This window comes from Electrona antarctica (assembly GCF_951216825.1).
Source record: "Electrona antarctica genome assembly, chromosome: 12".
Lineage (NCBI taxonomy): Eukaryota > Metazoa > Chordata > Actinopteri > Myctophiformes > Myctophidae > Electrona > Electrona antarctica.
In genome coordinates, this window is record NC_136793.1 from 45667577 (window position 1) to 45785068 (window position 117492).

Below are 117492 nucleotides of genomic sequence, written 5' to 3' on the forward strand. Positions count from 1 at the left end.
CATGGCCCCTGGGTCCCCTCACCTGGCCCCTGGGTCCCCTCACCTGGCCCCTGGGTCCCCTCACATGGCCGCTGGGTCCCCTCACATGGCCGCTGGGTCCCCTCACATGGCCGCTGGGTCCCCTCACATGGCCCCTGGGTCCCCTCACATGGCCGCTGGGTCCCCTCACATGGCCGCTGGGTCCCCTCACATGGCCGCTGGGTCCCCTCACATGGCCGCTGGGTCCCCTCACATGGCCGCTGGGTCCCCTCACATGGCCGCTGGGTCCCCTCACATGGCCCCTGGGTCCCCTCACATGGCCGCTGGGTCCCCTCACATGGCCCCTGGGTCCCCTCACATGGCCGCTGGGTCCCCTCACATGGCCGCTGGGTCCCCTCACATGGCCGCTGGGTCCCCTCACATGGCCCCTGGGTCCCCTCACATGGCCGCTGGGTCCCCTCACATGGCCCCTGGGTCCCCTCACATGGCCGCTGGGTCCCCTCACATGGCCGCTGGGTCCCCTCACATGGCCGCTGGGTCCCCTCACATGGCCGCTGGGTCCCCTCACATGGCCCCTGGGTCCCCTCACATGGCCGCTGGGTCCCCTCACATGGCCGCTGGGTCCCCTCACATGGCCCCTGGGTCCCCTCACATGGCCGCTGGGTCCCCTCACATGGCCCCTGGGTCCCCTCACATGGCCGCTGGGTCCCCTCACATGGCCCCTGGGTCCCCTCACATGGCCGCTGGGTCCCCTCACATGGCCGCTGGGTCCCCTCACATGGCCGCTGGGAATAATGTTTGACATGAACGGATGAATTTTCCCCCAGATACGATATTGTCCGACCAATCGCAACACTTGTTTCATACACAGAGAATGTACAACCGATTTGTAAAGCTTCAACGTCATTTCTTTGAGCGGTATACTGCCGCCAAATTCCAGCAATGCACTCTACAGTAGCCGGTCTTTCCATTTAGTGATGGGAGATTAATCGGCAAACACATGGGTATCGGCAGATTTTAGTTGTTTTTAGATTAATCGGCATCGGTTCGATCAATCAATCAATCAGACCGATTCATTCATCGGTCCAATTAATCAGTCTGTCTTTACAGATAAACAAGCCCACAATATTAAATATAAAAAGGTATTTAAGTTAAATCTGACTTGCCTAAACCTGCAGTGCAGAATAGATACCCTGTGACATTTTTCAGAATGGACAAAATTATTATAATTTTTCAATACAGAATGAGATCATATCGACATCGGTAATCGGCCATAACAGCAATTCATTATATCGATCGGCCAAAATGTCTCATCGGCACATCCCTACTTAGAATATACTCTAAGGTCTTTCCCAGTGTGTTTGACATGACATGTACTACACTACACCGTCCGGTGTCTCCCTCCAGTGGGCAGGCGTGGGCACTGCAACTGTAGTAGAGAGATGTCCAGAGTGACATTTGTGAGAAAAAGGTGCATAAAAATAAATATCACTCAAGTTGTTTGCTCAGCACTATCGCTGCCTGAGGACAGAGGTTAAAGGGAAGCTTCGGCACTTGTTCAACCTAAATCCCAAGGTGACGAGATCTAGTGTGGCAAAAAAAAGAAAAATACCGTCTATGTATATATATGTATATCTCCATGAAAGGTTGTCGGAAAACGATGTCAAACACGTCAGCATTTCACATTGATCTCCTCACATTGGAACACTGGGATTTAGGATGGAAAATCAGCGAGGTTTCCCACCAACACTCAAATGTGTTAAGTTGTCGTCTCTGTATGTGTGTGTGTATATAGCCGGTCTCACATAGCCGACAACAAGAGCTCTGTCTGGGGAAATCAAAAGCAAACCTAATGCCCACGGCTTTGATAAACCCAATCCTGACACCGTCCCATATGAAGGGGCACACCCTAAAATAAAAGGCAGTGAAGCAGTTAGTGGTTTTACTATCGGTAGGCGGAGATCTGGTTGTCTGGCTATGCGGGACTACTGAAAGTCTAATCAAAACGCTGTAAAGGGGATGTATTTAAGCCTGTTAATAAATTAGTGTTTTTGTTTTTTTGGCATTGTACAGTGGCTTCCTTTTTTATTTTTACCCAGCTGTTTAAGCATGTATTGAGTTTGTGAAACAAAAGCAGAAGGACCCTGGGACCAGTCACCGTGGTCTCGGTTCTCATCCGAGTGGAATAGTAAGAGAGTGGCGACACGCTTTGATCTCGCCGCAAAGCGGGTGCCTTTTATAGTTCCAAACATCGGAACTATTCCATTGTTACAAATGGGAGTCAACGTTAGTGTCGTCACTCTTTTACTAGATTACTCTGGTTCTCATATCCCCGTTTTCAAGAGGACCAGACCCAGTGCTGTGGCTGGTTCTCATATCCCCGTGTTCAAGAGGACCAGACCCAGTGCTGTGGCTGGTTCTCATATCCCCGTGTTCAAGAGGACCAGACCCAGTGCTGTGGCTGGTTCTCATATCCCCGTGTTCAAGAGGACCAGACCCAGTGCTGTGGCTGGTTCTCATATCCCCGTTTTCAAGAGGACCAGACCCAGTGCTGTGGCTGGTTCTCATATCCCCGTGTTCAAGAGGACCAGACCCAGTGCTGTGGCTGGTTCTCATATCCCTGGGTTGGTTCAAGAGGACCAGACCCAGTGCTGTGGGTGAGTTATACAAGGCAGAAATGCCTGTGATAGATTTATGGAATGTCACTCCATTGACATATACATCTCTGCTGCCTCAAACAGTTGGTATTGTGACTGTCAGAAACTTGCATGAAAGAAGACATCGCACGTCGATTTATAACAACCTCAATATGAGCTGTTTATTAAATTCAGTTTTTTCCCCCCAGGCCAGCTAACCATAATGAGGATGAGCTAGAAAATCAATATACTGTATACACAATCTACAGTATTAATAACTTAACATCCTCCAGTCAGTGTCTCTGAGATGTGATCACAGCCGGGTTGAATTTAGGTTAACCCCTTTTGGTGTTAGCATTATGTTATGCTTTTAGCTATTGAAAAATAGCAGATCTACAAGCTCGTGGCGCGCTACGAGCTTGTAGGTCTGCTATTTTTGAAAAATCGAAGAACGACTGACATAGAAACATAGCTTTTTCAGAAAGCTGTCAGGATGTAGAAGACATTTTTAGAATCTGATCTCAGGTCAGAATGGGTTAAGTGGTTCCCAACAGAATGTAATGTAGTCGACCCAGCCGTCTATGTGAAGTGGATCCCCGCAGAGTTGAATGCATGGAGCAGTCTGGAGATGAAAGAAACATTGACATGAGTACAGGTCAGGACAATATAAAAAAAATATATGTTGTGATTATTGTATATGTAATGTTAGTTAAACTTCTGAATGAGAAAAAGGTTAGACCTCACAGAAAGCACCTGCAGTAATGAATACTGTAGGTTCAGTCAAATAACTCACGTAGATTTAACCAATATTTATTGTAGAATGAATATACATGATGTGCATGTAATTTATCTTGGCGTCCGGCTGTGCTACATTTTTCTCCCTGCTCGGCACAATTAAACCATTAACATCCGTAGCGCCCAGCGATTTATAGCAGTGGAGTGCATGTGTTTGGTCCGAAACACGACAACCCACCTCAAACCCTAACCATAACCGCAAGCACGGGAGCAGGCGCTAGTCCGAGGTGCGGACGCATGTCGAACCAATGCTCCGTCGGACCATAGTATGCCTCCCCATTTGGCGACGGACCGGATGCTATCCCGGATGTGGCTGAAGTAGCTAGATGTAGCCAAAACACTCTAGAGGCGATCGACAACAACGGGAGGTATGATTAATTCTAACGAGACTAGCAGTGGGCCGTCTAACACAATCTTTTTTTTAGAATTGGATTTTCCATCTCGTCGGCTAAAATGGGGAGGGGGGACATTTTCGATGACGTCCTGCCGGAAAATAACATCGAGTGTTGCGCAACAGACGCTCCCAGCCTGTGGAGCTATGCGATCGGTTTTGATATCAATAATCTCCGTCCTTTTGATCAATCTCCGTCCTCGTAGCGCGGCACTATCTGCTATTGAAAAATCGTGAAATGTGGCACAAATTAAAGCTGCTATAAGCAATGATATGTCAACATTTGAATGACTTTTTTTATTCAGACAGCCAACAATGGGTAGAACGCTCCCAAAAGAATTTGTCGCATCTAGGGGCCGCAATCTGCATTCAAAGATTTTCCTAGAAGCTTTGTCATTGGTCGATTTGCCTGTCTGCTTCCTGATTGGTTAGTCATTGCGACCAGGTTTTTTTTCCGACCAATGACAAAGCTTCTAGGAACATCTCTGAATGCAAATTGTGGCCCCTAGACGTTAATCCCACTTACACCATGAAGTCGTCGATGTCCATGGAACGAGCTCTCTTCTGGCTGAAGTCCACCTCCTGTAGAACGCTCTCGATCTTCCGAGTAATGCTGAAATCTGCTGGGATTTCCTGGTGATTATAACAAACAATTGTGGTATTTTAGAAGAAATGTTACAAATGGCCAGAATAATGAAATAAAGCAGAATTAACACTCACCCCCCCATTCACTCATGCATTGTTTAATTCACGTTTTTAATGTTTTAAGACATATACAGGGTTTCCATCGGACAGAGTGGGATAGGTGACACGTTTTGATGACGTCATCACAAAAACATCCGTCACACTGGCGTGCAAAGGGTTCTGGGAAATTGAGGCCCAATGCATTCCAATGGCGGCGGTGGCGCGCAAGCAGGCACGTTCCTCCTCCGCTCTGTTGCTGTGATCGCCACTTTGGAATATTTTCAACACTACGACGAGCGATTACAACGTTTTAAAGCGGATTTTCATGACGAGCAACGATCAAGTCGGCGCAGTGGCTCTTCAAAGGTTAATGGAAAACTAGGCAGGGAGATCTGGAACACGATTGTTTAATCACCACAGTCAAACTATTAATGTAAAGAATGGCAATAAAAAAAGAAAAAACTACACAAATAGTTGAGCGAACCGGCTAGTGAATAAATGGTGTTCTGGAGTTGATGCTAGAGAAGCTCAGGTACTTACCACGCTGTGTAATGAACAGTAGATTCTGTAGTTCTTCTCCAACAGCTGTTCGACTGCAGTCGATCTGCAAAGTCAAACACAATCCTAAAGTGGCTGCTATTTGGGATATTTAGTCGACTAAAACACTAAAACCTTCCAGGTGACTAAAATGTGACTAAAACTAATTGAAACCTGTTCAAGAGACTGACTAAAATCAACCCTGTATGTTGCTATTTGGTGGTATTTAGGGGTGTTGTGTGTGTGTGACAACTTCAGAAGAAGATCTTACTTGAAACCCGCGTTGAGCGTTTTGTTTTTTCTCACAAAGGCGATTCTCACCAAGCCGTCCCACTCCTGATGGCGGGGAAGATAAAAAAAAAAAAATGTAGTAGTAGTTTAGTAGGCTTAGGCTATGTGGATCTGGATTCACTCAGTTTAGTAGGCTTAGGCTATGTGGATCTGCATTCACTTCAGTTTAGTAGGCTTAGGCTATGTGGATCTGCATTCACTCAGTTTAGTAGGCTTAGGCTATGTGGATCTGCATTCACTCAGTTTAGTAGGCTTAGGCTATGTGGATCTGCATTCACTTCAGTTTAGTAGGCTTAGGCTATGTGGATCTGCATTCACTTCAGTTTAGTAGGCTTAGGCTATGTGGATCTGCATTCACTTGCTTCACTGACAATGCATTGGAACTCAATCTCACTTGCTTTGGCCGCAGTTTTATGTATTTATTTATTATCATTACTTTAGCTAAATAACCAGAATGCAATCCATGCTACAACAACGTGAAAGCATTTTTCCATTTTCAGAAGATGGAGTCATGCTAAATGTTTGAATTATACTTAAGTCTTCCAAAATATCTGATTTGGTGCACAGCACCACAACCACTCTCTGAAACATCTTACCTTGTAGAAAGAAAAAAGCTTATTGTAATAACTAGACCGGTGCCCGGCTGTAGAGCACAGAGTCGGAGTTGGAGATGCATGCCTCCACCCGGCTATGCAATACCCGTGTCAGAGTACCCGTTCCACCCATCTGTCTGTGTCCCTTTTATGCCCATATATGGAGATGTCTCTCATCATGTCAAGGACCCTCAAGATTATATGTAATTGACCCCATCTGAAAATATGTTGTTCCAGTGACCTCCCAGAAGCGAGTTCAAAACGTTCCTCTGAAATATATATATTCAAAGATTTGTGCCACATTCACGATTTTTCAAAAATAGCAGATCTACAAGCTCATAGTGCGGCACTCGGTGCCGCTAGCCCCTCCAATGCATGGCTTATGAAGATTACGTCCTGTGACAGCCAAATCTGTGGGATTTTTAATGTTTGTTTAGACCACGTATGACGTAAATCGTTTGCCAGACAAGTCTATGGACTTGTAGTGATTGTTTAGGGCACTAAATTATGTCATGTGGCCGATATACGTCACATGGCCAATACAAATAGTAGCTACTGTACTAAGCCAGGAAATAAAGGCTCACCTGAAAGTTGATTGGAGGAGGAGGGTTCTTGGGTTCTATTCGGACGACACTCGACTCCACTTTGGGAGGAGGACGGAAATTATTCTTCCCCACCTGAAAAGGAGAAAAAAAAAGTCAGCCATTTTTAACCCACTAAGACCTGAGGCACGGTTCTACAAATGCCAAGTTTCTAAATCAGTAGTTCTTCTCACACGTTCAAGATATTGCAAAAATGTTCAAAAATAGCAGACGTACAAGCTCGCTGCACGGCATCATCATCATAGACTCCTGGACCCCCATATATGGAGATAATAAGACTAGCCAGGTCTGACATCAGACTTGGACCCTATGTTTGGGCATGACTGACATCGGGGGCTCCATATAAGGGTATGAATGACATCACCGTGATGACACAACGAGTGACTCCTCCTAAGATTAGTCCAGTGCCATCAGCGATACTACGTCCACAGCACCAACTACCTCCAAGACATCAATGCAGACACAGCCCACGGAGCCCTATCAGAACTATTAGACATTCAACCCCAGGTGTAGCTCACCTTACAAGGGGCATCCCACTTGGACACCATCTCAGCCGGTCAGACAACCTTTGCTTATTTTATATGGTCCTTCGAGTTAGCCTGTCGGACACAAGGTCCTACTGAGACGACAAGATGCCCAAAGCTGCCAACCCAGCAGTCGGGACATCATCGTCGGTACAATACGGTGACTCGCCTGCTGAAGGAACTGCTCAAGACTCGGGCCAGACGACCTCAGCAAGTGGCATGGTGGTGGCGGACACGGACGAGAAGATGCCCAAAGACACAAAGAAAAGGAAACATCCGCAGGGTCGGTCGGACGATTCTGACCCCGCCAACGCAGCAGTTGGGGCATCATCACCGTCGGTAGAATACGGTGACTTGTCTGCTGAAGGAACACCCGCTGCTCCTCAAAGCACCGCCGCTCAAGTCTCGGGCCAGACGACCTCGACAAGTGGCATGGTGGTGGCGGACACGGACAAGAAGATGCCCAAAGCCACAAGGAAAAATAAACCCCAGGCTCGGTCGGATGATTCTGACCCTGCCAATCCAGCAGTTGGGATATCATCACCGTCTGTAGAATACGGTGACTCGCCTGCTGCTGAAGGAATACCCGCTGCTCCTCAAAAGCCCAAAGCCACAAGGAAAAAGAAACCTCAGGCTCGGTTGGATGATTCTGACCCTGCCAATCCAGCAGCCAAAGCCACAAGGAAAAAGAAACCTCGGGCTCGGTCGGATGATTCTGACCCTGCCAACCCAGCAGCCAAAGCCACAAGGAAAAGGAAACCTCGGGCTCGGTCGGATGATTCTGACCCTGCCAACCCAGCAGCCAAAGCCACAAATAAAAGGAAACCTCGGGCTCGGTCGGATGATTCTGACCCTGCCAATCCAGACGACAAGATGCCCAAAGCCACGAGGAAAAGGAAACCTCTGGGTCAGTCAGACGACTCGGACCCTGCCAACCGAGCAGCCAAAGCCACAAAGAAAAGGAAACGTCAGCCGGGTCGGTCAGACCCTGCCAACCCAGCAGTTGGGACATCATCATTGTTACAATATGGTGGCTCGTCTGCTGCTGAAGGAACACCCGCTGCTCCTCAAGACCTGGGCATGTGGACGTGTTGCGGCACGGTGGACGCTTTCCCGCTTTTAGCGACACTAACCCCGACGAGCTCAACTCTCACCGACGACAGCCGGGCCAAAGAGCTGCGGATAAAACACATCTTGCAGTGGCTGGAACAACCGCTCTCGGTCCGGCTTCCCAGACCTTTTCATGTAAAGGACCCCCCATAAGAGAAGAGTTTTACAGCTCTAGCAGTGATTCTCAATCAGTTTAACTCATCGAAGGCCAAGTACTTATTTGACTTCTTTTTCACAAAGTACCTCCAGGCCAAAGACGTTTTTAACTTCTTTTCAAAGGGGCTTAAATTGATAACATTATAATCATGACTTAAGACGAATCTTACAACTCTCGTTCTAAAAAAATAGAACAAATCAGCAGAGAGTGATCGACGTTTGCGCTACTGTATGCCGAATTGAAGTGGACTCGGCCCCAGACTTTTTTTGTTCTCCCTGGAAATAAAAACGTCTGCGTTTCCGAGGCTAGGGTTCCATTTGTACACTGAGTTTCAGACCCATAACGGCCCATTTGGTTCCTAATTATCGTTAAGCTGGGGGACCCCCTGGAACTCTCTCCAGGACCCCACTGCATTACACTGACCTTCATGAGGTGGTCGACGCGGGCCAGAAGCTGCGTGTTGATAGATAATCTACAGTAGAGCTTGTCTCCCGGCTTGGCGACCAGTCGCATGGCGAATTCCCTCTGGAACATCAGCACCGCACACCTAAAAACAATACACAGTGATTAGAACATGAGGAAGTGAATATTATGCTGTACTGCATCTCAGTGTGTCCAGAGTTAAGCCCAGACCGCACCAAAGGGTCGGACTCGGGGCAAAACGTTTTTTTAACCCATTCTGGACGGGAACCCCTTTTGTTGTTTTAAGCATTATGTTATACTTTAGCTATTGGAAATAGGGATGTCGGTAACGGTTAATTTGCCAGCCGGGTAGCCGATTAATTAACGGTTGTTGATTGATTTATTTTTTAATAGGCTACCCCAAATGTAATATGCATGTATAGGCTACATAATTAAAGTTGGTAGACGAATGGTATACATTTATTTATGTTCCTTTTTAAAAGACAAACTAAAAAGCAACATTTAACAATATAAATAAATTGTTGTAGGCTTAATCATCAATAAACAACGCATCGCATCTGCATGCATGCATCTGCGCGTCTACAGTACAGAGGTCCGCCGGTTCTAGTCCAAAACATAAATAAGTCCAGTCCAGATCTGAGCAGCCTATACCTATAAAGCCACTGGACGCATGGGCTACGCCTTTTTTTATTATTAAGGAAGATCAGCATGCATGTCACCGTGTTCTGTTTGTTGACTTTTCGCTGACGAGAAAACCCTCAAACATCGATAGCACATGGCTAACTGTGGTGTGTGGGGAGAAGGAGGAGGAGGAAGCGGCGGCGGCTGTAAACGTTCTAATAATGGATTTAATAATGCCAAGTAGGTCTCTGCATTGATACGGTCGACATGTTGTGTTCTCTGTTGTACTTCAATGGCTAGTTGGCTACAATGGTAGCTTTGCGGTAGTCAAAACTTAAGCGAGTGACAGCGAGACGAGATGTGACATTGCGGGGGCAGAAAACAGCGCCCGAGCGCTGCTGTTCATGCAGCCTGGAGTGTGACAAGCTGGCTGGCGCAAATAACAGCAATTTTAGGCATGCCGCATGTGTGCAACATGACAACTGTTTTAAAGTATTGTACAGTGACAACTACAGTCTCTGTAATGTTTATGTTGTACTATTACTAAAAACGATCTAAAATAAAAGGGATTTAAGATCAGAACACGCATTTATTATTATGCAAATTAACTGTAAAGCTGATAAGCATACTCGGATATTTCTTAACGGTCGGCTAACCGGCTAGCCGATTAACCCCCGACATCCCTAATTGGAAAATAGCAGATCTACAAGCTCATAGCGCGGTGCGCTATGAGCTTGTAGGTCTGCTATTTTTTTTTATCGTGAAAATGTGGCACAAATAAAGATTTGTGCCAATAATATATATTATTCTTTCACACCGAACATTTTTAACTCAAATATTTGCTTCTGGAGAGGTCCCTGGAACTAAATTTTTTCAGATGGGGATCGGCGGCCAATTACATATAATTCTGGGGGTCCTCGACGAGAAAAACGACTGATATAGAAACATAGGGTTATTCAGGAAAAACGTTTTAGAAGCCATTGTTTTAACCCATTTAGGCCTGACGTCGATTAAAAAAAAACGCGTTCTAAATCCTTTTCTGAAAAACCCATGTTTCTATGTCAGTGGTTCTCAAACAATTTCATGTCAATGGCCGCCGACCCCCATCTGAAAATATGTTGTTCCAGGGACCCCCCCCCCCCCCCCCCCCCCTAAGAAGCAAAGATTTGAGTTAAAAACGTTCGCTCTGAAAGAATATATATTCAAAAGATTTGCGCCACATTTCCACGAATTCATTTGCAGATCTACAAGCTCGTAGCGTGGCACTCGGTGCCGCGCTATGAGCTTGTAGATATGCTATTTTTCAATAGCTCAAGCATAACATAATGCTTAAAACGCCAAAAAGGGTTCCCGCCCCAAAATGGGTTAAATCGGCCTCAGGTCTAAATGGGTTAAGGTAAACCACGCCAATGCAACTCAAGGAGTTGCGTTGAGATGTCCTGCGAAACACAGGACATCTCAACGCGGGTGCAGTACTTAGTTTAGACAGTTTTTGGTTTAGACTAGTCATTGGTTAGACCAGTCATTAGTCCTACAACTACAACATATCTCAAAACCTCACCCTAAACCTAACCTCTCACGGGGCAGCACACCTAAACCTAACCTTAACCCATGTCTAACCAACAACTAGTCTAAACTAAGTGTGCACCCCCATTTTGTCTTTACACTAGTGGTTTTCAACAGGTGGTCAGGTCCATGCAATGAAACCAACTTGACCCGGGGCCATTACGCTCTCAGAAGATAAATTACAAGAGGTCTACACAATTACGGAATATAGAGGAATTGTTATTTTGATCGTAGCTTGCCTGTTATCTCTCCTATTGGTTACCGACATCAGCATGGAATGTTGGACGAAATCTTATCCAACAAGAACAAAATATTGAGCGACAAAAAGAAAATCAACCAGGTGCTCGATGGAGATGCAAAAAATATAATGTAAAGAAGGGCTGGTGCTTCAAGGATCAGTGGGACTGGTTAGTTAGTTAGTTAGTTAACTAACTAGTGGGACTGGAATACTAAAGAAAAGGCGATCCGAGCACTCAAAAAAGGTTACAAATAAATGTACTTTATTTAGAAAAGACTCTGAGTCCAAACATGTTGGCTTATTTTAACTTTTCTAAATAAAGTTATTTTTTAGCCACCCTCTCCTCATTTTTTTACCTTTTGAGTGCTCGGGATCGCCGCCTATTCTTTAGTTTGGGTTCTGGGAGGTTAAATGTCATCAAACGGTGGTCCGTGGCTCAAATGACCCAAAAGAAATAATGGGCCTTGATATGAAACAGTTTGAAAACCACTGCTCTACACCTAACTTTAATTCTGTCCATGTCAGTGTTAATCTGAGATCGGTACTTCATCCAATAGTCTTGTTGATTTCGTCGACTAATACTCAGACGAAGAATGTTCGTCGACTACCTTTTCTCACTGACGAAAACTATAACTAAGCCATAATGACTAAAACTAAGACTAAATATACTGTCAATATTTTCAACAAATAAAAACTAGACTAAAATGTCAGGGACTAGTGGACAAGAGATCCAGTATAAGTCATTTTACACTTGTCTACATGCTGAAAATAGCCGATCTACAAGCTCACAATGTGTCGCGCTGCGACGCGTTGTGAGCTTGTAGATCAGCTATTTTCAGCAAGTGTAAAATCAGTCATTACGACGGCATCAAGGCCCGCCGAAATACATTTTGTTCAACTAAATCAACTGTAGATTTATGGCTCGTACACACTGCCCGATATTTGCTCCGATTATGCTGTCGGGGACCATTTTTGGCGCTCGCCGACAAAACCCCCGATCTGACGCAAGATCGGGCTTTGATCGCCGAGGTTTTGCTTGCTGTGTGTGAAAGGCTCTGCTCGCCGACGCCCCCACGACCGTTTCTGAATATCTAGCAGGCTTGATATGTGGCTCTCTCGCCGACTGGACATCGTACAGTATGAACTGGGTTGCGACCGCGTCCCGAGAAGGCCATATTACAGCCAATGAGAGCACAGGACAGCTGTGCTCACTGACACCTTTATTCCTTGGGTAAATCGTACAGGTAGCTATATTAGCGCAATGATACTGTTAAGTAGTCTTAGTATAAAACCAACGCATTGCACTTGAATAATGTTGATAAAACCGCATCGGAATCAACAGTGCAGAGCAAACGTGTGTGTGTGTGTGTGTGTGTGTGTGTGTGTGTGTGTGTGTGTGTGTGTGTGTGTGTGTGTGTGTGTGTGTGTGTGTGTGTGTGTGTGTGTGTGTGTGTGTGTGTGTGTGTGTGTGTGTGTGTGTGTGTGTGTGTGTGTGTGTGTGTGTGTGTGTGTGTGTGTGTGTGTGTGTGTGTGTGTGTGTGTGTGTGTCCGCCCACAAACATCGCCCCTCAACTTCAACTCTGCGCGTCCAAAATAAACACACGCCTCTAGTCTCATTGAAAATGAATTCCGAAAGGACCTTATTATTTCTTACCGGAAAAAGGGTCTGTGTAGAAGCAGCTTGAAGACAAACGGTGATGAAATCTGCAAAAGATATGTGGGTTTTTTTTAAGATATATTAAACCCATTATACCAGTGGTCCTTGAGGGGGTTCCATGTGGTCCCCAGCTAAATGATGGAGAGTTGGTAACCAAATGGACCCTTATTAGATGTTTAACTCTTGAGAGCGTAACATTTATCTCATTTTACGCTCTCAAGAGTTACATTATTGTTGAACATCTGCATTACTTAATTTACAAAAAGTCTACACAATTAGAGAATGTTATTTTGATCGTTCACCCGTTATCTCTCCTAATGGCATACCAACATCAACAGCATGGAATTGTGGACAAGGTCTTATCCAACGATAACAAAATATTATTTAGTCTTGGGTCCGAGAGGCTAAATGTCATCAAATGGTGGTCTGTGGCTCAAAATAAATGCAGAATAGATAATGGCCCTTGATCAGTGGTGGAAAGTAACTAAGTACTGTACTTAAGTACATTTTGAGGTATTTGTACTTTACTTGAGTATTTCCAATTTCCAGTACTTCTACTCCAGTCAACATTGTTACTTTTACTCCACTACAATTATTTGAAAACTTGAGTTACTTTGGCGATTTTAATTAGAAAACATACATTAACCACTTCAACCCTATACATTTTGGCCATTTGAAAATAGACTTTGTACACATTTTGAACTTGTGAAGTGGGACATTCTGCAATATGAGTACTTTTACTTTTAGTACTTTAAGTACATTTTGATGCCGATCCTTTTGTACATTTTCAATCCCATACTTTTACTTGTAACGGAGTAGGTCTAAATTGCAGCATTGGTACTTTTACTTAAAGGACCACTTTAGTTTTTTTCAACCAAGGTTCATGTTTTAGGTTGTTATTATCATTTGCTGCTTTCTTTCGTTTTAGGGATTTTAGCTGTTTTTGACAGGGGGCGGGGGCATTCGAGCATGGGGCTAAATATGTATTTTTTTACAACATTTTATAGCGATTTCTTTTTTAATTATTTACTATAGTCCTAATAAACCCCAGGAAATTTCATCTGGCCACAAAAGATCACGGGATCTACTGAATGTGTCAAACTGACATTGAGCCTATGACACACAGTGTGGCTTCCCCCCAGTAGGCTACCTTCACATTCAGTAGATCCTGGGATTTTTTTGTGGCCAGATGTAATTTCCTGGGGTTTATTAGGACTATAGTAAATAATAAAAAAAAGAAATCGCCATAATATTTTGTAAATAAATACATATTTAGCCCCATGCTCGAATGCCCCCGCCCCCTGTCAAAAACAGCTAAAATCCCTAAAACGAAAGAAAGCAGCAAATGGAAAAAAAAACAACACTCATCTTTTACTTTCTCTAATAACATCCTAAAACATGAACCTTTGGTTGAAAAAAACTAAAGTTGTCCTTTAAGTAAAACAATTGAGTACTTTTTCCACCACTGGTTTTCAGTTCACTCGGCGACTCTACCTGGTAAGGTAAATTGGCCACGCAGATGTCAAAGAATGGCAGGTCCGTTTTCAACACGTCTCCTACCAATATCTGCAGTTTACTCTGCATGGGTCTGTTGGAGGACAAACGGTACACAATGGATTCAAGCAAAAGAACATTTCACGACTGAATTTTTTAAACAGTTTGAAAAGGACGCACGCACGCACGCACGCACGCACGCACGCACGCACGCACGCACGCACGCACGCACGCACGCACGCACGCACGCACGCACGCACGCACACGCACGCACACACACACACCTAAACAATTAACACAAATGTGTAAACATGATGTTTTAGTAGTATTGTTTGCTGCTGTCTCACAGACTAAAGTATGAAAACTCCAAGACTATTACGATTTTATGGAACGTTCTTGAGAACACAATATGTGACCAGATTTGACTGAGAGACTGCCATCGCGCAAATTACAGCTTTTCACCAGAGGATACAATATTAATTACAATACTAGAGCATGTCTGAAATAAGTGTCAGAGCTGAAATCGTCATGTAAATATGAAATAAATGCCCAAACATGTAGCTAGGTGTAATGTTAGAGACCACAGAAGTGAACCTTTCAAGCCTGTTTTCTCAACTCGCTGTTTTCTGCAAGACAATACTCTATAAGCCATATCTCCAAAACTGGTGGGTCAAACTGAACAACCAATGTGAATTTGAATCTATTAATCTATGATTCCCTGCTTTCATATGACATGAAAAAACAAAAATTCAATAAATCAAATGGCAGTCCCTCAGTCAAATTTAGTCACATATATTGTTGGTTTGACTATTACTAATGCTTAAAATAATAACAGGTGCCGGTATATGCATATACAGGTATTTATTGTAATAATAATATATCATATGACCCTGAATAATAATAACATATAAAATAAGAATGCCGGTACATACGTGCACTGTACTCTCTTCTGAAGCTCAGCCACCAGTCTGGTGTCCAACTCACAAGCCACCACCTCAATAAAAAACAAAATCAAATTAGCTCAAATAAAACATTGGACATTTGAAGACGTTATGTTTTTGATTTTAACCCACCCTCCAATTCAGGGCGGGAACCCCTTTTTGGTGTTTTAAGCATTATGTTATGCTTTAGCTATTGAAAAATAGCAGATCTACAAGCTTGTAGGTCTGCTATTTTTGAAAAAACATGAAAATGTTTATATATATTCTTTCACAGCGAACGTTTTTAACTCAAATCTTTGCTTCTGGGGGGGGGTCCCTGGAACAACATATTTTCAGATGGGCGTCGGCGGCCAAATACATAATATTATAGGGGTCCTTGACGTGAAATAGTTTGAGAACCACTGATATAGAAACATAGGTTTTTCAGAAAACTGTCAGGATTTAGAAGACATTTGTAGAATCGTCGTCAGGTCTAAATGGGTTAAGATTTTCTCACCTTCTTGACTTTCTCCAGCAGCTTAACGGTCATGTTCCCTGTACCAGGTCCAACCTCCAGGCACACGTCTGTTGGCCTGAGAGCGGCCTGCAAAACAACACCACAGATTACACTCAAATGATCCTGACTCCATGTCTGAAATGTCAGATGTCTGTTGTTGTTGTTGTTGTTGTTTCCCCCAGTTTCGGGAGGCTTAACTCTTTTTTTCCCCCAAGTCCGTATATATACAGACGTCGGCGCTAGGTGGCATCATATCCCAGGTCTGTATATATACGTACCTAAACGTATACTCCGTATACTAATGCGTTTTATCACGCAGCCACTACTCAGTGGAAGGGCCTTCTGCCCTCTGCCCTGAAAAATGTTTTTTTTTGAGTGGTGCAAACCACTCCAACAACCAGCTTTGTCTGTGTCTATGTGTCTGTGTGTACCTGTACGTGGGACCCAAAACAATGAGCATGGTCACTATGGTCACTGACATTACGTCAGACCACAGCTGATCAAGCTATATAAGACCTTGCACCACTCAGTTCACACAGGTGTGATTTCTTTATTTGTGTCTCACAAACACATCGATAATGGAAAACGCAGACCTTCTCTATGATTCCGTTGACAACCAGTGGGTTCTTGAGGATGTGCTGGCCGATGCCGGTGTTAAACCTGATCCCTGCAACACAAAACATACAAATGACTCAGACAAATGGTGCATTTACAGAGATTGTGCATTACATTCACCCATTCACACACACATTCACACACCGATGCCGGAGGAAACCATGCACCAATCTGCACATCAGGAGCAATTCAGAGTCTTGCTCAAGGACACTTCGACACCAACTCTGGGGGAGCCCGGGTTCAAACTGGGAACCTTGTGGTTGCCATCCGGTCACTCTACCCCTGAGCCGCCCACTGCAGCCCGACACCTCCTAGACAGGTGTGGAAAACGTCATAAACAACAACAAACATAGCCTATAACATTTAAGCAAAGTCTTCAACAATCCCCAACAAAACATTAACCACATACGTAAGCCCTATGCTATATACGACATGCATTGTCCCATGGGAAATAGCAGATCTGTGAGCTTGTAGATCTGCTATCTTACATTTTAGTCATTGTTATGTAAACCAGTGGTTCCCAAACTGGGGTCCTTGAGGGAGTTCCAGGGGGTCCCCAGCTAAATGATAGTTTGGAAACAAATGGACCCTTATGGGTCTGTAACTCTGAGAGTGTGGAACCAAATGGACCTGCTAGCAGGTACATTTGGTTCCATTTACAATATACATTGGGGTCCCAGAGATAGAAATGCCATTAAATGGGGGTCCGCAGCCTAAATGCATGTAAAACTGGGGGTCCTTGAAATTAAACTGGTTGAGAATCACTGCTACAGCTGTAAAACTCTTATCTTACGGGGGTCCCTGGCTGGCATGTATTTTCAAATGGGGGTCCGCGGTCAATTTGGGGGTCCTTGACATGAAAAAGTTTGGGAACCACTGATGTAAACAAACTCCTAGAAAGAGAGGGTTTGAGTTTAGCTCAGGATTTAGTGGTCATTATATCACGTTTATCAGTTGTTAGCGAGATAATGTCAGCTGATGAGTGCATAATATAGGTAATTAATTAAATTACACGATGGACCAACTTGTGTCTTAAAGAAGTCAATGTTTGTTGTAGAGCAGCCGATAGTTAGCTCAGGTTAGCATGGAGTTAGAATTGAAATAACGTTACCTTGCTTCTTCACATCCTGGTGTTGTCTACTCCTCTTCTCTGTTTTGACCTTCGGCATCTTCTACAGCCTCTATCGTCTCCGTTTAATGTTGTATAGAATTATTATAGACGGTTATTGTTACAGTTATTATTTATTTCCAGATAGCCTACAGTAAAAAAAAAAGATGCTACACGTGCAAACTCCACTCTTCTTCTTGTCGTAAACAGGATCAGTGTTGCCAGGTTGTGTGAGAGAAACAAGCAACCATAGGTCTGAAAACAAGCCCAAAAAAAGAAGCGACTTAATTGGCTATTTGAAAATAACAGATCTACAAGCTCACAACACGTCGCATCGCGACACGTTGTGAGCTTGTAGATCTGCATTTATTTATTTTTTCAAGGGGGGAAAAACATTTTTAAACATTTTAACATTACACAAATCTTGTCCCTGGCTAAAAAATATTTTCAGATGTGGGTCTGCAGACAAATACATAATTACTTTTGGGGGGTCCTTCCTTGACATGAAAATGTTTGAGAATCACAAGTTTAAACAACAATATGAAACAAGCTCAAAATAAGCGTTACAGTACACTTTAGAAACAAGACCCAAAAAACACCACACTATTAAATACAAGCTTCTAATACAAGTTTCATCCTGCAAACTTTGTATTGAGTCTGCTTTCATGTGAAATGTACCCATTCTGCAAACTGTTAATAAATACTTTCCATCAATCTTCTAAGAAACTTTACAGGAAAAACAAGCACAAAGTCGCTTATAATGTGCAGACATGGCAACAATGAACAGATGAGCTTCTACTTCTTCTATGGATTTTAAAGGCAACTCTCACTTGCGTTACTGCCACCTTCTGGAGTTATTTATTTAACTCTTACAATGCAGTCTGTCAGATTATATTCTAATCCTAACTGTAACGGAGATTCTCCTATACTTGTAGGGAACCATCGGAGACGTCTATAAAGGCTCCTAATTTGGGGAAAACTTATAAAGGATCTGTATTTCTTCTTAAGAGCTGGGCTTCTGGGGAGAGAACAGAGCTGGTCACGTTTGAGTCTAAAATCCACCTTTTACTTTGTTATACTCTTAATGATTTACTAATGCTGTACAGTTAGATTCTATTCACTTTATATAAGGCAATATATGATGCTGTGACGTCACACTATCATCCGTTTCCGTGGTAACACTAGCTTAAAGGACCACTTCACCACTTTTCAACTTCTCTTCCTATAATTGGTCCTAACTAATGTTCATGATAAAATACCACAATTTTTTCCTACACAGTCTGTGTCTCATAGGAAGGCTGTGGGCAGTTCAGAAACCCGTCCACCAGTGACATCATCGCTGGTGAATCCAAGCTAATAGAAACGGTAGGCTTTCTTTTCCTGAAAAGTTGCAATGCAAAAGTTGAAGCGATCGTTCTCACGATAATAAAAATCGAAATATATTTAAAACAAATCTTGTTTTAAAAAAAATCTGCCTAATGATGATGTCACTGGTGGACGGGTGTCCGAACTGCCCAAAGCCCTCCTAGACTGAGTAGGAAGAAATGGTGGTGTTTTATCATGAACATTAGTGAGGACCAATTATATGAAGAGATGTTGAAAAGTGGTGAAGTGGTCCTTTAAAAGTCAAATACTTGTTACTACTATGTTACTATATTAGTGGTGCACAAACTGTTTCATGTCATTGTCAAGGACCCCCAATATTCTATGTATTTGGCCACGGACACCCATCTCAAAATATTTTGTTCTACAGGCCCAGAAGCACAGATTTAAGTTCACATGTTCACATATATAGGCTATACACCAGTATTAAAAGATTTGCAAAAATGTTCAAGTTTTTTTTAAATAGCCGATCTACAAGCTCAGTGTGGCATGCACAAAGTGACACGCCATAAGCTTATTATGTTCTATAGAACATAAAGAATCAATTGGCTGAGGCAGAGGCTGGACATTGCACAGGTGACTTTGGCTCATTAGGCCCGCTGGCAGAGCCTGACCACTGCCAGAGCCTTTTGGGGTGGTTCTGGAGAACCGTGGGTTCGACCGACTCGATACTGGGCACTGCACTCCCTGTGGGGGTGTGGAATGCGTGTGTCGAATTTGAAGTTGGTGGGGAAAACGGTTCTTGAGTTACGTGCATTACAACGGTACACACACGCACACACACAGAGACATGGCGCAGTTATAGTAGGATGTCCGTCCATCCGTATATGTCTCTGTGTCTGTATGTCCGAGCACGGAAAGCTGCAACACCATAACTCTGTCATTTCTCGACCGTTTCGGACGTGGGGCGGCTCGCCGGAACCAGGCCGCCTCCAAGGGGGGGTTCCTGGGGGTCTGGATGTTGCGGTGACCCCCGGGGGCCCCAACATGGTAACTAAACTCTGCCATTTCTCGACCGTTTCGGACGCGGGGCGGTTCACGGAACCGGGCCAGCCCCCTGGGCGCGTTCCTGGGGGTCTGGATGAAGCAGGGACCCCTCGGGGACCCCCACACGGTACAGTTGCACCGCTCACTTCACACAGGTGTGATTTTTTTAAATAGCCAAAGAATAAAATAATGGTGGTTGCTTTCTATGTGAGTTCCATTGATCCGAGCAGGAACACTGTGTCGATTGATTGATTGATTGATCATTCAAATACAATTGCTCTGAAAATGCAATTATTAGGACGTAGGCTACATCTTATATTAGGGCGTAAATTCCTATAAAGCTGGGATTACCTTTTTGCGTCAGTTAAGTTGTGCACCCTAATATTATTAGTCGGCAACCATAGAAAATACATTTATGCCATAGATGTAAGTATGCTTATTTATGACATTTTTATGGTGTCTCTGTAGGGGTGTGTGTGTGTGTGTCAACGGTATTTCTTTAGGGGCGCTAGCCCCTCCTATGCCCAGCTTCGTGTGTGTGTACCCTATAGAGCATCGCAGTCCCGCCCTCTTTCAGAACGACAAGGGACCAGGAAATAATTCCCCATTCATTTTCCCCATAGACATTTCAAAATGTATTTATTTAAAGACATTTACACCGTGGACAAAGACAACTAAAAAAATGACAATAAACACAATGTTTTGGGCCAATCAAATAATTAGTAAGAAGAAAAACAAAACAAAGTGTTGTATCCATGCCTTTTTTTCTTCTTACTAATTATTTGATCGGCCCAAAACATTGTGTTTATTGTCATGATGATTTGAGTTGGCTTTGTCCGTGCCATAAACGTCTTTAAATAATTACTTTTTGAAAAGTCTATGGGGGAAAAGAACAGGGAATTATTTCCTTTTCCCTCATCGGGGGCGTGACTGCGACGCTCTACAGTATAGCGATGATTTTATAGGCTGAGGGCTTAAAAAGTGAAGATAAAAAGTGAGGACAGAAATGTGATGACGCCAAAAGTGATTGGCCGGAATGTGATGACGTATGATAAGAGCGCCCCTCACTTCACACATGTGTGATTATTATTATTTTTTTTATAAATTTTGGTTTTACGGTGAAAGTGAATAGTGGTCCGATCGGGCTAAAACCTTTCCCACATTCTTTTGAGTCATAAATACAACATAGGTAGATGACTGGGCCACATACCACGTCTGAGATGCACTTTGTCTTTTGTGGCAGAGGTTGTTTTTTGTTGCGTTTCGTTTATTTACATGAATTCAAAACACGTTTTTTCCACTAGAGAAAGCATGTGTGCTGTCGTCCACAAGAGATGACCATTCTGCTCAGAGCTGTCATATTAATGCACATCGATCTTGTTAACACATGTATGCCCCGAACAGCTAAATGGTAAATGGGGCATTTATATAGCGCCTTTATCCAAGGCGCTTTACATAGATTGTGCATTACATTCACCCATTCACACACACATTCATACACCGATTGCGGCGGAAGCCATGCAAGGTACCAACCAGCACATCGGGAGCAATTTGGGGTTCAGTGTCTTGTCCAAGGACACTTCGACATGTAGACAGGAGGAGCCGGGATTCGAACCGCCGACCCATGGATCATTGGACGACCTGCTCTACCTCTTGAGCCACAGTCGCCCAGTCGAGCTACAGCATATTAATTTAGACAGGAGACAACTTTCACAGTGGTCTATCTATCGTAGTGCTCCTGCAAGAACAAAGACGCTTATACCGTGAACGTTTGTTCAAGACATTATTCTTGTTTAGCTGCATGTCATTTAAATTGTACACTTGTTTCTTGAGTTGAATTGATAAAAGGTACATGATGATTGATGAATAACCATTTGTTGCCGAGCACTGTTGCTACCTGAGGAAGTTAACACTCAAAATGTGTTACTGTGTATATATATGCGTTCTTGTGTCTGAAATCCTAATCAAAACGCTGTAAAGGCAAGGGGTTGTATTTAATAAATTAGTGTTATTTGGCATTGTACAGTTCACAATTTTACCCAGCTGTTAACCATATTGAGTTTGTTAAAAAAAAAAGAAAAACAAAATTATACATACTTTGGCATTACATTTTCCACTCAGTCAGTACTGATTTAAATGTGATGTCATGAAAACGTGAACTCTGGGTTACATGAATACATCGTCTTTCAAGCTTTTCCCGTTTTAACATCCATTTGATTCACATTCACATAAATATTCCTAGAAAGGCTTACAGTGGATACACAATATAGCAATGCATGATTTATCATTTGACAATGCTTCACATGACATGAAAGCAGGTAGCCTAATACATCGTCTTGCAATAAACTAACAGCAATTATTGTGTTTCAGTGACACAAGTATTTCAAGTATAACAAAGGCATGGGATATTGCAGCTAAAACAATCTACTATATATAAGAATTTCACAGAAACCGATCCACAATAATGAAAGCTACATTGAAAGTTAGACACAAACATACCCTCAAACATACAATTTGCTTAGAATTAATGACCACCGGAGAGACGGATGACAGCCGGAATGTAGACAGCACCCGGGAGCAGTATGGGTTGGCGCCCCAGCCTGTGTCTTCGGTGAGGCCTTTAGGAAGGTCATTCAAGCCGCAAGAGGAGCCTGCAGCACCACCGTTGCCCAGGTGGAGCCTGCAGAACCATTGCGGCTCAAGAATCCACCACTCCTGAATGAAGTGTCTGGTGCTGGGAGTCTGGTGCAACGCACAGGTCCTGTGCCTGGTGAGAGCAGGATTGGACCTGGTGAGACGTAGGAGGGGCCCGGACAGGAGTCAACCCACATAAAGGTTTCGCCTGGCCGAACTCAAACTCGAGCCCCCCGCCGCTGCCGCCGCCGCCGCCGTCGTGCAGACCGCTGCGTTCGTTGGCGTTGTCGAAGCTGGTCTTGCCGTGGATCTGCTTGAGGTGCTTGCGGAGGACGGGCTTGTGGGCGAAGACCATGTCGCAGTAGTTGCAGCGGTGGGGCTTGTCGCCGCTGTGCAGGTTCAGGTGGTCAAGCAGCGAGCACTTCTGCGTAAACGTCTTGCCGCAGATCTTGCACTGGAACGGCTTGATGCCGGCGTGGACACGCATGTGGCGGTGCAGGTTGCCCTTCTGCGTGAAGGTCTTGCCGCACAGCAGGCACATGAACAGCTTGTGCATCTTCAGGTGGTTGGCGTAGTTCTCCAGCTGGCGGAAGACGCGCGCGCACTTGGGACACTGGTGGTACCACTGCAGGGGTTTGTCGTAGCCCCGCGGGTGACCGGAGGGGTGGCCGCCGCCGCCCTGCTTTCCCGCGGGGAGAGGAGGGGGGGACGCGGGAGGAGCGGGGCTGAGAGGGAACGACGACGACATGTGTGGCGGCAAGGCCGCCATGTCGCCGGCGCGAGTCACGTCCACGGTGGAATTGATCAGCGAGTGCTGGGGTTGTTCGGGGGAATGCAGAGCGGCGGCGGCCGGCGGGGAGCTGCTGCGGCTGGGGAGGAAGTGGCCGGCAGAGATCGAGCTCTCCGACGCAACGTCGTTCACGGATTCTACCTTCACGATGGTGATGCCGCTGTCCGCCGCGTCCCGGCGGATGCACCTGAGGCTCTGAGTCGGCGGAGGAGGAGGAGGCTGTATAATGACATCATCATCGTCGTCGTCGTCATCACAGTCATCACAGTCATCATCCTCCACCTGCTCAACCTTCTCGTCCTGATATACAGTGTGTGTCTGAGAAGAACACTCCTGCTCCTGCTGGCAGGAGGGCAGAGAGGAAAAAAACCCCACCTCCTCCTTCTCCTTCCTCCTCCTCCTCCTCCTCCTCTCGCTCTCTTCCCTCATCCTCCCCGTGTCTAGGCCTGTCACAAATACACATTTTAGGTTGACGATTAATTGACACACAAATCATTGCGATTAACGATTTCATTGTGTGTTGTTTTCTTCCCGCAGTGAACATTAACATTACAATTTGTATTTCTGTTTCCCCTTTTAGAAATAGTTGATCTACAAGCTTGGTGTAAGCTTGCTATTTTTTGAAAAGACGTTTGAAAACGTACGGACGGACGATTATGCAAAAACGTTGTGGCGATTAAATAATTGTGATTAGGCGTACCCGTGTTGTCCTCCTCTGCCTCCAGCAGGGGGTGCTGAGACGGCCTCGGCGGCTTGATGAACTTGTCCAGGGCTTGGGTGCACTGCTCCACGATGTGGCCCATCTGGAGGAAGCTGGACACAATCACAATCATCTTTATCCCATTGATACCTGGAACGCATCTGTGTCACCTTAGCTTTTAACCGCTTGAAAAATATCAGATCTACAAGCTCATAGCGTGGCACAGAGTGCCGGGTTACGAGCTTGTAGAGCTGCTATTTTATTTTTAATCTTGAAAATGTGTGCACATCTTTGAATATATATTCTTTCACGGATCCACAAATACAGATACTTCTGGGGGTCCTTGACATGAAATAGTTTGAGAACCACTGACATAGAAACAGAAACTTAGAAACATACGTTTTTCAGAAAACTGTCATGATTTAGAAGACTTTTGTACAATCTGGTCTCAGATCTCTTTTGTGCATAGTTCCCATCGTAAGTCGATCGGGGCACGGAAAGAAAATGTAGAAGCTCGTTCCACAAACGGCACACTCTCTTAGCTTAATTACAAACGGCACGGCACAATCATAGGGGTCACTCTTATCTTATTTTCAATAGGCTAGAAATAACCGTGTTTTTCCAGATATTTACAAGTCTTGTTTCACAAACGGCACAGCCATAGGGGTCTCTTTTCTTCTCTTCTCTTACTATACCTGGCCACGGTCAGGTAATGCACCAGCTCCAGCTCGGGGAACTCCAGCTGTCCCGTGTAGCAGGAGAGCAGCAGCCGTCGACCCACCTCGGCCTCCTGGCTCATGGAGATCTGCACCTCCCCAGACTCCTGCTCAGGGACGTACGTGCACACATAGACATCAAAGGGGGGCTTCTTCAGCCCCTGCCCTTTTACCCCGTCTGTAAAACATCTGCCCTTTCCAGACCACGAATGTAGCGTTTACTACATGGTGAAAGAAATGCTAAATGCCACTCCTTTTCCATGCCACATACCGGAAGGCAGCATTCAGGAGAATTGCTTTTTTTCCCCGAAGGCTCCTGAACTTGAACACAGTATTTTGCGTTGAACAAATGTGTTTAGAAATCTATGTCGTACACACCGCATCTCCACTAGCTAAAGAGTGCTGGGTTGCGCCCCGAAAGTAGCTGATCTACAAGCTCTCAGCGAAAATAGCAACGCGTCGCAGCGCGACGCGTTGCTATTTTCGCTTTTTGTCCAAAAGTGCCCTCTTACGGGATTACAGCCCCTGCCCCTCTAACTCTCTCCAAAACCACACACTATAGCGCCGTTTCCTGAACAATTAAGACAAGACGTAACATTATGATGTTTTAGTAATATTGCTCCTGCTGTTGTACATACTGTACTGCCAGCCAACCAGGTGAAGAAATCACAGACTGAGGCTTTGATCTTTAATTTCCTTTATATGAAATATCCCAGACTATTAAAGTTGTATTATGGAAGACCACTTCAAATGCTCTAATCTTAAAATGATAACCCGAAAATAGCCGATCAACAAGCGCATTGAGACCTTGTACATCGGCTCTTTTCGCTGCCCAACATGCTTCCATAGATTAGAAGACAGGCTGGCTTCTATGGAATCCAAATGAATGAAATTAGGGATGCACCGAATGGGAAATTCTTGGCTGAAACCGAATACCGAATAGCCGAATATGATTAATATTATATATTTATTTCATAGGCTACCAGTTTTTGTACCATTTGTACCATTCAAAAATCAACCGAACCGAATACCGAATATTCCGCTATTTGTCCCGAATAGTTTTGGTGGCTGAATATTCGGTGCATCCCTAACTGAAATCAGTCATGGCGACTGTCTGAGAACTTGAATCCATACCTGCTGCAGGACGAACTGGTCGCGCAGGAAGGACGAGCCGGCCGCCAGCACCACCTTGTGGCCGGGGACCTCCAGTTCATTGACGTGCACCGTGACGTCGCAGAAGCGCCGCTGGAGGCGGAGGAGGTTCATCTTCTGCAGCATGGAGTCTCCGAACGTGGGGAAGCGGAACTGGAGGATCACCTGCTTCTGGTCCATCGTGATGTGATGGATGGGGGGGCAGGGCGGGGCGGGGGAGGCGCTCTGAGGTACACACCTGTTCGGCACAAATGCGTGTGTGTCTTTATCTCAATGGACTGCTGGTAGGACCCTGATGGTATAACAGGAAAGGTGGGCACACTAAGGACATCTGGCAACTAAGAAAAAAATACGGTGGCGCAGCTTTCTGCTTCTACGGGCCGACGGCGTGGAACAAACTCCCACTATACATTCGACAGGCAGCCTCTGTAGACATTTTTAAAGCACAGCTCAAGACCTACTTCTAGTTCTGCACTCTTGCTTTTTGTTGAGCCTTTCAAATTCTTGTTGTTATTCATGTCCTCACTGTATTCAGCGAGTGTATTGCCTTATTCGCACTGCTATTATTTTAAAGATTGGAGTGCCATGATTTTTTTCCACCCTAAAACATGATCATCAGGTATTATTATTATATAAGGAGGAAGATTTATTTTCAAAAAACGTGTACAGTATTTGTTAAAATGTCGTTTTGATGTGGACACGCCCACCAGTTCATTAAGTATGCCTGGTTTGCCTGGTGGGTGGTGAAACTGGTGATCTACCTGAACTGAAGCCGCACCCACAGCTGTTGTTGTATGATACAGGGGGAGGGGTTAGGGGAGGGGATGATATTGTGATGTCACTATATCACTGTTTATTTCATTGGCACATTTGACTGTAGGTTTCAGCCTCCAGGAAGAAACCCTAAATACAAAGGGAAGACATCATTGCACATAACAAGCACACCAAGGGGTCTAATGGAGTACTAGAGGAAGAAATAGAGTCCGCAACACTGGTAGAAAACTCTGAAAACTTTACACGCTCAGCTTGAGAGTGTAAAATGAAACCAAATGGAAACTTATAGATCTTTAACTCTTGAGTGTTAAATGAAACCAAATGGACCCGTACACTCTCGAGTTAAATTATTGTTAAACATCTGTAGCCTATTACTTAATTTACAAGAAGTCTACACAATTAGAGAATGTAGAAGAATTGTTAATTTGATCAATGTGTGCCTGTTATTATCTCTCCTATTCCTACATAGTACCACATCAATACAGCATATGGACAAAATCTTATCCTAGGACAACAAAACATTCTAAGTTTTGGGTCCGAGAGGCTAAATGTCATCAAATGGTGGTCCGTGGCTCAAATGCTGAATAAATAATGGACCTTATGAAAAAGGTTGAAAACCACTTATTAACGTTATCCTAACGTTAATGCATTGTTTTAAAAGTCTGGTTACTGCAGGAGACTGCAGTGGAGACCATTTACTAGGACGATTCACTCAAACAATAGTAATTAGATGGAGGAGCTTCCATTCGTTCAGACTCAGCTATGTAAGGGATAATATCTGGCTAGGTGGTCATTGTCGGGAGATAATTCACCGACAGGGAGTTTAACCACCGAGGCGAAGCCGAGGTGGTTACACACTCCCTGAAGGTGAATTATATCCCGACAATGACCACCTAGCCAGATATTATCCCGCTTATTACATGGCTAACTAACATAAATTAATACATTGACCCAAAACACAACAAAAAAAGTATTCCATAAGTTCGCGCTGGCTGCGTCTGCCCAGCTGCAGGGCTGCAGCACTGTCAGAAAACAAGGAAGTGAGTTGATCAAATAGAATCCATTTTCGAGTCCTGCTTCGTCTATTTCTCGCTCAAATGTTTTCAAAAACATTTTTAAGAGCAATGTTTAGCTGTAAATTACATTGTGTGTCACTAGTGTGTGTGTTTACATGGCTGTTATGTTGGAAACGGCAGTAAATCAAGCGGGGCGAAGCCACGCAGCTGGTGGTGCTCAGAGGGTTTGATTAGGCAGCGGTCATTATACAGCGGAGCGGTCATTATCATGAGATAACTCACCGCTGAATTAAGCGATTGACCAATCAGAATCAAGCATTCAACCAAGCCATGTAATAAGCAGTTATAATAACCATAACGGGGGTTACATAAACAAACGGGTTTTTAAGAACACTTTCCTGGTTTTTTGGTGATGATGAAAACCAAAGGTCATAATAAAATAAATCCATATGGATGGATGCTATGATCAATGAACCACCAGCTCGGATAGATAGAAACATAGTCTATGCATTATAATATCTATGCGTGCATATTAATTATCTTACGATCGACGTTATTATTACAATGATCGTGCTATATTTTCACTTTGGGCTAGATTGTAATAAGGAGTTATATTTTACCCGGTGTTCCCCCAGGCAGCTGTTATGGGAGAGTGTATTATTCGTAGATAGAGAGTCAGAATGTAGAGAATAAATAAATGCTCCGGAAGAGAAAAGTTATTCCCTTTTAAAGGGACGGCTCCAACCGTGTTTTCTTTTTTTAGTTTTTTTTTTTTTTTTGTAATTCTGTCGGGTTTAAAAAGCCTAATTTATGCCTCGCCCGTGAGACGGTGTCGCGCGTGGCAAAAAAAGCAGATCTACAAACTCACCACGTGTCGCGTCTGCAACGCGTGGCGAGCTTGTAGATCTGCCTTTTGTTTTGAGGCGCGGCGCCGTCGTACGACGACGTATAAACCCAGCCGCCAGTGTTGCCATGTCCGCTCATTATAAGCGACTGTGTGCTTATTTTCTGTAAATTTGCTTGTAAATAATATTTGATTGATTGATTGATTGATTCATTGATTCATTGTATTTCACACTATATAGAATGGGTACATTTCAAACGTTGGGGCTTGCCTTGTTTCCTAATTACATGTTAAACCAGTGGTTCTCAAATATTTTCATGCCAAGGATCCCCCAAAATAATTAGCCTATGTGTATTTGTTTTCAGACCCACATCTGAAAAGATTTTATGCCAGGGACAAGATGTGTCTGTTTTTATTCTCAAAATGTAAATGAATGAAGATGAAAATGGTCTAAGTATGGGTGCTTGTTCCTCTGCTTGTTTCTCTCGCAAAACCTGGCAGCAACACTCACCCTCCGGAAGTGTCATGGCGGCGACCAGTGTGCTTGTGTTGGTGGCGTGTTGTTGACAACTTTAAAATCACCAAAACTGTGTTTTCATTGATTGAACACAGACAGCGTGAATTTCATTTCACATCAAAGTGTGTGTGTTGTGTTCGCGTTGCCGCGGGTAGATAGTTAGGCGTGTATTTTAATCAAAGTGTGATTTTAAAACCTCCAGAATCTGTTAAAAGTATAAAATAAGAAGAAGCATAATGAGTTCTCAGAAAGGCAACGTGTCTCGGTCTCGCGCGCAGAAGCACCAGAACTCCTTCGCCTACAGGAACGACAAATATGGAGCTACTGCCACAGTGAAGGTACCTGCCTGTCTGTCTGTCTGTCTATCTGTCTGTTTGCCTGCATGTCTGTCTGTCTTGACAAATATGGAGCTACTGTTACAGTGAAGGTGTCAGTCTGTCTGTCTGTCTTTCTTTGTCTCTCTGTCTGTTTGCCTGTGTCTGTCTGACAAATATGGAGCTACTGTTACAGTGTCCTGCCTGTCTGTCTGTCTGTCTGTCTGTCTGTCTGTCTGTCCTACCTAAACATAATACATTAGTAAACTAAAGCCCAAACCACACCAAAGGGTCTGGTCGGGACAAAACGGTGTTTAAGGTAAACCACCTCAATGTTGAAATTGGTTATTTTTATTCTCAACATGCGAATGAATGAACGTAACCTTGGTGTCTGGTGCTCCACTGATCTGAATCTGATCTGCCGTCCGTTGTAGGCAGCCAACTCCAAGATCCACGACGGTCTCTGCCAGCGGTGTAAAGAGGTTCTGGAATGGAAAGTCAAGTACAACAAATACAAGCCGCTGTCACAGGCACGCAAATGGTGAGGAACGTTTTCATATCAGGGAAGACCATTGAGAGCGCCCTGAGTACAACATGATCACAAAAAAACAACAAACAAATAACACAATTTTACATCAGGTGAAATATAGTGTACATTTATATGATGCTAACTAAATACACTGGGGTTTACAGAAAACACGTACAGCCGTTATGTGCTGCATCAATAAGTAGTGCCTTGAATCAATGGTTCTCAAACTTTTTTATGTCAAGGACCCCCAAATTGATGCTTATTTGCCGGCAGGCCTAGCCTGGTGAAACCACTCCCCCTGCTGGACAACATTTGCATTCTGCCAGCAGGGAGAGTCTGGGAACTCTCAGGCAGAGATGATGTACTCCGGTCCAATTCTGGCCGGAGCGATATCAAAACGAGACTGATGACATATTGAAGCGCTGCCACAGCGCAAATGTAAACACAACCTAACAAGACCACAACTCGAAATTATTATGGAGATATCAAATGTTTGTCCCGCTGCTTCCGGGTTCATCGTTTCTGCTTGAGAGATCCCAGATGCAGGCAGGAGGAGGGAACTGGTGAACTCAATACTGCCGCAATCTGGCGAAGTCAGGTTACCGCAGGCCCCCATTTGAAGAGATCTGCCAGGGACCCCCAAGATGTTTACGGCTATAGCATTAATTCTCAACCATTTTAATTTCAAGGACCCCCAGTTTGACATGCATTATTAGGCTACGGTACGGACCCCCATTGAATGGCATTTATATCTCTGAGAACCCAATTTGTATTGTAAAATCAATGTTAATTTAACTCAGACTCCATTTGTTACAGACGACTCATAAAGGTCCTAACTATCTATTATTTAGCTGGGGACCCCCTGGAACTCCCTCAAGGACCCCTGGGATCCACCGACCCCACTTTGAGAACTCTATAGCAGTGGTTCCCAAACTGGGGTCCGGGGACCCCCAGGGGTCCTTGAGGGAGTTCCAGTGGATCCCCAGCTAAATGATAGTTTGGAACCAAATGTTCCATTTGTACACTCTCAGAGTTAAATTAACTGATTTTTAATTGATTTTACAATATAAATTGGGGTCCCAGAGATAGAAATGCCATTAAATGGGGGGTCCGTAGCCTAAATGCATGTAAAACTGGGGGTCCTTGAAAATTAAACTGGTTGAGAATCACTGTATATGGTATATGTTTTCAAATGGGGGTCCGTGGTCTAATTAGTGTCAATTTGGGGGTTGACATGCATGAAAAAGTTTGGGAACCACTGCTCGAGAGTCCTGTATTTTCTGCCATTTGTCTGGAGCGTAAAAGATGAAAGCAGTCTTTCCTTGTCCACTGTTCATTATTGGAATTTTAACTGTAATGTAAGTCTGTGAACGTGTTGGATATCTTGTATCTTGTAGGGTTTAAGCAGACATGCAAAGCAGTGTTTTTGAACATTTTGTGAAAACTTTTGCCAAAAATGGCCAAAAACAGCCTCAAAATACACTGCTTTTGATCAGGCTTAGAGATCGTCTCTGGGGTGGAAACCCTCATATGTCCAAATTAACCCATTCTGGGCGGGAACCCCTTTTGGTGTTTTAAGCATTATGTTATACTTTAGTTATTGAAAAATAGCAGATCTACAAGCACTCTGTGCCGCGCTACGAGCCGTGCTATTTTTGAAGAATCGTGAAAATGTGGCAAATCTTTGAATATATTATATTCTTTCAGAGGGAACGTTTTCAACTCAAATCTTTGCTTCGAGGGGGGGGGGGGGGGGGGGGGCAACATATTTCCTGGAACAACATATTTCCAGCATATTTCCAAATACAGATAATTCTGGGGTTCCTTGGCATGAAAAAGGTTGAGCACCACTGACATAGGAACATGGGTTTTTCAGAAAACTGTCAGGATTTAGAAGACATTTGTAGAATCGTCCTCTGGTCTAATAAATGGGTTTAAGCAGACTTGCAATTGGCATGTGTCGTTGTTGAACATTTTGTGAAAACCTTTGCCAATAATGATGAACGGCCTCAAAATACGCTGCTTTGCTTTTGATCAGGCCTAGAGATCATCTCTGGGGTGGAAACCCTCGTATGTCCAAATTAATACTGTTACTTTTCAGGATTAAAAATTCAGATCTATAAGCTATTAAACGTATTAAACACGTCGCATCGCACTGCGTTTCGAGCTTGTGTGGATCTCCTATACTTTCAGCTTTTGATGCTTTTGTGCGACGCTGTAGCATGATCAAGTAGGGCGTCAATTTATGGGGGAAAAAACAAAACAGTTAAAATGAGAGGTTTCTGCCCACCAGCATGGATAAGGTGACGGTAAATAGAAAAATATTATAAAATAACGGAAATAGTTGATCTACAAGCTTACAACGTTGTAAGCTTGTAGATCTGCTATTTCTATTTTTTTTGTAAAATGTTTGAAAATGAATGGACATTTGTCAACATGGAAACGATTTACGATTCTGCAAAAAAAACAATCGTGATCATCTCAAATAATTACGACTGCCCCTGGACTTTGTGTGGTGGTGGTGAGTGTTTTTTCCACATCTTGTGGCAGTGGTGGAAAGTAACTAAGTACTTTTACAATTTTGAGGTATTTGTACTTTACTTGAGTATTTCCAATACTTTTACTTCTACTCCACTTCTACTCAACATCTCAGAGCCAATTGTTTTTACTTTTACTCCACTACAATTATTTGAAAACTTTAGTTACTAGTTACTATTTTTTATTAGAAAACATACATTAACCACTTCAACCCTATACATTTTGGCCATTTGAAAATAGCCGATCTATAAGATCTGCTATTTTCAATAGATTTTGTACACATTTTGAACTTGTGAAATGGGACATTCTTCAATATGAGTACGTTTACTTTTAGTACTTTAACCCATTTTCGCCTGACACCGATTCTAAAATGCCTTCTAAATCCTGACCTAAGTTTTCTGAAAAACGTAAAATATTTATATAGCAGCATCAAATATTCTTTAATTTTTGAATACTGTACATACTGTACAGAACCCCAAGAGGGGGGGTACCAGTCCAGAAGGGTTATAACACCAAAAGGGGTTCCCGCCCAGAATGGGTTAAGTAAAACAATAGAGTACTTTTTCCACCACTGGTGTGTTAATTTTCTCGTCTCGTGTCTCCTCGTTTCAGTGTGAAATGTTGTCAGAAGACGGTGAAGGACGCGTACCATGTGATGTGCAGGCCCTGCGCCCTCCAGCTGGAGCTGTGTGCCAAATGTGGCAAGAAAGAAGAAATCGTCATTCCGTGAGTGCCTCGACTACAATTCAGACTTTACAGTTTAAAGCATTTAAGCAGACTGTTATCCACAGCGACTTACAATATTAACACTTGGCCATTGGCCGAGATCTACGTCAATTAAAGCTCATTATTTAATAAAACCCTCAACGCCATAGCTATAGATCAATGGCAATTGCGCTTTTATAGCGCTTTCGATCGATCAAGTCATAGTTGCGAACGAAGTGAGCACTAACTATAGAAGCTGGCCGTGTGTGTGTGTGTGTGTGTGTGTGTGTGTGTGTGTGTGTGTGTGTGTGTGTGTGTGTGTGTGTGTGTGTGTGTGTGTGTGTGTGTGTGTGTGTGTGTGTGTGTGTGTGTGTGTGTGTGTGTGTGTGTGTGTGTGTGTGTGTGTGTGTGTGTGTGTGTGTGTGTGTGTGACAAAAACTAAGCCATGATGACTGAAACTAAGAATATACTGTCTATTTCGTCAACAAATAAAAACTAGACTACAATGTTAGGAAGGGACTAGTGGTCAAGAGTGAGTTTGTAGATCGGCTATTTTCAGCAAGTGTAAAATCGGCCATTAGGACGGCATCAAGGCCCGCCAAAATACATTTTAGTCGACTTAAATCTTATGAGATTTAGTCGACTAAAACTAGACTAACATTAAAACATTCCCGGTGACTAAAATGTGACTAAAACTAAATGAAAACTATTCAAAAGACTAAAATCAAAATTTGCTGGCAAAAACAACATTTGGGCGTACAGGTAGAGAGAAGTGCTAAAAGACGTGAGGTGGAGTCTGAGGAGGTGAGTCAATTTACGATTTAGAGATGTTATGCTTTAGCTATTGAAAAATAGCAGATCTACAAGCTCATAGCGCGGCACCGAGTGCCGCGCTACAAGCTTTTAGGTCTGCTATTTTTTTTATCGTGAAAATGTGCCGCAAATCTTTGAACATATTCTTTCAGAGCGAGCGTTTTGAACTCAAATCTTTGCTTCTGGGGAGGTCCCTGGAACAACATATTTTCACATGGGGGGCGGAGGCATATTACATATAATTGTTGGGGTCCTTGACAAGAAATATTGAGCACCACTGATACAGAACAGGGGTCAGGATTTAGAAGACTTTTTTGTCCAGGCCTAAATGGATTAAGAGTGTCTGCTAAATGCCTAAATTGTAAATTGTGGCTATCTATGAACATGTTTTCTCCGCGCCACATTCGACATGTGACCGTCAGTCACCGTCTTCAGCTCCTCTCTCTCTCTCTCTCTCTCTCTCTCTCTCTCTCTCGTCTGTGAGAAAAGGTCGAGAGGAGAAAGGAGAAGAGAAACACACGGAAGGAACTTTTATTTTTATATGGTTTTATAAATGGAAAGAAAAACACAGAAGTCGACGCACTGAATCAGCATGACAATGACATCATCCCCCCACTACCAAAACATGTATTTCCAGGTAGAACATGGCTGCAGTGTTGCGTCAGAGCGTCAGTGTTGTGCAACGATCTGATTCCTGGGAGAAGGGTATACACTTTATGACAGTGGTTCCCAAAAAAGACAAGACAAGGACCCCCAAATTGACACTAATTAACCCATTCAGGCCTGACGTCGAAATTTAAAAAAAAAAGTTTTCTAAATCATGACAATTTTCGGAAAGATTTGAGGCACATTTTAACGATTTTTCAAAAATAGCAGACCTACAAGTTCATAGCGCGCCACTCGGTGGCGCGCTATGAGCTTGTAGATCTGCTATTTTTCAATAGCTAAATTATAACATAATGTTTAAAACACCAAAAGGGGTTCCCGCCCCAAAATGGGTTAATGGTTAATGTGGTTAAACGCTAACGTGACATGCATGCGTTCCAGGTCTCAATGGATTAACCTGCGGATCCCCATTTGAAAATATATGCCAAGGACTCCCATGTAAGAAAAGATTTGTACGGCTCCAGCAGAGATCCTCAATCCGTTCAATTTCAAGTACCACCAGTTTGACATGCATATTACTCTACAGACCCCCATTTAATGGCATTTTTATATCTGGGACCCCCAATTTATATTGTACAACTCTGAGAGTGTACAAATGGAACGGGTCCATTTGGTTCCATTTGTACACACTCTTGAGTTACAGACCCATAAGGGTCCATTTGGTTCCTAACTATCATTTAGCTGAGGACTCCCTCAAGGACCCCTGGGGGTCCCCGGACCCCACTTTGGGAACCACTGCTTTATGATATTGTTATTTACTATTATCAATATATTTTATTATAAATAATCCACAGGTTGACAGACTAGACGTACAGTAGCTAATGCTTTGGACACTTTTAATACACATTTTAGTCGACTAAATCAACTGTAAATTTAGTCGACTAAAATTGTATGATATTTAGTCGACTAAAACTAGACTAACACTAAAACATTCCAGGTGACTAAAATGTGACTGAAACTAAATGAAATCTATTCAAGAGACTATGACTAAAACTAAAATAAAAAATGTGCTGCCAAAAACAACACTGAGTAGTAGTAGCCATAGGGCTCCATTTTCGTCACCGCTTTATCCCTAAACTTCCTTGACTTTTTTTTTACTATTTTTTTTTTACTATTTTGCAAAACATTTTTGAATAGTTAAAATGGCCAGTCTACACTACAAGCTCACAACGTGTCAATGTAGATTGGCTAGTTGAACTATTCAAAAATGTTTTTCTAAATAGTAAAAAAAGGCAAAGACATTTAGGGATAAGGGGTTTAGCGGTGACGAAAATGGAGCCCTTTAGTGTGTTGTTAGCCGAGCTTCGCCTGCAGGGCATGGTGCATCCGTGTCGGAGTCGGAGAGATATCGAACGCCTGCATGGCCTGGGTGTTCATGTTCACGTCTGTCTTCCATCAGGATCGACTCAGAAGAACCAACGGAGGAGGAGAAACAGGAGGAGGAGAAACAGGAAGACGATTGTGGTCCGAATGAGAGAGGGAGCAGACGCAGGAGAAAGGACGTGGATGCCTTGGACAGTGACGATGATGACTTTGGGAGTGATGAAGATGATGATGGGCCTGAGAAGACCAGCAGCAAGGCCGGGACACTGCCTGACATGGCCCACCTTAACGTCAAAGAATAAAAAAACACTCATGGATTTTATTCATTCCTTTTGTTTTTTTTCCAAATACGGCTAATGTTTATCTAACCCTTGTTTCATTTTGAATGCCCTGGCCTGTATGAAGCCTGAATAGTATTTGTTTTCCACCTTACAATATACCGTACAACAACCACATGCAGTGTTTTATTGTATTTTTTGAGGGGCGCTAGCCCCTCCAATGCCCTGTGTGTACCCCATAGCGATGATTTGATTGGCTGAGCACCCCATAGCGATGATTTGATTGGCTGAGCACCCCATAGCCATGATTTGATTGGCTGAGCACCCCATAGCCATGATTTGATTGGCTAAGCAAAGTACATATTGAGGATAAAAAGTAAAGATGGAAAAATTGAGGACGGAAAAGTAAAGGACGCAAATTGTGATTGGCCGGGAGATATAGGGGTGATCAGGTGTGATCAATTGGATAATTTCGGCCCAGTCCACAGCCTGGACAGAGGCCTTTTGTGGCGGTTCTGGACAACCGTGGGTCAGACGGACTCAAAGCTGGGCACTGCACTCCCTGTGGTGGTGCGGAAGTGTAGGTGGGGCCAATGAGAGATGATGTATGATGATAAGAGCGCCACTTACTTCACACGGGTGTGATTTTTTTGAGGGAGATTTTGTCCCCACACGTCTCATATTTGCCATTGACAATGAAAGGAGAAATTAGGTCATATGTGCCCCAAATATGACGTAAATGTGTGGCAACACAAACATTAAATGCCATCGACAATGAAGGGAAAATGTACAGTACGTCATATGTAGACAAGCAAATCGGCTAACCAACCACATGAATTCAGTTGTTCATGAGATGAATCACGATGATGTATAAATGATAAGGGCGCCCCTCATTTCACACGGGTGTGATTTTTAAATTAAAAATGCCTCAAAATTGTACTTGACTACATGTACCTAGTTAGTTACTGACTAATGGGGGGTGACTAATTCAAACTGAAGTGGAAATGTAACTAAAAGTGGAAGTGCTACACAGAGGACATTAATGACGTTCATAGATTGCATTAATGGGTGAGCTCATGGAGGCTTGCTGTCTGTAATGATGTCCTCCTCACATGATGGAGGGGCCTTGTTCTGCTTATTCACTGCAACTCATGACTGCAAGTGCAACGACCTCGAAATATTACTCTGAGAGGGGGCGGCCATGAGGGAACACCTGCACTGCCGCTTACGCAAGCTTAGTTAGGGGAGGTATATTTGACTGACCCTCCAAGCTTAGTTAGGGGAGGTATATTTGACTGACCCTCCAAGCTTAGTTAGGGGAGGTTTATTTGACTGACCCTCCAAGCTTACTTAGCGGAGGTATATTTGACTGACCCTCCAAGCTTAGTTAGGGGAGGTTTATTTGACTGACCCTCCAAGCTTAGTTAGGGGAGGTTTATTTGACTGACCCTCCAAGCTTAGTTAGGGGAGGTTTATTTGACTGACCCTCCAAGCTTAGTTAGGGGAGGTTTATTTGACTGACCCTCCAAGCTTAGTTAGGGGAGGTTTATTTGACTGACCCTCCATCCAATGTAGAGCAGTGGTTCCCACACTATTCAGGCCGAGACCCCAAAAGAGAGATCCAAAATAGCAGATCTACAAGCGACACTCCGTCTTTCCGTCCCTAACTGCTATTGGAGCTGCTTAGTGACCAACAGTATCAGACTGTGGTTGTACTGGTCAGTACAACAGTATCAGACTGTGGTTGTACTGGTCAGCTCCCAGTACAACAGTATCAGACTGTGGTTGTACTGGTCAGTACAACAGTATCAGACTGTGGTTGTACTGGTCAGTACAACAGTATCAGACTGTGGTTGTACGGGTCAGCTCCCAGTACAACAGTATCAGACTGTGGTTGTACTGGTCAGTACAGTATCAGACTGTGGTTGTACTGGTCAGCTCCAAGTACAGCAGTATCAGACTGTGGTTGTACTGGTCAGCTCCCAGTACAACAGTATCAGACTGTGGTTGTACTGGTCAGTACAACAGTATCAGACTATGGTTGTACTGGTCAGCTCCCAGTACAACAGTATCAGACTGGTTGTACTGGTCAGCTCCCAGTACAACAGTATCAGACTATGGTTGTACTGGTCAGCTCCCAGTACAACAGTATCAGACTGGTTGTACTGGTCAGCTCAGATAAAGAAAATAAGATACTCGCACACTGTGGGCTCCGATGCTCGTGAAGTGCCTTTATTGACGTTTCGAGCGCAATGCTCTACCTCAGACTAGAGATGAACACAGAGGAACACATCTTTATACAACCCTCTTGTCAATCATGATCACATGGAATGGGTAACAGCTGTGTACAGAATCACGTGATCAAAACTAGTCAGAGATGGTACAAAAAGCTCACAGAGTAAAGTGACAAATGCATGATAGAAAATAAACAATAAATATATCACAATCAGTCAGCTCCCAGTACAACAGTATCAGACTGTGGTTGTACTGGTCAATTCATAGACAACGCAGACCTTTAATGCATTGCTGTATGAATGCTGTGAGTGTCATGGCCGCCTCAATGCATTTCCAATGGAAGTCACATGGTTTGAGGACTACATTTTGGACTACAAGCTGTTGTATGGCTTTCGGCTGTGTTTCGACTGTGCCCCTCCCCCTCATAAAACACAAGTGTTGTGTCAGACCATGTGACTCCCACTGGAAATGCATTGGGGCAAGCTGTGTCACACCCTTTGTATACAGCAAGCACAGAGCAATCTGCAGCGACCGTGTGAGTGAGGCCTAAGATGTACATGGACAACTCATATCATAACAGGCGGTAGTTAGGCATGACATGCAGATGACATGGGCTGTCCATCGCAGCTGGTGCCGAGTGCATGGTTACAGACATCAAAGGGGGCTTCAACCCCTGCCCTTTTACCCGTCTGTAAAAAATAACTGCATAACTCCCCTCTTCACTCCAGACCATGAATGTGGCATTTAGGCTACTATGGTGAAAGCCCCCCCCCCCCCCCCCCCCCCCCCCATATAGCTATAGGGTAGACCCCGCAAATAGATCTTGTAGATCCGCTATTTTTGCCAAAAATTTGAATTTGAATTTAATCCTCCTAAGCCACAGCCGTGCTCATGCACTCGGCTTGTACTGCATAGGCTATGCTACAGTATATTGATGATTTATTTTGATGCATTGAACATTGACTAGGACCACAATGGAAACAAGCAATAGCCGTAGGCTTTATTGGGTTTTAAATCCCTTGTAGGCCGCCCTGAACTGTAGCCTATACTTTCCTGTGCCTTTTCTGTTAATACAGAATTCAATCAAATCAAAAATACATTATTGCAGCATTTCTGGACATTTAATGAATTGAAACAGAATATAGTTATTTTGTAACTGTGTACCCGGTAGCCTATCTATACTAGACTAGACCATAGACTGTAGAAAGGACTACTAAAAACTCGTTTTTATAAAGTCTATATAGCCTATATGATCTATTCTAAATGACCATGCACCATCAAAAAATGTGTCCTTGCTTGCCATGGGTGCGTGCATTCATTCATTGGCTGCGCGCACACAGACCGACACAGGTAGGTGCGTGCATGACAGGCAGAGCCTATATACTCCGTGCGCGCCGTCTCGTGCGTGCGCGCCCGCTCTTGGCGATGATGAAGTGCGAACTCGTGCGTGCTCACTCATGCAGTCACGACCCGCCCCCTCCCCCTCCCCTCCCTTCTCCAAGGTATAAAAACGCTTGGTGTGGTGCACTATACATACGACGCACTGTTTATTTCCACACACACTCACACAGTGACATAACATCTTGTACTCTGCACTGCAGTGCGCCCCGCCGGCCGGCCACACACACACACACACACACGCAGGCGCGCGCACACACACACACACACACACACGCACACACACACACACAGGCAGACAGCCACCATACATAGCGACTGACCACATACACACACTGACATTACTAGTATCGTATCCACACACCCAACTATTATGTCGACTCCCAACGGACACACGACGACGGTCGCCGCCGCCGCGTCGCTGCGGCGCGTCTTCAGGGGCACGTTCGTGCACTCGACCCCGCACGCGCCCCTGGAGATCCTGCGTGATGCGCTGCTAGGAGTGGACACGGAGGGCAAGGTAACTTAGAATTATCATGTTATAGGTGCAGGTGGTGGTGCGTGTGAGTGATCGTGGTGGGGGGGAAAAGTACTCTTTACTTGAGTATAAGTGTCTATAGCTAGAGTCTGCAAAGTGCATGGAAATAAGGCAAAACCTACTTGAGTAAAAGTGCAAAAAGTATTTGCGTAAAAATGTAGCCTACTTCAAGTACCAAAATAAAAGTAGGATCATTATGCAGAAAGTTAAGTACTTTTACTTAAGTACTGTTTTTAAGTACAATTTTGAGGTATTTGTACTTTACTTGAATATTTCCAATTTCCTATATTTTTACTTCTACTCCACTAAAGTACATAAACCAAACACTGTATCTAAAGTTCAAGTACATAGACTTCATTAGATGTACATGATGGACACATCATAACAGGTAGTCATGGTGCATTGTGTTGTGGGGACGATATCACTCTGTTACAGGACATAGTCCAGAACCAATAACCCAAACCTTATAGCCTGCAAGAATAATCCCCGTTCCAATCACTGTTTTGTTAATTATTACTTTTGTGTTGTTGTTGTTTTTTTTTTTATGGGAAAGTAAACGCGCTATAATGTTTTATCTTTTATGTCATGTCATACTCTGCAAGAAATATTTGCAGCTGTGTCAGTCACCAAGTTTTAAATAAATATATATATATTCTTTTACAATTTAATAAATACATATATATATATATATTTTTTTTTACAATTTATATATTGATTTAGCAGACAGACGCTCTTGTCCGGTCTGGAGCCACTTTTACAAAGTGCAAGATCAAGAGTAAACACCATGAACTTTAGTCAACAAACGCCAGGGTTGAAATTATACCGTAATTAAGGATAGGTAAACATTTGGGGAATGTGAGGTCGTGATGTCATACTGTATCAATAATATATTAAACTCGCCTCTCTGTCGGGTGGAAACCTCCTATGTCCAAAACTGTTACTTTTCAGGACTCAAAAGCATCAAAAGTAGCAGATCTACAAGCTGCTATACTGTTGATGCTTTAGTGCATAAAGCATCAGCAGCTATTTAGCCACTTGCTCGAATGCCCCCGCCCCCTGTCCATTTCTTTTACTCTTTTACTCAGCTTTTGGTGAGGAATGAAGTAGCACAGCTGTGTGTGTGTGTGTGTGTGTGTGTGTGTGTGTGTGTGTGTGTGTGTGTGTGTGTGTGTGTGTGTGTGTGTGTGTGTGTGTGTGTGTGTGTGTGTGTGTGTGTGTGTGTGCGCGCGCGCGCGCTTGAATAATAATAATAGCTCAGATGTATATAGCGCTTTTCTAAGTACCCGAAGTCGCTTTACATAAGTAGGCTATACTTGATATCTACACCTATTGCGTTCAGTTGAATATATTAATAGCCGACACACATTCTGTAACAAGAATTATTATACGTCCGTTCTAATATATTTCCATGCCAATATACTTTTGCACTTTTACTCAAGTAATTTATTTTTTTGAATACCAGAGTATTTCTACATTGTAGTATTGCCTACTTTTAGTTAAAGGACGACATCACACATTGTCAACCTATCTTCATATTGTTTTAAGATATTATTTTGGCATTTTTTGCCTTTATTGATAGGGTACAGTAATTAGACAGGAAAGGGGGAGAGAGATGGGGATTGGGGAGTGACACGTGGCAAGGGCCGTCGGGCTCGGGAGTCGAACCCGCGGCACACCATCTGGCTGGTTTGGCAGCCTAGGTGCCCAGATGGTTGAGCTAACCGTCCGGGCCGATAGGCACCATTTGGTTTTGTTTGGTCTGTGTCTCATTAGGAGGGCTTTGGACACTTCAGAAACCCATCTACCAGTTACACATCATCTTTAGACGGAAACAATTTTGGAACCCCGCCAACTAGGAACCCTGAGGCCAGTACAGTACATGTACAAGTACTGTGTAGCCCAGTGCTTCTCAAAGTGCGGTCCACGGGGACCCCCTAGGGGCCCTTGAGGGATTTATTTTCTTCTCAAAACAAGATTCAAATTCTTTGATTTTGATTTGTTATTAACGTGAAAACTTATGGCTTCTAAATTATGAGATTATGAGAAATTAATATGAGATTACAATGGATGATGTTAGTGGTAGGTGGGTTTCTGAAATGTTCATCAGAGCCCTCCTCTGAGACAGGGAGTAGAAAAAAATGAGCATTAATGACTAATGAGAACCAATTGTATGACTATAAATAAAACCTGAATACTAGGAATGACGAGTTATTATATCCCACCACAGTTCTAGGAAAGCCCTGCTGTGATTGTCCAGTAGTCGTTGTGATTGACAGTTCTCGTTTTTGCGACCAGTCATTAGTCCTACAACTACAACCTATCTCAAACCCTCACCCTAAACCTAAGTCTTAGTCTAAACTAAGTATGCACCCCCCTAAACCTAATCCGAACAGCCTAACCTCAGTAAAACTATGCCTTCCCGGGAGCCAATCAGACACATGGTGAGGCGGGTCTACCCTAGAACGTTGGTGGGATTCATAATCACGCAGGAATGACAACTCCGATTTACATGTACCTCCCCTTGTGGTCAGATTGCCTTCATTGAGAGAGGGCGGGACTTGGACGCGGTGTGTGAGAGCCACGGATTGGACAGCTCGGACGTCACTCACCTAGAGCAACAGTAAGATCACACATACATAATTACATCACCAGTTCACAAACATTTGCGGGTCGCGGACACATTTCTATATGGGTCGCTTTATGTTTTGGTTTTGTACATTTCGTTTTTAATCATTATTATTTTAAAACATTAAAAAAATAATAATAATACTGAATCGAGCAACTTAATCAAAACTGTCTGGGGTGTTCACATCAGCCTGAGTAGATGACCAAATGTTTTTTAGATTTTTTAAAGTGATATATCCCTTTAATGCGCACAGAATAACTCCTCCTTACGGGCCGCTTCCCTACTTGGAAGGTGTTGCCGATGATACTAATTAAGGCTCTGTTCCATTTAGTGTGCAGTGGTTCTCCAACTTTAATTTCAAGGACCCCCATAACTCTGAGAAGGGACCATTTGGCTCCATTTGTGCACTCATAGTTACACACCCGTACGGAGTCATTTGGAACCCACTCAAGGACACTTTGGCCCCTTTTCCACCGGTTGGTTCCCAATGGGAACCGGTTCAGTTCTTTTTGGTTTTTAGTCCATGAGCCAGAGGTCCAAAATTGGAACATTATTTATGAATTGAGTGGGCAAAACCATACCTATATTAGATTGTTATCACCATGAAACTTCCCCAATTGAGTACTTACACAACAAATTTTACATTTTTAAATATGCGAATGAGGCATTATGTAGAAAAATATGTAAAATAATCGAAAATATGAAAAAGCTACTACTGTGGAAGGGTTATCATGTATTAATTTACTTGTATTGATCCTATAAACAATTTAATATAGGTCTAGTTTGCCCACCAATTTGAAAACTCTGTTTGACCAGAATGGAACAGAGCCTTCATTAGCATCATTAACAATGACTGTTTGAGCCTTCATTAGCATCATTAATGCTGAATTGAGAATGGAACAGAGCCTTCATTAGCATCATTAACACTGACTCTGCTTGACCAGAATGGAACAGAGCCTTCATTATTATCATCCTTGGTAAACACCTGTGAAGGAAGTAGGGAACGGAAGTTCTTTACAAAATGGCGTGTGCATAGAGCCCGTTCCACCCACCCACCCACCCACGGCCCGCAGTGAGTTCTTCATGCGCGGCATGGTGGACACTGTACTGACCACTGTACTGACCACTGTACTGAGCCACTGTACTGACTATAGGCATGTAACGATTCACTCAACTCACGATACGATTCGTAACAACTTTTCACGAAAAAATATTTTCCAGAAAAATTACCGTTTTTTTAATTGTATCCCCCCCCCCCAAGCTTTTTTCACATTTTTCATTTAACTACATTGCAAAAGAAGTAGCATTACTTTTGACAGTGCATCAACGACCATCATCACCTGGGCACAGTCACAGACACACACAGCTCCCCTCTACAGTGCTCTACTACTGAAAGTGACTCTCTTCTCTCCAAAAGCACTTGAATATGATGGAATATGACTAAAGCTCACATTTCACATCACACACCATAATTCACTAGCACCCCTAATTTTTTTCTTTTCAATAAATCGATTCATATCGTCGGGATTAATATTGATATATCATATATGGTTACATGCCTAGTACTGACCACTGTACTGACCCCCGCAGTGAGTTCTTTATGCCAGGCATGGTGGACACACACATCCACGCGTCCCAGTACAGCTACGCGGGCACGGCGCTGGACGTCCCCCTGTTGCAGTGGCTCAACCTCTACACGTTCCCCGCCGAGGCGCGCTTCAAAGACCTGAGCTTCGCCCACACCGTCTACTCACACGTGGTGGTGAGTCAGTGGCACGTTTTACAATGTATCGTAGCACTGTTGCCGCGTGTGCGTGTGTGTGTGTGTGTGTGTGTGTGTGTGTGTGTGTGTGTGTGTGTGTGTGTGTGTGTGTGTGTGTGTGTGTGTGTGTGTGTGTGTGTGTGACATGGGTGTATGAACGATAATGATGTGATGATAACAATGATGAATGACTTAGCAGTGTTTAGACGCACTGGGGGAATGTTTCTAATCCTGCAATATGATCTGCTGTGTGTGTGTGTGTGTGTGTGTGTGTGTGTGTGTGTGTGTGTGTGTGTGTGTGTGTGTGTGTGTGTGTGTGTGTGTGTGTGTGTGTGTGTGTGTGTGCATGTGCGTGTGTGTGTGTCAGAAAAGAACGCTGAGAAATGGAACAACCACCGCGTGTTACTTTGCAACCATCCACACAGAGGCCTCCCTGCTGCTGGGCAAGATAGCAAGTGAGAAAATGCACACACACACACACACACACACACACACACACACACACACACACACACACACACACACACACACACACACACACACACACACACACACACACACACACACACACACACACACACACTGGGTACAGTGTCTGCAACGGGAACAAAGGTGAACGTTCGAGTCTGATGTCATAATCGTCGCTGTTGGGTGGAAAGTTGGAAACTATACGAAGATAGGTTGAAAATGGGTGAAGTCGTCATTTAAGAAAATACAATACAGAGTCATATATATATATATATATATATATATATATATATATATATATATATACATATACATATATATATATATACATTGTGCGACGCTGTAGTGTGATCGAGTATGGCGTTAATTTAAGAAACCTTTTACATGGAGATCAGAGGTTTCTGCCTGACAACGGCCCGGCGATAAATCAGTACATCTTCCACCACTGTCACAGATTTCAAAGTGGTGAGGTGACATTAGGTTATTGTGTCACAACCCACCGTGTTGTTGGGGCTTGAGCAAACACGGCCTACTTTCAAAGGTATCGTAATGGATTTTCACAATACATGTTAAATAGCCTGAACTTGGCCTCGGCTTCGTCTGCTTGAACTTCTCCCTACATTTGATCCAATTCCAAAGTCTTCTTTCATGGCAGAGTGTGACCGCCGTGTGGATCTACAGTATCTCCCTCTCTCTACGTGTGAATTCATTGACAGGCTTTTTATCATTTATTGATAGAAGTCACTCTTGCTATTGAGTTTTGTTTACAGATATAGTAGGCTACAGTCCAATTGAGAAGAATAAAACATCCACACACAGTTTTTAAGCTCCAAAGACGTTTGTTACTGGCGCAATGTTTCTACCCGTTTTAAAGGGATTGTGACATAAAAAAAAATGTTTTTGTAATTTTTTTATTTTTTCACACCCAAAAAACCTGAACTTTTAACATTCAGTAGATTTTCTGTGGTCTGGGGTTTTCTGCTGTTTGTGATGTCACTCACAGCCTGCAAATCCCATGTATGTCAATGGGATTTGTCAGCAGATGTTTTCTCTGTTTTGCCCGGTTTCATTGCAGCTCAAAAGGCTTCGAAAGCCCAGAGAAAACTCCCAGAACCACAGAAAATCCACTGAATGTTCATGTTCCTAAACGTAAACTCATTGAAACTATTCCTAAACCTAATGTTATTCCTAAACGTAACCTCAGTAAAACTATGCCTAAACTTAACCTTATTCCTAAACGTAACATCAGTATAACAAATACAAGAATATAAGAACCACTTGTACGCGGTCCTTGGAAAAGAAATAGGGGCGAGTGTGTTTTGGGGTGAGCATTCCGGTTACCAATGTTCCCCCTAGGTCAGGGGTGGGCAACTTTGACGATGGAGAGGGCCACTATATTTCAACACTCACTCCCTAGGGCCATATATTACTGTCGTAGCAAAAATAGCCGATCTACAAGCTCAAAACGCGCCGCGCTGCGACGCGTTTTGAGCTTGTAGATCGGCTATTTTTGCTATATTCGAAATGAAATCTTGAATAAATTTTTGCTATTTTTGAATTGGAATCCTGAAAATTAACATTTTTATGTAATTTCAAATGCCTTTAATTATACTTGTGTTGAGCATTGAGCTACTAATTTAGACTGAAGTAATTAAAGCGGGTCATGTTTGCATGCTGTGGAATTGTAAACAGCTGAAACCAATGTTATATCAGTATTCTGACATTAACCTGAGGGCCGCATTAAGTGAAGGTGGGGGCCGCATGTGGCCCCCGTGCCGCCAGTTGCCCACCCCTGCCCTAGGTATACTGGTGTTCAAGTGGTTATGTAAGAAATGGGAGTGCTTCTGTCTCCACTGCCTATAACAACACACACCGTGGCATGAACAAAGACTTAAGCCCTATTCACACAGGACTAGAATTACCTCATTCATAATAATTACAGATAATTGTCTGTTCCAGTGTAAATGACAGTACATCAAGCTTAACACAGAGGTTTTATTTGATAAAAAATTATATTAGTCCTGTGTGAGCTTATATTTCAGTAATTAAGGGACCAAGAAGTCACAAAGTGACTTTGGTCACTTATTGTTTTTGTGTTTTTAAGGGACCAAGAAGTGACGAAGTGACTTTGGTCACTTATTGTTTTTGTGTTTTTAAGGGACCAAGAAGTGACGAAGTGACTTTGGTCACTTATTGTTTTTGTGTTTTTTTTTCTTCTTCTTCTTCTTCTTCTCCTTCTTCTTCTTCTTCTTCTTCCTCCAAAAATAGCTGTTCTGGCTGAACCGTGAAGTCGGTTTTCGCAAAACGCGGTAATCTGGGCCATGCCAAACGGTGACTATGCGAAGCCCATGACAATTGGCCAAATGGTGGCGCTATAGCGCTCAATTGAAAATGCTAACTTTGAACGTGCATAGCTCATGAACCGTTTGACCGTTGGCAATGACACTTTGATACACATTATGTGTCTCCTCATTCCGAACAACTTTCGTGTTCTGACTTTTGACCCGCTATTTTGAATTATATGAAATACAGTTAAAATGTATCTCCTCCCAGGATCTTTGATCAAAATGCCTGAAAACTTCTACACGTGAACTTTGGACCTATACAGACAATAAATCGTAGTACATTTCTTTTAAGTTAAAAAATGAAGCTTTTATGAGCCAATGAAAATTGCTGGTTTGTGAAAATTCTTCTTTTGTCCCTAATACATGCATGCAGCGTCATATGCTTTTGCAACTGTACAGTATGGTAGAGGGTCATGCCAAATAGCACTGAAAGCAGTCTTACTCCAATTGGCCAAAGGGGGACGCTATAGCAATTTCATAACTCATGCTTCGTTTGGTCAAAATTCATGGCACTTGTTTCCACATGTTCCTTGACTCATGGGGAACACTTCTGTCACTTTGACAAGTATAAGCTCCGCCCTCAGATTTTCCGTCATTTTGAGCAGTTTGAAAAATGCTTATACCTGATTTCCTGCCTGTTTTTTTGAGCAATTTGCGTGAAACGCTCTACACACCATTATGGACCATTATCTGAAATACCAGTTGAAGAGAAGTTTGTACCTGAAAAGAATTGCAGCAAAACACACTGTAGTAATAGATAATGACATGCCCAAAATGAGGACACACACTTGTTACCAAAACACTGAATGATGTTACAGTTTACAATGAAATAACTGACTGTCCAGATAGCTCCGTTGGTTGAGCTCTCACCTTCAGACCACAAGGTTGTGTGTTCAAATACGGGTAACGACAACTCAGCCTGTGATTCTTATCTGTGCATATTGTTCTTATTGTCTTTCTTTCTTGGTCCCGCCTTATCGCTGCTTGCAGCTATATTTGGCAATTATTATTGGGAATTAATTTATACATCAACGTTTAGACAGCATTGCGGGTGCAATTTTGGCTAATGTTGTTGCTACACAATTTCGGGTACATTTTGGTAACGTTTTGTTTTTCAAAAGTCGGCCTCCTGGTGGCGCTATAACAGGCCGTTCTGGAAATTTGGGGGCACCCAGGGAGTATGTGTGCCCAGGGAGTATGTGTGCAAAATTTGGCATCGACCGGGTTAACGGTGCCGGAGATTAGCTGTACACAGACGGACGGACGGACACACACGGACGGAGTGCAAAACATACTCTCTCCCCATGCCTTCGGCCTGGTGGAGACAATAACTGTATCATGTTGCTTTGTTATCTGCGCTTTTCTAGATGACCTGGGGCAGCGCGCCCTGGTGGGCAAGGTGTGCATGGACTCCAATGACGCTGTGAGCCACTACAAAGAGAGCACCCAGGAATCATACCAGGAGACCTGTCGGTGAGTTTTTCCTGTTCACTTAACAGCAACAGTGAAAAGAAGCGACTTGGACTCCTCATGCATTGAAGGAAGCATGAGGTCAGTCCGTTGTTCTCCCCAGGTTGGCAGAGGGGAGTGAAGCGCCCAGGATTACATTATTAGACAATTGACACTGGGTGAAAAACAAAATGGGTTACAAAAATCGAGATGTGCCAAGTTTGAGCACCACTGAAATGTTAACATGGAGCCCGCCAGAAGCGTAGAAAGCGTAGATTAACTTTTGTCTGGCAGCCCGCCAACAGTGTAGCCTACGTTTTCTAGGCTTTATATTCTTGAATCCATGATGCGCGATAAACAGATGTATTAATCCTGGAGGTTATTAACATACCGTTTCTCACAAAACACAACTGGAGGCTCTGCTCTGTTCTATTTGCTTTGTTATCAAAGACCAGAAAAACTGCATTCTTCCTAAACACATTGTCTGTCAACAGATTAAATGAGATTAGAGTATACAAATGACAGCAGATCTCATGTGGTGAATCTTGCCAAATATTAGCTTAAAGGTATATTCAGTGATTTGACTTAATTCAAATATCACTTATTTTTTCTTTTTTTCTGGATAATCCTCCCTACTATAGAGTGTGCTGACTATATAAGGAGTTCCTCCCTGTCCCCAGTGAGCCCCTGGGGTCAAAAAACCCTAGTTTCAGTTTTGGTGGCGGGTGGCAAAGCCTTCATCAGGATGAGAGGGGCCTTCCTCCAATCATGATCGAGTGGGGGCGGGCCTTGGTGCACATGCTGTTGGCCTGTTGCACTTCCCTTCACTGTAGAGCGTGCATGTGCACATTTTGTTACCGGGGCGGACTGGGTGGTTTTCCAAATCACCCAAATCACTGAATGCTCCTTTAACCCGTTAAAACCGCTAGCTGTCACTTTAGATTTTAACCACTTTAACCATTATTGTATGCTTGGGATGTTCCAAAAATAGCAGGTAAACTGCACAAGCTCACAGCGCATCACTTTGTCCTGCGCTGCACTTTGTCCTGCGAGTTTACAAAGATCATCTGCTATTTTTCCGCGGATGTGTGTGCAAATCCTTGAACGTATTAGGAGGCCCCAGGTCTTAATGGCTTATTAAACACATGAGACGTGGCAGCAGGAAAAATGTAAGTTACAGTAGATAGCATGTTATGTATACAGATGCAAGGCTTATTGTGGACCTGGCATCTTATACTAGTTTGTATAGTTTCAAATGTACAGATTATTATTACGTGTTTCTTTTATTATTATTTTCAAAACCCATTTTTTTCACCCATGTGTCAATTATCTAATGTAATCCTGGGCTCTACACTCCGCCCGCCAACCTGGGGAGAGCAACGGACTGACCTCATGGTTCCTTCTATGCATGAGGAGTCCGAGCTGCCCGCGATAATTGCTCTGAAATCTTGTCTCGTCCGCCCACGCCGCAGGTCAACCCGCGGGACCTGCGGGCTACGGGTCGGTCCGTGCATCACTGGTAACCAGTGTTGTTTTTGGCAGCAAATTTTGATTTTAGTTTTAGTCATAGTCTCTTGAATAGTTTACATTTAGTTTTAGTCACATTTTAGTCACCTGGAATGTTTTAGTGTTAGTCTATAGTTTTAGTCGACTAAATATCATAAGATTTTAGTCGACTAAATCTACAGTTGATTTAGTCGAACAAAATGTATTTTGTCGGGCCTTGATGCCGTCGTAATGTTTTTTTCACTTGCTGAAAATAGCTGATCTACAAGCTCACAACACGTCGCAGCACGACACGTTGTGAGCTTGTAGATCTGCTATTGTCAGCATGCAACTAATTGTAAAATGACTTATACTGGATCTCTTGTCCACTAGTCCCTTCCTAACATTTGTTGACGAAATTGTCAATATATTTATCATCATGTCATCATAGTTTTTATTTAGTTTCCATTTAGTTTTCGTCAGTGGAAAAAGGTAGTCGACGAACATCTTTTGACGAAATCAACACTGCTGGTAACTACAGTAGTAACTAAAGTAACGTTTTCAAATAGTTCTATTGGAGTAAAAGTACAATGTTTTTTTTCTTTCTTTATCTGAGATGTAGTGGAGTAGAAGTATTGTAAATACTTCAGTAAAGTACAGTACCTGATTACATGTAGGCCTACTTAGTTACTGTCCACCACTGGGTAGATGAGGTTATGGAATATGGGATGATAATGACTCGTTGTTTGTGTCTTCAAGGTTCATCGGAGAGCTTCTGGAGAGGAAGGTAAGATAACCACCAAGCTGACACCTGGCAACATTATCATAACTTTAATCAGTTAGTGCTGACCCTATGACCATATGCAGACCATCTTGAAGTATCCTCTTTCTATCTGTATTATAGCGTGTGAAAACGTGTACGTCACCAAGAGGGGGCGGCGTCTGAAAAGCTAGGGACGGCCCTCTCGTGGGCATTAAATTCTAGCCCACATCACTCAGAATAGAGTGACGGTGGTATGTTTTTGTAAATATTGAGCTCGTTCTTGGCGACAACATAGTGAACCAACACCAGGATGGATAGAAAGAACGTCGGGCCCAAATACATTACAAGGACAAGGAAAATGTTGTGAACAAACACGGCTGTGCTTAGATACTTTGTTGAACGTTATGTCTCTGCGTCCGTGCGCCGTACAGCCGAGATCCAAGCCATTCTACGTCTTTTTGTAAACTCGTCAATCTGGGTTCCTTGATGCTGTCTCCATGCTGGAAAGCTGAACATCTAATTCTGTTTTCTGGCTCATTTCCTCGACGCGACCTGCTGTGGCACTTATTTACTGAGAAAGTCTGCACCATTGTGAGGTCAGTTTAAAAAAAGAACGTATACATGCACACGGATAGTCGCTCAATGTAAACAAACCAGACAAGCCAGCAAGTATGGCGGCCGCTACCACGTGACACATATGTTGACGCCCCCTCCAGGAGTTTTGGTACACCCTATAGCCTATGTATTATTTATTATTTTAGTTAGAGTTTTAGTGTTTAGTGTCAGAGTTTGGAACCGCTCGTTATCAGTAAAGCAACCATTATGTGCAAATTCAAAACAGGTGGTACGCAGGGCCGTTGACTGATCTTCAACGAGCACTTCCAAACTCTAAATCACCTGCAAGGAATTTCTTGACAGGAAGTAACATGTCTACAGTGGTTTCTTATGAAACAAATAGATAGAAAGAGGATAATTCAAGTTTTTCGTACAGCTGCAATGTTGGTGAGTTTGACGTTGTTTAATACAATCTGATAGGACTTGTCTGTTTGGATGAATGGGCTGTCTATGGGAAGTTGCACCTAGTTACCACCTTGTTGGCAAGATGGATGCGGTCTACAGTATCTATGGTCAATAGAGCGTCGCAGTCCCGCCCCCTTTCATGACGACGCCAGGCCCAGGAAATGATTCCCAATGCATTTTTCCCATAGACATTTCACAAAGTATTTATTTAAAGACGCCGCGGACAAAGCCAACTCGAGTCGTGACAAATCATGGCGACAAACGCAATATTTTGGACCAAACAAATAATTACAAAGAAGAAAAACAACAAAAAAAGTGTTTTTCTGAAATGTCTATGAGGAAAATGAACGGAGAATCATTTCCTGGGCCATGGCCATGCGACGCTCTATAGGCTCCTGCCTACAAACTCATACAGGTAGTCAACCAGGCTAGTATAAGATCATTGGAGACAAACAACTGCAACTTCAGGACATATTCAACCGCTCCATCATAACCAAAAATGAAATTCAGATGTAGAACCCATGTCTAACCAACAGAGCCGGATTTACCTTGCTGAGGGCCCCCGGGCTGGAGCAAATTTGAGGGCCCCCCTTGGGGCGCGCGGCAGAGCCGTGCGTCCCGTGATTTGGCCGAGCGGCGCAGCCGCGAGGCAGAATTTTTTTTGGGCTATTTTGTTTTCATTTTGGGGTACCCAGGCCCCTAAAAAGAGAGGCAGGCAGGCAGAAGCTCTCAATGGTTTAACCATAATACAACTAAATACAATAACAATACACACATTTCACTTGAATTGGATTTCATTTTACAATTTTATAATTAAAAAAAAAAAATATATATATATATATATATATATATACATTTTTTTTTTTTGGGGGGCCCCCCTAGTCGGGGGCCCCCGGGCTTCAGCCCACCCTAGCCCAACGGTAAATCCGCCTCTGCTAACCAATGACTAGTCTAAACTAAGTATGCACCCCCAATGATTCTACCCACCCTCTTCGCCTCTTGTTACCATCAGATTTTGTGTCTGTGGAACCGAGTCAAACTAATGTAATGCCTCAACTGCTAAAATTCCAAGTGCTTGTGAGGGTGGGGGAGTCCAGAGTTAAAAAAAAAGAAAGAAATTGGGTGGCCTGAAAACATTGTATGGTTGGCTCTAGGGATGTCCCGATCTGATCACGTGATCGGAAATCGGGCACGATCATGTCATTTTCAAATGATCGTAATCGGAGCAAAGAAATGTGATCGGGACATCCCTAGTATCAATATTATAACCATAATGATATTAGACTGGATATAGGCCTATCTCACATTTACACTTTTTTTCTCCGGAGAATCTAAGTACATTTCCTAATGTTAAAATGTCAAAGACCGATAATAATATGAAGAAAACACAATGGTATAACAACTCAAATAAGTAGAATAAACCTTACCTTTACAAAACGGTAGTTTGTGGCTTGTGAAAATACCTCTTTTAACATGGAAGCCTATGGACTGCAAAATAAATAACACCACTAGCTCCAAAAGGGGGCGTGGAAAGGGGGCGGGGAAATGCTGTGAGATAGGCCTATTGTCTGTGATTTTCGATGATATGGCATAAGTGTTCTATAAAAGTATAATACTATATACTATAATATAAATATCGGATCGGGAAAAATCGGTATCGGCAGATACTCAAAATCAAATGATCGGAATCGGATCGGGAGCAATAAAAAAAACGGGAGATCCCTAGTTGGTTCTTTTCTCTAACATTTAGTTGGGTTTTTTTTGTCTCTCCATGACAGTACCCTCTGGTGAAACCCGTGGTGACGCCCCGGTTCGCCGTGTCCTGCTCGGGGACGCTGCTGGGACAGCTGGGAGAAATTGCCAGGAATAACGACCTGCACATCCAGGTGAGCCGTGTTCACCTGCATGTTCGTTGCCGTGGCAACGCACCCGCCTAGAATAGATACATTATAATTTCTTTATTACCCCTCCCCCCCCCCCCCCCCCCCCCCTATGGGATTATTTGTCACGGAGACGCATGCAGCATTGAACCTCGGGGGGGGCTGGAACCAAAGAGAAACAGAAAACATGGAGCGATGCTTCTCAACAAAGGGAAGGAAGGGAGCGAGCCAGTTAGCACCGGAGTCACTAACTGCTGGATGGAGCTCGATACCCGATACCCGGAAAAACCTGGTATCAATGAGCTTTGGTTTTATCAAGCCTGTTATGGAGCATAGCGGCCCATGACGTCATGTTTAAACATTTAAGACAAGAGGCGATCAAGAAATAAATGTAATTATCCATGCTGGCACAAACATGTCTGCCAACCAGCGCTGCCCGGGGAAACAAAATTATGCTTTTAAAGTGACGCTACACACATTAACCAGTTAACAGTTTCTTCAATATTATTTTCCAAAAGTAAAAAAAGGTCATTTGCCTTCCGCCTGTTAGAAAAGTACTGTATTTGAAGGCCCTAGTAAAAGATACTGGTTCTGTTCAGAATGTATTGTCTCCCGTCTTTCCACAAAATAATAGAAAATGCTTGATAGTGGGCTCGATAAGAACCCGGCTCGATAAGCTGCTCGTTATCAATAAAAATGAACAAGCTCCATCCCTACTCACTACACTACCATGCCAGCATCATGTCATGAAGAAGTCTTGTACATGTGCGTGGGTGTACCTGCTCAAAGTGTGTGTGTGTATAAAATATACCATCTACAATATACAAAGGTATATTGCAGGAGCTAGTTCTAGCTAGTTCCATAGACGACGCCTTGCTGACCTTTGTGTTGTCCTGGACAGTCAGCTCTCATTCAAAGCACACATTACAGCGATCCTGTAGGTTTACACTCTATAACATTCGAAGAATTAGACCAATTAGACATATCAAAACTTGACTATTGTAACTCCCTCCTTATTGGCCTACCGGCATGCACACTTAAGCCTCTCCAATTGATCCAGAATGTCGCAGCTCGCTTGGTCTTCAACCAGCCAAAATTCTCCCCCCCTTCTCTTCACCGGGAGCCAATGGAGGGAGCCTCCATTGGCTCCTGGTCCCTGCCCGCATAGAGTACAAAAGTCTGATGCTGGCATTCAAAGCAACCAAAGGTATGACACCCCCATATCTTCAAAGTCTGATCGGAACCTACAACACCTGTGACTACTATCATTAGGTCTTGGGAATCTAAACATTTGTAGTAAAAGAAAAATGTATGTGTTGAGAATCTAAAAAAGGATTTCTGAGTTATAAGAAATGTCTATATTGGGTTTAAAAGAAGAAACGTTTTCGATATGTGTAATAATTGGGTCTTTTGGTTACATTACTACATTTTGACCCCTTCCCCCCCCCCCATGCCTACTATATCTACTCACTTCCCTATTTAGAAACAGCTTCTAGTGCATGCTGAGCCAACTTCTGACATGTGCGTGTGAGCGCGCGGCGGTCTAACTCTGTGTGTTTTTATGTACGTGCGAGGCGCGCGGCGGTCTAACTGTGTGTCTCTATCTCCATCAGAGCCACGTCAGTGAGAACTTGGAAGAGGTGCAGCTGGTCAAGGAGTTGTTCCCAGACTCACAGTCGTACACCGACGTTTACCACAAACACAACCTGCTCACCGACAAGGTTAGTCAACGTCGAGTCGTACGATTTGTCACACACGTTACCACAGTGAAATTTGTTCTCTGCATTTGACCCTTGATCTCTTGTGGCGGTGAGCCGCAGCGTGCGCTGTGCTCTGGAATCATTTGAGTAGTTGATTTGACCCCGCCCCAATCCAACCCACTGATACTGAGCGCTAAGCAGGGAGGCGTTAACCTCGTGTCGCCAGGCTTTCCACCCCGGAGGAAAGCCTGGTATGTGTTTCAAATTCGTCGTGTGAACCGGTCTGGAACCGGTCTGGAGCGGATGGTAATTTACGCCATGTTGTAGTCATTGAGTTGTAGTCATCAGGCAGGAAACCACAAGGCGGAATAAGAAGTACCCATTCATAGTACGGATTCCGCCTGGTGGTTTCCTGCCAGATGACTACAACTCATTGACTACAACATGACGAAAGTTGCCATCCGCTCCCGACTGGATCATAAACCCAAAATGGAATGCTGCCCAGACTAGGGAGGCATTGGGTCCCATTTTTACAGTTTTTGGTATGACCCAGCCAGGGATCGAACCCCAACCTCCCAGTTTCTGGGCGGACTCTCTAACCACAAGGCCACTGTATGGTTAGGACATTTACCACACCAAACACGACCTTCTCTCCGACAAGATTAGGACATTTACATGGATTCAAGTCAGTTGCCAGGACTGATTCCCGTCATTTGGATTCCCTAGAAGCCAGCATGTCTTCTATGGCAGTGGTTCCCAAACTTTCATGTCAAGGACCACCAAATTGACACTTATTAGCCTGCGGACCCCTATTTGAAAAGATATGCCAGGGAGTCAGGGACCCCCCATAAGAGAAGCAGTGATTCCTAACCCGTTTAATTTCAAGGACCCCCAGTTTGACGGGCATTTAATGGCATTTCTATGTCTGGGACCCCAATGTATATTGTAAAATCAAAGTTAATTTAACTCCGAGAGTGTACAAATGAAACCAAATGGACCCATTTGGTTCCATTTGTACACTCTCTGAGTTACAGACCCATAAGGGTCCATTTGGTTCCATTTGTACACTCTCTGAGTTACAGGCCCATAAGGGTCCATTTGGTTCCATTTGTACACTCTCTGAGTTACAGGCCCATAAGGGTCCATTTGGTTCCATTTGTACACTCTCTGAGTTACAGGCCCATAAGGGTCCATTTGGTTCCATTTGTACACTCTCTGAGTTACAGGCCCATAAGGGTCCATTTGGTTCCATTTGTACACTATGAGTTACAGGCCCATAAGGGTCCATTTGGTTCCATTTGTACACTCTCTGAGTTACAGGCCCATAAGGGTCCATTTGGTTCCATTTGTACACTCTCTGAGTTACAGGCCCATAAGGTTCCTATCATTTAGCTGGGGACCCCCTGAAAGTCCTTCAACCCCTTGGGGGTCCCAGGACCCCACGTTCTATGTCATGGGTTCCCAAACTTTTCAGCCCATGACCCCAAAATAATGCTGCTATTGACTTAACCCCGGGGGTAATTTTATGCACTTTTATGCATAAAATTACGTGCAATTTTATGCTGACCCTGATTTCAGGGTCTAGCACCAGTAAACAAAATAAATCTTTGATTTCATACATGCAGGCCAGGCAGGCAGGCGCACACACATAGGGTGGCCAACCGCCTCTTGAATTAAGCTTATGCTGTAGGAAAAAAACGACAACAATTCTATGGCTTATTTGACCCCAGAATATGGATGTTGCGGTTCAAGTGGTTAATATAATATTGTCTCTGTCAGGTGAAAACCTCATGTCCAGAACAGATACTTTTCAGCATTCAAAATCCTAAATAGCAAAAATAGCAGATCTACAAGCTCAAAGCACGTCACTTTGTGCGTTTTTCGAGCTTGCAGATCTGCTACTTTTGATGCTTTGGTGTGACACTGTAGTATGATCAAGTATGGCATTCATTTACAAACACATGCACTAAGAGTTAAGACATTAAGACAGCAACAATATATTTCTGCCCGTCCCTTATTTTTTATAGAATCATTAAGACACGCACGCATGCACGCACGCACACACACACACACACACACACACAGCATCTGACTTATTTTTATTTCTGTAACGATGAAAATAATGATGATGATGATGATGATTGGCAGACAGTGATGGCCCACGGCTGCTACCTCAGCGATGAAGAGCTGACCCTCTTCAGAGAAACGGGAGCGTCCGTGTCCCACTGTCCCAACTCCAACATCTCGTAAGTCTCTGCTGTCCTCAAGGACCTTAAACATAGAGTTATATGACTTATATCTAAACTAGCCCCCAGCTATTCGTTTCAATGGCAGTTGCCCTATGGCATACATGGGCAACTGGTGGTCCGGGGGCCACATGCGTCCCCCACCTTCACTTAATGCCCTCAGGTTAATGTAACCCTTTAGTTCCTTTTCAGGTTTTAAATCTAATCTAAGGTAAGTAACTAAGTTAAGTTGTTTTTAAGTAACTTATTCCTCTTAGGTTCACAGTAAGTATTAGTTTTTTAACCAATGAAATGTATTTTTATGAAATCAAAATACTTTGTTATTTATCAAATGACCTTCTTACTTCACCTTTAAACTATTCAAAGTAAAGGCATAATCAATTTCACTTAATCACTTGAACATATACAACATCAAATAATCACATTCACATTCCAATTCACATAAACATAATAATAACCATAAATCTCCTTTAAGGTATTATAGTCCAATGAACTTCCCACTGCGTGGGGCAGTGATAGAGTAGAAATGAATGTGTGTAGCTCTCAAGAGTTCACTGAGAGTCCATCAGGGTGTAAGTATTCAGTGTTCAGTGTATTGTGACTGTAAAGTTCACTGTACAGTATGTCCATCCAGGTATGGTAGGTGTGTGCAATGTGTATGCAGTGGAGGTGCACTACAAATGGCTAGCACACTGAGAATCTCACTGTGCTGCAGTGAGATGAGAGGGAAATGGGGGAATGTTCAAACCAAATGTCTTATCTGATTTAAGGGGACAGCTGTGTTGAGGATCTTGATCCGGTGAATCTTGGGTAGCTCGCCAGAGTGATATGCCAATATCACTCGAATCAATCCAATCAAAGCAAAAGACCTGACCTGTCATATAATCACAAATTAGGATCACACCCTTAAAAGTTTAGAAACAAAAATAAAACATTGTCTTCATCTTAGTTCAACTACTAACAGTACATTTACAATTAGCTGGATATACAATTAAATCAAAAACTGTTACTATGAAAGTTAGGCAGAGTGTAACATGGCTGCTGCTGCTCAACTCACCAAGTCAGTGTTCACAAAGTTCACATAATTAACAGGTTCCAGGATCAAACTTCTCAAAAGGATCAGCACTCTTCTCTCAAAAAGAGACTGGATCAATCAAAACTCTTTAAATGAAAACAATCTGTTCACATTCATCAAATCTTGTCTTTCCTCTCTGTTTGTCAAACTGTCTGCTCAACAGGCTTCTCTCTCCTGTTCTCTCCAGAACATTCTGTGTTCTGCAGCATGCAATTAGCTGAATCACATCACCTGGGCTGGTGATTCTCCAAAGTGCAGTCTATTAATTGAGAGACCTGATTGGTCAATTGGTTCATTGGCTTGTTCAGAGCACCTCACAGGGCTCTCAAAGACACTACACAAGTAGATGAATGTGAATACAGATAGAATATAAACCCATACTCTGTATAGTAAAATAGTTTTAGGCAAATCCTATTTAGTTTTCATGGTTAAAGCTCTTTTGTAGAAGTTTGATTACTATATTTTAACCTGGGTTTCATCCTAAATCCATTTATATTTAGATTGGCAATTTTGACCTGGGTTACATTAATATCAGAATACTGATATATTATTGATTTCAAACATGCAAACATGACCCGCTTTTGTATGTCCAATGTGTTTGGATTTAGTTCATAAAGTTAACATAACTATAACTAAATTAATTTGAAATTAAATAAAAATGTTATTTTTCAGGATTCCAATAAAAATAAATTGCCACATTTTTTCAGGATTTCAATTCAAATGTAGCAAAAATAGCTGATCTACAAGCTCAAAACGCGTTGCGGTGCGACGCATTTTGAGCTTGTAGATCGGCTATTTTTGCTACGACAGTAATATGCAACGTGGCCCCTCTGGAGTGAGTGTGGAAATATATTGGCCCTCTCCATCGTCAAAGTTGCCCTATGGCGTTTGAAGCACCCGGAACAGAAGCCCGCTCTACTTCCATATTTCCTTCATTTCTTCATGGGGGGGGGGGGGGTTGCCAGCCGTTCTTGGGGCCTGCTGACCCTAAACAACAACAATAAGCCATTACTCTGAAACTGTGTTCATTTTGTCTACTAAAACGAAGACAAAAAGGTTTGTCAACTGCCTTTTTATTCCCATTGACGAAAACTAAATAAAAACCAGGCTATGATGATTTAAACTTTGAAATTATTATATTGATAATTTCGTCAGCGAATAAAAACTAGACGACGCGTTGTGAGCTTGTAGATTGGCTATTTTCGGTACGCGTAAGTGTACAGTAAATCAGGCATTCCGACTACATCACAGCAACAATAAGTTGACTAAATCAACATTCAGACGACTAACATATGACAAACGGAATGGAATTTCATCCAAAAGACAATTACTAACAACTACATCAAAATATGCTGTCAAGATTAACATTGCACAAAACAACAACTCTCACTGCTTTTGTCTACTTCTCATCCATCCTCTCAATTTTCAATTTATTCAATTTCAAAGGGCTTTATTGGCATGAGAAAACATACGTTTACATTGCCAAAGTAAAAAGTGGAACAATATACGATCATAACAAAATATATACTGTACAATTGAAAGTCAGAATATCTAATAAATCAATTTCTATGTTCCTCTCTCTCCCTCTCCCTCTCTCTCTCTCTCTCTCAGGCTGTGCAGTGGAATGCTGGACGTGAGAAATGTCCTGAAACACAGAGTGAAGATTGGCCTGGGGACAGGTCAGATTTTTACAGTGTAGTTTGGCCTGGAGACAGGTCAGATTTTTACAGTGTAGTTTGGCCTGGGGACAGGTCAGATTTTTACAGTGTAGATTGGCCGTCAAAACAGACGCTCTATCTTGATCCAGAGCGATTCACAGTAAACAAGATAAACACAAAGTAATGCAGCAAACGAACGCATAGAGATAGTAATCTAGGAGCATTGGTAAACCAAGAACCTATAGAGCGTCGCAGTCCCGCCCCCTACCATGGACCAGGAAATTAATCCCAATGCATTTTTCCCATAGACAAAGAAGAAAAACAACAAAAAAAGTGTTGCAACCTGCCGTTTTTTTCTTCTTTCTAATTATTTGTTCGGCCCAAAAAATTGTGTTTGTTGTCATGATTTGTCACGACTCGAGTTGGCTTTGTCCGCGGCGTAAACGTCTTTAAATAAATACTTTCTGAAATGTCTATGAGGAAAATGAACGGAGAATCATTTCCTGGTCCATGGTAGGGGGCGGGACTGCGACGCTCTATTATCAGTCTAAACAGTATAATATCCAATAATTAATAATCTGTACATTGAAACTACACACACTATAGAAGTGGTTTTCACACGGGTGGTCCTCAGACTCGAGGGGATTCCAGGTGGTCCCCAGCTAAATGATGGAGAGTTAGTAACCAAATGGACCCTTATAGATCTGTAACTCTTCAGAGTGTAAAATGTTACGCTCTTAAGGGTTAAATTATTGTGAAAACATCTGCGTTACTTAATTTACAAGAAGTCTACACAATTAGAGAATGTAAAATAATTGTTATTTTGATCAACATTTGCCTGTTATCTGTCCTATGGTACCACATCAACACAGCATGGAATTGTGGACAAAATCTTATCCAACGATAACAAAATATTCTTTAGCTTTGGTTCTGCGAGGCTAAATGTCATCAAATGGTGGTTCCGTGGCTCAAATGCAGAATAAATAATGGGCCTTGATATGAAAAGGGTTGAAAACCACCTGCACTATAGGATGCTAACTAGGGACTAACTCCATTGGACCTTCAAACTGTCTGCTAAAACAGGGGTTCTCAACCCGTGGGTCGCGACCCCTCGGGGGGTCGCCAAATTATTTTAGGGGGTCCCCAAATTATTTTCAAAAAAAAAAAAGATTTTGTTTTTTAAAAAAAATTTCACGATTTTTCAAAAATAGCAGACCTACAAGCTCGTAGCGCGCCACTCGCTATGAGCTTGTAGATCTGCTATTTTTAAATAGCTAAATTATAACAATGCTTAAAACACCAAAAGGGGTTCCCGCCCAAAATGGTTTAAGGTTATTGTAGCAGTCAATTTATATTGGGGGTCGGGAGGGGGCGGGGCGGGGGTCCTGAGACGTTGCCAAAGCATTTCCGGGGGTCCCCGGCCAAAAACGTTGAGAACCCCTGTGCTAAAACACCACCACCTCTCATGGAAGTAATTGACAATATCTAAAGTCACAACACCAACTTTGATGAGGCAGTATTGCTTTGTTTTCAAAATATACGGTTTCCTTAATTTCCTGAATTAATGTATATTTTTCATTTCCTGAAAAATGAACATTTTGGAGTTCAGTGGTTTCAGCGATAAGTCAGTCATGTCTGTGTGGATTTAATAAATCCATGTGCTTGTTCTGATGTTGTTGTTGTTGTTGTTGTTGTCAGACGTGGCGGGCGGCTACTCAGCCTCCATGCTGGACGCCGTGAGGAGAACCCTGGACACGTCCAAGGCCCTGACCATCCAGGACCCCCAGCACCACACGCTGACCTTTGAGGAGGTGTTCAGGCTGGCCACGCTGGGAGGCAGCCAGGGTAAGTAACCATTATACCATGCTGGGGGGCAGCCAGGGTAGGTAACCATTTTACCATGCTGGGGGGCAGCCAGGGTAGGTAACCATTCTACCATGCTGGGGGGCAGCCAGGGTAGGTAACCATGTACCATGCTGGGGGGCAGCCAGGGTAGGTAACCATGTACCATGCTGGGGGGCAGCCAGGGTAGGTAACCATGTACCATGCTGGGGGGCAGCCAGGGTAGGTAACCATTATACCATGCTGGGGGGCAGCCAGGGTAGGTAACCATTATACCATGCTGGGGGGCAGCCAGGGTAGGTAACCATGTACCATGCTGGGGGGCAGCCAGGGTAGGTAACCATGTACCATGCTGGGGGGCAGCCAGGGTAGGTAACCATGTACCATGCTTGAGGGCAGCCAGGGTAGGTAACCATGCTAGGGGAGCAGCCAGGGTAGGTAACCATGTACCATGCTGGGGAGCAGCCAGGGTAGGTAACCATGTACCATGCTGGGGGGCAGCCAGGGTAGGTAACCATGTACCATGCTTGAGGGCAGCCAGGGTAGGTAACCATGCTAGGGGAGCAGCCAGGGTAGGTAACCATGTACCATGCTTGAGGGCAGCCAGGGTAGGTAACCATGTACCATGCTTGAGGGCAGCCAGGGTAGGTAACCATGTACCATGCTTGAGGGCAGCCAGGGTAGGTAACCATGTACCATGCTTGAGGGCAGCCAGGGTAGGTAACCATGCTAGGGGAGCAGCCAGGGTAGGTAACCATGTACCATGCTTGAGGGCAGCCAGGGTAGGTAACCATGTACCATGCTTGAGGGCAGCCAGGGTAGGTAACCATGCTAGGGGAGCAGCCAGGGTAGGTAACCATGATGGGAGGTGTAACCAGGGTAGGTAACCATGATGGGAGGTGTAACCAGGGTAGGTAACCATGATGGGAGGTGTAACCAGGGTAGGTAACCATGATGGGGGGTGTTACCAGGGTAGGTAACCATGATGAGGGTGTAACCAGGGTAGGTAACCATGCTATAGGGGGCAGCCATGATAAGTAACCATGATGGGGGTGTAACCAGGGTAGCTAACCATGCTAGGGGCGCAGCCAGGGTAGGTAACCAACCAATTCATTATCACTTCTAGCCCTGGCGCTGGACCACGAGATCGGGAACTTTGAGGTGGGCAAGGACTTCGACGCCCTGAGAGTGAACGTGGCGGTGGCCGGCGGACCCATCGACCTGATCCAACACGAGGAGGAGCCTAAGGTACGGTGGGAGGAGCCTGTACGGTGGGAGGAGCCTAAGGTATGGTGGGAGCAGAGCCCTAGAGTAAGACAGAGTTACGACAACTCCGTTCACTTCATGGGGCCAGTCCAAGTCTTCTACATAGACTTCTATTGGCGAACAGCATAGCGAAGAGTGACAATGTCCGGAAGTTGGCAGAATGCACTGGACTCAGGTAACAGCCCAGCTTTAATGATCTTAAATCCCTTTATTTTAGTTCGTTTTTTAGTAAGTGACTAACATACACATTACAGAGACTTTAGTTGTCACTGTACAATACTTTAAAACGGTTGTCATGTTGCACACATGCCTAAAATTGCTGATATTTGCGCCACCCTCGTTGAAAACAATGTATTTCAAACTCCAGCTTGTCACTCTCCAGGGCTGCATGAACTCAGTTAATGTCGTAACTCTGTCTTACTCTATGGCTCTGGGTAGGAGGTGGCTAAGGTACGGTGGGAGGAGCCTAAGGTAGTGTGGGAGGAGCCTAAGGTACAGTGGGAAGAGCCCACGGTACAGTGGGAGGAGCCTATGGTACAGTAGGACACCGGTTCCCAAACACTGGGTCGGGACCCATTTGTAGGTCACGGATAGGGGTGGGTCCCGAACCTCGGGACCAAGCATGTACCGAACCGAACGTGCTTGGGTACCGGGTACCCATTACAATAATTCAATTTCGTAGCGTCCAGAGGCCCAGTCAGTTTAGAGCTTGCCAGTCTAACTTCGAAGAGAGGTGGCGAAAAAACGACAAAAGATAGCCTACTTTGGGCAGCCCATGTGCATGCAACTTTCTGTTAGTAGCAAACCACAGCATGCAAGCCGCCTTTGTTTTCAATGATTAGCACGTCGGCAAACGCGTTCTCACCTATCGGCCGGAGATGCGCGATCAGTACCAGACTCACAAAAATCCTAACGATACCCATCCTTAGTCACGGATCCATTTTTTTATTGGCCACGGCTCGAGTAAAAATCCCATTTTCTTTTCCTACATTTAAAATATATATTTTGAATGATTAAAGGACCACTCCACCACATTTCAACCTACCTTCATATAATTGATCGTCTGTAATGTTCATCGTAAAATGCCACAGTTTTTTTTCTACTCAGTCTGTGTCTCATGGTAGAGCTGTAGGCAGTTCAGAAACCCGTCCACCGGTGACATCATCGATGTTGGGAATCCAAGCTAATAGAAACTTTCAGGCTTTCTATTCCTGAAAAGTTGCGATGCGAAATTGGAAGCCATCGTTCTCACGATAATACAAATCTAAATCTTGTTAAATCTGCCTAACAATGATGGGCCCACAGCCCTCCTATGAGACACAGACAGAGTAGGAAAAAAAGTGTGGTATTTTATCATGAACATTAGTGAGGACCAATTATTGTGACTGCAGGTCGCATTTACTATGAAAACGTGTTGTACCCCGCCTTTTTTTCCCCTCTTCTTTCTAATTATTTGTTCGGCCCAAGAAAATGTGTTTATTGACATGATTTGTGAACTCGGCTGCAGGCTTTGTCCGAGGCTTTAAAGATCTTTAAATAAATACGTTTTGAAACGTCTATGGGGAAAAAAACGAGTGGGAAATTCTCTCCCGAGGCCCTCGCAGGGCACTCGGTGCCGCGCTATGAGCTTGTAGATCTGCTATTTTTCAATAGCTAAAGTATAACATAATGCTTAACACACCAAAAGGGGTTCCCGCCCCGAAATGGGTTAAGTAAAGTAAAATGAAGTAAAATGTTAATGCACTTGTTCGGGCAGATTTGTTAGTTGTCCCAGACGACAGCACAATCCTTAATGTCAAGCCCTGCAGTCAAGTCTCATGCCAATGTGTTCTTTTCTCATTCCAGATTCTTTTAGAGAAGTTCTTGAATTTGGGTGAGTATGTCCTCTTCTCCATCACTAGTTTGTGGGCTCATTTACTACGACGTTGCCTATTTCTTTCTTTCTTTGTTTGTTTTGTTTTTTGTTCATCGTTCCTGTGTGTTCCTCCCAGTGTCGATTTCGTCGACTAAAACTAAGACGAGAAATATTCGTCGACTACCCTTTTTCACTGACTAAAACTAAATGGAAACTAAATGAAAACTAAACAATTCCGTCAACAAATAAAAACTAAACAAAAATGTTGGGGAGGGACTAGTGGACAAGAGATCCAGTTTTATGCTATAGGTTGCATGCTGAAAATAGCAGATGTACAAGCAAAATAGCAGATGTCACAACGAGCGTGTAGATCTGCTATTTTCAGCATTCAACCAAAGTGTAAAATCTGCCATTACATCAAGGCCTGTCAAAACACATTTTGGTCGACTAAATCAACTGTAGATTTAGTCGACTAAAATCTTACGACACTTAAGTCGACTAAAACTGGACTAACACTGACTAGAACATTCCAGGTGACTAAAATGTGAACATTATTCAAAAGACTAAAACTAAAATCAAAATGTGCTGTGTTCCTCCACAGGTGATGACCGTAACATAGTGGAGGTGTATGTGTCGGGGAGGATGGTGGTGCCACTGTCCCAGCAACCACAAGACACAGAGTAAAGTCACAGAGGAGGAGGGTGGTGCCACTGTCCCAGCAACCACAAGACACAGAGTAAAGTCACAGAGGAGGAGGGTGGTGCCACTGTCCCAGCAACCACAAGACACAGAGTAAAGTCACAGAGGAGGAAGGATGGTGCCATTCTTTTTTATATTATTTTTATTTTCATCCCACGATTTTGTAACCCATCCCAATCCTGGACTCTACACTCCCTCCGCCAACCTGGGAAGACAAACGGACTGACCTCATGTTTCCTTCGATGCATGAGGAGTCTTTTCACCTGACAGAGGGGGGGGATTATTCCAACCAGTTCCTTTCCCCTCCATCAGGCGCACCGGCTGGCCAGGGGGAGGCAGTATAGAGACCAGGATTGCTGCATGTTTTTTTGTGAGGGTACCTACCCTAGGGGACACGGGGAGAACATGCAAACTCCACACAGAAAGGTCCTTTCGCCAACCCCACCTATGAGGTATGGACGCTGATGATGCGATGGAGAGAACACGCCCCCAGCGTCCCGAGCGGGAATCGAACCCTGGACCTTCTAGCTGTGAGGCGACAGCGCTACCGACCTTGGGCTGCATTCCATTTAGTTTGTCTCTGTTCCAGAGATACATAAAACAATATCAATTTAACAATATTTAAAAGAGACCATTAATTTCAATGAGTCTAACCTAGTTAAATAAATGTTAAGTAAAATGGTGTATATTAGTGCATAATGCAGTTTAGCGATACTAATGTCCTCTCAGCATTAGATTTTTTCCGCAATGTCCCGCCCCCAGATTTGCATACTGGTTCGTTATAACCTGGTTCCAGACAAATCTGGTTGGCTCGTCATGCACACTTTGACCCCCCACAACTGAGAGGGGCCCGAATTAACGTGCCTTTTGTTTGGGTTTATTTAGCTGTGGTTGTTGTTTTAATGTCATGATCTGGCCCTCTGCCTGTCTATTCCCCTATTTCTGTATCTCTCCCTCTGCCCAGTTGTCTGTCTTTCCACCTCGGCCACTCCCACTTCCCATTGCAGCCCTCAGTCCTACACACCTGGTTCCACTCTCATCAGCCCAGCCCATTACAAACCTGTGAACTCTGCTACAATCAACCCACCACCTTTAAATACTGGACTCATTGCACTAACAAACTGTCAGAACATAAACCCTTGTCCGGTGTGCAACATTGCTGTCCCTGAGCTCTACCTTGAAGATTTCTGTTTGTGGCATTCAGCTTTTGAAATGTTTTGCATTTAGAATTCCTGGTTTTTCTGTAAGCAGCCTCAGCTAACACTTTGTATGCTTGACCATCTAATTTAATAAATCACCTTTTGAACTTTCCTCTGCATTTGGGTTCAGTCATTCTGCAAACCGTGACATTTAAAAGTATAGGGGAATTCATTATAACTCAATAATCAAACGGCAATATTCTATGCTGATCAATATACAAATACAGATAGATAGACAGCATATCATATCAGGGATATCGGTGTCATTTTTTTCACCACGTCAACAGCAGTTGTCAGAGGCAGACTCAGGCAGACAGACAGTCTCAGAAAATAGCAGGTCTACCGGTACGCACACCCCAGTAAGTGCTGTCTTGTTGGCAGTATAGCAGGCTAGATAGTAGTAATGGTTAATAGTAGGGTTATTTTAAGATTCAAGTATTCAAAGTAATTAACAAACAGCAAACGTGATTAACTGATTATCGTGGTCATGTATTATCCTATTATGTCTTTATAAATGTAATGACAATATAACAATTTCCCAGAGTCACGGCTAGTTAGGAAAGGTGGAGCAAGGCATCTAAAAAAATGGAGTGTAATTGTGCTTTGGCACTTTCTATATTTGGACTAAATAGATAGGCAAAATTATACTCAAAGCATAAAATGTATAGGTAATAAGTAACTCCTTACAATAGGTAATGTTTGTAACTGTCATCGTATTTTTACCCAGTCAAGACAGGAACCCCTGTTTGGGTTTTTCCTGGGAACCTTTTGTTTTTTGTTTTTGTGGCTATATAGAATATATCACTATGGCATTTTTGTAGAAATAATAGACGGTCCTCAGGGAACTTAAGATCAGATTCAATTAAGGGACATTTTTCAGGATAGGCAGTTTAGAAAGTAGCCCCATTCTTCTCCCCCACCTCTCACAGCAGCTGTTCTGAGTGGACACACTTGTGACGGGTCGAGCTTGGAAATCTGGTGAGTGTAAATAAGTCTATTATTACAGTATGAATGTGTTACTTATACATACACGATATAGGAATACCCTGTAACAAGTAAATGTCCAGAATTCAAATGTAGGCTTACTTGAGTAAATTAGTGTTAGCTGTGGCTGTATTTAAGACACTCTGTCAATTTAGCAGAATGTCTCATTTTGAATTATAAAACAACTGTAAAATAAGCAGATCTACGAGCTCACAATGTGTTGTTCTTGTAAATTAGTTATTTTCAACATGGAAAAAATGTATATAGGGCTGGAGTGGTTAATGTATGATTTGTAATAATCATAATCCACACAGTAACCAGTAATTACAGTATTTAACTACATGCAGAGTATTACGGTCCCATCTAAATATACTGACGAGTCATCCATTAGGGAAGACATGGATTGTTGTGATGAATTGATCATATGGACAAGTGCAATTCCCTCATGAGAAAACTTGAATTACCGGATAGGAGCATTTGAGTAGTAGTATTATATGGACTTGAAATGAGATGCAGAACTCTTGCAGTAGATGCAAGGGCCGGTTCTAGGGGGGGGCAGGGGTGGGCATAGCCCACCCAAACGTGCGTCCTGCCCACCCAATGTGGGTTTGACACCCCACCCGCGCCGGTGGAGTCGCCCCCCCCCTTACAATTCTGTCTGCCCACCTGAGTGGGGCTGGCTAAATCCGGCCCTGGATGCAGGTAGAGTTGATTCACCAGACATAGAAGTAGTACTGTGTTTTACGGAACCTGATTACTGTGGGACCATGTTGTGCACTAATTATCACATCGCACGGTGGCTAAGAGAGGTCGATACAAGCCACATGTACAGTCAGTAGACTGTTCCGCACTCTGATGTCTGAACATTATACGCATGTGTTGGTTTGGGGCCCAACACAGCCGGGAAAGGACTATTTTCCGAATGACATTTTGGGAACATGGACATGTGAGTGACAGCAGGCACTCGGACAGAGGAACAATGGAGGACTATGTGAAAAAGGAAACATTCCAGACTTGATGAACTAATGAATGTTCTTTTTCCTTTCATGTGATTGAACACTGGGCATCTCTTGGGCAATTGAAAAAAAAGTAAATTGGTCTTGATTCAAATGTAATGATAATGAACAAATGGTACATGTACAAAAAAGTACATCAGGATGTCTCGAGAGGAACCAAGAATGTGTAGTAAATTGAGTGTTGATAATAGGTGGAGATATATATATATATATATATATATATATATACCAGGCAGGTTATACAAAAAAGAGGCAGTCCAGGCAGTGTCCTTTCTTATTAATTTAGAGTTTATTACAGGACATCAATAGGCATTCCAAATCATGACTAAACAGGAAAATGTTCTCTGAGAAGCCAAGTACGGAGGAAAATGAGGTGCTTATATACAGGGTGTCTATTCACATGCACTAAATACATGTGACCGTGTGTGTGTGTGTGTGTGTGTGTGTGTGTGTGTGTGTGTGTGTGTGTGTGTGTGTGTGTGTGTGTGTGTGTGACCATTACCAATACGTAACCAAGGATGTAACTAAGGACGGTCTCAAGATAATAGAATATATTATGATAGTAGTCACCTCCATTGATAAACTTTCCAACATAGCATGGGAACCATATGACCTATTTGACCTCAGGCCGGCAGAACTGTGGGTGCACATCAGTATTAGAAGTCTAGACTATATGTTGTCTTCCATAGCATGTACCATAAGCATTACCTTGGGTGCACTTAACATTATGCTGTGGGTGTAATACATCTGTGTGCAGTAAGAATGTATATTTGTGCCATGGTATAAAGACATGTTGCCTATACATCACATCAGAGTGATGTATAGGGGTCAGGGTTCATTTCCCCCAAGTATCCTACACGTTATCTTTTAGTGGCAGTGGTGCTTGTGTGTGAATCCTTTAGAATGTTCTATTTCTGCATACATTTTATGACCTAAAACATCACACCTATGTCCTAAAAGTATAGACAAAGAGATCCCAATTGAACAAACAAGACAAACATTTATGCATGCAGTCATTTATTTGAGGAAAATTATCCAATATTACATACCCGCGAGTGGCAAAATTAGAGTCAGTCAGGTGTTTTCAATCACAATAATGCAGTGGTTTTCAACCAGTGGTCCAGGGACCACCAGTGGTCCTTGAGGAGGTTCCAGGTGGTCCCCATGCAGCTAAATGATGGCGTTGGTAACCAAATGGATAGATCTTTAACTCTTGAGAGCATAAACTGAATGACAGGCAAACACTCGTTATGTTATTGTAGATAACCCCTGAGGTCCCCCAGCCCCCGAATACAAACATCTTTGTCCCGATTATGGTGGCAGAGTGAGATGATGAAACAGGTGGTGGAGTTCCTCTCGTGTTAATTAAACACCAGACCATTGTGGTGGTGTCCAACTTTTAGATGGCATTAGTGTATCCAGTCAGCTGGGAGCATCCTTCATAGATATATATGACATTCCCCAGAACACAGGCTGAGTGGAACGTCCTTGCTTCTGGAATAGTTCCAGGAATATTGGGGTTAAACCAGCTGTGGTCGACATCAAATTTGATGTCGACATCAAATTTGATGTGCTTTATGCATAAAGCACATTGCAGAGAGGCCTCCCTCCTCCCCAGCTGTGTCCCCCGCGATGTTGATTGATTTAACATCGCGGGGAATTCAACATATTTGTGGATATATATATATATATATATATATACTGTATATATATATGCTAGGATTATGTCTTCATAATATTGTTATTGGGGTTACTGACAATCACCTAATTTGCATATAGGCCTACATGTATTTTATCACCAGATATTTGACTTAACCTTTGTGTACAAACACTGAGTCATTAAGCTACTAATATAGACTGAAGTAATTAAAGCGGGTCATGTTTGCATGTTTGGAATTGTAACAGCTGAAATCAATAATATATCAGTATTGTGATATTAATTAACCTGGATGCATTAAAGTGAAGGTGGAGGCCGGATGTGGCTGTATGTATGCTCTGTGGTTTTCAACCAGTGGTCCGGGGACCACCAGTGGGCCTTGAGGCGGTTCCAAGTGGTCCCCAGCTAAAGGATGGAGAGTTTTAGGCTCTCAAGAGTTAAATTATTGTTAAACATCTGCATTACTTAATTGACAAGAAATGTACACATTTAGAGAGAATGTAGATATATATATTTTTGAAATCAATGTTTGCCTGATAGGCTACCTCTCCTAATACCACAATAACACAGCATGGAATTGTCCACACACAATCTAAATCTCTATCTAAAACTAAATATTCTTAAATTATGGTGCATGTCCGTGGCTCAAATGCAGAATAAATAATGGGACATGATATGAAAAGAGTCGGTTGTCACTGCTGTTGTTGATCATTTTTGTTAGTCCATTATTTTATTGGATAGAATGGAGAGAGAGACAGAGATGGAGCAGGTGAATCTACACATTGTTTAAAGTCGTCATGGACACACTGGAAAACCAACGTTATGCCGCCATCTACTGGTCACCAGCAGACACTACATGTGTCTGAAGATTATCATGGGTGCTGGAAATAATCAGTGCTTCTCAAACCTTCTCATGTCAAGGAACCCCATATAATTCACCTTTCTGTGGTGTTTTGTAGTTTCTGAGTTATTTAACGCCCAATGCATCCCCAATGGCAATAGCACAAACTTTGGCATGCCACTAGTCCTACATACTTACACCTAGAAACCCCATTCAAACCTATTTAGGTTCATCTTACGGTGGACATGTTTGCCTGAAAAGGAATCTTTGAAATGTTTCATCGTTTTAGAAATATAGTGCTTTCAAATTTGAGACATTTACAATGGGGCTCAATGGCAGATATTGGCACGTCAAAAAAGCACTTTCACCTAGAAACTCCATTCACACTTTTTATAATTCAGCTTTCTGTGGAGACACATGCTGGAACTTTTTACTTTGAAATGTTTTGTAGTTTCTGAGTTATTTAAGTTAAACGCCCAATGCATTCCCAATGGCAATTGCACAAACTTTGGCATGCTACTAGTCCTACATACTTACACCTAGAAACCCCATTCAAACCTATTTAGGTTCATCTTACGGTGGACATGTTTGCCTGAAAAGGAATCTTTGAAATGTTACATCGTTTTAGAAATATAGTGCTTTTAAATTTTAGAAATTCAGAATGGGGGTCAATGGCAGATTTTGGCAAGTAAAGATTTGAGTGGGGTTTGAACCCACAATCTCCAGATCATGCAGCCAGTGTGCTAAGTCACTGATCTACTTGCTACCTGCCACAACACAGTCTGTTGTTCCCTTTGAGTACAACATTGATACAAAAATAAAATACAAAAAATAAAATAACAGGAGATTTGTCTATTGTTTATTTTGCTGTTGTTTATCTCTAGACGTTCGAATGTTTATGAACCACAATGGAAACACGTCTCTGGCTCTTCTGTCATTATCTATTCTGCCTTTTATGAAGAGCATGCATAGTAGCTCACTGGGTACAGAGCCTTCCTGGGAATCAGGAGGCTGCACGTTCAAGTCCTGGCTCTGACATAGTGTCCCAAAATCATGAAAATATGACATAATATATTATGCCGTCCCAAACCATGGACTATAGTATGTCGTTTTTTCATGATTTTCATCTTTTTTTCAAATCCTCCAAAATCATGAAAAACGACATGCTATAGTATGCCGTCCGAAACCATGAACTATAGTATGTCGTTTTTTCATGATTTTCATCTTTTTTTCAAATAGTCCAAAATCACGAAAAACGACATGCTATAGTATGCCGTCCGACAAAAATAATAACTTTGGCATGCTACTAGTCCTACATACTTACACCTAGAATCCCCATTCAAACCTATTTAGGTTCATATTACGGTGGACATGTTTGCCTGAAAAGGAATCTTTGAAATGTTTCATAGTTTTAGAAATATAGTGCTTTCAATTTGAGAAATTTATAATGGCAGATAGTGGCACGTCAAAAAGTCTTTCACCTAGAAACTCCATTCACACATTTTATAATTCAGCTTACTGTGGAGACACATGCTGGAACTTTTTACTTTGAAATGTTTTGTAGTTTCTGAGTTATTTAAGTTAAATGCCCAATGCATTCCAAATGGCAATAGCACAAACTTTGGCATGCTACTAGTCCTACATACTTACACCTAGAAACCCCATTCAAACCTATTTAGGTTCATCTTACGGTGGACATGTTTGCCTGAAAAGGAATCTTTGAAATGTTTCATCGTTTTAGAAATATAGTGCTTTCAAATTTGAGACATTTACAATGGGGCTCAATGGCAGATATTGGCACGTCAAAAAAGCACTTTCACCTAGAAACTCCATTCACACTTTTTATAATTCAGCTTTCTGTGGAGACACATGCTGGAACTTTTTACTTTGAAATGTTTTGTAGTTTCTGAGTTATTTAAGTTAAACGCCCAATGCATTCCCAATGGCAATAGCACAAACTTTGGCATGCTACTAGTCCTACATACTTACACCTAGAAACCCCATTCAAACCTATTTAGGTTCATCTTACGGTGGACATGTTTGCCTGAAAAGGAATCTTTGAAATGTTTCATCGTTTTAGAAATATAGTGCTTTCAAATTTGAGACATTTACAATGGGGCTCAATGGCAGATATTGGCACGTCAAAAAAGCACTTTCACCTAGAAACTCCATTCACACTTTTTATAATTCAGCTTTCTGTGGAGACACATGCTGGAACTTTTTACTTTGAAATGTTTTGTAGTTTCTGAGTTATTTAAGTTAAACGCCCAATGCATTCCCAATGGCAATAGCACAAACTTTGGCATGCTACTAGTCCTACATACTTACACCTAGAAACCCCATTCAAACCTATTTAGGTTCATCTTACGGTAGACATGTTTGACTGAAAAGGAATCTTTTTTTTAAGCAGTGTGAATTGTCTGGAACCAGTGGGGCAGTGTGTTAGAACGCTGCCACATGATCGGGAGATGGTGAGTTCAAACCCCACTCAAGTCTTTACTTTCAAGACCGATTTCAGAAGAAGAAAACAAACAAAAAAGCAGTGTGAATTGTCTGGACCCAGTGGCTCAGTGTGTTAGGACGCTGCCACATGATCAGGAGATCAGGAGAACACAAGTTCAAACAAAAAAATAAAGTACAGGGTGCAATCCCACCTCAGTCTTTACTGTGACACTTTGCTTTCCACACTGACATCAAGTAGCACAGAAAAGCTGTGTTGTAGTAACCATCAGTTAGCTCAGTGTGATGAGAGGCTGTCCTTGGGAGCCACAGGTCCAGGGTTCAAATCCCACATTAGGCATAACTGTGACACTTTGCTTTGCACACTGATTTCCAGAAGGACAACTTTAAAGCAGCCCAGAAATTCACCATGATTGTGTGCCGGTAAGTGGCCCAGCGGATAAGTCAGATGATATCCGTAGTATACCTAGTAGAAGTGTGCCGGCTCAAACCCGACATACTCCTAGTAGGCGGTGATGGTTCAAATCACCGACACCTAGAGTAGGAGTGGCCCAGTGGATAAATCAGATGATATCCGTAGAATACCTAGTAGAAGTGTGCTGGTTCAAACCTGACATACTCCTAGTAGGCGGTGATGGTTCAAATCACCGACACCTGCCTGACCCCACCCTACTCTTCTCTTACCTGACCACCCCCCCTACACTACCCCTGACTGAACTCCACCTACTCTCCTCCTACCTGCCCACCCAACTCTCCTCTACCTGACCCCCCCACCTACCTACCTGACCCCCACTCTCCTCCTACGTGACTAACTCTCCACCTACCTGACCCCCACCCCACTCTGACCTACTCTACCTGACCACCTCAACTACCCTCCCCAACCTGACCCCACTTTAGCTGACCCTTGAACTATTCTCCCCCTATCTAACCTGGTCCGCCCCTACTCTAGGTGTTGGAGATTTCAACCAGCACCATCCTACTAGTCCTATTAGGTATTCTACAGATATCATCTGATTAAACCGCTGGGCCACGCCTACTCTAGGTGTTGGTGATTTGAACGAGCACCTTCCTACTAGGTATTCTACAGATATTATCTGATTTATCCGCTGGGCCATGCCTACTCTAGGTGTTGGTGATTTGAACCAGCACCATCCTACTAGGTATTCTACAGATATTATCTGATTTATCCACTGGGCCAAGCCTACTCTAGGTGTTGGTGATTTGAACCAGCACCATCCTATGTTGGGTTTGAACCGGCACACTTCTACTAGGTATTCTACGGATATCATCTGATTTATCCACTGGGTCACTCCAACTCTAGGTGTCAGTGATTTGAACCATCTCCGCCTACTAGGAGTATGTCAGGTTTGAACCGGCACACTTCTACTAGGTATTCTACGGATATCATCTGACTTATCCGCTGGGCCACTAACCGGCACACAATCATGGTGAATTTCTGGGCTGCTTTAAAGTTGTCCTTCTGGAAATCAGTGTGCAAAGCAAAGTGTCACAGTTATGCCTAATGTGGGATTTGAACCCTGGACCTGAGGCTCCCAAGGACAGCCTCTCATCACACTGAGCTAACTGATGGTTACTAGAACACAGCTTTTCTGTGCTACTTGATGTCAGTGTGGAAAACAAAGTGTCAAAGTAAAGACGGGTGGGATTGCACCATGAAATTTTATTTTTTTGTTTGAACTTGAGTGGGGTTTGAACCCACCATCTCCTGATCATGGGGCAGTGTCCTAACACACTGAGCCACTGGGTCCAGACAATTCACACTGCTTTTTTTTGTTTGTTTTCTTCTTCTGAAATCGGTCTTGAAAGTAAAGACTTGAGTGGGGGTTGAACTCACCATCTCTCGATCATGTGGCAGCGTTCTAACACACTGAGCCACTGGGTCCAGACAATTCACACTGCTTTTTTGTTGGTTTTCTTCTTCTGAAATCGGTCTTGAAAGTAAAGACTTGAGTAGGGTTTGAACTGACCATCTCCCGATCATGTGGCAGCGTTCTAACACACTGCGCCACTGGTTCCAGACAATTCAAACTGCTTTTTTGTTGGTTTTCTTCTTCTGAAATCGGTCTTGAAAGTAAAGACTTGAGTGGGGTTTGAACTCACCATCTCCCGATCATGTGGCTGCGTTCTAACACACTGCGCCACTGGTTCCAGACAATTCACACAGCTTTTTTATTGATTTTCTTCTTCTGAAATCGGTCTTGAAAGTAAAGACTTGCATGGGGTTTCAACTCACCATCTCCCGATCATGTGGCAGCGTTCTAACACACTGCGCCACTGGTTCCAGACAATTCACACTGCTTTTTTGTTTGTTTTGTTCTGGTACCATATGGTAACCATTAACCAATCTGGTACCAGACAACTATAGGGTTAGGTTTCTGGTTTAAGGACTTCAGTGTTTTGTACCAAACTATTGTATGAGTACCGAACAAAGAATGTTTGCTTTCGCCATCTTGGTTGAAGAAGAGTCTGGGCAATTAAGTTTTAGTCTTAAAACATGTCTCAATCTTATATTTAGTTTTAGTCCGGCTTAATCCCAGTCGTATACCTCTGAGGTCAACGATTAAAGTGTTGATTGATGATTCAACCTTGATGATTAAACCTTTGAGGGGATTAAGTCCACCCATCAAGCCCATTAGTGTCAACCTCAGACCAAGATGGTCTGATTTTGAATCTGAATGGCTTTGTGTTACTGCTATTGTCCTGGCTCTGCTCTAATTAAGAGCCATTTAGGAGTTTAGCATTTAAGGGTTTGTTTACTATCCTGTTCCCTGTAGGCCTATTGGATTGGTATTGTTTAAGCCGTGTGGAAATTTGGTGTTTAATTTTAAAATCCACTGCTTCTCTGCATATCTCCTTTCCCCCTCTGTCCAGGTTTGATTAGATTCTAATCCACAAACCTCCAAGGCACTAATCCCATGGGTCATGAAATGTTGAACAATTAATAAAGTTGTTTCTTTTGCATTATTTATATTATATCTATGTTGGTTTAGTCTATCTGCTATTGTGTTTCTAGTTTCACCCACATATTGTAGGTTGCATTTGTTGCATGTAATTAGATAGACACAGTTACTAGTATTAGCCTGTATGATTTGATTTATTCCCACCATTCTCATTGTGGTTCTATTTTTCACTTGTTGTTTAGGTCTGAAGTAATCTGGTTTCTTGCGTATCGGTCTGTCTGTCTCCTTTAGTTTGCTATGTACAAGGTAATCTTTCAAGTTGTTGTTCTTCCTATATGCTGGTATAATTTTGTATCCGTTAAGTAGGTCATCCGTCCTATTTGCAAAATTCCTCTTTATTTTCATATTTGTTAATCTGCTTAGGGTCGAATAGGTAGTAACCAAAGCTAGTTTGGGACTCTGGTCCCTTTCTTTCACCTCTAGAAATGTGTCATGTGTTTTTCTAAGGAAGGTTCTTGTGTAACCCCGTTTCCGCAAGGCGTTAAATAGAGTTTGACATGCTATTTTAAAATCACTTTGTTGTGTGCAGATTCTGTGGAATCTCAACAGCTGTGATTTGACTATGCCTCTGTAAGTGTGTGGTGGATGAAAGGAGGTTTTATGTAGGAGAGCGTGTGTGTCCGTTTCTTTAAAATACACTTTGAAATCTAATTTACCACTTGTGTTGAAATTTGGGCCTTTGAAGACAGTAACATCTAGGAAATCTATTTTTTCGGTGCTCGTCACATATTTGATTGTAATTGATCTATGGTGTGTTTAGTATATTGATACAATCTTGGAAATCCTCTTTGGTGTGTTCCCAAACACCAAAGATGTCATCCAAAAATCTACAATAATGTGTTGGTTTGAGATTGCATTTTTTTAGTGCTGTCTCTTCCCACAGGGCCATGTAGATATTTACATAGGAGGGGGCAAACCTTTTCCCCATGGCTGTGCCTTTGGTTTGGAGATAGAATTTCTTGTTAAATTCGAAATCATTTTTGGTCAGATTTATGTTCAATAGTTCCAGTAGTTCTGCGTCAGGGCGTTTCCCATCTGGATATTTATTAAAGACTTCCTTCACTGCCTGTAAACCCGCTTCTGTTTCGATGTTTGTGTACAAACTATCAATATCGATTGAAAATAAAAATGCATTTTGTGGTACAGTTATGGCTTTGATTTTATTGACAGTCATAAGTGTCCTTGATATAGCTGGCATGTTTTATAGACAGTGGGTTCAGAAAATGTTCAATATATTCAGCTGTTTGGTACGTTTCACTACCACAGTCCGAGACAATAGGTCTCCCTGCTGGAATCTTGTATGGTACAGTCCATGTGCTTGCATCCTTATGTATTTTTGGTAATAGATAGAAGATTCGGGCACGTGGAGTGTCTTGTCCTATTAAGTATTTGGCTTGTTTGTAGTTTATGTACTTTTTTTCCCTAAGTTTGTATATTATTTCTTTAGCTTCTGCGGCTGTTTGATGGGTCCAGACAATTCACACTGCTTTTTTGTTGGTTTTCTTCTTCTGTAATCGGTCTTGAAAGAAAAGACTTGAGTGGGGTTTGAACTCACCATCTCCCGATCATGTGGCAGCGTTCTAACACACTGAGCCACTGGGTCCAGACAATTCACACTGCTTTTTTGTTGGTTTTCTTCTTCTGAAATCGGTCTTGAAAGTAAAGACAAGTGGGGTTTGACCTCACCATCTCCCGATCATGTGACAGCGTTCTAACACACTGAGCCACTGGTTCCAGACAATCCACATTGCTTTTTTGTTGGTTTTGTTCTGGTACCATCTGGTAACCAATCTGGTACCAGACAACTAGCGTTAGGGTTAGGGTTAGGTGATGGACAAGATGGAAGTGATGATGAATGATGATTTTAACTGACAAGAAAGAAAACGGGTAACAATCAGTAGTGCAAAAAAACACAATCATTTTTTTGGGTAAGCCAGACAGGAGAGCATTACAATAATTAAGCCTGCTGGTGATAAACAGTGAATGAGTTTTTCAGTATCATTTTGGGACAGAAATCTGGTACCAGACAACTCATACCGCTTATTTTTGGTTTTGTTCTTCTGGAAATCGGTCTTGAAAGTAAAGACTTCCCCTAGCGGTGAATCTGGCACAAAAATGATTAACAGGCATCTGTCAAAGTTTCACAATGTAGGCCTACTGAAAAATATCTTGAAGTAATAAAGGAAGTTTGCTGGTTGTACATACACCCCTACACCAGTGTCCCTTTTAGAGCACCAGGACCAGGCCAGCTTGAAGTGATGATGAGGGTTAGGGTTAGGGTTAGGGGATGGAAGTGATGATGAATGATGATTTTAACTGACAAGAAAGGAAACGGGTAACAATCAGTAGTGCAAAAAACCCAAAGGCATAATCAAACTTATAAGCAAAACGAAGGTACAAACTAACTTAGGCATAACAATTCAAACTATAAAACTTAAACATGAACAAATCAAATACTAAAAAAGGACAACAATAAAGAAGAGGATCCAAGGCACTCTGTTCCAGTGAGGTGAAGAAAACCCTTTTTATTTGGCAAAGAACATTACAAAAAAGGACATTCTGGTAAACAGGGAGCAAACTTACGAATAATGCATCAACATCAAACACAGCTGTGGTGGATCTAAGGGGTCTGCCGGGCACATACTTAGGAAGCATTTCTGAGAAATAGGCAGGTGCATTTCCATTCAATGTTTTAAAAGCAAGTAATAGATATTTGTATAGGCAACCAATGCAGGGACTTTAAAATCGGTGTAATGTGTGCTCTACGTTTGGTCTTTGTCAGCACGCGGGCAGCTGCATTTTGGACAAGTTGTAACCGACCAATAGTTTTCTTTCCGGTAAGCCAGACAGGAGAGCATTACAACAATAAAGACTGCTGGTGATAAACAGTGAATGAGTTTTTCAGTATCATTTTGGGACAGAAATGGTCGGACTTTGGCAATACAATGTTTCTCAGATGGTAGAAGGATATTTTAGTGGTGTTTCTGATATGTGCCTCCATGTTCAGGTCACTGTCAAAGATAACACCAAGGTTTTTTTACTTGGTCCATGGTGCGAAGTGCTCTTGATTGAAGGTGTGCTGATAGTTTTTCCCTCTCTGCCTTTGCCCCGACGAGGAGGATTTCGGTTTTACCTTAATTTACTGAAGGAAATTTTCTTACATCCATGTTTTTATATCAGCAATACAGTTTATTAGGGTGTCAATTTTGCTTACGGTCATCTGGGGATATGGAGATATATAATTGGATGTCGTCGGCATAGCTGTGAAATTGTATGTTGTGTTTTCTGATAACTGAGCCAAGTGGTAGCATGTATAGGTTGAAGAGAATGGGGCCTAAATTTTGCTGAGATCATTTAGAAACAAAAAAAGGAGTGATATTTGAATTAAGTGAAATCACTGAATATACCTTTAATTACCATTAATAATTTAACCTGAACAGCGTGATGTCACAACAAAAGGGCACTTCATTATAATAAAGGCTAAAAAGGAACAGTGAGGCTACTAAGGATAAATGAAAGCTTATTTACTATAAACTCATAAAGTGGTGACTCATCTAAAATGTAAATGGACATTTAGGCTCTACACAGTAGAACAAACATATTTATTATAACATGTTGTTTGGTGTGCCCTGTTTTGTTCAGTTCCATGTGTCCACATGTTCTGCCTGTCCACAGAGTCAGACATGCCCAGCTCTAAAGCCTCCCTCCACCTTCCACTACTTTAGTAATATTTAAATATGTCCTGTTGTAAGCTTGCCTTAGCTTGCAATATCCAATAATCATGTTTAGATTAATACACCTTTTATCTCTGGGGAAATGTCCACAAGTAATCATTTAGTTGCAACTTGGAGATGTGAGGTAAAGTCTCAACTCAAGGCCCGCCCTACTCTGCCTCTCATTTGTGGTTCAATTTGAGTGTAAGCCAATCAGAAGTGACATCACACATTGTGTTGCGTTGTGTGTGTGTGTGGGTGCATGTGTTTTGCCCCTACAGTTTAAACCTGAGGCTGTGTAAATGTTTAACATTTGAGAATAAAATTACATTAAAACAAAAAAAAGTATTTTATGTATTTGAAATACAGAAAATACTAGATCTGAAAGTATTTAGATACAAAATACATCTAATTTCTTCCATCCCAGCAAAATACAAAAACGTATTTCAAATACTGCCCATCTCTGTGCGCGCATGCACGCACGCACGCGCACGCACGCACGCACGCGCGCGCACGCACGCACGCACGCGCGCGCGCACACGCACACGCACACGCACACCGAACTCAATATTCACAAAATAAGGCCTATAGCGACATATAAATACTATATACACCGTATGAAACAGAAGACTCTCTGCTTTCATAAGAAAAAAATCACACCCGTGTGAACTGAGTGGTGTAAGGTTTTATATAGCATGATCAGCTGTGGTCTGACGTAATGTCTGACGTAATGAAATAAGGTAAGGTATTATGTAGCCTGATCAGCTCTGATCTGACGTAATGAAATCACACCCGAATGTGATTTCACAACTGGCTTTTTCTGTGCAGAGAAAATGACCATGGTTGCTACGGTCATCCAGTTCACCCGGGTGTGATTTAATTACGTCAGAAATTATTTTGAACATAGCAACCATGGTCATTTTTTTCTGCACACAAAAGCCAGTTGTAGGAGTGGTTTACACCACTCAAAAACTTCTACTGTAGTAATAATAAAAATCACACCCATGTGAAGTGAGTGGTGCAACTCTGTCCCATATTCTGTTCTCTGCTTATTCAATACAGCTCGCTATATACGGACTGAGGCAGAAAGTCATGTAAACCTTTTATTTACAGTTTGGTCTGTAAACTTCTACTGTAATAATAAAAATCACACCCCTGTGAAGTGAGCGTTGCAACTGTTCTGTACTTATTCACTACAGCTCGCTATATACGGACTGAGACAGAAAGTCATGTAAACCTTTTATTTACAGTTTGGTCTGTAAACTTCTACTGTAATAATAAAAATCACACCCCTGTGAAGTGAGCGGTGCAACTGTTCTCTACAGTGCGCAACTGTCGCTATAGGCCTTATTTTGTGAATATTGTTTTGTGAGTTCACGTCCATGTCTTCTCTGAAGTTATCTGGTGGGCACAAGCTGCATTCAATAACCAATTACTGTCTAACTGTAGATGGGATCAATGTATACTGTTTTCCTCGTAAAAGTACACATTCAGGGCTTTCATTCGGTGTATAAGATGTATAGGATATCTATTGGGTTCAATTTTATATCTGCCTGTCAATGTCTCTGACTTTAAACCATCCATAACTCTGCTCGCTGTTCAAGATAACCACTTCCAGGCAAATGCAGGTGTTGCAAAAAGGTCAATATCTCCAGAATGGAACATGGTAAAATCAAAATGTATTTTTTAAATTGAAGTGGACAAGTTCAGCTTTCTTTTGATGTATGCGTGTGATTCTCGCTATAAGAGAACATTTTGCTGTGGGCCCCCGAACAAGGCCTTTGTGCAATGTTAAACGGTAGCAACATCAAAATAGGCCTGCCGAGATCCTGTAGCAATCAAAGTGTTAACAGAGAGGGAAATGACTCTGAGGCTGAGCACGCAAAATGCAATAAATGCGATGCCATAGTTCCCTGCAAAGGTTGTTGCAACTTGTACCAGTTGCACCACGTCCACATTCAGGAAACATCTCAAAATCAATATGCCTACACGAGTCCACAACTCACGAGATTAATCTAGGCACATCGCATTTGAGAGCCTGCGGAAAGCCGTGTTCCGAGTCCGCAACGTGTCCACCACAGCCGGCAGGGGACGAGGATGATGCAAGGCTGTTTCACTTTCCCCAGGCTAGTAACGTAATAGAAAATAAAAACTACTAACGTCTACAGAGCTTTTCATTAGGCGTATTGTACAACTGTTGTTAATGGTGTTAATTTAGAACGCCAATGACTCGACATCTTTCTGTCTTTCTGTCTGATATTTTATGAATCACGTTAACTATAGAGCCAAATCAATTTGTCTGCACTTATTTTTACAACTTAAACAACTCAACTGCTTTTGATTTAATCGTGTGGCTGTTGAGAGCCCAGCGTTTAGGTGCATATACCTCCATAGATTGATTACTTTATAAACAGTTTGCCAAAAAAAGCACAGGAACGTAGCCTACAGTTCAATACAAGGTCTGCTAAGAGGATTTTATAATCCAAGAAAGCACTATGGCTTGTTTCCATTAGGGTAAGGGGTCCTTCATATTAAATTAATCTGAACATTACAGACACAATATTTGTCACCACAACAATATCATTATTGCAATGTGTACTGTATATTTAATATACAGTACAAATTGCAATATACAGTACAAATTGCAACAATGATATTGTTGTGGTAGCTAGCTGGTGGTGAAGTTTAAATAATAGTGCCACCTCATAATTGTGCATTTTCAATCATTGAATTAATGAATTTGTGTTTATTATGTACTTGGTTAGGTTAGTTATAATATCTAATGTTAAAATCCTAATGAATCCCAACCCTAAACCGGAGTGGTTAAAAAATGGAAAATAGCAAGCGATATTAAAAGCCTCAAGTCAACAAGATAATGCAGTTGACTGAAGTACTGACACATTTCCATTGCTGACACACGGCAAAGGCCAGTTCTGGGTTGGTATGGGTGTTCCATTATGCAGAGAGGAAGCTTCTTTTGGGTCAAAAACAGTAGTGTGTTGGCGTTAGAGGCCCATTGGCTCTGTCACAGAGCCTCTGTGTCACTCCATTTGATGATGTTTGGCTGTAACCCCAAGCCTTGTATTGGGAATTGAAGTCTCCTGCATAGAAGGCAGGCGCTGGTACCAGTGGGAGTGAGTGAATTTACATCATAATATGTCTTCTGCAGATCAGCTTCCACCAACATGGAAGGAGGTGGTGTTAAGAGGTGGTGTTAGAAGGACGTGTTAGAAGGAGGTCATATTAGAAGAAGGTGGTATTAGGAGGTAGTATTAGAAGAAGTTGGTGGAAGCTGATCTGCAGAAGACATGATAATGTGAATTCCTTCACTCCTGCTGGTATTTGCACCTGCCATATAAAATCAGGGGACTTCAATTCCCAACACAAGGTTTGGGGTTACAGCCAAACATCATCAAATGGAAAGAAACCGAGCCAATGGGGCTCTAGCACCAACAAACACACGACTCAAAAGAGCCCCCAAGCTTCTTCTCTGCACGATGAAACACCCATGCCAAACCAGACCTGGCCTTTGCCGTGGCCGTGGGTCAGCAATGGATATATGTCAGCACCTCAGTCATGCCACTTGAGCTGTTCACAAAAGAAGACTCATATACATGCTGAAGGTAAAAAGTGCAGTAACTTGTTGACTTGTTTTGGAAGAGATGGGCGAGTACCTGTCTCTGCTTCAAGAGCCACAAAAACGTACTCAGATTAAAGGAGCATTCAGTGATTTGGGTGATTTGCAAATTGCCCCGGTAACAATATGTGCACATTCACACGCTCTACAGTGGGGGGGCATGCAACAGGCCCAAAGCATGTGCACCAAGGCGCGCCCCCGTTCGATCATGATTGGAGGAAGGCCCCTCTCATCCTGATTGGATGAAGGCTGGGCCCTACCCAAAAACAAAACCTACGGTGTTTTGACCCCAGGGGTTAACTGGGGACAGGGAGGAACTCCGGTCAGTGCACTCTATACACACACGCTGTTCAGAGGTGGACAGCCGCTGCCCCGGCCGGCGGGGGCAATGGGGCTCAAGAGGTTTTAATTGCCTGCCAGCCAGCCAGCCAGCCAGCCAGCCGTAAAACAGCTCGGTTTTAGCGCTCCCTTTACCTGGAATCAATTACAATAGACTAAAATAATGGACTCCATGATGTCACTTTATGGAGCAATAATAGAAACTTGCAAGCTAATAGCTAACTTGCAAGCTAAGAAGGAAGTACTCGCAGTTTGTACTTAATACTTTCAGCGCCATTGTCGACGATTAAAGTCAATTGACGCCTAATTTTGATACTGACGCTTAACGCCATTGCCGACGGCCTTCGGCAATTGAGCTTTTATAGCGCGTTTGATTGCTCGAGCCAAAATGCCGGTTAGCTAGCTGTGTTGTTAGCACAGCACTGGATCGCCCATCTTAGATCGTCGTCGCCATAAGAATCCATTCTATCCATTTCTTTCAATCGCCTGTATCTCCTATTCCTTGTCCCAGATGGCATTTTGGTCAAAACAGCGTTTCTTTGACGGCACAGATCTGACGATGTAGAGCTCTCCAGAGCTCCGGGCTGGATTCAGATTGTAAACAAGGCCTGCCTAGCTCCATGTAGATTCCAAGGTTATGACTACTGCTCATGGACCGGAAATGGCGGCTTTTCAAAATAAGAGCTCAAATTAAAAAAATGCTGGCGTGAATTAGATCCTAATTTTTCAATAAATGATAGCGGCGTAAGTGTTAAGTGAAAGTATCAGTACCCAATCGTATACATAGTCTGGTTTGGTATTCAAGAATTACTTGAGTAAAAGTACAAAAGTATTGGCACCAAAATGTACTTAAAGTAAAAAGTAAAAGGGGTAAAGGGTAAACTTTTTTTAATAGAATCTTACCTGCACAGGTAAGACACCCAAAGAAGAGGCCGACGCAGCGCGACGCCCCGTCACTCACGGCCTTCTATTCAACAAGCTCTCCCCCTCACGTCTTGTTTTACGGCCCGTCGCAGAATTCCAAAATGGCGGATCGGAATATCACTTGTGGAATATTTTGGACAGAAAGTAGCTCATACGGGGGATTTTTATGAAAAACAAGCTTTGCAGATTGAAAGAGCAAAATTCAAGCTTGGACTACAGCTGCAATGTTGGTGAGTTTAACGTCGTTTAAGACCAGCAGATCGCAAACGCAAAATGATGAGTGGGGAGTCAATGGAGGGTATTGCAACTCTAGATTCATCCCATTGTAAAGAAATCTAGAGTTGCAAATTGCGGCTACTTCTCACCCAACCTTTCCTTTGTTGGTTCCTGGTTCCTTTGTTCACAAACACTGAATTGTTTGCTTCGAGCTCAAAGCTTCAGAAATGTCCGACCAAACTTTACTTCTTCTCCCACCCAAAGTTCTTCAGTCAAACTGCGTATCGGTTAGAGTTCAATTCTGAATTTTGCTTAGTATTGGCATAAAAATGGAATTCCCGGCTCAGGGCCTCACTTCCTGTTCCTTTATAGCTTCCTGGCAGTTCACTTCCTGGAATTGGAACTATTCCTGGAACTATTGTTCACATACTTTTTCCCCACAGCTCCCCCTATGATCAAACTTTGACATTTTGTCAACAGAAAATGTATGACCATGGTTCAACTACACAAAACACCATATATTCTCCATAGACTACATTTCAGGGTTAAATATTCAACCATAGTTTAACCAATATATCGCCTTATTATTCCCCAGTATGTTTCATTGTCTTTCAATACTTGTAAATTGTATGTAGTCATAGCACTTCATAGTATAGATGTACAGCATAGTATAGTATAAATGTATAGTTTATATGTACAGTGTCATTATATAGATATGTTCTAGCTACGTTCTTAGCTTACGCATGTTTCTTGATAAATGCTTTTTATATATGTGATGTATTCCCATGCTTTTGTTCTTGCTAAATGTAAATTGCTCTGGATTAAGAGCGTCTGCTAAATGCCTAAATTGTAAATTGTAAATTGTAAATTGTAATACTCATACAAGGACAGGAAATACATTATTTCACACATTTATGTGGCAGTGTTACAAATGGTTAGTTAGTCCTACAAATGAATAAATCACAAATAAAACATTATGGTTAGCCCTCAATACCAATTCATTTCAGCAACACTGACAAAAATACAAAACAACAAAACAAACATACTCAAGGCTCCCTGATACACTATACAATGTGATAACCCAGGAAGGGACCAGGAGGCTCTGGAGATACAGAGGATAAATTAGGCTAACAGCAGGCCTAGCATTTTGAACATTATCAAAAATCCTCTTAAAACCCCTCCTCCCTACCCTGTATTGATGCTAGTGTCCCAGCTTCGCAAAATAAAACTCTATAAAAGGGAATATAGTATGCCACCAATTCCACACATATATCCCCATATTGTCAAAACGAATGATGAAAGCATCAACATTATTTGCTCCAGGTTCTCTCACCCAGACTCCCAAGTCTTCCAAACAAACACCCAACTCAGGCTTCTGGCAAACAGAAGGCCTCAATCCGGGCCACCCCTTTTATGCACTCCCCTTAAAGGGGCAGCAGGTGCGGTCTTAATTGGTCATACTCATAACCCATCACAGTTAACTATGACATGAAAAATATCTGACCTCATCAAACCAGACACACTGAGAAATTTATAATGGGGGTCAATGGAAATTTTTGGCCAAAAAACACTTTCCCCTAGAAACTCTAGGGGAAAGTGTTTTTACTTTTTTACTTTGAAATGAAGTTACCCAATGCATTCTCAATAGCACAAACTTTGGCACGTTACTAGTCCTACATACTACACCTACTGTAGAAACCCCATTCGAACTATAAATGTTCATCTTATGAATCTTTGAAATGTTTCATAGTTTTAGAATAGTACCCATAGATCTCCATATATGGAGCTGACCTGTTCTGACATTCCATATGTTGATCTGACCTCATCCCCTGTACAAACCCTGTACACTACATTTTTAGTTTTGAAGTTGTTCTTCTAGAAATTGGTCTTGAAAGTAAAGACTTGAGTGGGGTTTTAACCCACAACTACTTGCTGTATACCTGCCACAATACCTGCCTTTGAGGAACATTGGTACAACATAATCTATGTTCATTTTGCTTGGGTAAAAATATTAATAATTGAGTAAGTAATTGAACTGTACTTTACTGTGCTTGTCTTTGGAAACAAAGGCTGTTTTTATAGAATCCATCATCTTCAGACACATGTAGTGTCTGCTGATGGACACTAGATGGCGTGCAAACAGCAGCTGATGTACACAGGTTCCCATCGCTACAGTTCACACAACATATGACATTATTTAGTCCAACTACTTGAATGAAACCCAGACACAAAATGTGTGGATTATCAATTTTTTTGAGGATTTTCCATACAATGTAATATTTATTTAACTAATCACATGAAGGAAGCACGCACGCACGCACACACACACACTTGCATGCATATCACTTTCTTTTACTCAAGTTAAGTACTTTTAGCGCCCTTTGTTTTTGAGAAATATGTCGCTATGGTAACGCAGGACACACAAGAAAAGTACACAGGAAACATGACCACAATTCTTTTCAAGTGTAATTAAGACCTGATTCGATACATTCAAAGAGTGCTGTGACCATTCAAAAGCTGAGACAAACAAAATCACGTTTTACTGTTTCACTATTTGCCACTGTTGGGCTAACCATACAATAAAACAATACAATTCACCAATTGCATTCTAAAACTACATTTTGACAATTTTGTTTTGTCATTGGGTTTTTGGTACAGGATATCAAAAGCACTGAGATTTTCTCTATGGAAATGTTTTGGAAAAATGGCTTTGGAAACATGGCTTTTCTATTCAACAATCCAAACTAAACCTAATTGTGAATGTTTATGGATTTATGGAAATAATTAAGAATTAAGTATGCAAGGCATTAGTGTAAAAAGGTTTGTGAGAGAAAGCCCTTGTTGGCAAGATATGTTGCTACATTGGTTGAGATCTGTAACCCAATGATTGTTACCAGGCATTATTGAATCCTCACGTCATCTCATGAATATGTAAAAATATGCATTTTTGCACATTAACCATAGAAAGTTAAAAATAGCAAAGTATTGACAAAATAGCCTGAATGTATATAAAGTGATGTCCATGTGTATAGAAAAAACATTTATGGGTTTCATGTTGGCTGAAGCAACACTGAATCAATGTCTATATAATAGTTCTGGTTCTCAACCTGGGGGATCGGGACTCTTCAGAGGGTGATGCTAATTTATTAAATCTGTTTAATATACAAATGCATTATCTTCATATCTGACTCAGATATGCAGGTATGACCTCAGATGTTTTTTTGGGGGAAACGACAGTTGTAGCTTCTACTGCATAGGTGTCAAAGTTTGAGAAGCGTTGCAATATAGCGAGAAGAATCAGACGTCCCAGGAGAGTTTACGGACCCCACCACATCATACACTACAAATAGACCTACTATAATGTTACCAAGTGATATTTACAGGAATGATGATGATAGCGACATCTGCTCTCTGTGACTACACATTCAATCCTCAGTCTTAAATTAACTCTAAAAGAAAGAGGACTCAAATGAATGAAAAGGGTCAGTTTTGGTGAATTTACAGTTACACAGTAACACTGAGGATTGTGTACTTAAGGGGCCTTTTGATTTGGTGTAGCTCCAAGGCCTTCGGAATCAGAAGTCCGGTTAAACATACGCATCATTAGCGCACCTGGGCACACGGGTGACAATGTTCAGTAATCAAAAGTCTCAGAACAGTGGGAGGGGGGGGGGGGGGGGGGGAGCAACACAGGGAAAACAAGATGGGAAACATCAGGGAGGCGACCCAGGCGTGGCACACCATGGCACAGAGCGTGACAGTGTCAGGTTAACAAATGAACCTGGAATTTGTCTATAACATTTTAACCATTTTAACCTTTGCATAAGACTGCAAGTGCTATGGCAAGTGCTATGGGCTAAGTCTGAAGAGGTGAGTCTTCAAATTACGGCAGAAAATTGAGAGTGAGTCTGAAGTTCCAACTGCAATGGGGAGTATATTCCACAGTTTGGGAGCCAGGAGGAAGAAGAGTCTGGGACGTGTCATGTGGAGCATTGCCCCGGATATTTTAGGGAAGTTTACTGCATATGTAGCCTCAGAGACCGTAGGCATTTTGTTTTACTGTATGTGTGACATCATAGAGACATAAACCATTGATTGTGGTGGTAAAACACATTTTATAACCAAATTCTGAGGAAGTACAATATAAGTTATAATAAGGGTTTATTATAAGTTTTATTATAACCTTAAACCATCACCATAAGGTTATAATTTATAACCCTATAGCATGACAGTCCATGTATCATAATAGCAGTGGTAATACCAGTGAATCCTAAGAAGAAGTGATACTGAGTATCTCCTAAACCAGTGGTTCTCACATTTTGTCGTGTCAAGGACCCTCAAAAATAGACAATATAGCTAGGACAGCGGTTTCAAGCTGTCATGCATTGAATGGGACATTATCACGTTTACTCAGACTATTGATTGGTAGATGAGATACTACTGAAGTATCTGACCTACAAGTAAGCGTTTTGTAGTTATTCAGTGGGTTGATGATGGTTTCTGGCCAGTAGCAGTTGGGGCAAACACTGTCGCCCCAAAAGATGAATTTAGTATTCTGTGCGGGTCGCAACTGGGACGGCGCTGAGTTGGCTCAAGCGAACATCACAACGTTCGGCTTTAGCTTGCTCAGTGGGGCCTCTCATGGCTCAAGTTCACTTGAGACGGCGTGCCTCCGTTGTGGTCTAAACAGTAGCCATCAACCCACAGCATAACTACCAGTAAGACGCCTAAGGGCGAGAAGCGACCTCGCCCCAAAGGAGATACTGCTCCGACCTCGCCCTAAAGGGCGAGGTTGCGTGCACGCATCTGCCTCGTTGACGGCAGACTGCTGGGCGAGCGCTGGCGCTTTGGCATGGGGGGTCAGATCAACATGGAATGAATTCTGTACTGGCCATATAAGGAGCATCTTGAGTGTACAGGGTTTGATGAGGTCAGATCAACATATGGAATGTCAGAACAGGTCAGCTCCATATATGGAGATCTATATTCTCTTGAGTGTACAGGTTTTGTACATTCAGTGTACAAAACAGTGACTGACTGACGGGAAATGTACGATTTCATATAGTAAATGCGACTTGCGGTCGCAATAAAGCACCATACTGAGCTCGTCGGTTGGTCAGTAGCGCGATAATGTGCCATTCAGTACATTGACAGCATCCGAATGGGGTGTCTAGGAAAACTATCATGACAGACACACTAAAAGGCTCAACAGTGAAAGATTCATACTGTAGCAAAGGAGTGTGTTTACAGTACCTCTCTGTCAGGTACTACTGGTGTGACAGTGTAGCCTACTCTGTCCACCCCGGAGTGGTTCAGACTGAACTGTTACTGTGGCATCACCTTAAATCAGTGGTTCTCAATCATTTTTGCTAAGGTTCACCCCCTGAAAATAGCCCCTGATTTTAATTACATTGTTACCTTGTCATATAAACGGTACGTAAATGTGCAAATCTTGCCTGAAAATAACTTTTATACTTGGTGTTTAACCACTAAAAACCCCAGCTGTCCTGTTCTGGGGGTAACATTCACCAAAAATGGCCGATCTACAAGCTCACAACGCCTTGTAGAGCTGCTATTTTTGGTGAAGAGGCTTGTTGTGCTGTAGGCTGAAAAAGAACGCACCAAGTGCAGTTTATCACGACTGTGCAGCCAGCCCTGAAGACAGAGAGTGGTGGATACTACAGGTAATCATTATCATTATGTCCATGTCCAATACAATTAATGTTATTTTTAAAACAATATTTTCTATCATAGAATACAACTAATGGTTTTTTTTCTATTTCAAATTAATTAAAGCTCAATGTTTTTTGTTTTTTTTGTTTTTACATGCAGTGGTAATAGTGTTTAAAACATGACTGGACAATCCCTGTACTGTGTATTATTAGACTTAGTCATTTATCTTGTTCCTACTTGCCGTTGTGCCATAAAAAATGCCACCTAGTAGTTAATGGTTAACGAGGATTGCTTCATGTGGATACGTGAGGTGAGAGGAGTGTTATTGCAGTACCTACTTGGTGACCAAAGACGGTGCTCATCGGGAAAGAAGGGTTAACAAAAATGACGGGATGTCACTGTCAAACAGATTGCATTGAAAAACACGTAAAGGTTTTTTTTGAGATTTTCGGAAAATTCGTCGGGAAGCATCCTTGGCCCTTTTTAGTCATTCCTTTAGTTTTATCCGCGGGGCTCGGAGGAGGTTTTTACTTTCTCGGAGAGATGGAGAACCAGGCTAAAGGCATCGAAAATCAGTTTACGCCCGTGAATGGTCAGGCCAAAGACGACAGGCTGGTCGTCAAGACCTACTTTCCACACGACGAACTCAACTTCTCTCGTCAGAGGCTGTATACAGAGGAAACTTACGGATCCCTTATATTTTCGTCGAGCGCGAATATTCTAGCGGACAAACCTTTTAGCGAAATAATTGAAATTAATAACCAGATTTTAGAAATGAAAGTAGATATGCAGACATTTAGAAGCCTCTGTGCTTTGGAGGGAGAAGAGTGTGTGTCAAATTCCATCCTCAGTCTTTCCGGCCGCACAATTCATTACCCCATGAATGGCACTACTTTCCTTGGTTCTGAGATTGGTGGTGTGGAACTCATCCCTGAAACAGATCAAATCAAGAGTGCACATGCAATTAGGCTTTTTTATTTTCTGAAGGAGGACAACACAACAGTGACTAACCAATGGTTGAAGAAATTCATCAGCACAGCATCAAAACTACAAGTGAAAGAGGTAAGACTAAGAAATGTATCATTATTTTAGAGTTTTACAAAAAAGAACATTTATAACCAAGTGTGTAATATCTTCAGGTTGATGTGTCCTATTTCACTTCCCTGTCGAGAGAAGAGGAGTTTGAGACGAATTCTGACTCCATCATTCCATTGTTTGCAGGAACTTATGTCCTGGCTATTAATTTCTCAATCATTTCTTGCTTGAGGTAAGACAAAGGACTTTGTACTAGTCTATTTTGAGCTTCAGCTCATGTTCAATCATATATCTTCCACAATCAAACATCTACATTTCAAATAACAATGTCTAAAAATACAGTACACTAATATTGTCGCTGTCGGCCAGAAACCAACTATCTCCGCTATTCTGTTTCTTTAATATATCAGTGCACCCTTTACATCTGTTTGGGGGTTTTACAAATATTGAATCAATGAAAAGTATTAAAAGGCTCTTCTGACTAAACCTCCTACTCCATTGGATTCTCAAACTGTTCAAAACTTTTTAATTTTTCATCTGACTGTCATTCTAATTAATGATGCACAAAAACAACTATCTCCACATTCATTCACCTCCTAACTCCACGTGAGCTGTATTTGGGTACAGTGATGGTAATACAATGTGTAATGTTGTTTGGTGTTGTTTTTTTCAATACCTGAAAAGTCAACTCATTAAAACCAGGAAGGCATCTGTGTCATTTTAGATTTTAGCGTTGGCTATTACGAGAAAAATAAAGTGAAGCTCCGCAGATCTGCGCACAATCAATGTATTTATTTAGCAAGCTTTCGGTCTACTGACCTTCTTCAGGCGTTGGCTATTACAAAATTAGCATAAGCTCACAGCGCGTAGTGCTGAATTTGTTTGGGGATAATTTTGAATTACGAAATAAATAAACAGAACTACTGGTTTAGAAGCCATTTGTAGAATCTTTCTCAGGTCTTAATGGGTTTTTAGTATTTTGGACATAGTTGATTTCTGCCCCGACAGCAGAGATATATAGGCCTATATATATATATATATATATATATATATATATATATAATGCATTGATTATGAGCAAACAGGCAATTTGTGTCTCCTTGTTTCTAGGTTGGACTGTGTGAGAAACAAGGTGTGGGTCGCTACGTTTGGAGTACTGTCTACTGGCCTGGCAGTTTTGTCCAGTTTTGGATTGTTGCTGTACTGTGGAGTGCCTTTCTCCATGACTGTAGCGACCGGTCCCTTCCTGATTCTCGGTAATAGTAACGCTTTTAGAATGACTCTCTTGTACAATTAGCCTATGTTTGATAGCAGTGGTGGAGTACAGTAGCCTGGCACGGCCAGACTCATAGCGATTCACTGACGCCTCGGGGAGGAGGCGTCAGTGAATCTTCGCTATGAGTCTGGCGGCCACGCCAGGCTAGGAGTACAGTACATTTACTTAAGTACTGTACTTAAGTCCACTTTGAGGAATTTGTACTTTATTTGAGTATTTCCAGATTTCACCTCAGATCACAATATTGTACTTTTACTCCACTACATTTATTTGAAAACTTTAGTTACCGGGGCACGGTAATGAGGTTAATGAGGTCAGATCAACATTATGGAATGTCAGAACAGGAAGGACAGGTGGGGATGGATCAACATATGGAATGTCAAAACAGGTGAACTCCATATATGGATATCTAAGGGTTTGAGGTTAGATATAGAGTTGCTGGCCGGCTCCATATATGCAGATATTTGTATTATTAATTTTTTTCTAGGTGATGATCCAGTCTTCTCCATGTATGGTTATCCAGGGTTAGATGAGGTCAGTGTCATGATCTTCATATATGGAGATGGCCATATATGGTGGCGAGACGTGTCACAAGGCGTGACCATATACTGTATGGAGGCATGATGTCACAATGTGTGACCATATATGGAGGTGTGATGTCACGAGACGTGACCATATATGGAGGCGTGACACACACACACACACACACACACACACACACACACACACACACAGACAGGAAATGCGCGGTTTCATAGTTAACTGCGACCGCAACAAAACAACCAATTCAACCCTGTACATTTCGGGCATTTGAAAATAGAAAATTGCGACCAGAGCTGGACTGAGACAAAAATTCGGCCCAGACATTTTCGCGGAATTTGACCCAGACTGGCTTTTTGGGTCGAGGCCCATACAAATATTTGAAATACAAGCCCTTAACACCACCACATTTACAGTACATACGATACACAACCAACAGAGAACTAATTTATCATTTGGCCCAGACCGGCCCACCAGAGGGTCGGTCCACCGGGCATATGCCTGGTACGTCCTGTGGCCAGTCCACTGATTGCGACACATTGTGAGCTTGTAGATTTGAAAACTTGCACAATTCTGCATTCTGCATAATGAGTAGTACATTTTGAATTTTCACCACTGTGACTGTTTGATAGTCACAATGCCCTGAACTATATATGCTGTTGTATTGTATAGAGACGATGCAGTTTTGTCTGACTTAACTATTAAAGCAGTACACACAAATACTACAACTACATATTGTAGCGTATTACAGTATGCCCCACAAAATTATAAAGTTACATCATTAAGGATTGAGAAATAACAATAATCCTTTTATAAATGTATATACTCAGGGGGTCCCTGTCAGGGGCTTGAGTTTCATCCTGGCATTTGTCAAGATGTCCTCCAAATTCCAATACCCAAAATCCCGTCCACTCGCTCACTCACACTCGGTCACTCCAGCGTGGCGGTGTTACATCGAAATTGGTGACCTGCTGAAATATGTGACAATCGTGTATAGACGTCACATGACATCATTGTCCGAACGTAAATCATTGCGGCTTGTTCATTAGCAGAGTTCAACCTAGCGGTATTTGGGCCACGTATTTAAAGACCTCCATGTAAGTTCACAAGATTGTCACATATTTCCGTAGGTCACCAATTTCACCGTAACTCTGCCATGCTGGACTGACTGAGTGTGAGTGAGCGAGTGGACGAGATTTTAGGTATTGGAATTTGGCTTTTAAGTGTCGAAGCGAAGACTGGCCAATCACAGCGTTTCCTCGCCGGACATGTATGCAGAGACTCTTGGGTAAATTGAGTCAAATAGGCCTACGTTTGCTGCCATGCTATTTGTGTCCTTAAGTGGCCACTGATACCCACAATCGTGCTGATTTAACCCCACTTATCCAAAACCCAATGATTAAAGCTGTAAGTGATAACGTTTCTTGTTAAGTTCTATATTCTGATAAATCATACATTACTATAATTCAGTAACATGGGTCTCCTCGTCCATCCATCCATCCATCCATCTTCAACCACTTATCCGTAGTCGGGTCGCGGGGGCGACAATGAGAGAGCTTTACAACAGAAGGCCAACTATTAGGGGACTAACTATTAGGGCATTTGAACACTGATGCAATCGCCTGCCAGTCACAATGTGGGACAGACAGGGTCTCAATTTGTGGGACTCCTGAAAAGTCTTGGAAATGAGGGACTGTCCCACGCAAAGAGGGACATCTGGTCACCCTACTCCAGAGCAACATTAGTGACTTCAAGGCGTTCCAATGCCAGTGAGTCGATGTGTTTCCTCCATCTGCGCCTTGGTCTGCCCCGGGGTCTCCTCCCAGTGGGACATGCCTCGAGGACCTCCTTAGGGAGACGCCCGAGAGGCATCCTAATCATATGCCCGAACCACCTAAGCTGGCTCCTTTCCAGGCGAAGAAGCAGCGACTGTATCCTGTAGGAGTTTCTCTATCCTGATTGAATGAAACACAACAGGCACACATTCAAAATGTGAATTACATCTCACATTGTACCTCCTCTGCTAATATTTGTCTCAACAGGAATTGGAGTGGATGACATGTTCATCATGATAAACGCCTGGCAGCAGACTCAAGTCGACAAGAGCGTAGAAGTTCGCATGGCGGCCACCTACAAAGAAGCGGCAGTCTCCATCACGATCACCACTCTGACGGATCTCCTTGCCTTCTACATTGGTCTCCTAACCCCCTTTCGTTCTGTGCAGTCGTTCTGCATGTACACCGGCACGGCCGTGATATTCTGCTACCTGTACAACCTCACCTTCTTTAGTGCCTTCTTAGCCCTGAACGGAAGACGAGAACATAGCAATAGGCACTGGTTAACTTGTCTGAAAGTCCCAAAACCAGAATCCTCAAATATGGAAGTTGATACAGCAGATATGTGTTGTGTAGGCGGAGCGTATGATGTGAAAACTAAAACGGAGAAACCAATGCCAGTCACAACTTTTCTTAAAAACTATTACGGGCCATTCCTGACAAACACGTGGACCAAGGTGATTGTGATTTTATTATATGTCGGATATTTGGCCTCAAGTATTTACGGTTGCTTAAACATGAAAGAGGGCATAGAGCTGAAGAATTTGGCATCTGATGACTCCTATGTGGGTAAATACTATGATAATGAAAATGAGTATTTTACCGACTATGGTCCTAGTGTTATGGTTGTCATGACAGATAGAGATTTCATGTATTGGAATCAGAGCAGCAGGGACCAACTAGACGCATGTCTGCAAACACTTGGAAATTTGAAATTTGAGAATGAATCACGAGTTGACCCAGAACTGACCGTATCCTGGCTTCAGGCATACCTGCGATATGGAGCTAATGCGAGCTTAGGTCTAAATGACAAAAGCAGATTCATTAATAATTTAACACCATTTTTCAACGCAGAACAGAGTACATCTTTGTTCAGACAAGATGTTAACTTTTCTGTTCCCGAGAACACCATCTACGCTTCTCGAATGTTCATCCAAACGATAAATATCAGAACTCCCCTCGACGAGAAGAATCTGTTGATTAAAGTCAGGGAGGCAGTTCAGTCAGATATTTGTCCAAGGTCCCTTGTGGTTTACCACTCAGCTTTCATTTTCTATGACCAGTATGCAGTTATCGTCAGCAATACCATCCAGAATGTTGTCGTAGCCACTCTTGCCATGCTGGTGGTCTCGCTGTGTCTAATTCCTAATCCCATTTGTTCTCTGTGGGTCACCTTTGCCGTCGCGTCTATCATAGTGGGAGTGGCTGGCTTCATGGCACTATGGGACATCAGTTTGGACTCTGTGTCAATGATTAATCTCGTCATATGTATCGGTTTCTCCGTGGATTTCAGCGCTCACATTTCGTACGCTTTCGTCTCGAGCAAAAAATCCTCGGCGAACGAAAAGGCCACAGAAGCGGTCGTGAATCTGGGTTATCCTATCATACAAGGCGCTGTGTCTACCATTCTCGGAGTAGTGGTGCTTTCTGCCGCCAAGAGCTACATTTTCAGAACGTTCTTCAAGATCATGTTCCTGGTTATAGCTTTCGGGGCGTTCCACGGCATTGTTTTCTTACCGGTTTTTCTAACCTTAGTTGGGATGTGTTTTGAAAAAATCTCAAATCAGTCGAGAGACATACCTTTAGACAAGAATAGTTCTCCGGTGGCTAAAACTACAACTCACCCAGTTCAACGGCAGTACAATGATCCTGACTGTCCTTAACCGATTAAGACCTCAGGCGTATTTTAAAAATCTTCGAAATCCTGGCAGTTTTCTGAAAAACTGCTACAATCAATGGTGGTCACACATTTTCATGTAAAGGACCCCCAAAATGATATGTTTTTTGGCCGCAGACCTGAATCTTAAGATATTTTGTTCCAGAGACCCCCAGAAACAAAGATTTGAGTTAAAAATGTTTGCATGAAAAAATATCCATATTACTCTCCCAGTTTTAATGGGTTAAAGTTGGGAGCTAATCTGTTCCTGTAATTATTTTGTGATGCACAATGTAGAGGAGTCACAATGTATAATGAATAGTCTCAGTAACCTGGTTGTAGAAAGCAAGTCCACGGTGAAGAACCTATAGGGCTGACTAGGTCAATTCTGAGCTGACTTTTAATGCACACATTAATCAGGCCACCAAGAAAACATCTTCGAAACATCTCACAAATCAGAGCATATCTGTCTTTAGACAATGCCAAAACGCTGATCCATGCCTTTGTCTTGACTTGACTATTGTAATGCCCTTTTTTCTGGCCTACCAAAGAAAACAACTGACATTGCAACTTGTACAAAATGCGGCAGCTAGAGTTTTAACAAAAACTAAGATAAGAGATCACATTACCCCGGTTTTAGTTTCACTACACTGGCTCCCGGTGGTTTTTAGGATTGATTGTAAAATGATTTTACTCGTTTATAAAGCTCTTAATGGTTTTGCACCTTATCTCCACGATTGTTTGCCTAGATATGTCCTCCACTGCTGGCCTACTCGAACTCCCTAAAAGGGTGGCTGGCTACTAAGAAATATGGCGAGGCAGCCTTCCGCGTCCTGGAATAAACCACTACAGCTCAGACAGGCACCCTCTATAGACATTTTTAAATGGATCCCTGGCTAATAAGACAAATATGCCTTCAAACATTATATTTGCCCTCTACAACTAAAATAAAAAAAATAAAAATACCTTAAATATTTTATTTCTTTCAGAAATAAAGAATCTTTCACTCAATAGGAACTGCTCCTGTCGCAAGTTGATGATGTCATATGTCCATGTGTGGTCTAGCCCTATGGAATGTATGGAATGCAATGTTAATAAAAACTCCTTAATACTTTCTAGGGATAATATGAGCATCAATGCAATATTCTAAATACTTACAGTAGCACGTGCATTCCATATAAGCCTGGCCCACACATGGACATATCATTTGACATGATCAACTTGCAACGGGAACCGTTCCTATTAAGTGAAAGATTCTCTATTTATGAAAGAAATAAAATGATTATTTTTTGTAATTTTTTGAGGGCAAGTATAATGTTTTAAGGCATATTTGTCTTATTAGCCAGGGATCCTTTTAAGACACAGCTTAAAACTCATCTCTTCACTCTTGCTTTTAGTTGAGTTTTAAATATCTGTTCTTATTTTTGTACTGATTTGCCACTGTTTAATGCTCTTTGCATAGTTTTAACTGCCTGTCTGTTTTAATGTTGTTCTTGTTTATTAAATGACCAAGAAGTCCTGAAAGGATTTGGTCCTTTATTGTTATTGTTAGTTTTTCTTCTCCTTCTCCTCCTTCCGCCAAAAATAGCAGTTCTGGCTGAACTGTGCAGTCGGTTTTCACGAAATGTGGAAATATGGTAGAGGGCCATGCCAAACGGTGAGGATGCAAAGCCCACAACCATTGGCCAAAGGGTGGCGCTATACTCAATTGAAAATGCAAACTTTGACCACGCATAGCTCATGAACCGTTTGACGGTCGGCAATGAATCTTCGATACACATATGCGTCTCCTCATGCCGAGCAAGTTTCGTGCTCTTACTTTTGACCTCTGACCTCTAGATCACCTGCCATTTTCAATGATATGAAAATCAATTAAAATGCAAAACATACCTTTAAGTCAAGTCCTTTTAATAGTGTTTACTGTTTTTTTTTCTTTTATCCATATGTTTTTACACATTCTATTTGTTTTGTTTATATATTTTACTGTTTTATTTAGCTGATATATTTTCTTTATTTATTAGCCTATCTCTTCCATGTTTCCTGTAATTAAAATGTTACTTTATGATCACAATGTAGAGGAGATATTGGACACACAATACAATTAAGGGATAAAGCGAGTGAAATGTTATATCTTCATTAAACTATTTTGCTGTTAGTGAAGACAGTGACTCCCCTTTTTTGCTCTTCTCAAGTTCATTACTCCCAAGATATGGGATATTCTCTTCTTGGGATCTGGCTCCAGTATAACGGGGAGGAGTAGGTAATAGAAGGCGAAGCATACTCGATTTAAAATTGACCCTTGGTAATATGTTTATATTTATAGTGGATATTCGACTGCTTAATGATAATTTTTTGATTGATCCATCTGTCTAGATCATTGCAGATGGAATTACGTAAGGTGTTGTAATTAGTAACGGCAATTATATCAATAGATGAAAGGATATTTATTCCTATGTATTTAAAGGTTGACACCTAAGCATGATGTAATCTAATTATTTCATGAAGCACCATGTATCATTAGCCTCTTCGCTGTCCAACGATGACATACTGGAGGCTGTGGGAAGGTCGTTCTGTCTGGGATGTCCTCTGACGTCTTGGTACCGGTTCTGTGGGTTGGGAGGGTCTGTTTGCTGGTTCTCCTGCCTCCACGGGTAAACAATGGAGAGTTTATAGTCCTCCACGACTTTTTGAAACTTCTTGATTTTTATGGCTTTGGTTTCCTTCTCAACGCTAGTTCTGAACTGCGTGAGCTTGTTCTCCAGGTCAACAAATACAGGGTTGTCTCGGCCCGGGTATTGCTTTTCCACTTCTGTCTGAATATTTGTAATTTCATCTCGAGTTGATTTCAATTGTTCAGATGCTTCTTGAATGACCAGGGCCATTAAGTCGAATGAACACTTGTTCAGAATCTGGCACCACTGGTCACAGAAGGCTGGGTTTTCTCTGCCAATTGTAGGCACTAGTTTTATTCTGAGGGATTTTGGAATGTATTTCTTCCGTAAATGATCACTGAGGGACACTGTGTGAAGATGTGATCGAATCTCTTTGTTGTATACTTTTTTCAGTTTTCTAAAGAGTTCGTCACTCACATCAGTCCCATTATCAAATAAAGAGTCTTTTACCATAATACGGGAATAGTCTTCCTCCGTGAATTCGAACGTCTTGGTAAGGTGCTCCTGCTGAGCTTCTGGCCCCGGTGGATCCATAGTTTGTTCAGGGTTCAGCATTGTAGGCTGTAGTAGGCTGGTTTAGCAGCTACTAGCTGCTGGCCTTCTTTTTGGATCGTCACTCTTTTTGAGCTGCTGTGGCTTGTTTGGAAGACGCCGACGGATTCCCGTTAGTCGAGTGCTGTATAAATATAATAACTAGAGCGGACGTAGAACACGCACATCAACAGGTTGGGTGCTGGGCTAAATAAACTTCAGTAGGATTTGGATGGAGCCCGCACACCATGGGTATAAGAAAGACCATCAGTACAGAATGTGAGTTGGCTTTATCAAAAGGGCTACATTTTGTACCCACCACCCAATGTAACTCCTTTGAAACCAAGTTCTTTCGCAGCCTAAGACTCAGAGAATTTTTTAGTTCCAATGACAGGGGGCATTTTAAACCTCCAGAGATAACGACAGATAGACCGGCAGGGGCCCCAACACAGGAAAGTGAACATCTCACGCCCTTTAGGCCTAAGTCTACTTTTTGTCCTCCGAGATATAGAAACCAGTCTTTAGATACGTATTGCAGACTTGTAGAAAGAGATGTCACCAACATTATGAGTAAAAGCAGGGAATATAAGGTGTACAACAACCTCCCAAAATCCCAGAGAGAAGCTTTATCAGAACTTAAATGTGATACCACAGTAGTGATTAAACCAGCAGACAAAGGGGGCGCGATATGTATTCTAAATCGCACTGATTATGAAAAGGAAATACATAATCAACTGGCTAATACTATCTTTTATGAAAAATTGAATAGAGACCCCACCCCTGTCTTCAAAAAAGAAATTGACGAAACATTAAAAACTTTATTTGAAAGTGGGGAGACCACGAAGAAAGAGTATGAGTACATGAAAGTAGATCATCCTGTTATGCCTGTTTTCTATACTCTGCCCAAAATCCATAAAAGATTGGATAACCCACCGGGGAGACCTATAGTCTCAGCCATAGATTCTCTTACTGAAAAGATTTCGAGCTTTGTTGATTATTTTCTAAAACCATATGCCACTGCTTTACCGTCATATGTACGTGACTCTATGGATATGATTAATATCTTGAAATCCATCCATGATCTAGATCAAAACAACTATATCCTTGTAACAATGGACATAGAAAGTTTGTTTACCAATGTTGACCACCAGGGGGGGTTAGAAGCCCTCACACATTTCCTTAGTCAAAGAGACCCTGATGTTCTACCCAGTACCAAGTGTATTAGGGAGCTGGCTGAAATAGTTTTGAAGAAAAATGTCTTCATGTTTCAAGATACTCACTATGTTCAGCGTAAGGGGACCTCCATGGGAAGCAAAATGAGCCCCCAATTCAGTTCCCTCTATGTTGCACTGTTTGAGGAAAAGTTTGTGTCTAACACAGAAAATCCTTTTCAAAAACACATTAAACTATGGAAACGCTATGTAGATGATGTATTCTTGATATGGCAAGGTCCTGAGAACACTCTTATGGAGTTCTTTACCTATTTGAACAGTTGTCATGAACACCTAAAATTTACTATCTGTCATGACCTGCAGGAAATCAATTTTCTGGATATACTCATAAAGAGAAAGGGTAATGGGTTTGCCACTGACCTCTACAGAAAGAAAACAGACAAGTGTTCCTATCTACAGGCCGATTCCTTCCACCCTACTCATCTAAAGAGAAGTCTACCAATCAGCCAGTATAGTCGGATCCGCAGAATCTGCAGCGATGAGGCGGTTTTCAAAAAACAAGCAGACGAACTAGATTTGAGATTTAGGCAAAAGGGTTACCCAGAACAGTGGATAAAATCAGCCAGAGACAAGTAGGTTCAAGGTTCAAGGTTCTTTATTATTTGTCTCCCGAGGAAGAAATGTGTCTTAGACAAAGGGCCCGCATGCAAGCGTAGCCCTTATGCCCATGTCGCCGCAGTGCAGCGCCAAAATACATCTTTCTTGCATCAAAGAAAAAGAAAACAGAATAAACATCACATCACATTACATTACAGTTGCATTGTATTGTGTGGGCACAGAATGTACTTGGGTGGGGGGATAGGGGGGGGGGGGGGGGTGGTTGGGGTGGCGGGGGCTTGGGCCAGGCACAAAAAAGCTCTCCTCCTACGCATACCATCGAAAGGGATGAGCTGCGCGGGGGGAGGAAAAAAAGATAACCTAGCTGGAGCAGGGGGGGGAGGGGGGTAGAAGGCGGCTGTATGTGTAGACATGTGTGTCCATGAGAGAAAGTTCGGTGGAATAGTTCATTTCCCATGTGTTTGTGTAAGTGTGTTCCTGGCATATCTTCCGAAGGTCATGTCACGTTGCCTCAAAGTCCTGCGTTATCATGGCGGGTTCAGTGGAAACTAACACGGCCCAGTCTGAAGACACAACAGGTGTCAGGGAGGAGGGAGGGTGGGGGTTGAGGTGGGGTGGGAGGCAGAGGATTCTTTTCTTGCGCTGTCTCTTCGTGTGGAGATTGTCAATGGGGGGGAAATCCAGATTCGTTTTTAGAGCGAGGGATATAGCAATATGGCTATTTCTCCTCTCTGTCCGTTATGGCTCTCTGTCCGTCATGTCTCTCTGCAGGGCGCTGACCTTTTCCAAGATCGTGTCCATCTTCTGATGTAATTCCCCAAGTGCCCTGCCCAGCTCGGCCACGGCAGGCAGCATAGGGGCTCCGTTCAGCGCTGCCACTTTTCCAATTCTTCGATACACAAGACCAGTGCACAGCCCGATCAGCAGAAATCCTGTCCTGAAGTATATGGATATCACGCAGGAAGAGTGTCTCACAAAAAGACAGGCAAAACCAACTGACACTAGTGCATGTTGTTTCCTGCAGTACTCTCCTGTGGGTAAGGAACTTGAGAGCATAATTAAAAAACATTGGCATATAGTAAGCACAGACCCACAAGTAGGGAAGGTGTTTAAAGATTCCCCTAGGGTGGTATACAAACGTCCTCCAAATTTGAGAAATTTATTGGTGAAATCAGATCTACCTCCCCTAAGAAAAGGTACTTTTCTAGATGTCCCAGATGGGAATTATAGATGTGGAGCCTGCACACAGTGTAATTTCACCACTAAGTGCACCACCTATAACCATCCTCACACAGGGAAGAAAATAAAAATTAGAGGGCTCATTACCTGCAATCAAAACAATGTTGTGTATCTAATATCATGTCCCTGTGGTCTCGCCTATGTAGGAAAGACCACCAGAGCTCTCAAAACCAGGATTGCTGAACACCGGAGCAACATACGTACCAGGGATCAACGCAGTCCAGTGGCCTTACATTTTGCTGAAGCACAACATAGTGTCTCCTCCCTGAGATACATTGGCATAGAACATGTTAAAACTCCAAGAAGGGGAGGCAACATTGATAACCTCTTACTAAGAAGAGAAAGTTACCACATTCATACTCTTCAAACCATGATGCCGAGGGGCTTAAACCAGGAAGATGAAATTAGACATTTTCTGTAGAAAACTATTTTTGGTTTGCTTGGAGTGAAGCTCTACTTCTCCAACTGACTTTATTTAAAAAATTTAAAAAGTAAAAATATGGTTCTAAAATATATTTTTCTAAAATATATTTTTCTAAGCTTTAAAAGGTGGCCTCCTGCGTTGAACAAATCCAACCTGGTACATATGTTGGTGCATGCATTTCTTAGCCGTAGTTTCCTTTGTTGTTTTTCATGATTGTTCTTCATCTTTTTCTTGTTTCACACAAAAGGAAAAACATTGTAAATGTAAAAGCCCACAGACCTAGTAGGATTTGTGAGATCTTTATTTTGATGTATTGGTGAAATGAGTATAAATATGCACAACAGTTTATTTTCACATCATTGTCTGGGTCCCCACCCACTCACTCAGGGGTGACGGGTCACACCTGTAGTGATGGGAGGGGCACCAAAATGTGGTGTTTTGATTGGTTGATGGGGGCACTCCCTGAATATAAAAGTACAAACTTTTGTGTATGTTCACATGACCTGATGAAGATCGGATAGATCGAAACGTTGTCAGATTTTTCAATAAAGAACGTCTTTCTTATACCCATGGTGTGCGGGCTCCATCCAAATCCAGTAATGAGTAGTAGCCTAATATGATTAGTAGAATGAATAATGTCCTCTATAGTAGATTATAGAGGGATGATGTGTGCATCATCAACAGTCCATGTATTGTGTATTTGTGTTAGCACTGTGTTAATGTATAGGCTACAGTTAACATCTGACCCAGGGCCGGTTCGATGCTGGTCTGACCACATGCCTGGTACTGTAACTGTTTGATACAAGGGTGAAAGACAAGTGGTTCAATTTGAACAGGAGAAAGTTGGGAAATTTGCAATCGGTGCAAATTGCATTATGCAGTACACCTATGGCCCACTGCCCACAGGTGAAGTGGTTTGCAGTTTTTCTGAATTGGAATCCTGATTTTTTTTTCAAATACATTTATATGTTCTTTTTTTTTATAATATTTATTTTATTTGGAAAAAGCAGTACAAAAACATCATTTCTATGCATACATAGGACACAAGTGCAGTTCCCAGGATTTTTTTTCCCACCCCTCTTCCCTCCCTCCCCCCTCCAAGTGACTCCATCTCCAGTGTCTCTGTGTCCTTGCTTTCTTCAGGACTACATATGGCATCAGGTCAACACTTAACAGGGGCAAAGGGCAATATTGCTTCAGAGTGTACATTTCAGAAGGAGAAAGAGAAGAAAGAGTGGGCAGACAAAAGAGTAAGACAGACAAAAGAAAAAGACAAAAAAACAATCAAGAAACGAAAGTATTTACAATATTGCTGAGGGGGACAAAAACAAAACAGCTTTGGATTTCGACCATGAGAGGAGGAAGGGTGTCTTAATCATTTTCTACAACGATCATAAAGCAGGCTATTAGGGCCAGTGAGATCACACAAAGTCAGCTCTCAGAGGGGCAATGTGTACTATCCAGTTGTTCCAAATTTGGTAGAAATTATCTAGTCTAGTTCTTAGCATGTATGTTACTTTTTCCATTTTGAAAATATCCAGGACTATTCCGTGCCAATCGTCCATTGTGGGTGTGATTGGGGTTAGCCATCTTCTTGTTATTGACTTTTTGCTGGCTGCCAAGAGCACCTGCAGTAGCTTTGTGTATCTCGACTGGTTAAGACATTCAATGTGGCCCAGGTACAAGGTTGTGAAGTTAAAAGGTATTGGAGTATTAAATACTGAACACAGTGATTTGTGAATATTGTTCCAAAACACCCTCAACTTGGGGCACCCCCAGAAAATGTGAAAGTGGTTGGCTTTCTTTGCCCCACACTGCCTCCAGCACAGCCTATCATCACCTTTGTATTTTTCCTGATACGGGGTCTTAAAATATCTAATAATATTTTTCCAACAATGCTCTCTCCAGTCCATAGAACAGGTTGAGGTAGACTGGAACTCCCAGATCCCTTCCCATACTTCCTCTGAGAGTACAATTCCTGCATCCCTCTCCCATCTCTCTTTGATGTACAACGTGCTTTCATTTTTAGCATCTGAAATGGCACTATATAACTCAGAGATGGATTTACTTGGCTCCACTGTAAGGGCTGACTTCAGTATGAAAAAGAACTCTGATTCAACTGCAGAAAACTCTTTAAATTTACATTCTTGATTGATATAGTGACGCACCTGGAGATATCTGTAAAAGTCAGCCTGTTCCAAACCATGTTTGACCTGTATTGATCTGAAACTATCGATTTCACTTCTTTGTATAAATGACATGTAAGTTGTGACATCTTTCTCTATCCATGACTTAAATCTTATGTCGCCTCTATTTGGGGCAAAATCTGTATCGAAGGCACACCATCTGAAAAGTTTCAACATTTTTTTTAAACCACATGATCTCACAACCTTTTGCCACACAGTTAACGTATGGCTTATCCATGGATTATTGATCCTCTCTAATCGATCCGCCAAACCCTTGTCACCTATATTACAGCCTGCAGAGGGAAATCAGCAACGAGACCAAGCTCCAACTCCTTCCACCTAGCTTTATACCCCCTGTTACTCCAGTATAGCAGAGGAGTTATCTGCGCAGCATAATAGTAATTTCTTAAACAGGGAAGAGCCATGCCCCCTTTGTCCTTTCTCAGTTGTAGGGTGCTATATTTAATTCTTGGTTTTTTCCCTTGCCATATGAACCTAGAAATCCATTTATCCCATTCTCTGAATTGTTTATCATCCACTTCTACTGGGAGATTTCTAAAGATGTAAAGTAAACGGGGAAGAATGTTCATCTTAACTGAACTTATTCTTGAGTTCAGACTTAGGAAGGGGATTAGGTTCCATCTATGCAAATCAGATTTTATCTTCATCGATATGGGACCATAATTAGCTTGCCTCAACTTTGAAGGGTCTTTCGTCACATTTATTCCCAAATATTTGATTTCTTCATTGTCCCATTTCAAATCATATTTTTCCCTCAGTCCCCTTGAGGCATTGAAGTTTAGAGTCATGACCTGTGTTTTAGAAGTATTGAGCTTGTAACCGGATAGTTCACCGTATCCTGATAATAGTGACATCAGTTCGTTAAATGACCTCTCAGGCTCCCCCCTAAGTACACCAGGACATCATCTGCGAACATGGCGGCCTTGTGTTCGATACCCCCCATATTTATGCCTTTGACGGCTTCACTCTGTCTTATTAATTGGCCTAGGGGTTCAATAAATAAATCGAAGAGGAGAGGGGAGATTGCACACCCCTGCCTCGAACCACGTTTCAAAACGAAAGCATCAGACAAATCTCCATTAATCTTAATACGAGCTGTAGGTTTGTCGTATAGGGCCTGGATAACTTTTATAAATGTTTCATGAAAACCAAATTTCGCCATTACTTTGTAAAGGAAGGTCCACCTTACGGAGTCAAAGGCTTTTCGAGAATCCAGGGCTACTAGGATTGATTTGGATTTGTCCTCAGTAGTTTGACCTAAGATGTGTAGTGACCTCCTAATATTGTCTGAGGTTTGCCTCCCACATAAGAAGCCTGCTTGGTCCAAACTTATGATGGAGGACAAAGTGTCCTCCAGCCTCCGAGCCATAATAGAGGTGAAAAGTTTATAATCTAAATTTAAAACACTTATTGGTCGATAATTGTCACATTCTAGTTTATCTTTTCCCTCTTTTGGAATGACCGAGATAATGGCCTCCTTCCACGAGGGTGGGGCATCGCCTCCCTGCAGAATCCCATTGAAAGTATTGAGCAACAATGGGGACAACTCCGCTCTCAGCGTCTTATACCACTCTGTGTTAAAACCGTCTGAACCCGGAGACTTCCCTGCCTTTAGCCTGGAAATGGCTGAGTCCACTTCTCTGCTTGTAATTGGTTTTATCAAATTGACATTTTGTGGATCAGTAAGGACTGGCAAATCCAGGGAGCTCAAAAAAGAGTCTATCTGGGATTCATCAGCTGCTCATCGGCTGATCCGCCGCCTCGCTGGAACAACCTGGGGAGCCTCTGCTAAGACACTGCGTATATCCACCCAAGCCCTGGTCTTCTCAGCAGCGGAATACTGCGCCCCAGTCTGGAGCAGAAGCCCCCATGCAAAAAAGATCGATGTGGCAATCAACAACGCCCTCCGGATCATCACGGGATGCCTGAAGCCCACCCCTGTGTCTCACTTGCCAGTCCTTGCTGGAATAGCTCCGGCCGGCCTCCGACGGGAGGCTGCCACCCTCGTCCTGGCCAGGAAAGCCCAAAAGCAGGACTGGCACATCCTGCATGGCACCACCACAACTCCAGCGCCTCCAAGCAGACTCAGGTCTCGTCACCCCTACAACAGGGCAGCACAGGAGATGCTCAACTCCATCCCTGAGGACATCTCCAGAGATGCATGGCTTGCAGCAGCGTGGAAGCAGGAGTGGGAGTCAGCCGGGCCCTCCCGCATGCACCGGTACATCTGGGAACCAGGAGCTGGTGCCATAGCTGGAGATGACCTACCTCGCCAGCAATGGACCACACTAAACCGCCTAAGAACTGGGGTTGGGCGCTTCAATGCACCAATGCAGAAGTGGGGATTGGCGGACAGTGCGGCATGCGAGTGCGGTGACCCTGAGCAGACCGCCGACCATATCATATACACCTGCCCCTTATACAGACCACCCTCGGAAGCCAGCCTCTTTGACCTGGGACCAGAGATGCGGGCGTGGCTCCACGACACAGAGTTGGACCTCTGACGTTACACGAAAGAAGAAGAAGCTGCTTGGGGTTGAGAATATAATTCTCGGTAAAAGGTTTCAAAACACTCTTGAATTTTTTCTGCTTTGTTTTCGATATCCTGGGACACAGGGTTTCGTATTTTATAAATTGTGCTTTCTTCTTGTTGTTTACGCAGTTTATAAGCCAGATATTTCGCTGACCTACCACCCGTCTCATAATATCTCTGTAAATAAGCTTTTTATGCGTTTCTTGTGTATAAATGTCATTAATTTCCCCCTGCGTTTTCCTGATTTCCTGTTTCAAGCTGGAACTTGCAACATTACTGTCAGCCACCTGCAGCCGTTTTAATTTATTTTCTAGTTCCAGCAGCTTTTGCCTCTTGAGTTTTTTTTTATATGAGGTTAAAGAAATGATTTTCCCCCTCATTACAGCCTTTAACGTGTCCCACAATATCGCTGGTGAAACCTCCTCCGAGGTGTTCAGCTCTAGATATTCTTTAATATCTTTTTTAATCTTTTCCAATGTAGTCGGGTATGTATGTATGAATTTAGTCTCCAGAGGGTTTTTCTAGCTTTCCTCTCCAGGAGCAGGGACAGAGTAACTGGACTATGGTCTGACAGGTCAATTGTTGTAATGCTGCAGTTCCTTATCTTGAATCTGTCTGAGGAGCTGAACATGAAGAAATAGTCTAGCCTAGCATATACAGCATGTGGGCATGAATAATGAGTGTACTCTCTATTATTAGGGTGCAGTTCTCTCCACACGTCAATAATGCCCAGTTCCACCATTAGTGAGTTCACCTTCCTACTAATGGGATTGTTCTGATTTGCTGTGGCTGAGGAGTCCTTTTTAGTCAACCGTAGGTTGAAATCACCCCCCGACAGGACCACCCCCTGAGAATTAACCATTAAATCAAAAATATGTCTGTATAGGGCCCATTCGCTTCCCGGTGGGATGTATACATTTATTATTGTTATCAATGATCCCTCTATTTTCCCTGTAATCCTGATAAACCTTCCCTCATCATCCCTGGTTTCAGAGATATGTTCGTAGTTAACTGAGGCTGAGATGAGAGTTGCAACCCCTCTCCTATGGCTTGACTTATTAGATGATGAAAACACATCTTTTTCAATTTTGTGTGCTCAGATTGACTCATGTGTGTCTCCTGAAGGAGAGCGATCTGTGCCTTTTCCCTCCTTAATTTTGCTAGTATCTTAGACCTTTTAGTAGGATTCAAAACCCCATTTACATTGAAAGAAATAATTTTCACCGGCTCAACCTGCATATCGGATCTTATGAACAACGGTCAACAGCCCTCCTCTCTCCTTAAATAAACAAAAACCCCTCAGCATAAGGAAAGAAAAAACATTCAAAATACACACACAATAATAATACCGTAAATGGCCAAAAACCATTGTAAACCTGAGTTCCAGCAGTGGAACCCTTCCACTGCCCAACTTAGGCCTTTATGGATGAACCACTGCCCAACCTCCTAACTTCCTTAAGGGATAACCTCTATTCCCTGCTTGTGCTAGAGGGCCCTCAACCCTGGTGACAGCTATGAAAGAAAGATCTTGCATAGTAGTATGTCTCGATCGTATCAAAACAAATGCAGCATTGTTGTGTCTAGTAGAAAATAACCCCCCCCCCCCCCTCCTGGATCGTTAGCATCTCTGCTAGTATCTCTTCCACGTTCTGTAGCCTTTCCTCGCTCCCTACGATCCTAGCTTCGGCCTGATCCACCCTCGCGTTTGTTTTAGCTATTTCTCCTTTTATGTCTTGCATCTGTTTCTTATTATCTTGCCTGAAACCGCGCAGTTCCCTCAGGATTACAGCCAGGTTTACCTCCTCCTCTTGGTCGGTTATGTCCCCGCCGTCGGAGCTGGGCGAGGGGGGGGGTGCGCTGCTAGCCACCGCGGCCGGAGAAACCACGTTGGCCCCGTCTAGTTGCTGCGTTGCTGAAGTGCTAGCGTTAGCATCATTGTTAGCTTCAGGTTGTTGTGCTTCGTTTTCGCTGCCGGCATGCTTGCTCTCCCTTCCTTTCTTTCTTTTCCCGGTAGACACCATCATCGCCCCTTCTTAAGAATAAAATAAGACTTGACTTCTTGAAATTTAATTGACTTTGGGGCCGATATTATATATTTTGACCGAGCGAGCTTTCCTCAAGCTGTCATCCTCTCAAACCGGAAACCGGAACTCTACCATTTATATGTTCTTATGTTAACTTTATTTACCTAAATGCAAATACATTGGACATAAAAAAGAATAGTAGCCTACTATAGTCATTAAGCTACTAATATAGACTGAAGTAATTAAAGCGGGTCATGCTTGCATGTTTGGAATTGTAACAGCTGAAATCAATAATATATCAGTATTCCGATATTAACCTGCGGGCCGCATTAAGGGCCCCCAGGCCGCCAGTAGCCCATGTATAGGATACTGCAGTGGTTCCCAAACTGTGGTGTGTGCACCCTTTTATATACTCTATGGTGTGCACCCCTTGTGGTGCGCGAGCACCTTCTAGGGGGTGCGCGACATATAGGCTATAGCTTATGCCATTTATATTTCCATGTGGGGGGGTGCGTCAGCTAAAGGTCAGGAGATAACGGGGTGCATGGCCAAAAAGCCGCTGGGATAGGGCCGGATACATTAAACAAAAATGTGTGTGTGGGTGTGTGTGTGTGTGTGTGTGTGTGTGTGTGTGTGTGTGTGTGTGTGTGTGTGTGTGCGTGCGTGCGTGCGTTGGATAATTTTTTTTAGAAAGGAGCCCACTGCCCAGTTTTTTTGGGAAAAAGAGGAGAATAAATATCAAGTTATACCCAGGACACCATACAAGAATCTCCACTGCCTGCTGCTCGGTACCCTATAGCTCTCTTGTCTCTTGTGTCATGTGATACAGCTATAGCCTACACATATTCCCACACAGATCAGCATAAATACTAGGTCTGGGTCAAAAAGGCGGGTTGTGGGTCTGAACGTGGTTTCGTCAGATAAAGTTTATTTCTCAACTGATTCTTGTAGCTTGGGGTCACCTCTCACGAATTCAAGAGGGTGCCCAGTGATATCCCTTGGGCAAATGTAGTTATTAACCCCTTAATGCCTGAAATACTAACAAATAACTGAATATAAAGTTTTATGGTATTTAATGCGAATTACTTGGTCTAAATGCATCAAATTTGCTTTCTACATGCGTTTGTGGATGTGGATAGGCACAATGTAGTAGATTTATGATGAATGCATTATTAATTAATGCATATTAACCCCTTCATGCCTCAAACCCCCAAATCCCAATAAAATAGCTTTCTAGAGTGTTTATCCGCATGAATGTGGATATGTACAATATATTTGATTTCAGAATAGGGCATTTTTTGATATTAACCCCATCATGCTTAACACAGCAAAAGCCCATAAAATAGGCCTACAATAATTAATGCAAAAGCAACAAATTTGCATTCCAAAAGAAATGCTTATTTGGAAGAGGTCATGTCCACCACACCTCCTTTCCTATGAATTAACTCGATCACTTATTACTTTATTACACTTATTACTTTTATTACTTTATTACACTTATTACTGCAGGTCTTTAGGTAGATTGGTAGGGCTCAGTGGCCTGATAGATCTGTCTTTTTCCATCCAAACTACTCTCGGTCTCATGCTGGTGTAAGATGCCCATCAACATTTTGCCACAAAGATGTTTAAAAGTGGGGGATCTATACATTCTCAATTAATCTGTTGGTGGTAGTGCAGCTGGTTTGAAGTACATGCATGACCTTTCCCATTCTTTTCTCCCAGACTAGTAGTCTAGTTTCCTCCATAGTTTCCTTAACGGAACAGGACCTGAAGGTCCAGATGGCACTTGCTGGAATGCCTATAGCACAAGATGAGGAGTGTGGAAATCAGACCTCAAAAGGCGGCTGTTTGTAGCTACAGTGATTGGAGGAGATATATCATGATAGGACATGGTATTTCTAGCTGACCCCCGTCTCCCTGGCATCTCTGCTGACTGACCTGATATTGTAATCACAGTAGACCTATATGTTGAAGATTAGGTAGACATCACTGTCAGACAGGTATGTGGTTGACATCAGCTGGATGGTCCAAAGGTCTGATACATCAATGACAGTGACATCTGCATCAGCAGCATTCCTCCCGAAGTGACGTCTTCAATGTGGACGTGGCTTTCTGAATTAGATCAATCACTTCTTTTCAATGTATTTAAAGAATCGATTTTCACTCATCTAACACCGTGCTCATGCTTCAAATCTTTCTTTTCTTTTTTTATCTTTCTTGGACTTTGTCTTTCTACAACAAAGTGCTGCCTCTTTTCCAATATGCATGTTCATATTTATACCTACCTGTTTATTATTACTGTTCATCTGTGTTGAGGACCCCGTCTAAAATGAGATGATCCATCTCAAGGGGCTTATCCTTTCAATAAAGGTATATACATTTGCATTCCATCCTCTGTGAACATGGCAGTTAAGACTGGTGCCAGCTCATAGGCAAGGGCGTCCTCCACATGAACATCACAGTCACTAGGAGTACGATGACCATTGAATAGATATAATTTAGGTCATACACTTTGGAGTGTATCATTTGAATTGGATTTGGCTGTTTTTTTGCCACCATCTTCAACCTGAAAAGAAATATGCTACAGTTTCACTAATACAGTGACTTGATTATTGTGCATACAATCTCATTCTCAAAAGATATATTTTATGGCATGTTGGGGTTTCCAGGCATGAAGGGGTTAATAATATGCATTCATAAATAATGCATTAATCATACATGTTATACATTTATACAATGTGGATTGCATATCCACATTCATAAACACTGTAGAAATCAAAGTTTATGCATTTAGACCAAGTATTTTGCATGAAATACCATAAAACTCTATTTTGGGTGGATTCTTTTGTGTTTCGGGCATTAAGGGGCTAATAACAAAAAATGCCCAAGGGATATCACTGGGCACCCTCTTGAATTATTAAGAGGTGACCCCAAGCTACAAGAATCAGTTGACAAAAAAACTTTATCTGAAGAAACCACGTTCAGCCAAAAATCACCCTTCGGTTCCCGGACTATACCTACGGCGCACGGTAAGACAGACCCATGACAGACCCATGTTCTCTCCCCTAGAGGCCAAGGAAAAACCTTTGCCTGGAATTTTTCACATCTGCTCTTTATAGCGCCACCAGGAGGCCCACATATGTAAAACCCATTTTCTAATATTACTCCTTCAGATTTTATCCAAATTTCACGCAAATCGGTACACATGCTCTCCATAGTCATGTGATCAAGACGGGTTTGTTTGATTTCTCATAATCCACCTTCATTGCCTAAGATTGGCTTCTAAACTTTTCAGGAGTAGCCCGCTTTGTACAAATCGCCACAACTACTCAACGCAGCGTCCGATCGCTGTGAAACTGTGCATGCATATTCCCACTAGGCTGAGGAAGAAATGCCACTTGACAGTTTTCAAATCAGCCTCATGGTGGCGCTACAACAGGCCAAGCCGCGTCACACACACACACACACACACACACACACACACACACACACACACACACACACACACACACACACACACACACACACACACACACACACACACACACACACACACATTACTCCTAAACATTTTGCCAAACATCACACACACTCCTATCCTCCTGGTGGAGACCTGCACTTTTTCTAGTATTTATTTTGCAATAAAACTGTACTAGATATCTCCACACAACCAATGGTTATTGTTTAATAGCATCAGGCAATGAACTAACAGCTTATTTTACATAAATGTATGTTTTTCTTGTAAATGAGTACAAAAGTAACCTAATCTAAAGGTATGTTTAAAGGACAGTATCTTAGTATCTCACTAGGTAAATTACATTTAGACTATTTGGTGATGTACTAGGGTAGACACCTGGGGTCATACCTCAGCTAATTTTATGAAGATAAGACTCAAAGTGAGCATTCTCAAGTTATAGGCTTTTTTTGTCCCCTTTTCCCTATATGGAGCACCATGTCAGCCCCCGAGATTGTTGACACCAGTCCTCTTGTAATTTCACTTCAAGTTCAAATACATTTTACTTTTACTTGTTAGCTGAGTATTTCTACATTGTGGTAGTAATACTTTTACTTATGAGTAAAAAACAAACATCTCTACTTATTCGACTGCAGACATCAAGTTATTGTCTTACATAACATAAACAATGCGCTTGTTTGAAACTTTAAAAAAAGTAAATGTATAAATGATACACGCATGCCTACTTAATTTTTTATTTTATATATTTTTAGATAAGTTAGCCAGTTAGGGTAAACCTTACTGATCCCTGGAGGGGAATTCAGAACAAGGTTGAAAACAGGAAAGCACATAGACAAAGTCCAAATTTCACACAAATCGGTACACATGCTCTCCATAGACAAAGTCCAAATTTCACGCAAATCGGTACACATGCTCTCCATAGTCATGTGATCAAGACGGGTTTGTTTGATTTCTCATAATCCACCTTCATTGCCTAAGATTGGCTTCTAAACTTTTCAGGAGTAGCCCGCTTTGTACAAATCGCCACAACTACTCAACGCAGTGTCCGATCGCTGTGAAACTGTGCATGCATATTCCCACTAGGCTGAGGAAGAAATGCCACTTGACAGTTTTCAAATCAGCCTCATGGTGGCGCTACAACAGGCCAAGCCGCGTCCTCTCTCTCTCACTCACTCACACACACACACACACACACACACACACACACACACACACACACACACACACACACACACACACACACACACACACACACTGTTTCGCCATGTGTCGCCTTGTGTAGTAGAACATCCATGCCCATTTTACCACCATATAAGGTAACCGGAGAACTCTAACGTGATGACTTTCATGGTCTCACATCACGTTTTTGGTTAGCCCCATATGTGCCCTCTCCCTACGCTCATTCGGAGCTACAGAATGAGCGTAGGGAGAGGGCACATATGGGGCTAGTTTTTGGTTAAAAATTGACAGATCTACAAGCTATACAGTGCATTAGCAGCAGCAGGTTGCGACGCACCGCAGATCCGCTTATTTTGGCATGCTATGGATTCACTGCATATACGTTATTCTCATGTATAATGAGAAGTTAATTTGTACAGTTCAATCTGGGGGTTCGCAGACCCCACTTTGAGAACACATAGGTCCTCATTCACAACGGCGTTTACGCTCATACCGTTACGTAACGTGAGCGGAGCGTGAGCGGACAGGCATTTACGTGGATTCCCACATTACGTGGGAATTCATGAACTTGAACGTGAACTTGACGGTGACGTCGGATGGTCGGAATCTCCGCTAAAAGCTGCGCCAGCTCAGAGGGTCGTGTACTGCTTGCGTAGATTTATTCAGAAGGCTTTAGTCTTCATTCTGAATCAATTAAAAGTCCCCAAATCTCAGATAAAATATGTAGGAATGTGTCCAAAACATTGGTCAGCACATAAAAAAATGATAG

General features: G+C 42.6%; 5 protein-coding genes across 7 annotated transcripts; 3 read left to right on the top strand and 2 right to left on the bottom strand.

The window, feature by feature from the left end:
* Positions 1-2821: 2821 nt before the first annotated feature.
* On the bottom strand, positions 2822-17684 carry dimt1l (DIM1 dimethyladenosine transferase 1-like). Its single transcript, XM_079515851.1, has 13 exons — positions 17462-17684; positions 16329-16402; positions 15736-15822; positions 15231-15292; positions 14299-14392; positions 12802-12851; positions 8723-8846; positions 6491-6583; positions 5294-5358; positions 5026-5089; positions 4328-4434; positions 3150-3237; positions 2822-2948 (listed from the first exon to the last, which is right to left on the bottom strand). Exons 1-12 carry the CDS (start codon positions 17517-17519, stop codon positions 3195-3197), a joined length of 921 nt encoding a protein of 306 aa, XP_079371977.1. The 5' UTR covers positions 17520-17684; the 3' UTR covers positions 2822-2948; positions 3150-3194.
* A 4087-nt stretch (positions 17685-21771) lies between these two features.
* Positions 21772-28363, bottom strand: zbtb26 (zinc finger and BTB domain containing 26). 2 transcript variants are annotated; one of them, XM_079517177.1, is made up of 5 exons: positions 28231-28363; positions 25803-26112; positions 24648-24775; positions 23953-24065; positions 21772-23698 (listed from the first exon to the last, which is right to left on the bottom strand). In XM_079517177.1, the coding sequence occupies exons 2-5, from the start codon at positions 25998-26000 to the stop codon at positions 22527-22529; spliced, it is 1611 nt and encodes a 536-aa protein (XP_079373303.1). In that variant the 5' UTR covers positions 26001-26112; positions 28231-28363; the 3' UTR covers positions 21772-22526. The 2 variants fall into 2 exon arrangements, with proteins under 2 accessions (XP_079373303.1, XP_079373302.1); XM_079517176.1 differs by having other exon boundaries at positions 21773-23698; positions 25803-26058; positions 28231-28360.
* Positions 28364-28919: 556 nt separating this feature from the next.
* On the top strand, positions 28920-36314 carry cUnh9orf85 (chromosome Un C9orf85 homolog). The gene is made up of 4 exons (XM_079515614.1): positions 28920-29309; positions 29720-29826; positions 32965-33078; positions 35936-36314. Exons 1-4 carry the CDS (start codon positions 29208-29210, stop codon positions 36159-36161), a joined length of 549 nt encoding a protein of 182 aa, XP_079371740.1. The 5' UTR covers positions 28920-29207; the 3' UTR covers positions 36162-36314.
* A 3716-nt stretch (positions 36315-40030) lies between these two features.
* gda (guanine deaminase) lies at positions 40031-67097 on the top strand. 2 transcript variants are annotated; one of them, XM_079515762.1, is made up of 15 exons: positions 40031-40290; positions 42840-42928; positions 44525-44696; positions 45064-45151; positions 48877-48982; positions 51203-51230; positions 54005-54112; positions 55720-55827; positions 57955-58052; positions 60739-60806; positions 62484-62630; positions 63754-63875; positions 65739-65766; positions 66350-66449; positions 66562-67097. In XM_079515762.1, exons 1-14 carry the CDS (start codon positions 40144-40146, stop codon positions 66430-66432), a joined length of 1392 nt encoding a protein of 463 aa, XP_079371888.1. In that variant the 5' UTR covers positions 40031-40143; the 3' UTR covers positions 66433-66449; positions 66562-67097. The 2 variants fall into 2 exon arrangements, with proteins under 2 accessions (XP_079371888.1, XP_079371887.1); XM_079515761.1 differs by having other exon boundaries at positions 66350-67097.
* A 25285-nt stretch (positions 67098-92382) lies between these two features.
* Positions 92383-99491, top strand: LOC306934430 (patched domain-containing protein 3-like; the record flags this gene model as incomplete). Its single annotated transcript, XM_079516999.1, has 5 exons — positions 92383-92397; positions 93227-93354; positions 94233-94378; positions 96981-98527; positions 99399-99491. 5 exons carry the CDS (start codon positions 92383-92385, stop codon positions 99489-99491), a joined length of 1929 nt encoding a protein of 642 aa, XP_079373125.1.
* Between the last annotated feature and the right edge of the window lie 18001 nt (positions 99492-117492).

Bases quoted from the DNA above. Each gene is read 5' to 3' on its own strand.
- dimt1l (XM_079515851.1), bottom strand. From the start codon at position 17,519: ATGCCGAAGGTCAAAACAGAGAAGAGGAGTAGACAACACCAGGATGTG. The intron at 4,435-5,025 runs GTAAGTACCTGA...TATAATCACCAG, and splicing joins ACTGTTCATTACACAGCGTG to GAAATCCCAGCAGATTTCAG. The intron at 3,238-4,327 runs GTAAGTGGGATT...TTTCATCTCCAG, and splicing joins GACATCGACGACTTCATGGT to ACTGCTCCATGCATTCAACT.
- zbtb26 (XM_079517177.1), bottom strand. From the start codon at position 26,000: ATGGACCAGAAGCAGGTGATCCTCCAGTTCCGCTTCCCCACGTTCGGA. The intron at 24,776-25,802 runs GTATGGATTCAA...GTCCCTGAGCAG, and splicing joins ACCAGTTCGTCCTGCAGCAG to GAGTCTGGGGAGGTGCAGAT. The intron at 24,066-24,647 runs GTATAGTAAGAG...GATTGTGTCCAG, and splicing joins CATTACCTGACCGTGGCCAG to CTTCCTCCAGATGGGCCACA.
- cUnh9orf85 (XM_079515614.1), top strand. From the start codon at position 29,208: ATGAGTTCTCAGAAAGGCAACGTGTCTCGGTCTCGCGCGCAGAAGCAC. The intron at 29,827-32,964 runs GTGAGGAACGTT...TCCTCGTTTCAG, and splicing joins CTGTCACAGGCACGCAAATG to TGTGAAATGTTGTCAGAAGA. The intron at 33,079-35,935 runs GTGAGTGCCTCG...GTCTTCCATCAG, and splicing joins AAAGAAGAAATCGTCATTCC to GATCGACTCAGAAGAACCAA.
- gda (XM_079515761.1), top strand. From the start codon at position 40,144: ATGTCGACTCCCAACGGACACACGACGACGGTCGCCGCCGCCGCGTCG. The intron at 58,053-60,738 runs GTAAGTCTCTGC...TCTCTCTCTCAG, and splicing joins TGTCCCAACTCCAACATCTC to GCTGTGCAGTGGAATGCTGG. The intron at 60,807-62,483 runs GTCAGATTTTTA...TGTTGTTGTCAG, and splicing joins GAAGATTGGCCTGGGGACAG to ACGTGGCGGGCGGCTACTCA.